Source organism: Anolis sagrei, chromosome 6, assembly GCF_037176765.1.
Source record: "Anolis sagrei isolate rAnoSag1 chromosome 6, rAnoSag1.mat, whole genome shotgun sequence".
Taxonomy (NCBI): Eukaryota; Metazoa; Chordata; class Lepidosauria; order Squamata; family Dactyloidae; genus Anolis; species Anolis sagrei.
The window spans coordinates 55,296,481-55,440,659 of NC_090026.1; the positions used below are offsets into that span (position 1 = coordinate 55,296,481).

Consider the following 144,179-nt stretch of genomic DNA (forward strand, 5'->3'; position numbering starts at 1 on the left):
ATGAGTTCCAGAGTCAGGGGGCCACAGAGGAGAAGGCTCTTTCCCTCACTACGGTGAGGTGGATCAGTAATTGGTTAAATGGACAAACCCAGAAGGTGCTCACCAATGTTTCCTCTTCATCCTGGAAAGAAGTGACGAGTGGAGTGCCGCAGGGTTCCGTCCTGGGCCCGGTCCTGTTCAACATCTTTATTAATGACTTAGATGAAGGGCTAGAAGGCAGGTTCATTAAGTTTGCAGATGACACCAAATTGGGAGGGATTGCCAATACTCCAGAGGACAGGAGCAGGATTCAAAACGATCTTGACAGATTAGAGAGATGGGCCAAAACTAACAAAATGAAGTTCAACAGTGACAAATGCAAGATACTCCATTTTGGCAGGAAAAACGAAATGCAAAGATACAGAATGGGGGACGATGCCTGGCTCGAGAGCAGTACGTGTCAAAAAGATCTTGGAGTCCTTGTGGACAACAAGTTAAACATGAGCCAACAATGTGATGTGGGGGCAAAAAAAGCCAATGGGGTTTTGGCCTGCATCAATAGGAGCATAGTGTCTAGATCAGGGGTCCTCAAACTAAGGCCTGGGGGCCGGATACAGCCCTCCAAGGTCATTTACCCGGCCCTCGCTCAGGGTCAACCTAACTCTGAAACGATTTGAAAGCACACAACAACAACAACAACAACAACAACAATCCTATTTCATCAGCCAAAAGCAGACTCACACTTCCCACTGAAATACTATTAAGTTTACATTTGTTAAAATTGTTATTCATTTTAATTATTGTATTGTCTTGTTAAGGGTTTTTTTGCAATACATATAAGATATGTGTAGTGTGCATAGGAATTAATTCATGTTTTTTTTTTTCAAATTATAATCCGGCCCTCCAACAGTTTGAGGGCCCATGACCTGGCCCTCTGTTTAAAAAGTTTGAGGACCCCTGGTCTAGATCTAGGGAAGTAATGCTACCCCTCTATTCCGCTTTGGTTAGACCACACCTGGAATATTGTGTCCAATTCTGGGCACCACAATTCAAGAGAGATATTGACAAGCTGGAATGTGTCCAGAGGAGGGCGACTAAAATGATCAAGGGTCTGGAGAATAAGCCCTATGAAGAGCGGCTTAAGGAGCTGGGCATGTTTAGCCTGAAGAAGAGAAGGCTGAGAGGAGATATGATAGCCATGTATAAATATGTGAGAGTAAGCCACAGGGAGGAGGGAGCAAGCTTGTTTTCTGCTGCCCTGGAGACTAGGACGCGAAACAATGGCTTCAAACTACAAGAGAGGAGATTCCATCTGAACATGAGGAAGAACTTCCTGACTGACAGCCGTTCAGCAGTGGAACTCTCTGTCACGAAGTGTGGTGGAGGCTCCTTCTTTGGAAGCTTTTAAACAGAGGCTGGATGGCCATCTGTCAGGGGTGATTTGAATGCAACATTCCTGCTTCTTGGCAGGGGGTTGGACTGGATAGCCCATGAGGTCTCTTCCAACTCTTTGATTTTATGATTCTATGAAACTAAACTTCCCATGAGGCAGTGACAGAAGTGTTGAGGGGAGCAATAGTGTCATGTTGTCCACCTACTCGCCAAAGGCGCAGCGGAAGAGCCAGGTTTTAAGGTTCTTTTTAAACGTTTCTAGTGTAGGGGCTTTCCTGATCTCTCCAGGTAATGACTTCCCGAGTCGGGGGGCCACAGAGGAGAAGGCTCTTTTCCTTGTGCCCACAAGACGGGCTTGTGAAATTGGCAGGGGCGAAAGGAGGGCCTCCCCGAAGATCGAAATAAATAAACATCAATGCAATGAACCTGTCCGTTTAAAAATGTAAATAGCAGTTGTGTGTGTGCAGAGGGGGAAGCATCAAAGCAGCCTTTACACCACACTATTGATCCGATCAGAACCTCATTCCCACCCAGTTCTGCTATTTTCACCCTTATTCATGCTGGGAACTCTGGTGTGTATTTCCGTTCACGCAGAAGATAAATTATATCTCACTCCTTGACACTGGTGTTTACTGACATTGGCCCTATCACTTTTTCTGTGGGCGTTTGGCACCGGCCAGAACTTTACTTTCTTAAGATTTGTGAGACAGGAAAGGGTTAGGGTTCACCTCTTTACAAGCCATCCCTTCACTTCCTGGTCTCATAACAGAACGGCTTGCTGAGTCAGAGAGGTAAGCCACACCTGTGACTTTAGCAGCCAGTGCTTAAAAGCAGAGGGGACTTCCACGAGGCATCAGATCTGAACACTCCTCTCTGGTCCTCGTTGCGGCTGCTTTATATTCATTACCTTGAACAAACGCCCTGCTTATTCCAGGACACAAGGGCTCGGTTTTGGTGTAAGTGTTGCCAAGTCTTCCTTTTCTTTGTGTTCTTTGAGCTCTTTGTTTACTTTGTCAGTCCTTGCAGGAAATCCAAGAGCTAAAAGTAGGTTGCAGTCGCCGTGAGAGTAATTGCGATGTGGAGAGCCTGCATTCCTGCTGTATCTTAAGGGTGGGGAGAGATTTTTGTCTCCCCTTTGGCCACTGATGTGTTTCTGCTGGAAAGGCGGCAGAGAAAGTGACTTCTTCCTTCTCTTCTCTCCTCAGATCAGCCTTCTCTTCTTCTTGCTCCTACTCCTTCCTCTCTGTGAGAAGCTTCTTCTACAACCATGCTGAAGCAAATCCTGGCCGACATGTATGTGGACCCAGAGCTGCTGGCAGAGCTCAGTGAAGAGCAAAAGCAGATCTTGTTCTTCAAGATGAGGCAGGAGCAGATCCGAAAGTGGAAGGAAAGAGAAGATGTGGCCACTGTGCCGAAACCAGTGCGGAAGGCAGGTCAGTGTGTGAGCCCAGGAGGAAAATGGGATTATCTAGCCTGGCTTCAGAAGGAGTAAAGAAGGCTGAGAGGGGACATGATAGCCGTGTTTTAATATCTGGAAGGATGTCACATTGAGGAAGTTGCATACTCGTTTTCTTTTGTTTTGGGGATTAGGATGCGGATCAACGGATTCAAATTCAAATTGCAGGGGAAAAGATCATAATAATAATCTCTCCGTTCTTGTGGGTTTTTTCGGGCTATATGGCCATGTTCTAGAGCAGTGGTTCTTAACCTTCCTAATGCCGCGACCCCTTAGTACAGGTTCCCACGTTGTGGTGACCCCCAACCATAATGTCATTTTCATTGCTACTTCTTTAATTTTGCTACTGTTGTGAATCGTAATATAAATATCTGATATGCAGGATATATTTTCATTCACTGGACCAAATTTGGCACAAATACCCGAAACGCCCCAATTTGAATACTGGTGGGGTTGGAGGGGATTGATTTTGTCATTTGGGAATGTTGGAATTGCTGGGATTTATAGTTCACCTAAAATCAAAGAGCCTTCTCAACTCCATCAATGATGGAATTGAATCAAATTTGGCACACAGAATTCCCATGGCCAAGAGAAATACTGGGAGAGTCTGGTGGACACTGACCTTGAGTTTTTGGAGTTGTAGTTCACCTATATCCATATCACACTGTGGACTCAAACAGTGATGGATCTGGATCAAACTTGGCACAATATACCCAAATGTGAACACTGGTAGAGTTTGGATAAAATAGACCTTGCCATTTGGGAGTTGTAGCTGCTGGGATTCATAGTTCACCCACAATGAAATAGCATTCTGAACCCCACCAATGATAGAATTGGACCAAACTTCCCATGCAGAACACCCATGACAAAGAGAAAATGTTTCCTGATGGTCTTTGGTGACCCCTCTGACACCCCCTCGCGACCCCCACAGGGGTCCCGACCCCCAGGTTGAGAACCACTGTTTTAGAGGCATTTCTCCTGACGTTTCGCCTGCATCTATGGCAAGCATCCTCAGATAATATAATAATAATAATAATAATAATAATAATAATAATAATAATAAACTATTTAAAAACAGCAATATCAGAGATCAAAAGCCCGTCGAAACAGATATGTCTTCCATGCCCTGCGGAAAGTTGATGTCCCGCAAGGCTCGGACTTCAGGTGGCAGAGTATTCCAGAGTGATGGTGCCACTGCTGTAAAGGCTCTGCGTCTGGTTGCTGTTAGACGCAAGGTCTTGACACGGAATTTCCAATAAATCTTGGTCCTCAGAACGGAGGGATCTCTGGGGTTGGTAGGGGGTGAGGCGGTCCCTCAGGTACATCGGCCCTAGATGTAGGGCCTTAAAGGTGAGTACCATCACTTTGAAAATATAATTCATACACACAGAGATATAGTATTATAATAATAATAATAATAATAATAATAATAATAATAATAACAACAACAACAACAACACTTTATTTGTACCCTGCTACCATCTCCCCAATGGACTCGGTGCGGCTTACATGAGGCCGAGCCCAAACACAACAATACAAGCAATAATAACAACAATACAAGCAATTAAAAAAACATAGACAATAAAATACACAACATTATCAATAAAACAACACATAATTAAAAACAGTGGGAAGGCCAAATGTAGAGTTAAAATTGGAAATAATGCTGGGACATGAACGAAAGGTGATACTGGTGTTTGTGGAAGGGCATACGAGCAGACTTAAAGATATGTAAAGTGCTATGGGATCATTATTCCGGGAAGGCACACTGGAACAGCCACATCTTCAAGCTCCTCCTGAAGACTGCCAGAGTTGGAGCCTGTCTGATGTCTTTAGGGAGTGAGTTGCAGAGTCGAGGGGCCACCACCGAAAAGGCCCTCTCTCTCCTCCTCACCAATCGCGCCTGCGATGCTGGTGGGATCGAGAGCAGGGCCTCTCCGGATGATCAAAGGGATCGTGTGGGTTCGTATACAGAGATGCGGTCACGCAGGTAGGCGGGTCCTAAACCGTTCAGGGCTTTGTAGGTAAGAACCTGCACCTTGAATTGGGTCCAGTAGATGAATGGCAGCCAGTGGAGCTCCTTGATTCCATCTACACTTTAGGAAGAACTTCCTGCCAGTAGTGGAATATACAATAATAATAATAATAATAATAATAATAATAAAACTTTATTTATATACCGCTTCATCTCCTTGAGGGGACTCAGAGTGGTTCCCAGGTAACATCACAAAACATACAAAGTAAAAACAACATAACCATAAGTGGGTTGTTGTAGGTTTTTTCGGGCTATATGGCCATGGTCTAGAGGCATTCTCTCCTGATGTTTCGCCTGCATCTATGGCAAGCATCCTCAGAGGTAGTGAGGTCTGTTGGAACTAGGAAAAGGGGTTTATATATCTGTGGGTGAGACAAAGGACTCTTGTTTGCTGGAGCTAGGTGTGAATGTTTCAACTGACCACCTTGATTAGCATGCAATGGCCTGACTGTGCCTGGAGCAAACTTTTGTTGAGAGGTGATTAGATGTCCTTGTTTGTAACCATAAGATTAACAAAACAAAATATAAACATAAAAATTGTCGCCATAACACACATATATTAAAAGTAATCCTGCTTGTTCAAGGCAATTTAAAAATTTAAGATGCCGGCCCAAGATTTGTGCAAGTGCAAAAATTCTAAGAGGCCCGGAAATGAAATACAATCCTATGGCAGGCAACAATAATATTAGGTCTGTGGCTGTTAATTCCAGGGCTGATTAGAGGAAATGATCTGAGTAATTGGTAGGAAGAATAAGATTGTATTCGACAATGTGTAGGGCTGAGTTAGAACTGGTCATTTTCAAAGGCTTGTTGAAACCACCAGGTCTTCAAGCTCTTACGAAAGAAGGGGAGGGATGGGGCCTGTCTTCTTTCCCTTGGAAGGGCATTCCAGAGGTGGGGGGCTACCACTGAGAAGGCCCTCTGTCTTGTCACCACCAACCGTGCTTGAGGCGGTAGTGGGATCGAGAGGAGGACCTCCCCGGAAGATCTTAGAGCCTTGGAGTGAGATGGAGTCTCCTTCTATTGTGGTTTTTAAACAAAGGTTGGATGGCCATCTGTTAGGGGTGCTTTGATTCTATGTTCCTGCATGACAAGGAGTTGAACTGGAAGACTCTTGTGGTCTCTTCCAACTCTATAAGTCTATGTGATTTTGATGCTACTGATACAGCATGAAGGAAAAAAAACTTTTTGGGTTCTACAGCTCTCACAATCCCCTCTCCCAGCTAGCATGCTCATGCATCATGGCTGGATTCTGGACACTGAAGTGTAAAAAGATTTTTTTTCTGACCTTTGGCTATTAAGTAATATACTGCAAATTACGCTATGGAGGAACTTGCAAATCAAAGCAATGCATTATCATGTGAAGATGTTCTTTGGGGCTGTAAAATCATCCAAAATCATTGAGTATTTTTCTTGGACTGACATTTATGATACTTAGCTTTTGATATATATATTTTAGAATAATAATCCAAACATATGGACACCTGGGCAGTTCAGTATTCTTCCTATATTTCTTTTATAAGAGGGGACAGAGCCAGATTGTTAGGATGCCTTATTTGCAATCAGTTTACAGTATTTTAGAGGTCAGCAATGTGGTAAGGACCTTGTATCTCATTTAGTTATATATCTCTGCCATTGATAAATGGCTGAGAGATATAACTTAGCATCTAAGAGCCCATCCAAACAGTAGCTATATTGCGGTAACTCCCCCCCCCCTTTTTTTTTTTTGGATTCAACGCTGTCACTTGATGCTCAGGTGTCGGCGGTGGCCAGGAGGGCCTTTGCACAACTCAAACTTATGCACCAGCTGCGACCATACCTCGTGAAGTCTGACTTGGCCAGGGTGGTCCACACCTTGGTTACTAAGCATGGGTAGGCATGGTTCTAAATGGTTTAGTTATAAATGGCAGTTCCTAATTGGTTCTGTCATAAAAACTGCCAACAACAAAATAATGAAATTTTGAAAGTTTTGTTAGAGTTCTGAAATTTTCACCACCAGAACCTCAGCAATACTTTAGAAGCAAAGCACCAGCACCCCTAGTTTTGTAAGTACTTTAGAACCATTTAGAACCATGCCTAAACATGCCTATTGGTTACATCCAGATTGGACTATTGCAATGCGCTCTACGTGGGGCTGCCCTTGAAAATGGCCTGGAAATTACAACTGGAACAACGGGTGGCAGCCAGGCTCCTTACTGGAGCAAACTATAAGGAGCATACAAGAACCCTATTAAAACAGCTTCATTGGCTGCCGATAAGTTGCTGAGCCAAATTCAAGGTGCAGGTAATGACCTATAAAGCCCTAAACAGTTTGGGCCCCGCCTATCTTTGCGATCGTATCTCCATCTCTAAGATCTTCCAGGAGGCCCTCCTCTTGCTCCCACCTCCGTCACAAGCACGGTTGGTGGGGACGAGAGATAGGGCTTTCTTGGTGGTGGCCCCCCACCTCTGGAACACTCTTCCAAGGGAAATAAGACAGGCCCCATCCCTCTCCTCTTTTCATAAGTTTGAAGACTTGGTGGTTTCAACAAATCTTCAAGAGTGACCAGTGCTAGCTTGGCCCAGACTCTGTCCGGACACGACCTAGCCCCCTATATATTATCCTAACAGGCTGTCCCCGCTTTTGTCATTTACCTATTACAGTATTGTACCCAAATGCCGGTCCAATCTTGTTTCAATTTGTATCAGTCTTGACCCAGCCTCTTTAATTGTCCTGACCCATTCCTTTTCCATGCCGTAACAAATAGACATGAAGAGCAGGCAGGATTTTTTTAAAAAATATTGATGTGTTGTTGGGTAATTTCATGCTTATGTTGCTGTTACTGTTATTTTTTGTTCCTGTTGTGACTCTGTATGTTTTGATGTTGTTGCTTGGAAACCACCCTGGGTCCACCCAGGGAGATAGAGTGGTATATACATTTATTATTATTATTATTATTATTAACTGTGAGGTGCAAACTCTCCACTCTAAACTGACTAAATTAAGTACATGGGTACCTGATTGCTCATGTTGATCCAATTTCAGTTGCTTACTTCATTTCCAGTAATTTACTTCAATTATGTGTTGTGCCACAGGCTTAATTTATTGCTTTATGGAAGGTATTTGCCTGTTGTTAATGTCCCTTTGCAGCTCTAAAGAAATGAGCACTGAGGATATAGAATAATAACTATGATTTTGAAAACACAGAATACCTCTGGTATTTGAAAAGACCTAGGGTTACAAGTTCATCCACATTCAGGTCAAATAGGTAGACTGTGCATTTCCTTTTGGGTAACTAGTCACTGAAGAACACCCAACCCCATTCAAATCTTGTTTTCTCACAGTTCTAGGTAATTTTCAACGGTAAGCAAACAGTATTTTGCCCCCCCCCCCTCCCCAAACCAATCACTGATATATATTTTCTGTTCGTCGTGGGAGTTCTGTGTGCCATATTTGGTTCAATTCCATCATTGGTGGAGTTCAGAATGCTCTTTGATTGTAGGTGAACTATACATCCCAGTAACTACAACTCGCATATGTCAAGGTCTATTTCCCCCCAAGAGCGCCTCAAGAGCGCCCCTGGGCAAAATCAACTATACTGCAAATGCTTACTTTGCGTAATGGTTGAGCCGCCCCTGCTTACTCTAAACTTCTTGGCAACACTATATTATACAACTTTGGAAAAGCCATCAGGACAGCCCTGCTTTTGTTGCATTTCAGGACCTTATCTGAGGTCCCCCCACCTTCACAGAAAATATGCATATTTTATCTTGCTAAGGATAAGTTATGAATATCCTCCAACAAAAAACAAACAAAACAAAAACAGATAAAAAACAGGATAGAGGTGTCTGAGCAAAATCAGAGCATGCTCAAGATGGAAAACAAGGGAGAGAGCTTTTTCCTCTGTGGCCACCGACTCTGGAGCTCATTACCTGGAGAGATTAGACAAGCCTCTACCCTAGAAATCTTTAAAAAGAACCTTAAAACCTGGCTCTTCCGCTGAGCCTTTGGTGAGTAGGTATACAACCTCACTTTCTGTCATTGGAGTATACGTCGTCGTCCCCCTTGTGGGAAAGCTTGATTCCACAACCCCCACTACAATGAGTTCTCTTCCTCAAATAATTTCACTCGCCTCATAGGAAACCTGCTACAAAACAGGAGCTTTTTTGTTGAGTTCCAGGGCCAGAGAAGCAGATGGCGGAAACAGAAGAACGGCCTGCCTCAGGGGAGCGTGCTTGCTCCATCAATGTTCAACATTTACACAAATGACCAGCCACTGCCAGAAGGGACAGAGAGTTTCATCTACGCTGATGATCGTGCCATTACCACTCAAGCAGGGAGCTTTGAGATGGTTGAACAGAAGCTCTCCGAAGCTCTAGGTGCTCTTACTACCTATTACAGGGAAAACCAACTGATCCCTAATCCATCTAAAACACAGACATGTGCCTTTCACCTTAAGAATAGACAAGCATCCCGAGCTCTGAGGATTACCTGGGAAGGAATCCCACTGGAGCATTGCAGCACACCCAAATACCTGGGAGTCCCTCTGGACCATGCTCTGACCTGCAAGACACACTGCCTGAACATCAAGTAAAAAATGGGCGCTAGAAACAATATTATACGAAAGCTGACTGGCACAACCTGGGGATCACAACCAGACACAGTGAAGACATCTGCCCTTGCGCTATGCTACTCTGCTGCTGAATACGCAGGCCCAGTGTGGAACACATCTCACCACACTAAAACAGTGGATGTGGCTCTTAATGAGACATGCCGCATTATCACAGGGTGTCTGCGCCCACACCACTGGAGAAATTACACTGCTTAGCCGGTATTGCACCACCTGACATCCGCCGGGAAGTAGCAGCCAATAGTGAAAGGACCAAGGCAGTGACATCTCCAGCTTATCCCTTGTTTGGGTATCAGCCAGCACGTCAATGACTTAAATCAAGAAATAGTTTTCTAAGATCTCCAGAGAAACTCGCTGGAACACCTCAGGAAGCGAGAGTCCAAAAGTGGCAGGCTCAAACCCAGCACCTCAATCCGTGGGTGATACCAGATGAGAGACTCCCTCCTGGGCACACAGAAGACTGGGCGACTTGGAAGGCGCTGAACAGACTGCGCTCTGGCACCACGAGATGCAGAGCCAATCTTAAGGGGCTACAAAGTTGAATCCACGACATGCGAGTGTGGAGAAGAGCAAACTACAGACCACCTGCTGCAATGCAACCTGAGCCCTGCTACATGCACAATGGAGGACCTTCTTGCGGCAACACCAGAGGCACTCCAAGTGGCCAGATACTAGCCAAAGGACATTTAATCAACAACCAAGTTTGCAAAATTTGTGTTTTTTTATCTGTTTGTTTGTTTTGTTCTGTTAGAAATGTAATACAATGGTATGGTTGCTGATGACACGATAAATTAATACCTGCTTCTCCTTTATCTCACCCGAATTTTTGATTAGTTTTTGATTAGTTTTTCTTTTAATCATTACATGTAGCCCGCCCATTGTCATTGTGATTGTGCTTATTGTAATTTTGTATTGTTATGCATTCACATGTTTTATGTAATTATGATGGTGTTGTTTATTGTTTGTGTTTTTGGTTTGCGTTTTCGGTTTTACTCTGCTGTAATTTGTTGTTGGGCTTGGCGTCATGTAAGCCACCCCGAGTCCCCATGGGGGGATGGTGGTGGGGAATAAAGATTATTATTATTATTATTATTATTATTATTATTATTATTATTAACAAGGGCCGGATTCAGTCAGGCATTTATCCTAGGAGAATCCGTGTTTAAAAAATGCGGATTTTCCTGGGGGCCTGTCCACACTCACCCCAGAAAGCACGCGCTTTCTGGGGTTGGTGTCCAAAGGACTAGCCTGAGAGAATGTCTGGAGGCCCTCCCCCAAGCCCCAGACCCCTTTGAAAAGTAATAAAAACTTACCAGGCCTCCATTACAAGCCATTGGAAAGCATTTAAACTTTTATGTTGAAGTAGTCATAACTTCACATATCAAAACCGTAGCAAAATGAGTAAGTCACCATATGGTTTATTCACCCATGCTGGGTGTATAACAATAATGCTGCTCCATTATTGAAAAAAAGAAAGCAAAACAGTTAAATTTTCTAGGAACTAAAAAAAGTATGGAAGCAAAACAGAAGAGGACCGTTGTGCTGGTACAGCTGTACCAGAAGCTCCCACTTTATTTGCCTTGTATTGTTTGCTTGCAGCCCAAGGCTTGGGATTCTGCAGAAGGGTGGCTTCCTGTTAAAGTTTGCAGTTATAGGGCAGGCCCCATGTCCATCATCGTTAAGTTTGGTTCCACCCCCTGTTCAGGACAATTGAGAAGGGAAGGGAGCCATTTTCAGCCAGTCTCGGCAAGGAAAGCTAATATACAGGACGTATACAGACTTCTCCTGTACAAAGGCTTCAACCCTTAAGACTTCCCGGGGGAGAACAGTCTTAAGAGCAAAAGGATTCCCAAAGATTCCCAGGGAAACAGCCCTAAAGCTCTGAGGAATTTCGGAGGGAAAAACAGCTTTGACTATCTAAGAACTCCAGCTGAAGTGACTACAGGCCTACTGGTAGGTCCACTCGGTGCTTTGAGACGCAGTTCAACCCGGTAGTGGAGCCCACATCAATTAGGTTTAGGTTCCCAGTCAGCCTGGGAGAAGTTTGGAAAGGGATTTTCCTTTAGAGTAAAAGTAACAGTTAGAAGCCACCAGTTGCACAAAGGCCATGGAGGCATTTGTTTAACCTTTTGAAGACAAAGAAGTTTCTGTTGATTGTTCACCAATAAAAGACTTTGTTATATTTCACAAACCCTCTAAAGACTGTTTATGGTGAAAATCCTTACGAATTTCTCTTCGGGCCCCCTGGCTTCCCGCTGGGCTAAAGTTATAAGTCCTGTTTTAAAAGCAATTCATTTCAAGCCCAGCGCGCGACAGAACAACCATGTTTGGACTAATGACACTATGGCAGTTTAAGAGTAGACAGAAGGGAAGCACTGAAGCACTCTCAGATAAAATGCATTACCATTGTACTGCAATTTTATAGTAACTCATTAGGATTATTGCTGTATTATTAATTACCTTTCTAGTTACTTGTTTTCCTTTTTTGAATAACCACTGAAAAAGGTTTGCAAATGGCCCATAAATTTGAGAAAAAATTCTTCCCAGTGCCCCTCCAAAGAAACTTTATTTTAAGTAATAAAGGGATAACGTTACCAGTTGTTACCAGTTGCTACCAGTTGTTACCTTGGAGTATGACTCCATCTTCATTCCCAACTCACAAAATAATCTACATATATAAAAATGCTCTGTGCATAATGAGTACCTTAAAAACAAAAGAACCAATGAACGAAATCACACCAAATTTGGCAACAAAATGTCTCACAACACAAGGAGTGACCATCACTCAAAAATTATGATTTTGTCATTTGGGAGATGTAGTTGCTGGGATTTATAGTTCACCTATAATCAAAGAGCATTCTGAACTAAATCAATGATGGAATTGAACCAATCTTGGGACACAGAACTGCCATGACCAACAGAAAATACTGGAAGGGTTTGGTGGGCACTGACCTTGAGTTTGGGAGTTGTAGTTCACCTATATCCAGAGAGCACTGTGAACTCAAACAATGATGGATCTGGACCAAACTTGGCACAAATCCTCAATATGTCCAAATGTGAACACAGATGAAGTTTGGGGGAAATAGACCTTGACATTTGGGATTAGTAGTTGCTAGGATTTATGGTTCACCTAAAATCAAAGAGCATTCTGAACTCCACCAACTACTGCATTGGGGCAAACTTCCCACACAGAACTCACAAGACCAACATAAAATACTTAAGGCCATCCAGTCCAACTCCCTTCATCAGGGCAAGAAAACATAATCAAATACTGTTTACCCATAAGCATAAAGAAATTACATCTATTAGAAACCAACACTTTTTCATTACTTTATTTTCCAGACTGGGCCACAGTAACGCGTGGCAGGGGATAGCTAGTACATTATAAGGAATACATTTGGACATACCTAATGTAATTCTCTTTGTCTTTGCATGTTGATGGTTGAGATACCGAAGCAAATAGGGTTTGCTTGTCTGAATGTGCAGGTTCTGTGTAATTATATGCTAATCCTGTGAGCCGTATCTTACTTTGTGCAACTATAGTGCAACACCTAATATAAAACTGGTGTGACATTATGACAGAGATATACAATTATGAACTGCAAACTCAGCACATGTTCTTGGGACACGCCAATATTGCATGGAACTTTTGTCTCTGCATTGATTGGATTTTGCAGTCTGTGCTGATAATCGTGTGCCTCAGATTATTCTGTCATTCTCACCATACAGATGGGATCAGCACTAGGTTTGAAGGGATGTGGGATCAAACAGGGATGTGTTATTGCTCCAACTTTACTTTCCATCTTCATCGCTATGATCATCTTGTTAATGGGAAGCTTCCCACCGGAGTGGAAATCATCTATCGGACAGATGGCAAGCTATTTAACCTCAGCAGACTGAAAGCCAAACCAAGGTTACAACAACATCTGTTATAGACTCCAATATGCTGATGACAACGTCATCCGTGCACATTCAGAAGACGACCTACAAGCCACTCTAAACACCTTCGCGGAAGCATACGAGAAGCTTGGCCTGTCATTGAACATCGAGAAAACCAAAGTGAACTTCCAGCAGTCACCAGAGATACAGCTTAATGTATCTCTGGTGACTGCTGCCAGAGATACAGCTTAATGGTGTAACATTAGAAAATGTTGATCATCTCCGCTACCTTGGCAGCTACCTCTCCGCAAAAGTCAACATTGACACTGAAATACAACACCGCCTGAGCTCTGCAAGTGCAGCTTTTTTCCAAATGATGCAGAGAGTGTTTGAGGACCGGGACATCCATAGGGATACCAATGTGCTTGTTTATAAAGCCATTGTCCTCCCAACCTTGCTATATCATCATCATCATCATCATCATCATATTTAATTACTTATTAATCGCCCTCCATCCGAGAATGCTCTAGGCGATTTACAGCTAAATTGTAAAAGATAAAATACATACATACAGAAATTAAAAGTTAACAGAGATCGAATGCTCTCGTAAAAAGCCAGGTCTTAAGTGCTAGAGTAAAAGGCCCTAAGTCACGCATGGCTCTCATATTGGGCGGCAAGGAATTCCATAAGGCAGGGGCAGAAATAGAAAAAGCCCTGTGTCTGGTACTTTCCAAGTGCACTTCTCTAGGACCCGGTATATAGAGTAAGTCACGCTGGGCTGGACGTTGCGACCTCCGATGATGGGAGAAGGAGAGGCCGTCCCTAAGGTACGATGGACCCTGGCTGTAAAGAATTTTAAAGGTCAGAACTAACATCTTATACAGGCCACGGTACTCAATTGGAAGCCAATGTAAATGTTGCAGCACTGGTGTTATATGGCATTTCATGGGTGTTCTTGTGAGTAACCTGGCTGCCGCATTCTGAACAATACGGAGCTTTTGGGTCGTAGACATAGGAAGGCCAACATACAGGGCGTGGCAATAGTCCAGCCTAGACGTGACCGTGGCATGGATGACAGTTTCCAGAGCCTCGTCAGATAGATAGGGTGCCAGTTGCCTTGCTTGTCATATATGCCTGCGAAACATGGTCTACATGCAACTCCTGGAACGATTCCATCAGTGTTGCCTCTGGAAAATCCTACAAATCTCTTGGGAAGACAAGCGGACAAATGTCAGCATGCTGGAAGAAGCAAAGACCACCAGCACTGAAGTGATGGTCCTCCGCCATCAACTTCGTAGGATGGCCACGTTGTCCGGATGCTCGACCACCATCTCCCAAAGCAGTTGCTCTACTCTGAACTCAAGAACTGGAAACAAAATGTTGGTGGGCAGTAAAAGAGATTTAAAGATGGGCTTAAATCCAACCTCAAAAACTCTGGCATAGACACTGAGAACTGGGAAGCCCTGGCCTTTGAGCGCTCCAGCTGGAGGTCAGCTGTGACCAGCAGTGCTGTAGAATTTGAAGAGGCACGAATGGAGGGCGAAAGAGAGAAACGTGCCAAGAGGAAGGCGTGTCAAGCCAACCCCGACCAAGACCGCCTTCCACTTGGAAACCAATGCCCTCACTGCGGGAGAAGATGCAGATCAAGAATAGGGCTCCAGAGTCACCACCAGTACACTGATCTTGGAAGACTATCCTACTCGGACAACGAGGGATTGCCTAAGTAAGTAAGGTTTGAAGAGGCTGTGTGCAGAGTTTGAAAAGTTTATTTTTAAGGCAATAAGTCTCATAGTTTTCCAGGCAGCATGGTCTATTCAAGGAAAGATTTGCTTCTGCTACAGTTGTATGGAATTTGATCATTTTGTTGGCTGTAAACTGTCCTTCCCAGCTTAGTCTTTTATTCCTCTGTTTTTCAGGCCATGGAAAATCTGTGCAGTGGAAGCTTGGAACAGACGGTGATATCTGGGTGTGGGTGATGGGAGAGCATCCACTGGATAAGCCGTACGACCTGATCTGCAGTGAAATTCTCGCCGAAAGAGTGAGACAGCAGTCACTCCAGGAAGCAGAAGCAACAAGGTTGGTATGGTTTTTCAAATGTTTGAAATAATAACCAAAAAAAATCTGGTTTTTCCAGTCTGTTTGGTTGGTTGTTGCTTTTTCCTAGCAATCGAAATGGTTCTCTTTGGGCCAGGTACTAACTAAATTAGATACTTCTCAGTGCAGATGAAAAGATAGTTCAACCCTTTCTTTTTCTTTTTGTTTATTTGTTTTTCCATAAACGTAGCTGGTTGGTGGGTGTATTACCTCCAGTAACAAATTAACTTCCCTGACTAGTCTGAATGCTCATGGGAATAGACAGAAAATAGTTAGTGGTGTTAGTCTGCGTCGCTTTTGGCTGCAAGGTTTTTATTTCTGCTATGGCAACCCAGACTGGCTTCTTTGTGTGTTTTGTACTGTAAACATGGAAAGTAAGTACTGTAACTTGTTTCTTGCTCCTTTCTAGGAAAGCTGCTATTTTTGCATTGGCAAACACTTTGGAACATAGGAAACAGCCCAGTTATTTATTTAAATCTTCTGGAGCAACATCTAACTTTGACATATCATAAGAACTTTACATAAGCACGTTTTTGACATACATGAGTATATCATAACAACTTAATATAAACACTTTGGCTTGATATGCTTAAGCATATCAACATTTATTTTGGTTGATATACTTGAGCATGGCAACCAACTTAATATAAGCACTTTTGCTTGATATTGGGCACCTCACAATGTAATATAAATACTTTTGCTTAATATGCTTGGACAGAGTCACATTTTTCCATCTGCGTCAGGCTAGGTGTTCTGGTATGGCTGTACCAGGAGCTCCAATTTTATTTGCTTTGTTTTGTATTTGTGGTGTTGGAGGAAAGTTCTGAGAGTGTCTTGGACTGCGAGAAGATCCAACCAGTCCATCCTCCAGGAAATAAAGCCCGACTGCTCATTGGAGGGAAGGATACTAGAGACAAAGTTGAAGTACTTTGGCCACATCATGAGGAGACAGCAAAGCCTAGAGAAGACAATTATGCTGGGGAAAGTGGAAGTCAAAAGGAAGAGGGGCCGACCAAGGGCAAGATGGATGGATGGCATCCTTGAAGTGACTGGACTGACCTTGAAGGACCTGGGGGTGGTGACGGCCGACAGGGAGCTCTGGCGTGGGCTGGTCTATGAGGTCACGAAGAGTCGGAGACGACTGAACAAATGAACAACAACATTAAACATTTGCTTGCAGTCCAAGGTTCCTGGGAGTCTGCAGAAAGGTGGCTTCCTCTGGTTGCAGTCATAGGGCAAGCCACCTGTCCATCATCGTTAAGTTTTGGTTCCGCCCCTTGCTCATGGCAATTGGCAAGGGAAGGGAGCCATTTTTTAGTTAGTCTCAACTAGGAAAGCTAATGTACAGGAAGTGTGTAAGCTTCCCCTGTACAAAAGCTTCAACCCTTAAGACTTTCCAGGGGAAAACAGTCTTAAGAGCATCCAAAGATTCCCAGGGAAACAGCCCTAAAGCTCTGAGGGAAAAACTGCTTTGAATATCAAAGAACTCCAGCTGAATGTAAACGGTCTGAACACACCCAATAAAAGGAAGCTTATATTCAATCAACTTAAAAGCCTCAAGTGTGATGTTATAGCGATGCAAGAGACACACATTGCACAAAAACATAGTTCTCATCTAGAAAACAAACAACTAGGGAAACTATTTCACTCCTCCTCTCTCGAAAAGAAGAGAGGGGTAGCGCTATATATAAAAGAGAGCTTGAACCCAGAGCTAGCTTTTAAGGATAGTGAGGGGAGGATGATCGGGGTAAAGGTCCAGATTAACAACATGAATATACTTATTAGCAACATCTATGCCCCTAATGGAGCGAAAGCTACTTTTGCTAAACACTTGAGAGAGAAACTTGATAACTTTGGGTGTGACAACTTGGTGTTACTGGGTGATTTTAACGGAGTGATAGATAGTAGGATGGACAAATCAGGTAAAAAAACTAAGTGTGGGACGCTCCCCCAAAATTTTCTCCAAATGAAAAAAGACCTAGGTCTGCAAGACATCTGGCGTCTTAAAAATCCTACCACAAAAGACTACACTTTCTACTCAGCGAGACATCATACTTGGACTCGAATTGACATGTGCTGGGTATCCAACCTGTTATCAACCAAAGTAACAAAAATTAAAATTCTCGCAAGATCCATCACAGACCACTGTCCATTAAAAATAAATATCACAATAAGTCCTAGAAACAGGAGATGGAAATTGAACGAAACCCTAATTAGGCAAAAAGAGGATATAGCTCTTAGCAAAAAAACAATCCAAACATACTTTAAGGAGAATATAGGCAAAGGTACAAAGCTGGAAATAGTATGGGAGGCCAGCAAAGCTGTTATACGGGGCCATTACATCCAACAGGGAGCCATAAAAAATAAGAAAAGGAGAGAAGAAAGAGAAAAAATTGAAACTAAACTTCAAGAGAAAGAAAACCAACTAAAGAAACATCCAAAAAATAAAAAGATCCTCATGGAAGTTGAATTGTTAAGAAAAGAAGCAAACACAGTACAGTTGGAACTAATGGCCCGCAACTTGAAATATCTAAAAGCGCACTACTTTGCTGAAGCAAATAAACCAGGGAAACTCCTCTCCAGGAAATTGGCCAAAAGGAAACAGCGAAGGATAATAACACTGATAACGGAAGAAGGAAAGGACTACACCACGGGAAGGGAAATTGCTGGACAATTTAGAGAATTCTATAAAAAGCTTTATAAAAAAGATCCCATAAAGAAAGAAGACATCATTACATATATATCAGAACAAAAAATACCCCGACTCAGTGACAACGAAAGGGAGCTATTGAACGCTCCGTTTAAAGAGGAGGAAATAAATAAAGCAATAATGGACATGCCAAATGGAAAAGCTCCAGGACCAGACGGTCTACCGGCCATTTATTATAAACTTCATAAAGAAGAGCTAGTAACATCACTAAAAGAAATTATGAATAATATAAGAGAAGGCAACAACACTCCGGATTCTTGGAAAGAAGCATACATAACATTACTACACAAAGAAAATTCAGATCCCACCAACGTCCGAAATTATCGCCCTATCTCACTATTGAACTGCGATTATAAGATCTTCGCCACAGTCATCGCCACCAGATTTAAAGAAGTGCTCAAAACAAGAATTAAGGAGGACCAAAGAGGATTTCTCCCCAAAAGACAACTGAGGGACAACATAAGATGCATCCTCAATGTAATAGAATACTATGAACAAAATAGACAGAAAGAAGTAGGCCTCCTTTTTGTTGACGCCGAGAAAGCGTTCGACAACACGAACTGGGACTTCTTACTATCAACATTAAAAGAGATAGATGCTGGTTTCCAAATAATTAACGCAATTCACTCCATCTATACCAAACAGACGGCAAAAATAATGGTGAATGACCAATTAACGGAGAACATTAGCATACAGAAGGGGGTCCGACAAGGATGTCCCCTATCCCCATTATTGTTTATAATGATATTGGAGACTCTCCTAGAAGACATAAGGAAGGACAATACCCTAAAAGGAACAAAGATTGCCTCCGAAGAATACAAGGTCCAGGCCTTCGCCGACGACGTTGTGTGTATTGTCGAAAATCCGGTCGAACTAACCCCAAAATGGTTAGCGAAGATCGAAAAATTTGGAATGCTTGCGGGTCTCAAAATAAATAGAAACAAATCCAAAATATTAGCCAAAAATGTTACAGCAGAGAAGAAAATTAAGATCAGTGAAGACACAGGACTAGAGGTAGTCAAAAAGGTTAAATACCTAGGGATAAATATCTCTGGATCTAACGCGAATTTATACAAAGATAACTACGAAAAGACATGGGGTACTATCCAAAAGAAGCTCAAGAATTGGAAACATCTAAAACTATCCTGGGTAGGAAGAATATCTGCTATCAAAATGAGCATACTACCCAGGATGATTTTTTTATTCCAAACAATACCAATTCTAAAGAACAACACAAGCTTCAAAACGTGGAACAAGGAAATCTTGAAATTCGTCTGGGAAGGGAAGAAGCCAAGAGTCAGATTTAAAGCTCTGACGGACGCAAAGGAAAGAGGAGGCCTTGCATTGCCGGACTTACAACTATATTTTGAGGCAAGCGCTTTATCCTGGATAGTGGCGTGGGCCAATCTTGAGCCCAAAAGGATACTAACAATAGAGGGATGGAATATAAGAAGAGGGTGGCACGCATACCTTTGGTATGAGAAGGACCAAGTCGAAAAGTCTTTTAACAACCATTATGTAAGATCAGCCCTACTAAGAGTATGGAAGAAATACAAAGCTTACTTCCACTCCAAAACGCCTAGATGGATATCCCCCTCTGAGGCTTTTCACAAGAAGGAACTGCCCAGGAAGAGATGGCTTAATTACAACCAACTTCTAATAAAAGACAACAGCCAATGGCGCCTCAAAACAATGGACGAGCTCCGCGAGACAGAAGAAGAACTGGACTGGTTTCACTATCTGCAAGCAAAGGAATGCTACAAAGAGGACAGCAAAAAAGGATTTTCAGAAACGGAATCTATATGGGAGAAGATAATGAAAAAAGAAAAGAAAGTGATATCCATAATATACCAAAATTTATTAGAATGGAATAATGAAAAAGACCTGATAAAAGATTGTATGAATAAATGGGCGAGAGACATCGGAAGGACAATACGGCTTAAGGAATGGGAGCTAACTTGGAAGAAGAAAACACAACTCACGAAAGCCATATGCATTATAGAAAATTGCCATAAAATGTTTTTCAGATGGCACTTAACACCGGCCCTACTATCCAGGTTAAACAAAAAGCATAATAATCTGTGCTGGAAGTGTAAGAAGGAAATAGGAGGGTATTATCATATGTTTTGGGAATGTAAAAGAATTCAACAATTTTGGTCGAAGGTACACAAACACGTACAAAAAATAATCAAAATAAAACTAGAAATGAAGCCGGAGTACTATCTTCTAAATATGTCGGTCCCTATCAAGGATAAAAACGAGGAAAAAATTTTCTTTTATCTAGCATCAGCGGCAAGGATACTTATCGCTCAAAAATGGAGAACACAGGAAACTCCCTCAGTTGAGGAATGGAAAAAAAAAGTGATTGAATTCATGGACCTGGAAAGATTATCGAGCCTAATGGTGAACCAGAAAAATAAAAGTCAAACAAATTGGAACAGTTGCAAAGAATACCTAAAGGAAATCAATAATTAAAAGCAAAATAACAATAATCAATAGATAAAGAAACAATGGAAAAAGAAGAACGGAAGAAGAGAAAGAAAACATACATAAAATAGAAAAAAAACAAAAATAAAATAATAAAGGGTACTCTTTAGTACACCAGCCTACTGTGGACCAAACGGAAGTGCCACGAACTATCCCCCTTTCATACCTCGCCCCCAACCCATCATTCCCTTCACACCATCCCCCCACACCCCCCTCCCGGCTCCCCTTCCCCTATACCACTCCCCCAACCTCTAAACCTATACCTCTCCCACTTTCCAAGCTTTCCTATAATTGTATTGTTCCCCCTCTTTCGTTGTCACAAATAAAATGAAACTCAATAAAAATATTTAAAAAAAAAAAAAAAAAAGAACTCCAGCTGAAGAGACTACAGGCCTTGCTGGTAGGTCCACTCAGTGCTTTGAGACGCAGTTCAACCCGGTAGTGGAGCCCACATCAGTTAGGTTTAGGTTCACAGTCAGCCTGGGAGAAATTAGAAAGGGATTTTCCTTTAAAGTAAAGTAACAGTTAGAAGCCACCAGTTGCACAAAAGCCTGGAAGCATTTGTTTAACCTTTTGAGGACAAGAGAAGTTTCTGTTTGATTGTTCCTCAATAAAAAACTTTGTTATAATTCACAAGCCCTCTAAAGACTGTTTGTGGTGGAAAATCCCTAAGTGCTTCTCTTTGGGCACCCTGGTTTCCCGCTGGGCAAAGGTTGCACGTCCTGTCCTAAAGGAAATTCTTTACGGGCCCAGCACGCAACAGAACACTAGGCGTCTGGCTCCCTATCTGTCCAGGGATGACCTGGCCACAGTGATCCAGGCTATGGTCATCTCAAGGTTGGACTACTGTAACACCCTCTACATAGGCCTGCCTTTATCGGTGATCCGGTAACTTAAACTAGTGCAAAATGCTGCTGCCCGACTTCTCGCGGGAGTCCCAGCAAGGTGTCATATCACTCCAATCTTGCAGCAACTGCACTGGTTGCTGATTGAGGACCGGATTACCTTCAAAGTGCTGATTCTTACCTTTAAGGCCTTATATGTCCAGGGGCCGGAGTACCTGAGGGACCGCCTCACCCCCTACCAACCCCAAGATCACTCCGTTCAGATGATCAGAATCTCCTTGAAGTTCCCAATTTTAGGATTTTTCACCTGATGCCTACTAGGCGTAGAGCATTCACGGTGGTGGCTCCTTACCTGTGGAATGCCTTGCCAGCGGAAACAGGAGCTCTCCGAGATTTAGTATCTTTTTGTAGAGCTTGTAAAACTTATTTATTTGGGCTGGCATTTGAATCTTGCTGATTGAAATTTTTCTTTGATTTTAAATGTAATGTATCGCATATGTATGTTGTAACCAAACGCAAGGCCAATGCTCACCTAACCCTTCCATTATTTTTTGCTGGTCATGGGCATTCTGTGTGCCAAGTTTGGGTCAATTCCATCTCTGGTGGAGTTCAGAATGTTCTTTGATTGTAGGTGAACTATAAATCCCAGCAACTTCAACTCCCAAGGTCCAGAGCATGAAAATACATCCTGCCTATCAGATATTTACATGACAATTCATAACAGTAGCAAAATTCCAGTTATGAAGTAGCAACGAAAATAATTTTAGAGTTGGGGGTCATCACAACATGAGGAACTATATAAAGGGGTCACGGCATTAGGAAGATTGAGAACCACTGCCATAGATGCAGGCGAAGCGTCAGGAAAGAATGCTTCTAGAACATGGCCATATAGCGCGAAAGTGAAGTGAGTGAGTGGGTAATGTGAGTGACCCTCAGAAGTGTTACGCTTGGCCCTCTTTCTCCATTAAATGTTTGCATCAGGATGGATATAATATCACCAAAACCTGGCCATATAGCACAAAATTCCTACAACAACCCAGCAAACACATTGTTTCATTGGTTCCTATTCAGCTGAGAATATGTGAAGTGAGTGAGTGGGTGATGTGAGTGACCCTCAGAAGTGTTATGCTTGACCCTCTTTCTCCATTAAATGTTTGAATCAGGATGGATATAATATCACCAAAAACTGGGGAGTGTCCAATGGAATCCATAGAACAGTGGTTCTCAACCTTCCTAATGCCACGACCCCTTAATACGCTTCCCCATGTTATGGTGACCCCCAACCATAACATTATTTTCGATTTTGCTCCTGTTATGAATTGTCATGTAAATATTTGATATGCAGGATGTATTTTCATTCACTGGACCAAATTTGGCACAAATTCCCGATACACCCTAATTTGAATACTGGTGGGGATGGAGGGGGGGCTGATTTTGTCCTGTGGGAGTTGTAGTTGCTGGGATTTATAGTTCACCTACAATCAAAGAGCATTCTGAACTCCACCAACGATGGAACTGAACCAAACTTGGGACACAAAATTCCCAACAGAAAATACTGGAAGGGTTTGGCGGGCACTGACCTTGAGTTTTGGGAGTTGTAGTTTACCTACATCCAGAGAGAATTGTAGACTCAAACAACGATGGATCTGGACCAAACTTGGCACAAATTCTCAGTATGCCCAAATGTAAACACTAGTAGAGTTTAGGGGAAATAGACCTTGACATTTGGGAGTTGTAGTTGCTGGGATTTATAGTTCACCTACAATCAAAGAGCATTCGAACCCTACCAAGGATTGAATTGGGCCAAACTTCCCACACAGAACCTCCATGACCAACAGAAAGTACTGTGTTTTCTGCTGGTCTTTGGTGACCCCTCTGACACCCCCTCGTGACCCCTCCAGGGGTCCCGACCCCCAGGTTGAGAAACACTGCCATAGAAGAAACAGATAGTAATTTATTAGCAGAAAAGCCCAACACATAGGTCCAAACGTGTTTAACAAATGGCTATATATTGCCTCCAGCCCGATCTTGAAGAAGTTACTTTGTAGATTACAGCTTCAAGATTATTTCAGCCAGTATGAGCACTAGCCATTTTATTCAATCTCTGCTCCCAGTTTCAGAGACTAGATGCCTCCGAATCCCAGGTGCTCAGGAACCTCCAACAGGAAGGTATTATTTATGTCATTTCCTTCCTTTGAGTTTCCCATAGGGATCTGGAGAGGCAATGTAGGAACACAATACTGGATTAGTTAACTCTTTTGTATGATCAGCTATGACTCTTTGTGTGTCTTTAAGAAAACACACCAACAAAAAAGCCTACTCATCATCCAAGTGAAAGGAAATGGCCGGAGTGAGTGTTTGAGAGGGATTGTCAGGAGCCTTGACATAGAAGGTCTTTCATGGAGATCTCCAATCTTTCTTTTATAAACCTGAAATGTAATTGCTAACGTATATCAATTTGAGTAGAACAGTGGGACTATTGAAGCCTTTAAAGAGGAGGGTCAAAAGGCTCATCAAATACAAAGGGCTTTTTTTCTTCTACAAGGCTAACCTCAATTTTCATGGGCCAATTTTGATGGGGAAAATGATGGGGTTGATCACCACTTCCTTTACCATCCATTGAGTCTAATTGACAGCCTGCTGCAGTCATATCTCAGAATATTGCTCAATTATGCACATAGATTGATTGTAGGAGCAATGGAATGGGTAGACCATTCATAATACATTGGACTCACAGTATCTGCTGGGATTTGGTTCCAGAAACCCATCCCACCCCATCCCCATGGATATAAAATCCATGGATCTTCTAGTCAATGGTATAGTACAATGGTGTCCCTTATACAAAACTAGCTGTCCCCTGCCACGCGTTGCTGTGGCCCAGTCTGTTGATCTGGAAAATAAAGGGAATGAGAAAGTATTGGTTTCTAATATATGTAATGTCTTGATGCTTGTGGGTAAACAGTATTTCTTGTTGTTTCTTTGTCAGTGTTGATGTGGAGAGTGTCTGGTTTGCCTACTCTGGAACATGGAACATATTATTGTCCTTCTTTAAGGGTCCCTTTCAAATCTATACTATATCTGTGTGTGTGTGAATCATATCTATCTATCTATCCATCCATCCATCCATCCATCCATCTATATCTATGGCTGGATGGCTCTTTGTCAGGAGGACTTTGTTTATGTTTTCTTGCCCTGATGAAGGGAGTTGGATTGGATGGCCTTAAGTAATTTCTGTTGGTCATGGGGGTTCTGTGTGGGAAGTTTGCCCCGATTCTGTCCTTCGTGGGGTTCAGAATGCCCTTTGATTGTAGGTGAACTGTGAATCCCAGTGACTACAACTCCCAAAGGTCAAGGTCTATTTCCCCCAAACTCCATCTGTGTTCATATTTGGGCGTATTGAGTGCTTGAGCCAAGTTTGGTCCAGATCCATCACTGTTTAAGTCCACAGTACTCTCTGGATGTAGGTGAACTACAACTCCCAAACTCAAGGTCAATGCCCACCAAACCCTTCCAGTATTTTCTGTTGGTCATGGGAGTTCTGTGTGCCAAGTTTGGTTCAATTCCATCGTTGATGGAGTTGAACTATAAATCCCAGCAAGTACAACTCCCAAATGACAAAATTATAATTTTTTGAGGGATGGTCACTCCTTGTGTTGTGAGACATTTTGTTGCCAAATTTGGTGTGATTTCGTTCATTGGTTCTTTTGTTTTTAAGGAACTCATTATGCACAGAGCATTTATATATATATAGATAACAAACAACTATAACAAGTGAGAGGGCCTAAGGATCAGTGAAAAGGTAGGAGGTTACCACAGGGTATGCCTACATATGAGCATAGTGTTTGCTGCATGGTAAAAATCAACATTTACTTTTTGGAATCCCACCCCCAAGTACTTTTAGGTCATGTTTGGCTGAATCCATGATGCAGAATCCATGTATATGGAATATAGTAATCCACCTTCTATCTAATGAACTGAATGACATATCAATATATTGTCGAAAGCTTTCATGGTCAGAATCACTGGTTTGTTGTAGGTTTTTTCGGGCTATATGGCCATATTCTAGAGCAGTGGTTCTCAACCTGGGGTCCCCAGATGTTTTTGACCTTCAACTCTCAGAAATCCTAACAGCTGGTAAACTGGCTGGGATTTCTGGGTGTTGTAGGCCAAAAACATCTGGGGACCCCAGATTGAGAACCACTGTTCTAGAGGCATTCTCTCCTGATGTTTCACCTGCATCTATGGCAAACATCCTCAGAGGACCTCACAACCTCTGAGGATGCTTGCCATAGATGCAGGCGAAACGTCAGGAGAGAATTCCTCTAGAACAGTGGTTCTCAACCTGGGGTCCCCAGATATTTTTGGCCTTCAACTCCCAGAAAACCTAACAGCTGGTAAACTGGCTGGGATTTCTGGGTGTTGTAGGCCAAAAACATCTGGGGACCCCAGATTGAGAACCACTGTTCTAGAGGCATTCTCTCCTGATGTTTCACCTACATCTATGGCAAGCATCCTCAGAGGACCTCACAACCTCTGAGGATGCTTGCCATAGATGCAGGCGAAACATCAGGTGAGAATTCCTCTAGAACAGTGGTTCTCAACCTGGGGTCCCCAGATGTTTTTGGCCTTCAACTCCCAGAAAACCTAATAGCTGCTAAACTGGCTGGGATTTCTGGGAATTGTAGGCCAAAAACATTTGGGGACCCCAGGTTGAGAACCATTGCTCTAGAACATGGCAATATAGCCCAAAAAAACTTACAACAACCCAGACATATCAATAGAATACATGTTTACAATGGATGCATCACAGTTAGGAAAATCAGAGCAAGAACCTTAGAGGCAATAGTTTGGATGCCAGATTCATATGTGAAATAATTAATTTCACAAATAATTTTAACAGTCTTCAAGCTATGAGGTCAAATTTACTATATTTAGTGGTTTATCTCATGCCGCATCTACTGTAATCACATTTCTAAAGTATCTCCTTTTGCAACTTCTGTGTGCACTGCAAATCTGTGTTGTTGAAAAAACGGTTGTTTGAGAAACATGGTGTGCGGAAGTTATTAATACTTTGCATGTTTTAAATTGTATATATATATATATGTGGGTTAGCTACAGTAACACTGGAGTGGCCTATTTCAAAGAAAACCTCAGTCAGCATTGCCATGGTGACCAAGTCAAGCTGGCAGCAGTTGGAGAAGTGGGAGGAGCCAAGGGGAGAGAGTGGAGCAAAGGACAGTTTGTGTCAGTTGAGAGTTGGTTAGTGTTCTGGGAAGCAGTGAGTTTGTATGGGGAGCAGTGAGAGAGTGAAAGGAAGGGTGAAGTAAAATAGTGAGGCTTTGGGAAGCCTGAATAAGCAGTCTGGAGGTTTCTCAGTCTAAAAAGGCTGTAAGGAGAAACATAGCCAGTTTCTTTAGTTAGGTTAAGGCTAAAGAATAAGCTTGTTGAGTTATTTGATCACGGACAGATCAAACAGGAAAGATATACCTGTATTGAAACATTGTTTAATAAAAAGAACTTCACCTCAGGAAGAGTAAACGATACTGTGTAACCTGGAAGAGTGGAAAATATTTCAAACCAAGTATTCTTCAAAGTTCAATAAGAAAGTTTACAACTTGCAACCATATGCTGTTTATTAAATAAACCTGTTATCTTTAGTTAAAACAGTCTCATCTCCATCAATACTACGTCTGATGTGCCATATCTCATAGTAAAACCTCATACCTCGCGTTGGTGGCAGAATTTGAAGAAATATACAATAAATCACCTTCAGCTCCCCTGCTTCCTTGCACATGGTATTATTTGTTCTTGCAAAATTCCTCTTTTGTTCCTTTTTATAGGAGAAGTTCAGTGGAAGGGGTGACTGAGCATCCCCATTTTCCATCAGACACTGACCTTGGATCAGAAATGCAGAGAAACAGTAAAAGCCCCATGGGTTGGCCGAAGAGTGAAGCAATCCAAAATCAAGACCAGGTGATTGTTTAGTCTTATGTTAAGAATAAATATGAATCGATATTGAGAGAGCTTTTTCATGAATATGATGGTGGTTCCATGAACTACAGTTGAAGTCCAGAATAAACTTGGGTAGTGATCAGATCCTTTGACATCTTTATGACTGAAGAGTCACCACGGTGGTCAACTACATTGGATCTGGGTTGTTCTACTTCAGGTGTAGGTTACTTTCCAGTGGTATGATTCAAAATAATTCCATCTCCAGGTTTCCCTCATGGCTCCAAAAGACCTTGCCTGTGATCTTTATGACTCTCCTTCCTGCCTGTCACTACTCCTGGCTCCCTTTTTATGAACTTATCACATGCCCCCCCCCCCCCCCCCCAGTGCAATTTTGCCAGCAAGTGAGGTGAAACAGCAGGCACACAGGGAGACTCTGGCTCCCCATATGCCGTTCTGATGTGGTGACACTTCCCCACATCACAGGGAGGAAGCATCGTTCAACAGATTCAGAAGTGTGCTGGTTTCATTCCTAGGATGCTTCCTCATCAACACGGGAAGGCACCTGTGTTGCGCTGGCTCCAATGAAACCAGCAAACTTCTGAATCTGAATCCTAGGATGCTTCCATGTTGGTTGGGGATGGGGCCTCCACTAGAAGTTGAGGGGCATCACATGATAGGCTGCTTACCCATTCATCCCTCAACTTGGGCAGAAGCATCCTAGGGCATCCTTTGTTATTGTTCATAGAATCATAGAATCAAAGAGTTGGAAGAGACCTCATGGGCCATCCAGTCCAACCCCCTGCCAAGAAGCAGGAATACTGCATTCAAATCACCCCTGAGAGATGGCCATCCAGCCTCTGTTTAAAAGCTTCCAAAGAAGGAGCCTCCACCACATTTCGGGGCAGATAGTTCCACTGCTGAACGGCTCTCACAGTCAGGAAGTTCTTCCTCATGTTCAGATGGAATTTTCTCTCTTGTAGTTTGAAGCCATTGTTCCGCGTCCTAGTCTCCAGGGAAGCAGAAAACAAGCTTGCTCCCTTCTCCCTGTGGCTTCCTCTCACATATTTATACATGGCTATCATATCCCCTCTCAGCCTTCTCTTCTTCAGGCTAAACATGCCCAGCTCCTTAAGCCGCTCCTCATAGGGCTTGTTCTCCAGACCTTTTATCATTTTAGTCGCCCTCCTCTGGACACATTCCAGCTTGTCAATATCTCTCTTGAATTGTGGTGCCCAGAATTGGACACAATATTCCAGGTGTGGTCTAACCAAAGCAGAATAGAGGGGTAGCATTACTTCCCTAGATGTAGACACTATGCTCCTATTGATGCAGGCCAAAATCCCATTGGCTTTTTTTGTAGCCACACCACATTGTTGGCTCATGTTTAACTTGTTGTCCATGAGGACTCCAAGATCTTTTTCACACGTACTGCTCTCGAGCCAGGCATTGTCCCCCATTCTGTATCTTTGCATTTCGTTTTTCCTGCCTAAGTGGAGTATCTAGCATTTGTCACTGTTGAAATTCATTTTGTTAGTTTTGGCCCATCTCTCTAATCTGTCAAGATCGTTTTGAATTCTGCTCCTGTCATCTGGAGTATTGGCAAGGTTATGGTTCATTGATCCCTGAAAAATATCTGTGGTCCCAAGGTTATGAATCCTGACTTAGAGCAAGGACAAGAATTTTCTCCAGGTTTTACTTCAGTCTCTGATAAAATGTCTCTGTGTTAATATTTAATGCAAAGGAATGTTTGTTAAGGAGGCTGGTCACAAAATCACATGCACTAGGAAGCAAGAAAATAGAAACAATACTCCCTGTGATACGGATGCTTATATCAGAGCTTGGAGGTGAGCATGTAAAATATAATAAGCCTTGAGTATCGTATGTTAAGTGTAAGATGTATAAACGCTAGTGAACATTCTTCCCACAAGCAAGATCAGAAATCAGAATCCAAGCTAAAGAATGTTCACTAGTTTGTACACCTCTTATGCACAATCACATGTGAAAATTTGTGTGTTAAATCTAGGATTTAAGTCTTCCCCATCAAAATATTAATTTAGAAATTGTGTTAAAGGTAGGTAGTCCCCTGACATTAAGTCCAGTCATGTCTGACTCTGGGGTGTGGTGCTCATCTCCATTTCTAAGCTGAAGAGCCAGCGTTGTCCGTAGACACCTCCAAGGTCATGTGGCCGGCATGACTGCATGGAGTGCCATTACCTTCCCACTGGAGCGGTACCTATTGATCTACTCACATTTGCATGTTTTCGAACTGCTAGGTTGGCAGAAGCTAGGGCTGACAGCGGGAGCTCACTCCGCTCCCCGGAATCGAACCTGCAATCTTTCGATCAACAAGCTCAGCAGCTCAGTACTTTAACCCACTGCGCCACCGGGGGTAATAAACATAGAATAACAAAATACATCATAACAAAATATGAAATAACAAATAAATAAAGAAATTGTGTTACGTGAATAATTTTCCAGCATCTAATTTATAATGGCCTTAGGTGGAATCCAAACCCATTCAGCTCAATAGTTCTGGGGACAAAGCAGTCATGACTCTCTCTCTATAACTATATAACTCAATCTTCTCAATTAAGCTTATCTGTCTATAATACCTCAAAAACAGCTCAAAACACAATATACTATCTATATTATCTCAATATAGCTTACTCAGTTTAGTCAGTTTACTCAATTTAGTTTTTGCAATGGTTTTCCCAGAGCTAACTGCTTAGCCGTCAGCACGTCTGAAATCTTTCCTCAAACTGAAAAGGCAGGGGAGAATCTAAAATGGAGATCTTTCCCTGGGAGAAAAGGCGGTCCCTAAACTCAAAGAGCTGCTCTCTAAGCAAATAGTTGCAAAGAGGCCTGCAGACTCTGATACTATTAACCTTTAGGACTCTTGCAAAGCTGCAGCAGCCCTGGGAGAAAATGCAAGAGGAAGCAACCTCAAGGAACTATAAAGTAAGACGAATCAGGCTTCTGGGAGACGGAACAGTATACCCAATGATTCTTTGAGATCCTTAATCCTGGCTGTGAATATAAATGCACTCTAGTCTACCTATCTTTGGAACGTAGGTATGCAAAACTCATAATCTCATATTTCTTTTGGTTGGATTTTAGCCTTCTGCAAATAAATCAAGAGGCATAGAGGACATGTTGGCAGACTCTGTCAGGCATTCAAGGAAGTTTGGCAATTCACAGGTAAGAAAACGAAGCAGATTTCTCTAGGAGCATGTTATACCAAACATCATGTTTGCATCTTGTCTTTTTGTAGAGATGAGCCATGTTGACATGCCGAAAACACACTCAGTGTTCTTCTATTTTGATCTAGAGAAGCATAGAATCATAGAATCAAAGAGTTGGAAGAGACCTCATGGGCCATCCAGTCCAACCCCCTGCCAAGAAGCAGGAATATTGCATTCAAATCACCCCTGACAAATGGCCATCCAGCCTCTGCTTAAAAGCTTCCAAAGAAGGAGCCTCCACCACACTCCGGGGCAGAGAGTTCCACTGCTGAACGGCTCTCACAGTCAGGAAGTTCTTCCTAATGTTCAGATGGAATCTCCTCTCTTGTAGTTTGAAGCCATTGTTCCGCGTCCTAGTCTCCAAGGAAGCACAAAACAAGCTTGCTCCCTCCTCCCTGTGGCTTCCTCTCACATATTTATACATGGCTATCATATCTCCTCTCAGCCTTCTCTTCTTCAGGCTAAACATGCCCAGTTCCCTAAGCCGCTCCTCATAGGGCTTGTTCTCCAGACCCTTGATCATTTTAGTCGCCCTCCTCTGGACACATTCCAGCTTGTCAATATCTCTCTTGAATTGTGGTGCCCAGAATTGGACACAATATTCCAGATGTGGTCTAACCAAAGCAGAATAGAGGGGTAGCATTACTTCCTTAGATCTAGACACTATGCTCCTATTGATGCAGGCCAAAATCCCATTGGCTTTTTTTGCCGCCACATCACATTGTTGGCTCATCTTTAACTTGTTGTCCACGAGGACTCCAAGATCTTTTTCACACGTACTGCTCTCGAGCCAGGCGTCCCCCATTCTGTATCTTTGCATTTCATTTTTTCTGCCAAAGTGGAGTATCTTGCATTTGTCACTGTTGAACTTCATTTTGTTAGTTTCCAAAGTAGTTGGAAACTTCCAAAGTAGTTCCCTTTTGCCAGGTCTATCCAGCTTCCCATGTAGGGAAATGAGAGAAGCCTCTCACAAGGATGGTAAAACATCAAACATCCTGGCATCCCCTGGCCAACATGCTTACAGACGGCCAATTCTCTTCACACCAGAAGCGACTTGCAGTTTCTCAAGTTGCTCCTAACATAAAAAACTATCAATAGTCTTCTCTTGTTTAAAGATTTGTATCCTTTATAGGAAAATATGCTAAAACTGCCTGTTAACTCCAAGCCTGGCTGGTTATAATGTAGAATACTAGCTGGTATCCTAAATGAGAGATCTCACTTTGTATGTTTATGACAGAGCAAAGAAAGGCTAATGAAGACAACCATGAATGAGACTGGAGCACAAGAAGAGTCAGTTCACAAACCAGAAAAAGAAGATCCAAATTGGTTGGAAACTTGTAAGTTGGTGGGCAATAATTTGGAGGGGCAACTCTCATCCTTCATTCACTTGCGACCATGCTGTTCTCAAGTGGTCCCCTGTGTGAGATTTTCAATATGGAACTAGGTGATGAAAGACTTTAGAGTGTGTGCTCAATGGAAAATTAACATATATGTTCATGTGGAAGTAGACCGCATCTATACACAAGGTTTGGATTTTGATATAACCTGTGGATAAGTCAAGGGTCACTCCATGGAAAGTCTGGCCTCACTGTCACATCCTCGTCCAGGCATTCAAAAAGTCAGAAACAGTTCCATAGTGGAAAGAGTTGAGGTGCTTCTTTTAGGTTCTCACAGGATGGGCTAAGCTTTTGCTAAGGTATATACTCACATTGACTCTTAGGCCCCTTCTACACTGCCACAAAGGTAAAAGTAAAGGTTTTCCCCTGACATGAAGTCCAGTCATGTCCGACTCGGGTGTGGTGCTCATCTCCATTTCTAAGTCAAAGAACCGGCATTGTCCACAGACACCTCCAAGGTCATGTGGCCGGCATGACTCCATGGAGCGCCGTTACCTTCCCGCCGGATCTAATCACATTTGCATGTTTTCAAACTGCTAGGTTGGTAGAAACTGGGGCTGACAGTGGAAGCTCACACCGCTCCTCGGATTTGAACCTGTGACCTTTCAGTCAACGAGCTCAGCAGCTCGGCGCTTTAACCCACTGTGCCACCGGGGGTTCCACACTGCCATATCATCTAGATCAGGGGTCCACAAACTTTTTAAACATAGGGCCAACTCACAGTCCCTCAAACTGTTGGAGGGCCGGATTATAATTTGAAAAAAAATGAATGAATTCCTATGCACACTGCACATACCTTATTTGTAGTGCAAAAAACACTTTAAAACAATAAAATGACCAATTTTAATAAATATAAACTTTTTAATATTTCAATGGGGTGTGGGCCTGCTTTCGACTGATTAAATAGAATTATTGTTGTTGTTTTGTGCTTTCAAGCCATTTCAGACTTAGGTTGGCCCTGAGTAAGGACCGGGTAAATGACCTTGAAGGGCCGTATCCGGCCCGCGGGCCTTAGTTTGAGGACCCCTGATCTAGATTATCAAAACAGATAATACACATTATCTACTTTGAACTGGATTTTTGAGTCTACACTGCCAAATAATCCAGTTCAAAGCGGGTAATCTGGATTTGATATGGCTGGTGTACAAGGGGCCATAGATAAATCATCCTAGGTTTTTTGGTTGACTTATTGACTGAGATATCTAGAGTATATGGGGTGCATATGTGTACTGTTGTTTCTTAGGACAGTCCATGAAATTAATGAGAGCCAGGAGGAACTAAAAGATTTGTACTGTTGTTTCTAAAGAGAGTCCATGAAAGGGGCATCTCCTTTGTATAGAGAATCAGGCTCAGTCCTGGCATCGCCAGTTAAGAAGTGATAATATACTAGTAAATGCTACAATTCCTTGCCTGGAGACTTGATGCCAGTCAGGATAGACAATGGGATAGATCTCCTCCTATAAAGACAGCATCTGTCCTTCATTATAAAATATCTTGGACAGGTGTCCTCAAACTTTTTAAACAGAGGGCCAGATCACAGTCCCTCAAACTGTTGGGAGGGCCGGATTATAATTTGAAAAAACATGAATGAATTCCTATGCACACTGCACATATCTTATTTGTAGTGCAAAAACACTTAAAATGATACAATAATTAAAATGAAGAACAATGTTAACAAATATAAACTTATTAGTATTGCAATGGGAAGTGTGGGCCTGCTTTTGGCTGATGAGATAGGATTGTTGTTGTTGTTGTTGTGTGCTTTCAAGTTGTTTCAGACTTAGTTTGACCCCGAGCGAGGGCCGGGTAAATGATCTTGGAGGGCCGTACCCGGCCCTCAGGCCTTAGTTTGAGGACCCCTGATCGTGGGTAACAGACCTGGGAAAGCCACAGTCTAAGGGCACATCTACACTGTCATATAAAATCAAGATCATCTGCTTTGAACTAGATCAGTGTTTCCCAACCTTGGGGTCGGGACCCCTGGGGGGCGTCATGAGGGGGTGTCAGAGGGGTCACCAAAGACCATCAGAAAACACAGTATTCATTTTCTGCTGGACATGGGGATTCTGTGTGGGAAGTTTGCCCCAATTCTATTGGTGGGGTTCAAAATGCTCTTTAATTGTAGGTGAACTATAAATCCTAGCAACTACAACTCCCAAAAGTCAAGGTCTATATTCTCCAAACTCCACCAGTGTGCACACTTGAGCATATTGAGTATTTATGCCAAGTTGGCTCCAGATCTATCATTTTTTTCAGTCCACAGTGCTCTCTGGATGTAGGTGAACTACACCTCCAAAACTCAAGGCCAATGTCCACCAAACTCTTCCAATATTTTCTGTTTGTCGTGGGAGTTCTGTGTGCCAAGTTTGTTTCAATTCCATCGTTGCTGGAGTTCAGAATGCTCTTTGATTGTAGTTTAACTATAAATCCCACTAACTACAACTCCCAAATGACAACATCAGTCCCTCCACAACCCCAACAGTATTCAAATTTGGGCATATTGGGTATTTGTGCCAAATATGGTCCAGTGAATGAAAATACATCCTGCATATCAGATATTTACATGAAGATATATAACAGTAGCAAAATTACAGTTTTGAAGTAGCCAAAAAAAATAATGTTATGGTTTGGGGTCACCACAACATGAGGAACTGTGTTAAGGGGTCGTGGCGTCAGGAAGGTTGAGAAGCACTGAACTAGATTATATGGCAGTTGCGACTCATATAATTCAGTTCAAAAGCAGATAATCCAGATTTGACAATCTGGGTTATTTATTTATTTATTTATTTATTTATTTGACTTGTATACTGCTACTCCCAATTTGGCTCAGAGCGGTTTACAGCAGTTGATTAAAACAATACAATTAACTTTAAAATACAATAAAAACAAGAACAGACATAGTCCCGAGTTATTCACCCATCAAAAGCTTGTTGGAAGAGAAAGGTTTTACAGGCTTTCCGAAAAGCAATTAGGTCTCGGATAGATCGGGTTTCAACTGGCAAGGCATTCCATAAATAAGGGGCTACAATCAAGAAGGCTCTCTGCCTAGTAGAGATAATAGTAGATGATAAGTCCAGATGTTGGGGACTTCAAGCACATTTTGGTCTTCGGACCAAAGTAATCTCTGGGGTTGGTAGGGGGATAAGCGGGCCCTCAGGTACGGCGGCCCCAGACCATATAAGGCCTTAAAGGTTAATACCAGCACCTTGAAAGTAATCCGGTACTCAATCGGTAGCCAGTGTAGCTGTTGTAGAATTGGGGTGATACGACACCTCGCCAGCACCCCGGCAAGAAGATGAGCCGTCGCATTTTGCACCAGCTTCAGTTTCCAGATCACTGACAACGGAAGGCCAATGTAGAGGGCATTACAGTAGTCAAGCCTCAAGTTGAGCGTCGCCTGGATCACCATAGCCAGGTTGTTCCTAGATAGGAAGGGAGCCAGTCGCCTAGCCTGACGCAGATGGAAAAATGCAGATCTGCTCACAGCAGAGACCTGGGCCTCCATTGTGAGCAGAGGGTCCAATAAGACACCAAGACTTTAGAAGATGATGGACGTAGTGTCTCGCCATCCAGGGTAGGCAGCTGGCTCTCCCTCCCACCCGGACGGCCCAGTCAAAGGATCTCCGTCTTCGCTGGGTTCACCCTCAACCTGCTGGCACGCAACGATCCAGTACTGGCCTCAAGGCACTGATGGAAATTTTTGGGTACAGAGTCCGGCTGACCCTCCATCCTCAGAATGAGCTGAGTGTCATCAGCGTACTAGTGGCACTCAAGCCCAAAGCTCCGCACCAGTCGGGCAAGTGGTCGCATATAGATGTTAAATAATAGAGGAGAGAGAATAGCTCCCTGCGGGACCTCGCAAGTTAGTGGAGATCTCTCGGAAACCATCCCTCCCCTCATCACACGCTGTCCCCAATTCTGGAGGAAGGAGGACACCCATTTAAGGGGTATCCCCCTAACCCCAGTCATGGCTAGGCGGTGGGTCAATAGATTGTGATCGACCATATCAAATGCTGCTGTGAGGTCCAATAACACGAGCTATATGACTATGTAGAAGGGACCTGAGAGATCAGTGCTGCCTTTTTCCCTAGGTGGATTGAAAGTAGTTTGGGGTGAGAAAGGTTACAAAAGAGAGGAGTTAAGGAACCCCTCTCAGTCTTATTCTTCGAACTGCACTCTTAGTCATGGCTGTGTATGTAATAAAACGAAAAGCTCTGAAAAAAATTATGGATCTGCATCACATGAGTCATTGAACTGCACCTCTTGCATAAACAAGCTGAAAGGAGGTTGAAAGTATTGAAGGTGGTTGAAGCCACCAGAAATCTACAAGTTTGACTTGTTTTCTTAGATACAGAGCAGTTCATGGAAAGAACGGTGGTAAGGTCACTGGCCTTCATTAATTCTATTTGCAAATTAGATACAAAAGAGAACAGAAACATAAAACACTGCATAACACATGTACAATTTACAAATGCTAAAGAGAGAGCCTGAATTTCACCTTGACAATGTGACCGGAAACTACAGCTATGTTCTACTGCTCCGGGCTTGTTTTGTTTTCTTGCTCTCTTTCACATCTGTTGTGTTCTCCCATCCTGTCCTCCCCACCTCAATGCATTTCCTGAGTTCTGGGAAATTCCACAGCAGGATTACCTTGGGTTGACTGGAGACAGACAACCGTTTTCTTCAAGAACAGAATGTTTTGGAGCCATTTACTTACTTACATAATTTATATTCCATGAATTTAGAAACCGTTTCACAACCATCACGATGGAAGGAAAGCTGGAGGGAGGTTAATATTTTTCCCTACATGCGTATAAATGGCTAAAAAATAAGAAAGAAATTGAAGTTTGTCAAAGGCTTTCATGGCCAGAATCACTGGGTTTCTGTGAGTTTTCCAGGCTGTATGGCCACGTTCCAGAAGAGTGGAACATGGCCATACAGCTCAGAAAACTCACAGCAACCTAAATTGAAGCTTCTTTGTGTGCTACATATTTTTAAAAAAATATCTTTATTAGGTATTTTTATAGTACATATAGTTAAAACAAGGGTCTGGGAAGATTTGGAAAACACCTGGAAAAATTGGGGGGGAAAACATTTCTTCCCCCCCCCCCCCACCCCATTTTTCCCCAAAGTATTTTTTCCAGAAAAATTGAGAAATGTGTAGAATATGTTCTTTTCTAGTGACAAGTACTATATCTATGACATGGTATTCAAACTATATAGCATAAAGATCTTAATAGAAGTTATTTTGAGACTTTTTGTTTCTACATACTTTTTTTCCAAAAAAAAATTCAGGAAAAAAATAGTTTTGGGGGAAAAACATTTTTCCCCCAGTTTTCTGTTGTTGTTTTTTCCCATCCCATACTATCTCTACAATAGAGTGTTGCACTCCAGAGCTGGAAACAGGGCCCACCACACCTTGGTTTAGGAAAAATACAATCCTTTTTATTGAATGATGAATATAAAATAGATTGAAGTCTAAAGGTAAAAAAGCCAAAATGAAACAGCAAAGAGCAGTGTCCAGAAAGCTTGCAGAAAATCCAAAGCAGTAATGTCCAAACAACTCTCAATAGAAATCCATGAACAGATTGTTGTTGTTCATTCGTTCAGTCGTCTCCGACTCTTCGTGACCTCATGGAGCAGTCCACGCCAGAGCTCCCTGTCGGCCGTCACCACCCCCAGCTCCTTCAAGGTCAGTCCAGTCACTTCAAGGATGCCATCCATCCATCTTGCCCTTGGTCGGCCCCTCTTTCTTTTGCCTTCCACTTTCCCCAGCATAATTGTCTTCTCTAGGCTTTGCTGTCTCCTCATGATGTGGCTAAAGTACTTCAACTTTGTCTCTAGTATCCTTCCCTCCAACTAAATGAACAGATTAGCCCCAGCTAATTCTCACTTGATGCCAGAAATTCCCTTAGTGACCAGACCACTGGAAACTGGAAAACCCAGGAGGTTTGTACTTGATACTAAACGATGCTTGGTCTGAGGAAATCCCCTCACGGGCACTCTTAAATCCCCAAAACTGATTCCGGCTAACTCTAACCTTTGGTTTCAGTTGTTGGATTCTCTCGGACCTACGTAAACACTGAGCTTCCCCGCGGTTCTGGCTTATCTCCAAGCTGCGGCTGTTATCATTGACCCGACCAGGTGTCAAGTTATTTTGAAAGCTCGGGCCAGGAGGAAAAAGGAGTGAATTTTCTTCTCTCGGTCTGACAGAAACTTTCTCATGAGAACTTGGCTTTTCCCTTGAAGGCTCTAAAACAAAGCCTGTAGGAATTATACTGCCCAAAGTGTCTCCATCTTGAGCCTCGTCCTCATTGATCACTTCAGCCTCACTATCCAAACTTGGCCCAACAACATTAGCATCAACATTGTGTTCTGTCGCCGCTGGGCTTAAAACAAAGTGCCTTTAAAACAAGATGTGCAACTTGAGTCCAACGGGACCCGAAGAGAAGCCCTTAGAGAATTTTCCTCCATAAACAGTCTTTAGAGGGCCTGAGCTTAAATACAACAAAGTCTTTTATTGATGAACAATCAAACAGGAACTTCTTTTGTCTTCAAAGGTAAAACAAATACTTCCAGGCTTCGAGCAACTGGTGACTTCTAACTGTTTCTTTACTTTACTTTAAAGGAAAATCCCTTTCTAGCTCCTCCCAGGCTAACTGTGAACCTAAACCTAACTGATGTGGATCCACTACCGGGTTGAACTGCGTCTCAAAACCAAGTGGACCTACCTGTAGGCCTGTAGTCACTTAGCTGGAGTTCTTGATGTTTAAAGCTGTTATTCCCTCCAAAATTCCGCAGGGCTGTAAGGCTGTTTCCCTGGAACCTTTGGGAATTTTTAGATACTCTTAAGACTGTTCTCCCCCGAGAAGTCTTCAGGGTTGAAGCCTTTGTACAGGAGAAAGTCTGAACACATCCTGTACATTAGCTATTCTTGCAGAGACTAACTAAAAAAAGGGCTTCCTTCCCTTCTCTAAACCCAAAAGGGGGGCGGGACTAGAGAACCTAATGATGATGAACAGGTGGTCTGCCCTATGACTGCAAACCTTAACAGGAAGCCACCCTGCTGCAGAATCCCAAGCCTAGGATTGCAAGCAGACATTTAATACAAAGCAAATAAAGTAGGAGCTTTTGGTACAGCTGTACCAGCACAATTAGCATCAACATTGGCATCAGCATTAGGCAATACAAACAGAGATTCAGGCTCAGGTTCACACACAGGCTGAGTCCCAACATAGAGTTGCACTGGAGAAATCCACATAGGCAAAAACTCTTTAGGCATTCGTAGGTCAACCTCCTCCGGACTCAGAGATCCCTGTAGAAGTGTTATCTCAGGTTTTTAAAATGTATGTTTTTTCACTTTCTCAAGGGTCTTGTGCCCCTAACCCCAGGGAATGTGGAAGGTAAATGTATAATATATATTGCAAAGCATTGTTACATCTCATTTCTTCGTGCTAGTTTTTGCAGTATTAACATAGATGCCTCATTCTTGAAAGAAGGACTAACAATGTTCTTTAACTGCTGCAGTACAACGGTCAAAAGCAGCTGATGAGAGGCGAAGCTCCCTTGCCAAACATGCCCGAGATGACTACAAAAGGCTGTCATTGCAAGGGATCCACAAAGGAAAAGCAGCCGAAGTTTCAAAGATCCTTAAAGCAGCAGAGCAAAAACAGCTGGTTCCCCCTCCTTTGCCACCTAAGCCGAAGAATCTACCTGCTCCTGTAGTAACCAATGGAAGACCAGAAAGGTGAGTCTCCCAAAGCTTTAGCTGAGGAAAAAGAGATGTAGTCAAGAAAAGACTCTGCTGGCTGTATCTGTTTGTACTCCCCCTTTTTGTGATGGGACTTCAAAGTTGGAACCAAGACTATGAACCCCATGGCAGGCAGAGTTGTATCGCTGAGGCTCATTCCAGCGTTTACTGATCTTCTTTTTCATTATGACGTTGTAAAACACCTCCCCCACTTTAGTGGTACCTATTTTCTCTTAATTCCAGCTAAAGCTGTTTTTGATCTGCTTAGGTAAACAGTGAGCAGGGCTGATGGTCGGCTGCTCACGCTGACCCGGGGGTTTGAACTTGCAACCTTTTGGTTGATAGATTTTATAGCTGCCGATGATTTACCAGCTGTGCTAAACCACCGAACCAGTTATGGCAAATGTTTACCATTCAATTATGTTGGAGGACCTACAGATTCCTAAAGAGGTGTTCTCTCGGGTTCAAAAAAATAAGATTTTTTTAATTTGCGGATTTTCTCCTGTGTAAATCCTGCACCCCTAATGCCAGTGAATGTGAAAGGCTGACAGTACAAGGCAGTATTAGCAGGCCCGGTTTACTCATGAATTTTAACTGGTTAACCAAATCCCCATGCTAAGTCTATGAGATGCAAAAAATCAAGAGTCCCTCCAGAACTGAAAGCACTATCTCAAGCAAATATTAGCAATTTATTCACACTGTTATTTGCTTTGTATTAAATGTTTGCTTGCAGTCTTAGGTTTCAGGGACTCTGCAGATAGGTGGCTTCTTTGGTTGCAGTCATAGGGCAAGTCACCTGTCCATCATTGTTAGGTTTTGGTCCCGCCCCTTGCTCAGGGCAATTGGGAAGGGAAGGGAGCCATTTTTAGTTAGTCTCAACAAGGTAAGCTTATGTATAGGATGTGTGCAAGCTTCCCCTGTACAAAAGCTTCAACCCTTAAGACCTTCCGGGGGAGAAAGGTCTTAAGAGTCTCCAAAGAATTTCCAGGAAAACAGCCCTAAATACCAAAGAACTCCAGCTGGAGAACATCTACTGCCTTGCTGGTAGGTCCATTTGGCGTTCGAGAAGCAGTTCGACCCGGTAGCGGAGCCCACATCAGTAAGGGTTAGATTACAGTCAGCCTGGGAGAAGTTAAAACGGGGATTTTCCTTTAAAGAAGAAGTTATTGAAGACAGTTGCCTGTTCTTCGTGGGCAAGATTAGGAATTCACCAGTTGCCCAAAAGCTTGGAATCATTTGCTTAACTTTACTGAAGACAAGAGAAGTTTCTGTTTGATTGTTCATTAATAAAAGACTTTGTTGTACTTCTCAAGCCATCTAAAGACTGTTTGTGGTGGAAACCTCTGAGAACTTCTCTTTAGGCCCCCTGGCTTCCTGCTGGGCAAAGGTTGCACATCCTGCTCTAAAGACAATTATTTACAGGCCCAACGTGCAACCCCCCCCCCCTGAAAATTTCAACCCCTCCTAAAAAATTTTTCTGGCTACGGCCCTGAGTATTAGGGAATATGTAGGTCCAAGAATGAACTTCTTATCCATCCATCAGCGATTGATATGGTTTGACACATGCTTTGGGGAGAGGGGTTGTCTGTTAATCCTTGTATTTCAGTGTTTCTCAACCTTTCTAATGCCTCGACCCCTTCATATGGTTTCTCATGTTGCGTTGACCTGACCCCCAACCAAAAAATCATTTTCGTTGCTACTTCGTAACTGTAATTTTGCTACTGTTATGAATCACAATGTAAATATCTGATATGCAGAATATATTTTCATTCACTGGACTAAATTTGACACAAATACCCGATACACCCAAGATTGACTACTGGTGGGGTTGGGGGGATTTATTTTGTCATTTGGGAGTTGCTGGGATTTATAGTTTACCTACAATCAAAGAGCATTCTGAACTCCACCAATGATGGAATTGAACCAAACTTGGCACACAAAACTCATATGACCAACGGAAAATACTAGAAGGGTTTAGTGAGCATTGACCTAGAGTTTTGGAGTTGTAGTTCACCTACATCCAGAGATCACTGTGGACTCAAAACAATGATGGCTCTGGACCAAACTTGGCACAAATACTCAATATGCCCAAATGTGAACACCTTGGCATTTGGGAGTTGTAGTTTTTGGGATGTATAGTTCACCTACAATCAAAGAGCATTTTGAACTCCACCATTGATGGAATTGAACCAAACTTGGCACACAGAACTCATATGACCAACGGAAAATACTAGAAGGGTTTGGTGATCATTGACCTTGAGTTTTGGAGTTGCAGTTCCCCTACATCCAGAGAGCACTGTGGACTCAAAACAATGATGGCTCTGGACCAAACTTGGCACAAATACTCAATATGCCCAAATGTGAACACTGGTGGAGTTTGGGGGAAATAGACATTGGCATTTGGGAGTTGTAGTTTCTGGGATGTATAGTTCACCTACAATCAAAGAGCATTCTGAACTCCGCCAATGATGGAATTGAACCAAACTTGACACACAGAACTCATATGACCAACGGAAAATACTGGAAGGGTTTAGTGAACATTGGCCTTGAGTTTTGGAGTTGCAGTTCCCCTACATCCAGAGAGCACTGTGGACTCAAAACAATGATGGCTCTGGACCAAACTTGGCACAAATGCTCAATATGCCCAAATGTGAACACTGGTGGAGTTTGGGGGAAATAGACTTTGGCATTTGGGAGTTGTAGTTTCAGGGATGTATATTTCACCTACAAACAAAGAGTATTCTGAACCCCAGCAATGACAGAATTGGGCCAAATTTCCCACACAGAAACCCCATGACCAAGAGAAAATACTGTGTGTTCTGGTGGTCTTTGGCGACCCCTCTGACACCCCCGCGTGATCCCTCCATGGGTCCCGACCCCCAGGTTGAGAAACACTGCGTGTAGTCCCTTGCTGTTAAGTAGGCTTTTCCGAATGAGCAAACAAGTAGTGGAGGCTAATAGGTGTTCATGTGCCTCACACACTTGATTGAGTCCAAAAGAAGAGGGCAGATAAAAGAGCATTGACTGCTACAGTAGGAAGATCGATTTTGACGTGATCCCTACCAAACCAAGAGCTTGAACTACAATGAATTGAAACACTTTATGCTGAAAAAGTAACGTATTCTATGTGTTAAATTGCATTAGCATAGAACATAATCCCAGAGCTAATTGTAAAAATGGCAAACCACCAATTTGTTTGCTTTGACAGAAGACGGGGAATACAGCGAACAGTCTCCAGTTCTACTGAGGAAGGTATTATTCGGTGGTTCAAAGAAGAGCAGCTCCCCCTCCAAGCTGGTTTTGAGAAATCAATGGATTGCATAGCACCCTGGTTCCATGGTGAGTAAACAGCTACTGGTTGGGTTCGAAGGTGATAGGGCAAACCTTTCAAAACTTTTAAATAAAAAAGAAACATTAACATGTAGCATTAATCTGTAACATAATATGGCACATTGATGGAGCAATCAATGGCAACTATCATCTACGGGCACCTGTAACCAATAATGAAATAACTTATATTTAGGAGAGATATTCCAAGCTCTCTCCAATAACCAGGGACTCAAGCTTTAGCTTTCTATTCAGGACAATGGCTACATCCGTCTTGAAGACTATTATGACTGATTCTGTCTGAAAAAATTAGTGTAAATTGATCAAAACACTACAAGAAAAGAGATTCCATCTGAACATTAGGAAGAACTTCCTGACTCTGAGAGTTGTTCAGCAGTGGAACTCTCTGCCTCAGAGTGTGGTGGAGGTTTCTTCTTTGGAAGCTTTTAAACCGAGGCTGGATGGCCATCTTTCAGGGGTGCTTTGAATGCAATTTTCCTGCTTCTTGGCAGGGGGTTGGACTGGATGGCCCATGAGGTCTCTTCCAATTCGATGATTCTATGTAACCTCTATTAAATATCAAACATCTTCATGAACATTTATCTTTTTGAGTAGCACACATTATGTAAGTGTACTGACATATTTTTGACTTGGAATCCTAATTAGCAGTGAGCATTATAAGTTCCCATGAACTCCCAACATCATAATCAAGAAATTTACAGAATAATAGTCCTTACTTACTTACTTACTTAGGCAATCCCTCGTTGTCCAAGTAGGATGGTCTTCCAGGGTCAGTGTGCAGTGTGTGGTGGGTCCATAGGTGACTGTGGACCCTATTCTTGATCTCCATCTTCTCCCGCAGTGAGGGCATTGGTTTCCAGGTGGAAGGCAGTCCCGGTTGGGGTTGACTTGACGCTCCTTCCTCTTGGCACGTTTCTCTTTTGCCCTCCATTCATGCTTCTTCAAATTCTACAGCACTGCTGGTCACAGCTGACCTCCAGTTGGAGCTCTCAAGGGCCAGGGATTCCCAGTTCTCCATGTCTACGCCACAGTTTTTAAGGTTGACTTTGAGCCCATATTTAAATCTCTTTTCCTGACCTCTAACATTCAGTTTTCCATTCTTGAGTTCGGAGTAGAGCAACCGCTTTGGGAGACGGTGATTGGGCATTTGGACAACATGGCTGTTCCAGTGGAGTTGATGGTGGAGGACCATCGCTTCAATGCTGGTGGTCTTTGCTTCTTCCCACACTCTGACATTTGTCCGCTTGTCTTCCCAAGAGATTTGCAGGATTTTCCGGAGGCAGTGCTGATGGAATTGTTCTATGAGTTGCATGTGACATCTGTAGACAATCCACGTTTCGCAGGTGTATAGCAGGGTTGGGAGGACAATAGCTTTATAAACAAGCATCTTGGTATCCCTATGGATGTCCCGGTCCTTAAACAGCCTCCGCTTCATTTGGAGAAATGCTGCACTCGCAGAGCTCAGGCGGTGTTGTATTTCAGTGTCAGTGTTGTCTTTTGTGGTTGCTGAGGTAGTGGATATGGTCAACATTTTCTAATGTTACACCATTAAGCTGTATCTCTGGCATTGGAGGAGGATTGGCCGGTGACTGCTGGAAGAGCACTTTGGTTTCCTCGATGTTCAAAGACAGGCCGAGCTTCTCATATGCTTCTGGAAAGTTGTTTAGAGTGGCTTGTAGATCTTCTTCTGAATGCACACAGACAACATTGTCATCAGCATACTGGAGCTCTATAACAGATGTTGTTGTAACCTTGGTTTTGGCTTTCAGTCTGCTGAGGTTAAATAGCTTGCCATAGACAATTTCCACTCCGGTGGGAAGCTTCCAGTCAACAAGATGAAGTATCATAGCGATGAAGATGGAAAATAAAGTTGGGGGCAATAACACATCCCTGTTTGACACGTGATTCCACCTTAAATGGGTCACTTTGGGAGCCATTGCTGTCCAAGACTGTTGCCATCATGTCATCATGGAGGAGCCGCAGGATGTTCACAAATTTGTTAGGGGATAATAGTCCATCCCATGGAGAAACACCAAAGTGGAGGGAGATGTGATGTTTCACAAGACTATTTTGTCTAATAGTGTTTTAGTGGAGCCTTTAAAAACAGGTTTTTTAAAAAACTGTTTTAGGCATTTATGTCATGTGTTGTCGGGTGGGAAAGTGAGTGACAGGGATTGCAAACATCCTAAGATGTCCTTCCAGATTATTGGAAAGATAGAAATCTATGTGAAGGGTTTCACATCCAAGTGTGTTGCTCTTGTTTTTGTTTTCGGAACAGGTATTTTAACTATCAAAAAAGCAGAAGAACTGCTAAATGGTTTGACACCTGGGAGTTTCCTGATCCGGGTCAGTGAAAAGATCAAAGGTTATGTTCTTTCGTATTTGTCAGAAGACGGTTGCAAACACTTCCTGATCGATGCTTCTGGGGACTCTTATAGTTTCCTGGGTGTGGATCAGCTACAGCATTCAACGTTGGCCGACCTGGTTGACTACCACAAGGTGGGCCCTGTTGTTTGATTCTTATACTATGATAATCTATATAAATAAAAATGTAATGTTAGTTTGTGGGATTAACAGAACTCAAAAACCACTGGACAAATTGACACCAAATTTGGACACGATACACCTAACAACCCAATGTATGTCCTTCACTAAAAAAATGATTTTCTCATTTGGGAGTTGTAGGTGCTGGGATTTATAGTTCACCTACAATCAAAGAGCATTCTGAACCCCACCAACGATAGAATTGAACCAAACTTGGCACACAGTTCTCCCATGACCAACAGAAAATATTGGAAGGGTTTGGTGGGCAGTGTCCTTTGAAGGGTGTCTTTCCCTTAATCTGTACTGTACTTCCATGAACTTTTAGATGCTTAGATACATTACATGCTTTAAATTTTTTGGTAGAAAGTTTTTAGCTACAATTAAATAAATTAGTCATATGTAGAAAACCAACTGATGAGTGAATGCTAGTTTTCTGGAGCACAAATTAATTCTTACCTGCAATGACTTGCTTTTTCTTAGGATGAGCCTATCACGTCTTTGGGGAAGGAACTTCTGCGTTATCCCTGCGGCCAGCGAGGCTTGGAGCCGGATTACCTTGATCTTTTTGAATGAGACCACGAAGACAGACTTTTCTTGAATGGACAGGTGCCAACTACTGCCAAAAACCCTTCAGTTGCTACAGTTTAATTGTGAACTTTAAAATGTCAGTGTATTAAGGAAGGAAAGTGCAATTGCTGTTAACAGTTGTGGATCTAGAAGCAGCATCAAGACGTGAAGGAACAGGAACCAAATGTTGAAGAAAACAGGAAAAGAATAAAGCCACTGTGAACAACACTGGCAGTATCGAGCTTTCCATCAATGTCTTTGCTTATGATTATTCATGCCCTTATGTATACTGCTAAATGAAAAATGTCCAAAGCACAATTCACATTTCCTGGGAAGCAGCCTTCTCCATCTTGGCTTTTTCCAGATGTGTTATACCAGTGGTTCCCAAACTTTGGTCCTCCAGATGTTTTGGACTTTAGCTCCTGGGATTCCTGAACGGGTAGACTGGCTGGAGGCTCTGGGAACTAAAAACCAACAACCTGGAGGATCAAAGTTTGAAAACTGCTGTATCTATATAAATAAAAATGTAATGTTCGTTTGTGAGATTAACATAACTCAAAAACCACTGGACGAATTGACACCAAATTTGGACAGAATACGCCTAACAACCCAATGAGTGACCATCACTTGATTTTGTCATTTGGGAGTTGTAGTTGCTGGGAATTATAGTACACCTACAATCAAAGAGCAATTCTGAACTCCACCAATGGTGGAATTGAACCAAATGTGGCACACATGATCAACACTAAAAGGTTTTGGTGGGTATTGACCTTGAGTTTGGGAGTTGTAGTTCACCTATATCCAGAGAGCACTTTGGACTCAAACAATGATGGATCCTGGACCAAACTTGGCACAAATATTCCATATGCCCAAATATGAACACAGATGGAGTTTGGGGGAAATAGACTTTGACATTTTGGAGTTGTAGTTACTGGGATTTATAGTTCACCTACAATCAAAGAGCAGAATTGGCCAAACTTCCCACACAGAACCCCCATGACCAACAGAAAATACTTAAGGCCATCCAGTCCAACTCCCTTCACCGGGGCAATAAAACGTAATCAAAGCCCTCCTGACAGCCATCCAGCCATAGATATCAATAGATATATATGATCCACACACACACAGATATAGTATCATAAATTTGGAAGGGACTCCTAAAGAAGGAGAATTATATGTTGCATGTCCCTTAGTGAGGAAACCAGACAATCTCCACATCAACACTGACAAAGAAACAGCAAGAAATACTGTTTACCCACAAACATAAAGACATTACATATATTAGAAATTAACACCTTCTCATTACCTTACTTTCCAGATCACCAGAATGGGCCATAGCAACGTGTGGCAGAGGATGGCTAGTTAGACTATAAATCCTACCAAAACATTCATTCAAATAATTTATTCTGGTCATAGACCAGCACAGATATAAATCCTATCATATGCACTATAGATTGAACTAAACACATCTATAATGCCAGATTGGGGAAGGTTGCCATAAAAACTTGAAAGCATTCTTATATTGGGCCAAAAGTCTTGTAAGTACACACAGCTATCACTCTCTTCTTTATATCAAGTCCTTCCCCCTTTGAACCCTTTCGCTGTGCAAGTGTAAGTGAGAAATTAGATTCTTGCCTTTTAGGAAATTGCTGGAGCCCCCGGTGGCACAGTGGGTCAAACCCCTGTGCCGGCAGGACTGAAGACCGACAGGTCGCAGGTTCGAATCTGGGGAGAGGCGGATGAGCTCCCTCTATCAGCTCCAGCTCCTTATGCGGGGACATGAGAGAAGCCTCCCACAAGGATGGTAAAAACATCAAAACATCCGGGCGTCCCCTGGGCAACGTCCTTGCAGACGGCCAATTCTCTCACACCAGAAGTGACTTGCAGTTTCTCAAGTCGCTTCTGACATGACAAAAAAAAAAAAAAAGGAAATTGCTGGGATTACATTTAACAAAGGCCAGGGTTGTGCCTATACCTTTGTTATAATTCTTCCCCCTTCAGATCCTGGTTCAGGTCTCTAGAAGTTACATTTCGCGTGAGAGTCTAGCATCTAGTGTGCCCACTTGTCCACTTGGGTCAGAGGTTTAGCACAGCTGGTAAATCATCAGTAATTATAAGATCTGTAAACCAAAAGGTTGCAAGTTTGAACCCTGGGTTGGTGTGAGCTGCCAACTGTCAGCCTAACTCATTGTTTACCTAAGCAATTTGAAAACAGCTTTAGCTGTGATTAGCGAAATTAGGTACCACTAAAAGTGGAGGAGGTGTTCTATGATGCCATAAAGAAAGAAGGTCAGAAAATGCTGGGCGACCAAAAGGAAGAAGGAAGTTCTGACGGCTCTTCGTCATAGAGGATACAGCAACAGCACCCCCTGGACTCGAGCCCAACCTTCCATGGCACCTCCTCCTGTTCTGTCTGTCTTTGTATTGTCTATACAAAATGGCATTGGGTGTTGTTATTATTATTATTATTATTATTATTATTAACTTTATTTGTACCCCGTTAGCATCTCCCGAAGGACTCGATGTGGCTTACAAAGGCCAAGGCCACGAAACACAACACAAACAATATAACACCAAAAGCAAATTAAAAACAGTTAAAGCAATATTAACGACATGCAATAGACAGTATATCAAGACACAATAAAAACTGGGCCGGGCCAGAGTAGTGGGTACAGGATTAAAAGTGCTGATGTGTTTGCCATGTATGTGTACTGTGATCCGGCCTGAGTTCCCTTTGGGGTGAGAAGGGCGGAATATAAATCAAGTGTTATTATATTATTATTATTTATGCACATAGACACAATGTACTGTTATACTGGTGTTCCCTTTCGCAACTCCACACTGCCTATCTAGATCAGGGAAACATTTTGTGCTTCAGATGTAAATTCAAAACAGTGAGGAGCTAAGGAGATCTTTAGTAATATGCTCTTGTATGAATGAATGAATTTTATTACAGCTTCAGACCAGAAGGGCTCTTGAAGAATGAGCCCTTGGTATGAAAATAGGTAAAGGTTGTCCCCTGACATTAAGTCCCGTCATGTCTGACTCTGGAGTGTGGTGTTCATCTCCATTTCTAAGCCAAAGAGCCGGCGTTGTCTATAGACACCTCCAAGGTCATGTGGCCGGCATGACTGCATGAGGCGCCGTTACCTTCCCGTCGGAGCGGTACCTATTGATCTAGTCGCATTTGCATGTTTTCAAACGGCTAGGTTGGCAGAAGCTAGGGCTGACAGCGGAAGCTCACACCACTCCCCGGAATCGAATCTGCAACATTTCGGTCAACAAGCTCAGCAGCTCAGCGCTTTAACCCACTGCGCCACCGGGGGCTCTTGGTATGAAAATAGTTATACATAAAAGGAGTTTGCAATTTATATCTAGAAAACAAAGGGGGGATGTGCTGTATGCTTGGGATCCAATGCTGTGGCTATATTATAAGAACATAGAACAAAACCATTGCCTGAACCCCATTACAGTTATGCTTTAGCTCTTTAATGTAAGGATCAAGAGCAAATAAAGCATCAGTTTGTCAAAATAAAGACACAGTGGCCAAAATATTGTCAGAGATAATTTTTCCTCCGTTCTGCACAGGCTGGTATCACAGAATGACTTTTTTAAATTAACAGTATTATCTACTTGTATGTAAATCAGGATGTATCAGAAAAATATATATTTATATTTTCATCTTTATTTTTATTTAACTGATTGCAACTTTTTAGTTAAGCCATTGAAATTGTTTTCAAGCCAGGTATCACCCCTCTCCTAGATCTGAGCATTTCTGCCTAAGTGTAGCATCTTACATTTCTGCCTATTGAAATTAATTATGTTAGTTTTAGCTATGCCTCCCAATTTGATATCATCTGCAAACTGGATAAGCATGCCCTCTATTCCATCATTCAAAACATTGATAAAGATGTTGAACAGCACTGGGCCCAGGACAGAATCCTGTGGCACTCCACTAGTTGTTTTTTTCCAGGATGAAGAGAAACTACTGGTAAGTTTACTTTAGGTTCAGCGGTTAACAATTTCTCAATCCACAGTAGCATTGTCTAGCCTAGTGGTTCTCAAAATATGCTCCACAGAGCCTATGTGGAGATACTGAGGGGTTATGTGCTTTCACCTCCCCCTCCCTCCTGCCTTCTCCTCTCTCTTCAAACTTTTCCTCCTACATTTCCTTCCTACATTTCAACCTAACCTGGAGCCCAAGATTCCCACATCTTTGAATAACAGGCATGTGCAATCCATGCTTCTAAATGTTTGTAAAGCACTTACAAAACTAAAACTCTGGTGGTGAAAACTAGGGGGCGCTGGTGCTTTGCTTCTACAGTGTTGCTAAAGTTCTGGTGGTGAAAATTTCAGAATTCTAACAAAACTTTCAAAATTTCATTATTATTTCATTATTGATGATTTTTATGACAGAACCAATTAGTAACTGCCATTTATAATTAAATTTTGAAAATTTTGTTAGAGTTCTCAAATTTTCACCACCAGAACTTTAGCAACACTGTAGAAGCAAGGCACCAGCGCCTCCTAGTTTTCACCACCAGAACTTTAGTTTTGTAAGTACTTTAGAACCATTTAGAACCATGGATTGCACATGCCTATTGAATAATGGTACGATGACCTTTAAAATTGCTTTCCTTGAGTCCAACAACCTCCCCAGGCCGCATTTCCCATTGAAACCAGCACTTTCAGTATTCCGACTGGATTGATTGGTAGTTCCCTTTTGTCACTGGTTAGTTTGGTAACTCTGGTATAGAGGAAAAAATGCATAGAGATGAAACAGTTGGAGGAGGAAATTGCGGGTTCTGATGGCTACTCTTCTGTAGCACTGCATGTAACCTTCATGACTGAGGGTTAGAGTTACCAAAGCCTTGTGAGGGCTACATTCAGACCACATGTTGTGCAGACCTGATGGTTCTTTTTTTTGCAGAATATTCCATTTCTGTTCATTCCATCTTTCTTTAAATATATGCAGAATATTTCAATTACTGGCAGATAAATGCTATTTGCCAAATTTGTTACTAAGTTATACTGGGCTCCTTCCAAGCCCAGTATTACTTAGTAACAAATTTGGCAAATAGTTTTCATCTTGATTTGCAAATGAACTAGTATAGCATTTATTTGCCAGTAATTGAAATAATTGTCCTCCCAACCCTGCTATATGCCTGCGAAACGTGGACTGTCTACAGACGTCACATGCAACTCCTAGAACGATTCCATCAGCGTTGCTTCCGGAAAACCCTGCAAATCTCTTGGGAAGACAAGCAGACAAACGTCAGCGTGCTGGAAGAAGCAAACACCACCAGCATTGAAGCGATGGTCCTCCGCCATCAACTCCGCTGGACCAGGCACATTGTGCGGATGCCCGACAACCATCTCCCAAAGCAGTTGCTCTATTCCGAACTCAAGAACGGAAAGCGGAATGTTGGAGGACAGGGAAAGAGATTTAAAGATGGGCTCAAAGCCAGCTTTAAAAACTCTGGTATAGACACTGAGAACTGGGAAGCCCTGGCCCTTGAGCGCTCCAGCTGGAGGTCAGCTGTGACCAGCAGTGCTGCAGAATTTGAAGAGGCATGAATGGAGGGTGAAAGAGAGAAACGTGCCAAGAGGAAGGCGCATCAAGCCAACCTCAATAAGGACCACCTTCCACCTGGAAACCAATGCCCTCACTGCAGGAGAAGATGCAGATCAAGAATAGGGCTCCACAGTCACCTACGGACCCACCAGAATACTGATCCTTTAGACTATCCTACTCAGCCAACGAGGGATTGCCTAATTGGCCTAATTGGACAACTATAATGCACTCTACGTGGGGCTGAAAACGGCCCAGAAATTCCAACTGGTCCAACGGTCGGCGGCCAGGTTGTTAACTGGTGCGCCTTACAGAGAGCTCAACCCTCCTGTTTAAGGAACTCCACTGGCTGCCTTTCATTTTCTGGTCGCAATTCAAGGTGCAGGTTCTTACCTACAAAGCCCTAAACGGTTTGGGACCCGCCTACCTGCGTGACCACATCTCTGTGTACGAACCCACACAATCTCTTCATTCATCTGGAGAGGCCCTGCTGACAATCCCACCGGCATCGCAAGCGCGACTGGTGGGGACGAGGGATAGGGCCTTCTCGGTGGTGGCCCCTCGTCCCTGGAACTCTCTCCCTAAGGACAACAGTCAGGCCCCGCCGCTAGCTATCTTTAGGAGGAGCTTGAAAATGTGGTCGTTCCAGTGTGCCTTTCCAGAATAAGGAAACTCCTAGCATTATGTCCCAACGCACTTTATTAGAGATTCAGGATATCTGCATGACCACCCCCCTCCAAACATCCCACCTTGCCATGCCCAGCATTTTTAATTTTAATTATTACATTTGGCCCGGTCATTATTTTAATTGCATCATTGGATGTTGTTAATGTATTGCTATTCTTTGCTATTGCTTTGTTTTTTGAGTTATTGTGTTGTTGTTGTTGTTTTATTGTTGTATTTGGGGTCGGCCTCTTGTAAGCCGCACCAAGTCCTTCGGGAGATGGTAGCGGAGTACAAATAAAGGATTATTATTATTATTATTATTATTATTATTATTATGTAAGTAAGTAAGTATACTGGGCTATTTCTCAGCAAGTCCTTACAATTAAATGGGGTGCAAAGGAACATAAAACCAAAAGTGCATTATTGAAGTTAAACAACAAACAAATAAGTAAACACTTAAGAATAAGTAAACACATTGTCTTTACTTAACTCACAAACATTCAGACAATATGGATTTTTTGGTTAGCTAGCATGTTTTCCCCCCTGAAATTCTAATGCATGTAATTCTCTCTTGCATTTTTGATTTGGGTACAATAAGGAAGTCTGAAATTTCACCAGGAATCATCAAAACCATAGTTACAGAAGGTAAGATTTCAGCATCTTCAAAGGATGTCCCAGTTATCCTAAATAGTTCAATTGAGAAGAGAAATCCATTATCAAGCAATGTGCAAGAAAAAAAATGTGTACTTGATGTGGATCTGACATATTATTATGCTCATTTAAGCCATTACTGAGTGTTTGCAACCTAGAAACAGATTTTAGGCCTCGGCTGAATCAGGGTTGCCATGAATACCTTCACGGAAATATTATCCAAAGACTTTCCAATGATTATGAGCAGTTGGATATCCACTTCATAAAATGTAAGACTTTATAAGGTAAAGGTAAAGGTAGTCCCCTGACATTAAGTCCAGTCATGTCTGACTCTGGGGTGTGGTGCTCATCTCCATTTCTAAGCCGAAGAGCCAGCGTTGTCCGTAGACACCTCCAAGGTCATGTGGCCGGCATGACTGCATGGAGCGCCGTTACCTTCCCGCTGGATTGATCTACTCACATTTGCATGTTTTCGAACTGCTAGGTTGGCAGAAGCTAGGGCTGACAGCGGAAGCTCACGCCGCTCCCCGGAATCGAACCTGCGACCTTTCGATCAACAAGCTCAGCAGCTCAATGCTTTAACCCACTGCGCCACCGGGGGAACATACCTATATTATATATATATATATATATATATATATATATATATATATATACACACACACACATAAAATTACAACAAACCTCTTTGAACATTTGAAAACAGTGAATAAAAATTCCCATATATTGTCGAAGGCTTTCATGGCCAAAAGCACTGGGTTGTTGTGATGTCCTCACAACCTCTGAGGATGCCTGCTATAGGTAAAGGTAAAGGTTGTCCCCTGACATTAAGTCCAGTCATGTCTGACTCTAGGGTGTGGTGCTCATCTCCATTTCTAAGCCGAAGAGCCAGCGTTGTCCGTAGACACCTCCAAGGTCATGTGGCCGGCACGACTACATGGAGCGCCGTTATCTTCCCGCCGGAGCGGTACCTATTGATCTACTCACATTTGCATGTTTTCGAACTGCTAGGTTGGCAGAAGCTAGGGCTGACAGTGGAAGCTCACACCACTCCCCGGAATCGAACCTGCGACCTTTCAGTCAACAAGCTCAGCAGCTCAGTGCTTTAACCACTGCGCCACCGGGGGCTCCTAAGACTTTATATAATACTGTAATATGTCATTCCATGCTGAAAAACTATTTTGTGTGTATTTCCAAAACCAAAAATTGGCAAAAACAAAAAGATATCTTCTAGGCTGATGCTGTGGTTGAAAGAAAGCGAGATAATGGGCTAAGATGGTATCAAGATGGAACAATGCAATCAACAAAAAGATTCAGAATGTTCTAAGTCTGGCTTTGAGTTTCTCTTTTTTCAATTCGGAATTAACACCATTTGGCTTCAAGTCTTTTTGTTGCTTGCTTTCTGTTTGCGCCGATGAGCCTCGATCTCCCGCCTGAAGACCAGCATCCCTAGTTGGCCATGCGAAGCTTCATTCATGGCTTTGGATTGAATGCACATCTTGTATTGCTCAGGAGTCAGCTCATCTAAGCAATGCTTTTCGTGCCAGAGATGGAAAAGTCCACGAACAGGTGTCCTGATCACAATGAGGTTGCTGTGGAGGTATTTGCGATACAGATGCACGTCCTCTCCTCCCCAGCCCTTTATGTCAAGATCAAATCCTCCTAAAAAGAAGAAAAACAATATGATGTCTTAAATGACAACCACCCTAGCTGGTTTTAAGAAAGACCTAAAAACCTGGCTCTTCCGATGTGCTTTTGGAGAACGACCACTCAACCCATCTGGTTGTCTTAGCCTACAGCTGCCGTCAGAATGAAGCATCTTCCCATTCCTAAAATGGCTAAATCCCATGGTTCCTCCCTGTTGGGCTTCTCTCCTACAAATGCACTTTTATCCCTATCTCACCCAGGGTTTTAACTTTTTAACATTTTACCTCATACATTTGGCCCGCCCTCTGTGTCTGGTTTTACTATACTGTTTTATATTGTTGATTTTCTTATTTCATATTTTGTTATGATGTATTTTGTTATTGTGTGTTTATTATCTTGTATTATTTTAGGCATGGCCTCACGTTAGCTGCCCCGAGTCCCCTTTGGGGAGATGGTGGCGGGTTATAAATAAAGTGTATTATTATTATTATTATTATTATTATTATATTTCCCTTTAGTGTCTGTCTGCTCACATAATATACTAACAAATGTGGTATTTTATAAAAGATATAAGATATATATTGTGAGATAGTCAGTTGATGATAAGTCATAGAATAACACCCACAGACACAAAGACTGGATTGAATAATGACCACTTTATTTAGCTTATTTCCTGTTTAAGTAATTTGGAGCTGAAAGGAGGAAGAGGATGAGGGCTGGGTATATTTGACCTGCTGATTCCAGAAATTGTACCAGTTTTCCCTTATCAGCTGTAATTTTTGAGATATAGATTATATGCCATTTACCAGGCGCCATCTGCTCATCCATAGAAAATCATGATGACCATATCTAAGAAACTAGAGTTGATGTGGCCACAGTAGTCCTTGCTCTTGTTACATCCCGAATAGATTACTGCAACGCACTCTACATGGGATTGCCTTTGAAGACTGTTCGGAAACTTCAATTAGTCCAACGGGCGGCGGCCAGATGACTCACCGGAGCGTCATACAGGGAACATACCACCCCTCTGTTATGTCAGCTCCACTGGCTGCTGATCCAGTTCCGAGCACAATTCAAAGTGCTGGTTTAGACCTACAAAACCCTATACGGCTCCGGCCCAGCGTACCTGTCCGAACGCATCTCCTTCTACGTCCTGCCTCGGAGTTTAAGATCTTCTGGGGAGGCCCTGCTCTTGGCCCCATCTCTATCACAAGTGAGATTGGTGGGGACTAGGAGCAGGACCTTCTCGGTGGTGGCCCCTCTCCTGTGGAATTCACTTCCTGGGGAAATTAGGTCATTGACATCCCTCCTCTCTTTTAGAAGGAAACTAAAAACATGGATATGGGACCAGGCCTTTGGGTAATCTGGCAGACAGACAAAGGACAATGACGACTAGAATTGGATAGGATTTGACAAGGTGGAATGGACTTACGGATTCTGAGCTTGGTGAATGTTGATTGGTTTTTATTAATTGTGATGTATAACTGGATTATTTTAATTGTTTTATAACTGTTGTTGATTTATGTTTTATCTTATTATCTGTTTTGCTGGCATTGAATTGTGCCTTTTGTAAGCTGCCCTGAGTCCCCCCTCGGGGGTTGAGAAGGACGGGGTAGAAATGCGCAAAACAAACAAACAAATAAATAAATGTGGTCTATCCAACACAATTTTCTAACTCACCTGCCAAAAACCCCAGGAACAGGCTTATAAACCAAGACACCAAGATTTTTTTGGCTGAACTGTATTATTAATGGAATAACATCAAAAGGGTAAGTTATATCAACCAATAAGAAAGAGATTTTAGATCAGAAAAATCTGGGTCTTGGAAACAGATCTGTGAGAATGTCTCTCGCAAAACCTAACATGATATGCTAAGAGGATTGTTTAATAAACACATATTTACATGGTTAATCTGAAATTTAAAATACCGAGTCATATATAGCCAGGCAATTATGATACATATTGGAAATATTAATATCCCCAGATCATTGCTCTGAATATAATTCCAGTGTTAATTGTACTTTGGAAGTACGGTATTAGAAGGTCCAGAGAGAAGGCTCAAGTATATCAAGAAAGCCAAGACTGTCTGATACCATCTTTGAAAATTTAATGCAAGCAGAATTCTTACCAATGTTGATATAATCCGAGCGGTATTGGCAAGTCATTCCAAAACCAAAATCCCTCCAAAATCCTGTCTCCTTTCTTATAACCTGCAAGGAACAAAAGTGTATTTATTTATGAATATAGAGTTTGCTCTGGTAACATGTAAAATCCTGGATTTTTGTTCATAGTTCAGAAATAAAATACATACATTTAACCATTTAAGTGCTAATTACCTCTCCTTTTGAGACCAAGTTAGTAAATTTGATACATAACATCACTCAAAAAGCTTGTCATTACAAAAAAGTATTCACACCTGATTTTATGTCAATTGTTTTGCTTTTATGTAAATACACAAGGTTATAAATTCCTGTTTGTGTCACTGTAATTTTTTAAAAAACCTGCACCTTAGATTCCCCCCTCCCTTTCCCCCTCTATTCTGCAGAATGCCAGAATTACGAGGGGTATTTTTAAAGTAAGGTCCGTTTTGTTGTAGACACTAGTAGTTCGCACGCATACCGCAACGAGCGCGTGCATCATGTACCGGCATGCCTCGGGAACAACTGTGCTCAGTTTCCGCTCTGTAGCTAACCTGTACGGTTCTGTTCCGTGCTTTAATAATGTTTAAGACTATCGACTCACCCTCCGCATGTGAGGTTCACTCAGTGATACGGTTTTTGTCAGCAAGGAACCTGCCTGCTGCAGAAATTAATCGACAGATTTGTGAAGTGTACGCTGATACTGTTATGAGTGAAAGCAAAGTGCGTAAGTGGGTACGACAATTCAAAGATGGCCGTGACAACGTCCATGATGAGGACCGCTCTGGTCGCCCTTCTTTGATTACAGTGAACTCTTGGTTATCGGAGCAGGCGGCAAGTTTTTATGAAGAGGGTATTTTAAAATTGGTTCAGAGGTATGATAAGTGTTTGAACAAACTTGGCAACTATGTCGAAAAATAGAGTGAAGTACGTACTTTCTGAAAATAAATTTACTTTTTTGAAATAAACTTTCGTTGTGTACTTATGTTCAAACGGATCTTTCTTAAAAAATACCCCTCGTACTTTCCTATATTTGGAAGGTTTTCTTTTAAAAAATTCAAAAATATTCTGCAACAAAACCTAGGATTTGGGATAATCCTGAACGAGCAACTCAATGTATGGCTTTAAAGACCAAAACAAGTAGTTTGAAATGAATTTGTTAGTAGGACAATCCTTCCCAACCACTGTTGCCACCTGTGGTTGCGCTGATAATGCCAGGCCCGTAGCCAGGATTTGTTTCGGGGGGGGGGAGCTGAAATTGATTTGGGGTGGGCTGAGTCTGAGTGAAAGAGGGTCTAGCCTAGCAAACCTTTTGTATCGTTACCCCAATACCCCCATGAATATGGGATATATTGAGCATGGTGATAACAGTTTATAAATAATGTACCAGTAAGGTCTTCTCGCGGACCATCATCAGAATTTGGGGGAGGGGCTGAAGCCCCCCAACACCCCCTCTCCCCGGCTACATGCCTGGCACTTGTGGACCTGACTCTATATAGATGTCTTTTTGTATTCAGTTTCAAAACATTTACGGTACTTACCAGTTGTTGTTCTATAGGTGGGATGGAATTGTGATGTCCATAAATTAGACCTGGGTTATACTGACTGAAAAGAACTGGATAAAACACTTTCTTTCCTATGGGAAGGGTGAGAAGAATTGAACAAACTTGGTTATTTACTTTGCAGACAAGTGTTCTGCTATGCAATGTTTTGAACTTAGCTTTCAGTACTGTGCAAATCTCACATATCCGTGGGGGATGTATTCCTGTACTTATCAAGGAAACAAGAAAGAATTGAAATGAATAATTTCTGTTGGATGTTATCATGAAATCATCCTGGAGGATTTAGGGACCCTATTCACTTGAGTCTAATGCTCACCTTCTTTGGTTAAATTACCTCGCCAAAATTCGATTTGTATCATACGGTAATCTTAGTGTTGAACCAAAGCAAAACAGAAAGATACTTCAGGAGCACCTATAGCTACTATTTGAGGGACATCATCCCTAATTTAATTTCCATAGCTCAATGCTATGCAATCCTGGGATTTATAGTTTGGTGATGCATCTGCAACCCTCCTGTTTAAGGAGCTCCACTGGCTGCCATTCATCTTCCGGTCCCAATTCAAGGTACAGGTCCTTACCTATAAAGCCCTGAACTGTTTGGGACCTGCCTACCTTGGTGACCGCATCTCCTACCACCAACCTACACTATCTCTTCAGTCCTCCGGGGAAGCTCTCCTTTCGCCTTTCCCTTTATCACAGGCAAGACTTGCAGGAACGAGGGAGCTCCCTGTCTTTGGAATTCACTACCTGGTGAGATTAGGCAAGAAAAAGAATCAAATCTCCTGGCACAGCCATGCCAGCACAACTGTACTACACTGACGCTGCTCAGATATTAGTGGTCACTTGTACAGTTGGATGATGCAAATGTTTTTTCTCATGTGTCTTTAGAAAAAAATAAACTCTAAACCCAAGGGCAGCCATACCTGGTTGTGTGTTCAGCCTACATGTGTTGAGGAATTCTGCTGTGAAGTATATATCGACATCACAGAAAAAGAGAACAACGTTGCTTCCTTTCCAAAACCGAGCCCCCACATCGAGGCCTTTGCCTCTTGAGAATTCTTCATTCAGCTGGATGAAAGTATAATTCTTGAAGTTGGCTGATCTGCAAGGAAGAAAGTGTTTGGTTTTGTTCAGCTCCTTTGTTTTTTTGTTTGTTTTCAGCCTGTGAATTGATGTTCATATTTGTATGTTGATATCATTTAAGTTAAATTTAATTTAATTTAAGGTTGTATGTTATAATGTAGAATCATAGAATTAAAGAGTTGGAAGAGACCTCATGGGCCATCCAGTCCAACCCCCTGCCAAGAAGCAGGAATATTGCATTCAAATCACCCCTGACAGATGGCCATCCATCCTCTGTTTAAAAGCTTCCAAAGAAGGGGCCTCCACCACACTCCGGGGCAGAGTGTTCCACTGCTGAACGGCTCTCACAGTCAGGAAGTTCTTCCTCATGTTCAGATGGAATCTCTTCTCTTGTAGTTTGAAGCCATTGTTTCGTGTCCTAGTCTCCAGGGAAGCAGAAAACAAGCTTGCTCCCTCCTCCCTGTGGCTTCCTCTCACATATTTATACATGGCTATCATATCTCCTCTCAGCCTTCTCTTCTTCAGGCTAAACATGCCCAGCTCCTTAAGCCGCTCCTCATAGGGCTTGTTCTCCAGACCCTTGATCATTTTAGTCACCCTCCTCTGGACACATTCCAGCTTGTCAATATCTCTCTTGAATTGTGGTGCCCAGAATTGGACACAATATTCCAGGTGTGGTCTAACCAAAGCGGAATAGAGGGGTAGCATGTGGTGATATATGTGGGTTTATTTTGGTATATGTGGGTTTATTGTGGTATATATTGGTTTATTTTGGGTTCTGGTAGGTTTATTATTGTATTTGTATTTATTGTTGTTTCAGGCATCAAATGTTAGCCTTTTTGTTGTTGGAATCTGCCGTAACGGAATATTATTATTATTATTATTATTATTATTATTATTATTATTATTACTACTACTATTACTATTACTATTACTATTATTATTATCATCAAATAGTAACCAGATATGCATCAAAATAATTTTCTATAATTAAACAAAGGTCTTTGGGCATCTTAAAGATGTAAAGAAGTAATCACCACTGCATTCATTGTTTCTGGGCATCTCAAAAATGTAAAGAAGTAATTACCATTGAGTTCATTGTGTCTTAAGGCATCTTAAAGACATAAAGAAGTAATCACCACTGAGTTCATTCATAGTTGTTCCCAAATAATACATGTTGGATCACAGTCTTAGGCCCCTTCTACACTGTCCTTATATCTCAGGATCTGATCCCAGGTTACATGCTTTGAACTGGATTATATGAGTCTCCACTGCCATATATGTCTGTCCTTGCTACCTATTGTTATTGTTATGGTTGTTTTAAAGCTAATTGTATTGTTTTTAATCTATTTCTGTAAATCGCTCTGAGCCAAATTGGGAGTAGCGGTACACAAGTTAAATAAATAATATAATATAATATAATATAATCTGGGATAAGCAGACAGTCTAGAGGGGGCTTTAATTGCTCTAAAATAGGAATAGATATTCTGCTGCCTTTTGTCCTGTACTGCAATGGCTGTAGTCCAGGCTGGTGGTGGTGGTGGTGACTTTGGTGGCCTCTCCACCAAAGTCAACATCGACGCCGAAATACAACACCGCCTGAGCTCTGCAAGTGCAGCATTTTCCAGAATGAAGCAGAGAGTGTTTGAGGACCGGGACATCCGTAGGGAGACCAAGGTGCTTGTCTATAAAGCTATTGTCCTCCCAACCCTGCTCTATGCCTGTGAGACGTGGACTGTCTACAGACGTCACATGCAACTCCTGGAATGTTTCCATCAGCGCTGCCTCCAGAAAATCCTGCAAATCTCTTGGGAAGACAAGCGGACAAACGTCAGTGTGCTGGAAGAAGCAAAGACCACCAGCATTGAAGCGATGGTCCTCCAACATCAACTCCGCTGGGCCGGCCACATTGTCTGGATGCCTGACCACCGTCTCCCAAAGCAGCTGCTCTACTCCGAACTTAAGAACGGAAAACGGAACGTTGGTGGACAGGAAAAGAGATTTAAAGATGAGCTCAAAGCCAACCTTAAAAACTCTGGCATAGACACTGAGAACTGGGAAGCCCTGGCCCTTGAGCGCTCCAGCTGGAGGTCAGCTGTGACCAGCAGTGCTGCAGAATTTGAGGAGGCACGAGTGGAGGGTGAAAGAGAGAAACGTGCCAGGAGGAAGGCGCGTCAAGCCAACCCCAACCGGGACCGCCTTCCACCTGGAAACCAATGCCCTCACTGTGGAAGAAAATGCAGAGCAAGAATAGGGCTCCACAGCCACATACGGACCCACAGGGAAATCCATAATGGAAGACCATCTTACTCGTCCAACGAGGGATCGCCTAAGTAAGTGAAGTAAGTAAGTCCAGGCTACTGGTGTACATTTCTAAAGCAAGAATTATATTCAGAGCTTCTTAAAATGCAAATAACCTATATCAATTGACAGGCATGTAGCCGGGGGGGGGGGGGCGCTTGGGGGGCTCCAGCCCCCCCCCCCCCCGAAATTCTCATGGTGGTTCGCGAAAAGGCCTTACTGGTGCATTATTTAAACTGTTATTATATTCATATCATGATCTGATCACCATACTCAATATATCCCATATGCATCGGGGTATTGGGGTAACGATACAAAAGGTTTGCTAGGGTAGACCCTCTTTCACTCAGACTCAGCCCCCCCCCCCCCCCCAGCGAAATCCTGGCTACGGGCCTGTCAATTGACCTGAGCCTGCACTTTTGGGCAAGAGTGCCAGACTTTTCTACATCAAGCTAAAGTTTACCTAGTTTAACATTATTTTGCAATTGCCATGATTTCTTCCAAAAGTTTTAGAAATCATAATATCAACCGTCGTTGCTCTGGCCTTCGAAGGAGAAAACAGTGGCCAGAATCTGCTGGACAGGTTTGCTTTAGGGTTGCCATAAGTCATACATGACTTGAAGACATATAGCAACAGCAATAATGATATAAAGAGAGGGACAGTGTGGTGTTTAGATGTATTATTCATGAAAATGCAGGTAACGTTGATGTATCCACAATGGATGCAACTGATTTGTATTCATCAGTGATGTTTCTAGATTGATTTTTTAAAAATAGCTTAACGTTATAGCTCACTCTGACATTATCAAAAAGTTTGTATTAAGGGCAGAAATAAGTTCTTTTATTAGACCCAGTTCTACATGCTATCAATAGGCTAACATTGTGTATTTCGCCAATACAATTGGTATAAAAACATATGTTATACTTACCTGGATGTGTTTTCCAGAATACCTTTGACTTCACTCATTTGATCTTTCCCAAAATAAACTACGGTGAGGTGAATTCTTTTGTCTTGTTGTATGCCCATTTCCCTAGAAGAGAAGTGGACAGATCAGCTTGCTTCTCACAAAATTTCACAGGTTAATACTTTTGCCTAATTGTAACTCCAATGTACTTTCACCAAGAATCTTTTCTCTTGAACTTCCATTGATCTGATACTTCAATTCCCAAGGTATGGAGCCCTCGGTGGCGCAGTGGGTTAAACCCCTGTGCTGGCAGGATGGAAGACCGACAGGTCGCAGGTTCGAATCCGGGGAGAGGCGGATGAGCTCCCTCTATCAGCTCCAGCTCCTCATGCGGGGACATGAGAGAAGCCTCACACAAGGATGATAAAACATCAAATCATCCGGGCGTCCCCTGGGCAACGTCCTTGCAGACAGCCAATTCTCTCACACCAGGAGCGACTTGCAGTTTTTTAGGTCGCTCCTGACACGACAAAAAAAAAAATTCCCAAGGTTCTTAGGCTGGATCTACACTGGCCTATATCCCAGGATCTGATATCAGATTGTCAACTTTGAACTGGATTATATGAGTCTCCACTACCATATAATCTGGGATAAGTAGATAATCTGGGACCAGATCCTGGGATATAGGAAAGCATAGAAGGGCCCCTAAAGTGTCCCCAAAGTGTCTGTTTACATTGAATTAATCATCAGTTTCCCTGGGCACTTTTAACCACAAATACAAGGAACTTCATGATGGAGCTAGGACAATTAAAATGACATGAATCTAATTCAATCTAACTGATATTAGGTGCTGATACCCCTTAAGGTTTATGTTATACTTTCAAAGCCTGTTCCTTTAAGTACAATTTAGCATTCTTAGTATCTCAGTTTTTATCTTGCATATGCTGCCCACTCATTGTTATGTTATGTTATTTTATTGTGTATGATTTTGCTTTATCGTCTTCATATTCATATGTTGTATGTATTTTACTGTGCTGTTATTGTGTTTTGATTTTACTTTATTGTAATATGCTGTTGGGCTTGGCCTCATGTAAGCTGCCCCGAGTCCCCATTGGGGAGATGGTGGCGGGATATTAAATAAAGAAGATGATGATGATGATGATGATTATTATTATTACAATTTAAACTTTTATTTGTTCTAGTACAGTGATCCTTGATATTCACTGGGGGTTGGGTCTGGGATCCCCTTTGGATACAAAAATCTGTGCTCAGATCCCATTACATACAGTAGTATGATAACATAGTATCCCTTGCAAAAAAAACCCAACAAAATCAAGGTTAACTTCTGGATTTTTTTGGAGGGGGATATTTTCAATCCATGGTTGAATCTATGGATATAGAGGGGCAATCTATATAAATAAGGGGCAATCTATATAAATCTATATAAAGCACCGGGATTGTGGCGCAGCTGGCTGAGTGTCAGCTGCATTAAGATCATGAGTTCAAAGCCAGCCCGGGTTGGAGTGGGTTTCCAACCAATTGTGTGTAGCCTGTTGTCAACCTTTGCAACCCGAAAGACAGTTGCATCTGTCAAGTAGGAAAATAAGGTACCACCTTAAAGTGTGGGGAGGCTAAATTAAATGATTTATGAGGCCATAAAGAAGACTCCAGCAAAGCATTCCAGCGGGGAAGCATGCGGGGAATGCGGAAGTGCTTCATCAGTGTCGCAGAAGGATGATGAAAGCGACAGCTCCCCTGACGGCCAGAAAAGTTAAATAGCCTCTGTGAATGTCTGTATATGTTTGTATGTCAAAAATTGGCATTGAATGTTTGCCATATATGTGTACACTGTAATCCACCCTGAGTCCCCTGCGGGGTGAGAAGGGCGGAATATAAAAGCTGCAAATAAACAAACAAACAAACAAACAAATATGTAATGTTCGTTTGTGGGATTAACATAACTCAAAAACCACTGGACGAATTGACAACAAATTTGGAAACAATACATCTATCAGGCCAATATATATCCTTCACTCAAATTTTTTTGATTTTGTCATTTGGGAGTTGTAGTTGCTGGGATTTATAGTTCACCTACAGTCAAAGACCATCCTGAACTCCACCAATTATGGAATTCAACCAAATATGGCACACAGGACTCCCATGACCAACGGAAAACACTAAAAGGGTTTGGTGGGCATTGACCTTGAGTTTGGGAATTGTAGTTCACCCACATCCAGAGAGCACTGTGGACTCAAACAATGATGGATCTGGACCAAACTTGGCACACATATTCCATATGCCCAAATATGCAGTTTGGGGGAAATAGACCTTGACATTTGAGAGTTGTAGTTACTAGGATTTATAGTTCACCTACAAAGAGCATTCTGAACCCCACAAACGACAGAATTGGGGCAAATTTCCCACACAGAACCTCCTTGACCAACACAAAATACTTAAGGCCATCCAGTCCAACTCTGTTCACCAGGGCAGGAAAATGTAATCAAAGCCCTCCTGACAAAGTGTCATCCAGTCATAAATATAGAGAGATATATATGATTCACACACACACACACAGATACAGTATCATAGATTTGAAAGGGACCCCTAAAGAAGGATAATTATATGTTCCATATTCCAGAGTAGGCAAACCAGACAATCTACACATCAACACTGACAAAGAAACAACAATAAATTACATATATTAGAAACCCACACTTTCACATTACTTTATTTTCCAGATCACCAGACTGGGCCACAGCAACGCGTGGCAGGGGACGGCTAGTCTATATAAATAAAAATGTAATGTTCATTTGTGGGATTAACATAACTCAAAAACCACTGGATGAACTGACACTCAATTTGGACACAATACACCTATTAAGCCAATGAGTGACCATCACTCATAAAAACACTGAAAAACACAACAGAAGAGACTTAAAAACCCAAAAAACCCAACAACATTACAACACATGCGCAAAACTGCATATGTATACACACACATTGTGGCGCAGCTGGCTGAGTGCCAGCTGCATTAAGATCACTCTGACCAAAAGGTCATGAGTTCAAAGCCAGCCCGGGTTGGAGTGGGTTTCCAACCATTGCGTAGCCTGTTGTCGACCTTTGCAACCCGAAAACAGTTGCATCTCTCAAGTAGGAAAATTAGGTACCACCTTAAAGTGTGGGGAGGCTAAATTAACTGATTTATGACGCCATAAAGAAGACTCCAGCAAAGCATTCCAGCGGGGAAGCATGCGGGGAATGCAGAAGTGCTTCATCATCGTCACAGATGGAAGATGAAAGCAACAGCTCCCCTGGCGGCCAGAAAAAGTTAAATAGCCTCTGTGTATGTCTGTATATGTTTGTATGTCAAAAATTGGCATTGAATGTTTGCCATATATGTGTACACTGTAATCCGCCCTGAGTCCCTTGCGGGGTGAGAAGGGCGGAATATAAAATCTGTAAATAATAAATAAACATTAAATATATATGTATTGTCGACGGCTTTCATGGCTGGAATCACTCAGTTCTGGTGGGTTTTTTCGGGCTATACGGCCATGTTCTAGAGGCATTTCTCCTGACGTTTCGCCTGCATCTATGGCAAGCATCCTCAGAGGTGAGGACCTCACCTCTGAGGATGCTTGCCATAGATGCAGGCGAAACGTCAGGAGAAATGCCTCTAGAACATGGCCATAGGTAAAGGTAAAGGTAGTCCCCTGACATTAAGTCCAGTCATGTCTGACTCTGGGGTGTGGTGCTCATCTCCATTTCTAAGCCGAAGAGCCAGCGTTGTCCGTAGACACCTCCAAGGTCATGTGGCCGGCATGACTGCATGGAGCGCCGTTACCTTCCCGCCGGAGCGGTACCTACCCATATGGCCCGAGAAAATCCACAAGAACTGAATAAATTTATACAAATATATATACACACACAAAACACATAACCACAGACTGGGCTACAGCAACAGGTGGCAGGGGATGGCTAGTTGTATATATTTTCACGCAGCTCCATAATTTGCAAACATAGGTGAATTTTCCCAGTACTAGTCTCTTGCAATTGACTCTGGCTTAATTTGTATATCTGATTACTGAAGCTTGCAGATCTATATTTTCTTGGAGAAAATCTATGCTATGTATTTCCCTTAACATTTAGTTGGCAACTAACTTTTGTTTAGAACTGTTTGGGTTTGTTAGCGGCTGCTCTTGTGATGAACCTCTGACTTGCAAGTTATCCGCATCTGCTTAGGGAGAAGGAGGCATGCACAGCCATACCAACCTGAAATTTTCCATGAATTGCCGAAACTTGCTTGCTCTTTTTGCCAGTGGGACTATGACATTGATGAGTGTCTGGGCCATATTGAGGTTTTCATTCTTAATTTTCATGATGGGGCCAAACGGCCTGAAGAGAACAATTCGCTTGAATTCATATCCTTTGTCTCCTTTGAATGTCAGTTCATACAAGGTGCCTTTATCTCTTTCTGTCCGATGAATGCCTGTTAGGAAAATGGAAGGGAATCTACAATTAGCAAGACATTCCTAAAAAGGGTATAAGTTGATGTTTAGCTACATGGGGAAGAAACCCAGTTAAGGTGGGGACTTATTGCATTTGTATTTCCTTGATTTCATTTTCTAATTTTGGAAACAGGACTTTAATTTTATTACAGTAGAGTCTTGCTTATCTATATAAATAAAAATGTAATGTTCGTTTGTGGTATTCACAGAACTCAAAAACCACTGGACGAATTGACACCAAATTTGGACACAAGACACCTAACAACCCAATGTATGTCCTTCACTCAAAAAATTGATTTTGTCATTTGGGAGTTCTACTTGCTGGGATTTATAGTTCACCTACAATCAAACAGAATTCTCAACCTCACCAACAATGGAATTGAGCCAAACTTGGCACACAGTTCTCCCATGGACAACAGATAATACTTGAAAGGTTTGGTGGGCAGTGTCCTTTGGTTTTGGAGTTGTAGTTCACCTACATTCAGAGAGCACTGTGGACTCAAACAAGGATGGATCTGGACCAAACCCTACATGAATACTCAATATGCCCAAATGTGAACAGTGGTGGAGTTAGGGGAAAATAGAATCTTGACATTTGAGAGTAGTAGTTGCTGGGATTTATAGTTCACCTACAATCACAGAGCATTCTGAACCCCAGCAACGATAGAACTGGGCCAAACCTCCCACACAGAACCCCCGTGGGCCACAGCAACGTGTGGCAGGGGATGGCTAGTCTGACATAAACGGGCCGGTAGAATGTCGGATAAACAAAATGGTCGGATAATGCGGAGGGATATTAAACGCATGCACCTTTGTCCTCCCTTTTCTCCCCTTTTCCCTTCCTTCCTGGCCCACCTGACTGACTCACTGCCAATGTGGGCATCACGCCATCCCCAAAGGGTGTCCTCCCTCCTCTGCCTCCCTTCCTGGCCTTTCCAGTTTGGGTTTTCCTAGTAATTAATGGAGCTGATCCCTCTCTCTCCTTTCTTGTGTTGCAGTAATGGCAGCAGAGATGAATGCCAAAGCGGATGTCACCCCCCCCCCCCCCTCCCCAGGCCAGGAGCCCCTTGTCAGGAACTGCAATACAGATGAAGATGAGAGGCTGCCAGGCCCAGCATTTGAGTCAGTGGAAAGCAGGGAACAACAACAACTGCAGCCTGTCACCGAGGAAGCTACCCCTGCAGTCCAGGACCAAGGGCCTCAGGCAAGAGGGAGACCTGAGTTAACTCAGGATCAGGAGAGCAATGGGCAAAGTTAAATATCCCAGAAAGGCTGCAACTGAGGACTCATGCTATTCACCTGCGTAGGTCTGCCCTGTTGGCACAGAGCCAACAGGTGAGAGCACTTGTGCTATGGAGCATAAAGAGTAGCAGTTTAGATTTGGTCTTTGTTGGGAACAACGTTTGGAACCTGCTATAGCTTGGAACTCTGTTGGATGACTTTGTGTGCTAGTCCTTGACTTTGGACTACATATTGTTTGGATATGTTGGTGAGAATCTTTGCACTGGACTATTGACTATGCTTCCTGAATTATCCTGAAAATGTGGTTGTTCCAGTGTGCCTTCCTGGAATAAGGAAAATAATTCCCTGCAATATGTCCTCAGAATGCACTTTAACTATTGGATTGGGTTGGACTGCGCTCCCCTCACTTCTTTTAAAACCCTCCTAACAGCTATATCCTACTTTATTCATGCCCAGAGTTTATTTTTTAAATTTTAAACTATTACAATTGGCCCGGCCATAGGTTTTTAAATCCTTGTGTGCTAATGTTTATTGCTTATTATTTATATGTGATTTATATTAATTGTATTGCATTGTATTGTTTTTGTTTATTGCTTTCTTGTTTTATTGATGTGTTGTTGGGTTTGGCCTCATGTAAGCCGCTCCGAGTCCCTTGGGGAGATGGTGGCGGGGTATAAATAAAGTATTATTATTATTATTATTATTATTATCCCTGTCTAGTTTGTTGTTTGAATCTACTTTAGTTTTGACTACAGACTGATTGACGACGAGCATAGTGAGTGACTGTTTATACTGAGAGACGCTGTGCAGGGTTGCGACACCCCTTCCCTTGGATCCTTGGGAAGCCCTTGGCCAAGATACTGGTGACCTGATTCCCATCTGGATCCCTCCTGTTTCTTTGTTCCATCTGGGAGCTGTGCGCCATCCTTTTACCAAAGGTACACCAAGGAAAAGTGTATGGGGCTCTCCCCCCCACCCTCTCTTTGGGGATGGGTTTGCAAGCTTTTGATAGGGGGATAATAATTGGGGAGGGGGCAAGAAGATAAGGAGGACCCTCCCTCCCAGGAGCACCTGCTTCGTTCCCTATACCAAGAAAGAGAGAGAGAGGAGCCAATGCTGATGAGCCTGTCTAGTAGTAGGCATCGGTGTTCTGAGGAAGAAAAGAATTCAGTCAATTGGTCCAAACATGAGGCACTCATTCTCACTCATTCCATAATGAGTAAAAAAATGCATACCTTCTATGAAGTCAGAGGAGGAGTATGTCCGATGGTTTGGGTCGCTGCTACTTGCTGGGCTGTTTAAAGTCTCCAGACCCAGTTCAATAGCTTCTGTCAATTCATCCCGCTTGTCTTTCCGCACGGGCTTCTCCTCAGGGTGACGTGTAAGGCCCATCTCCAGTTGGTACACTTTCTGCAGGGTGAAGCTTTCAAAGGGTACTGCGGCATACTCAGTTGGGAGCTTCACACCAGTGTCTATCTCCGCTTTGTCCATTTGGGAATGCAAGAACTGCAAGAGAGCTTTCTGGGGCTTCTCTGCATTCACTTGGTCTATTCCCACCACTCCCAGAGAGTCGGTATTGTGCCCTTGCATGTTCTTCAACTGCTCGCTCCTCTGTTGGAGCTCATCTTTCAATTCAGCAATTTGCCTCTTCAGACTGTTGATGTAGTCCCAGTGATGCTCTTCCCTTTCTTGTAGGATAGCTTGATACTCCTCTTTGCCTGTAGGGCTGTTGACTCTAGGGAAGCTGAGCTGCTGGTTGTCACCTCTTGGTGTGCAGGCCAACATATACAGTACAGATACCATGCAGCAGAGAACCACCAGCAAAAGCACCATCCGAGGGAGCCATGCCACCAGCCCTCGCCGAACCATTGTCTATTAAGCAGTTGGTAGCACCCACATTCCTCCACAGGTCTCATATACTACCCATCTGATCTTTCCAATGTTTTTCCTCCTAGTGTGCATGTAGTCAACAGAAATGGGACAGCATTACACGCCTACTTGGAAGGACCCAAAGAAAAGCAGAAGAACGGCTGTTTTTATCAAAATAATGTCTACTGACCCCATTTCAGTCTTGTTAGCTGACAGCGATGAGATGCTGAAAAACAAAACAATATTACTTTCATATCATGTGTGAAAAAAATCATTTAAAAAGCCATTACACCACATTTCTGAGCATTCTGAGCAATTACAATATGTAAATGTTGCAGTTGTAAAGGCTACTAAATCTGTCATGTGTGAATGTACAACATGGCAATGCATGCTGTTTCATAGCTTTCTTCAGATGCCAGTAGATTCCATGTCAGTGGGATGATGTATCCGATCTGGTTTCAGTCCAAACTTTTATGATAACAGCAACAACAACAACTTTATTTTTATACTCCAACCCTGAAGGAACTTGGATGGTTTGTTGTTGTTCATTCGTTCAGTCGTCTCCGACTCTTCGTGACCTCATGGACCAGCCCACGCCAGAGCTCCCTGTCGGCCGTCACCACCCCCAACTCCTTCAAGGTCAGTCCAGTCACTTCAAGGATGCCATCCATCCATCTTGCCCTTGGTCGGCCCCTCTTCCTTTTCCCTTCCACTTTCCCCAGCATAATTGTCTTCTCTAGGCTTTGCTGTCTCCTCATGATGTGGCCAAAGTACTTCAACTTTGTCTCTAATATCCTTCCCTCCAATGAGCAGTCGGGCTTTATCTCCTGGAGGATGGACTGGTTGGATCTTCTCGCAGTCCAAGGCACTCTCAGAACTTTCCTCCAACACCACAGCTCAAAAGCATCTATCTTCCTTCGCTCAGCCTTCCCTATGTTCCAGCTCTCACATCCGTAGGTGACTACAGGGAATACCATGGCTCTGACTATGCGGATCTTTGTTGCCAGTCTGATGTCTCTACTCTTTACTATTTTATCGAGATTGGACATTGCTCTCCTCCCAAGAAGGAAGCATCTCCTGATTTCCTGGCCACAGTCTGCATCTACAGTAATCTTTGCACCTAGAAATACAAAGTCTGTCACGGCCTCCACGTTTTCTCCCTCTATTTTCCAGTTGTCAATCATTCTTGTTGCCATGATCTTGGTTTTTTTTATGTTTAGCTGCAACCCAGCTTTTGCGCTTTCTTCTTTCACCTTGATTAGATGGCTTACATGGGGCCAAACCCAACAATGCAGTTAAAAATAACACATTAAAATGCATAACAAGAAAGTAATAACACAAAACAATATAAAACAAGATGAAAACAACATTAAGCAATATATAAAATGGACATCAGAGCCAACAACCAATAGCAAAGTTCAGAAGTTATCCAAGGTATGGTGTCCCATCTCAAAATAATTTCAGCACATTTTAAACATTAGACTAAAACTTGAGGCAGATTTGGTTACTCAATAACACGGAAGCTATGAGATCCAGAAAAACTTAGAACGATGAGATCTAGAAAAATGTCCTCAGATGGTTTCAGGTGCGGGAGTCCTTTTTGAAGGAAAAATATCTTGTGGAGTCCCAAGGAATGTTGATATATTATAAAAAGAAACTTTTCACATGTTTTATGTAATTATGATGTTGTTTATTGTTTGCATTTTCAGTCTTACTTTGTTGTAATTAGTTGTTTGGGCTTGGCCTCATGTAAGCTGCCCCGAGTCCCCTTTGGGGAGATGGTGGTGGGGTATAAATAAAGATGATGATAGAATCATAGAATCATAGAGTTGGAAGAGACCTCATGGGCCATCCAGTCCAACCCCCTGCCAAGAAGCAGGAATATTGCATTCAAATCACCCCTGACAAATGGCCATCCAGCCTCTGTTTAAAAGCTTCCAAAGAAGGAGCCTCCACCACACTCCAGGGCAGAGAGTTCCACTGCTGAACGGCTCTCACAGTCAGGAAGTTCTTCCTAATGTTCAGATGGAATCTCCTCTCTTGTAGTTTGAAGCCATTGTTCCGCGTCCTAGTCTCCAAGGAAGCAAAAAACAAGCTTGCTCCCTCCTCCCTGTGGCTTCCTCTCACATATTTATACATGGCTATCATATCTCCTCTCAGCCTTCTCTTCTTCAGGCTAAACATGCCCAGTTCCTTAAGCCGCTCCTCATGGGGCTTGTTCTCCAGACCCTTGATCATTTTAGTCGCCCTCCTCTGGACACATTCCAGCTTGTCAATATCTCTCTTGAATTGTGGTGCCCAGAATTGGACACAATATTCCAGATGTGGTCTAACCAAAGCAGAATAGAGGGGTAGCATTACTTCCTTAGATCTAGACACTATGCTCCTATTGATGCAGGCCAAAATCCCATTGGTTTTTTTTGCCGCCACATCACATTGTTGGCTCATGTTTAACTTGTTGTCCACGAGGACTCCAAGATCTTTTTCACACGTATTGCTCTCGAGCCAGGCGTCACCCATTCTGTATCTTTGCATTTCATTTTTTCTGCCAAAGTGGAGTATCTTGCATTTGTCACTGATGAACTTCATTTTGTTAGTTTTGGCCCATCTCTCTAATCTGTCAAGATCGTTTTGAATTCTGCTCCTGTCCTCTGGAGTATTGGCTATCCCTCCCAATTTGGTGTCGTCTGCAAATTGATGATGATGATGATTATTATTATTATTATTATTATTTTTGTGTAAACCGCATTGAGTTTTTTAGGTTGAGAAACGCGGTATAGAAATAAAGCAAATAAATAATAAATAAATAAATACCATCCAGTGTCTATGCATACATGGTACTCCAAGGTCTGTGCTTAAATGCATTGGACACTTTAACTACAAGATAAACCTTTTCTTGAGACCTACATCCCTGCTCTTCCAGTAGACGTGCCAACAGCTTAACACCTTTTCATTCTTACATATTTGCCAAATGCCTATGCCATCAGTCTCCTCAGTGAAAAGTAGCTTCTGACAGATACCTATTCATTAAGAACGGGGTCAGTGTGGAGCATAAAATACAGCTATGTCTGTTACGCTTCTATTCTACACAGTTATGCCTTTGACTGCTACGATACAAGCTCTTTACCAGTGAAAGGAACAGTTGTGCTAACAGAAATTACATCTCACTGATTTAGACGAATACTTCCATTTATAACTGAAGGCAATTGCAGCATTTAAGACCTTAGGTTACAGAGCTTCAAACATCAACTGTCAAATACTTATCAAGGCGAGCTATCTTTTCTTACAAGACCTTGTCCTGTCTCAGCTCCAGTTATTTTCCGGTTTGGATTTTATAGTAACCCATTATGGGCCTCTATATTGATTCACATACTGACGATAGGGGCAAAGGCGAGAACAGAAGGAAACGTATTGTTTTTTTGTCCCATCGGATCCTCCTTCCAGATACATTACATTGCTTTCTCACCCAGTGTTTTAAATTTTTAAATCTTTGCAACCAGCCCTGCCCATTGTGTTCAACTGTTGTCATTTAATTTATTGTGTTTTTATACCGCTGCATGTTTACTTGTATTGTTTTTTTCTTTGTATTTTTTGTATTTTGTATTTTTGCTTTCATTTATTTTATTGTTGTATTTTTATGTTTATATTTACTTTGCTGTATTGTTGGGCTTGGCCTCATGTAAGCCGCCCCGAGTCCCCTTGGGGAAATGGTGGTGGGGTATAAATAAAGTATTATTTATTCGAGGCGGTTTACAAGGCAAAATTCAATGCCACCAAGAACACAATAACAATATAAAACATCAACATCGATAAAATCATAACACTGTAATAAAACATAATTCTATAAATACTCATTAAAACAATGTCCAGTCCTGTCATGTAGTTATAATAATAATAATATTTATAATAATAATAATAATAAATACTATTATTATTATTATTACTACTACATAGAATTGTGGGCGTTTTTAAACTTGTCTCCTCAGTGTTGTAATGTGGTCATTGTTTGCATGAGGCCACTGTGTGAGAAGCTGAAATAATTTTGGAATCCAAGATTTCACAACTAGGAAATTTAATATTGTCAGAACATAACACCAGTTCCCAATAATAATAATAATAATAACAACAACAACAACAACAACAACAACAACAACAACAACACTTTATTTGTACCCCACTACCATCTCCCCAAGGAACTCGGTGCAGCTTACATGAGGCCGAGCCCAAATACAACAAAACAAGCAATAAAACAACAATACAAGCAATAAAAAACATAGACAATAAAATATACAACATTATCAATAAGACAACCCACAGTTAAAAACAGTGGGAAGGCCAAATGTAAAGTTAAAATTGAAAGTAATGCTGGGACATGGACAAAAAGGTGATACTGGTGTTTGTGGAAGGGCATACGAGCAGACCTAAAGAAATGTAAAGTGCTTTGGAGAACAAAGTGCTATAGGATCATTATTCCGGGAAGGCACACTGGAACAGCCACGTCTTCAAGCTCCTCCTGAAGATTGCCACAGTTGGGGCCTGTCTGATGTCTTTAGGGAGTGAGTTCCAGAGTCGAGGGGCCACCACTGAAAAGGCCCTCTCTCTCGTCCCCACCAATCATGCCTGCGATGCTGGAGGGATCGAGAGCAGGGCCTCTCCAGTTGATCGAAGGAATCGTGTGGGTTCGTATATGGAGATGCAGCCACACAGGTAGGCGGGTCCCAAACCATTCAGGGCTTTAAGAACCTGCACCTTGAATTGGGTCTGGTAAATGAATGGCAGCCTGTGGAGCTCCTTGAATAGGAGGGTTGACTGCTCCCTGTAGGGCACCCCAGTTAACAACCTGGCTGCCGCCCATTGGATCATCTGAAATTTCCGGGTCATTTTCAAGGGCAGCCCCACGTAGAGTGCATTGCAGTAATCCAGTCTAGAGGTGACTAAGGCGTGGACCACTTTGGCCAGATCTGCCTTCCTGAGGTACGGTCGCAGTTGGCACACCAGTCTTAATTGTGCAAAGGCCCTCCCAGCCACCACCGACGCCTGAGCCTCAAACGTAAGGGAAGAATCCAGGAGGACCCCCAAACTGCGGACCTGTGACTTCAGGGGGAGTGCAACCCCGTCCAGCACAGGTTGCCACACTATACCCCGGTCTGGTTTACGATCGACCAGAAGGACCTCTGTCTTGTCGGGACATTGCAGTGGCGAGTATTAACAGTAAAAGCAAGAAACAACAATTGTTGTTCATTCGTTCAGTCATTTCCGACTCTTTGTGACCTCATGGACCAGCCCACGCCAGAGCTCCCTGTTGGCCATCGCCTCCCCCAGCTCCTTCAGAGTCAAGCCAGTCACTTCAAGGATGCCATCCATCTATCTTGCCCTTGGTTGGCCCCTCTTCCTTTTTCCTTCCATTTTCCCCAGCATCATTATCTTCTCTAAATTTTCCTGTCTCCTCATGAAACAACAATAACATTTGTTTATTAAACATGCAACCTTTCTTGCAAGCTGTTCATGCCTTGAGTGAAGTTAATTGTCAAGCCAAACCAAGTTCACTCAGTAGTCATGAATGCACTGAGAATGTCTGTTCTCTATATGGCAGTAATAATGTTTCCATTTTCTTAAACTATCTTTATTCTGACACTAGCCATCCCCTGCCACGCGTTGCTATGGCCCACTATCAATTCTATCGTTGGTGGAGTTCAGAATGCTCTTTGATTGTAGGTGAATTATAAATCCCAGCAACTACAACTCCCAAATGTCAGGATTCTATTTTCCCCAAACTCCACCAGTGTTCACATTTGGGCATATTGAGTATTTGTGTAGAGTTTGGTCCATATCCATCATAGTTTGAGTCCACAGTGATCTCTAGATATAGGTGAACTACAACTCCCAAACTCAGGGTCAATGCTGACCAAACCCTTCAGTATTTTCTGTAGGTCATGGGAGAACTGTGTGCCAAGTTTGGTTCAATTCCATCGTTGGGGGGGGTTCAGCATGCTCTTTGATTGTAGATGAATTATAAATCCCAGCAACTACAACTCCCAAATAACAAAATCAATTTTTTTTTAGTGAAGGACATAAATTGGACGGTTAGGTGTCTTGTGTCCAAATTTGGTGTCAATTCGTCCAGTGGTTTTTGAGTTCTGTTAATCCCACAAACGAACATTACATTTTTATTTATATAGATTAGTGGCTGCTGTTCCTCTTTTAGGCCCTGTTACCCCAGGTGCTGTTGTCAAAAGATTTTTCCCAAGAACATTTAGGTAGATGATAATATAGAGTAGGTTCCTCAGTCTTGTCTCGGAGAATCCTGTCTTTCCTGTTTGTTTTAAAGGTGGAAATCTAAGCCAAAGGACACTGGAGGGGCAAATACTTGGAATTCTACCTATTCAAGGTAAATGTTTGAAGAGTGGGGTGGTAAATTTGCTTAGATTTGTATCAATCTGGTTAGACCAGGTATGGTTGAGATTGTACCTTATAGGAGAAGAACTCTAATGGATGGAATTTGTAAAACTCACATTTCCCTTCGTGTTCGTTTTTATAAAGGCACTAGCCGTCCCCTGCCATGCGTTGCTGTGGACCACATGGTTCTGGGCGGGAGCTTTGGCCCAATTCTATTGTTGTTGGGGTTCAGAATGTTCTGTGATTGTAGGAGAACTATAAATCCCAGCAACTACAACTCCAAAATGTCAAGATTCTATTTTCCCCAAACTCCACCAGTGTTCACATTTGGGCATATTGAGTATTCATGTAGAGTTTGGTCCAGATCCATCATTGTTTGAGTCCACAGTGATCTCTGGATGGAGGTGAACTACAACTCCAAAACCAAAGGACACTGCCCACCAAACCCTTCCAGTATTTTCTGTTGGTCAGGGGAGAACTGTGTCCCAAGTTTGGTTCCATTCCATCGTTGGTGGGGTTCAGAATGCTCTTTGATTGTAGGTGAACTATAAATTCCGGCAACTACAACTCCCAAATGACAAAATCATTTTTTTTAGTGAAGGACATACATTGGGTTGTTAGGTGTATTGTGTCCAAATTTGGTGTCAATTCCCCCAGTGGTTTTTGAGTTCTGTGAATACCACAAACAAACATTACATTTTTATTTATATAGATAATGTAGTGCTGTCCATTGGCAGTTGCTGGGATGATGTCTTTGCCTGTGACTCATTTGTTGTTATTTGCTATCAGCTAGACTTAGATTTATAGAATGAGAGACTTTCAAGATCATCAACTGCCTTGTTCAGGCCTTGCAAATTCTGGACTATGATTTCCTGAATAAAGGAAATATTTATTTATCGTGCCATCAGCAACCATACCATTGTATTACATTTCTAACAGAACAAAACAAACAAGCAGATTAAAAAAACAACACAAAATTTGAAAACTTGGTAGTTGATTAAATGTCCTTTGACCAGTATCTGGCCACTTGGAGTGCCTCTGGTGTTGCCGCAAGAAGGTCCTCCATTGTGCATGTGGCAGGGCTCAGGTTGCATTGCAGCAGGTGGTCTGTGGTTTGCTCTTCTCCGCACTCGCATGTTGTGGATTCACCTTTGTAGCCCCATTTCTTAAGATTGGCTCTGCATCTCGTGGTGCCAAAGCGCAGTCTGTTCAGCGCCTTCCAAGTCATCCAGTCTTCTGAGTGCCCAGGAGGGAGTCTCTCATCCGGTATCACCCACGGATTGAGGTGCTGGGTTTGAGCCTGCCACTTTAGGACTCTCGCTTGCTGAGGTGTTTCAGCGAGTGTCTCTGTAGATCTAAGAAAACTATTTCTTGATTTAAGTCGTTGACGTGCTGGCTGATACCCAAACAAGGGATGAGCTGGGAATGTCACTGCCTTGGTCCTTTCACTATTGGCTGCTACTTCCCTCCCCCTCGATGGACTGTCCTGGGAAATCTCCTGGGAAGACAAGCGGACAAACGTCAGCGTGCTGGAGGAAGCAAAGACCACCAGCATTGAAGCGATGGTCCTCCAACACCAACTCCGCTGGACAGGCCACGTTGTCCGGATGCCTGACCACCGTCTCCCAAAGCAGTTGCTCTACTCCGAACTCAAGAACGGAAAACGGAATGTTGGTGGACAGGAAAAGAGATTTAAAGATGGGTTCAAAGCCAACCTTAAAAACTCTGGCATAGACACTGAGAACTGGGAGGCCCTGGCCCTTGAGCGCTCCAGCTGGAGGTCAGCTGTGACCAGCAGTGCTGCAGAATTCGAGGAGGCACGAGTGGAGGGTGAAAGAGAGAAACGTGCCAGGAGGAAGGCACGTCAAGCCAACCCCGACCGGGACCGCCTTCCACCTGGAAACCAATGCCCTCACTGCAGAAGAAGATGCAGAGCAAGAATAGGGCTCCACAGCCACATGCGGACCCACAAGGAAACCCATGATGGAAGACCATCTTACTCGTCCAACGAGGGATCGCCTAAGTAAGTAAGTAAGTAAGTAAGCTACTTCCCAGCCAACTGGATGTCAGGTGATGCAATACCGGCTAAGCAGTGTAATTTCTCCAGTGGTGTAGGGCGCAAACACCCTGTGATAATGCGGCATGTCTCATTAAGAGCCACATCCACTGTTTTAGTGTGGTGAGATGTGTTCCACACTGGGCATGTGTACTCAGCAGCAGAGTAGCATAGCCCAAGGGCAGATGTCTTCACTGTGTCTGGTTGTGATCCCCAGGTTGTGCCAGTCAGCTTGCGTATGATATTGTTTCTAGCACCCACTTTTTGCTTGATGTTCAGGCAGTGCTTCTTGTACGTCAGAGCACGGTCCAGAGTGACTCCCAGGTATTTGGGTGTGCTGCAATGCTCCAGTGGGATTCCTTCCCAGGTAATCCTCAGAGCTCAGGATGCTTGTCTGTTCTTAAGGTGAAAGGCACATGTCTGTGTTTTAGATTACCGCTCAAGCAGGGAGCTTTGAGATGGTTGAACAGAAGCTCTCCGAAGCTCTAGGTGCTCTTACTGCCTATTACAGGGAAAACCAACTAATAAAGGAAATAAGTCCCTGCAAAATGTCCTCAGAAGCACTTTAACTATCCGTTGGGTTGTTCTCCCTAAATTTCCTTTAAAACCCTCCTACTAGATACATCCTACCTACCTCTGTTCATGCCCAGGATTTATTTTTAAATTTTTAAACTTTTACATCTGGCCCAACCATAGGTTTTTAAATCTTTGCGTGTTATTGTCTATATGTTGAGTTATATTAATTGTATTGTTTATTTGCTTATTGCTTGCTGTTTTTATTGATGTGTTGTTGGGCTCGGCCTCATGTAAGCCGCTCCGAGTCCCCTTGGGGAGATGGTGGCGGGGTATAAATAAAGTTTTATTATTATTATTATTATTATTATTATTTCCTTTTACGTTTATAATAATTGCATGTGCTTGTAGTTATAAAAAGCCACTGGAGAAAGGCTTGAGCTTAGAAACATAACTTTTAGGACTACAACTCCCAGAATCCTCTGACCAGCATGTTTTTGGAGTGAGATGGGGTGAGGAGAAGTGACTGAAAGGTAACTTTTCCAAACTCTGGTCAAGCAGGATAATAATAATAATAATAATAATAATAATAATAATAATAATAAATCACGGTCATTGGCACACTGGGTGCCATGCCAAAAGATCTCAGCCGGCATTTGGAAACAATAAACATTGACAAAATCACAATCGGTCAACTGCAAAAGGCCACCTTACTTGGATCTGCACGCATCATTCGAAAATACATCACACAGTCCTAGATAGTTGGGAGTGTTCGACTTGTGATTTTGTGATACGAAATCCAGCATATAGATTTCGTTTGCTGTGACATACTGTGCTTTTGTGTCAATAATAATACATCACTAGACATCATGATTGTGGAAAAGAAAAAAGTTTGGATGATTGATGTTGCCACACTGTCACACTGAAGAAAAACAACAGGAAAAACTCAGCCATTATCAGAACCTCAAAATCGAACTGCAAAGGCTCTGCAATAAACCAGTTCAGGTGGTCCCAGTGGTCATCGGCACACTGGCTGCCATAGCAATAGATCTCAGCCAGCATTTGGAAACAATAAACATTGACAAAATCGCGATATGTGAACTGCAAAAAGCCACCTTACTTGGATCTGTGCAAATCATTAGAAAATACATCACACAGTCCTAGGCACTTGGGAAGTGTTGGACTTGTGATTTTGTGATACGAAATCCAATATATAGATCTCTTTGCTGTGACATACTGTGATTTTGTATCAGTAAAATAATAATAATAATACTTTATTTATAACCCACGCTCTCTCACCGAGGGGAGTCAGTTGGAAAGAGAGGGGATATCTATCTCATGGGATAATATAGAATCATAGAATCATAGAGTTGGAAGAGACCTCATGGGCTATCCAGTCCAACCTCCTGCCAAGAAGCACCCCTGACAGATGGCCATCTATCCTCTGTTTAAAAGCTTCCAAAGAAGGGGCCTCCACCACACTCCGGGGCAGAGAGTTCCACTGCTGAACGGTTCTCACATTCAGGAAGTTCTTCCTCATGTTCAGATGGAATCTCCTCTCTTGTAGTTTGAAGCCATTGTTCCGCATCCTAGTCTCCAAGGAAGCAGAAAACAAGCTTGCTCCCTCCTCCCTGTGACTTCCTCTCACATATTTATACATGGCTATCATATCTCCTCTCAGCCTTCTCTTCTTCAGGCTAAACATGTCAAGCTCCTTAAGCCGCTCCTCATAGGGCTTGTTCTCCAGAGCCTTGATCATTTTAGTCGCCCTCCTCTGGACACATTCCTCTTGTCAATATCCCTCTTCAAATGTGGTGCCCAGAATTGGACACAACATTCCAGGTGTGGTCTAACCAAAGCGGAATAGAGGGGTAGCATTACTTCCCTAGATCTAGACACTATGCTCCTATTGATGCAGGCCAAAATCCCATTGGCTTTTTTTGCCACCGTATGACATTGTTGGCTCATGTTTAACTTGTTGTCCACGAGGACTCCAAGATCTTTTTCACACGTACTGCGCTTGAGCCAGGCATTGTTTCCCATTCTGTATCTTTGCATTTCATTTTTCCTGCCTAAGTGGAGTATCTTGCATTTGTCACTGTTGAACTTCATTTTATTAGTTTTGGCCCATCTCTCTAATCTGTCAAGATCGTTTTGAATCCTGCTCCTGTCCTCTGGAGTATTGGCTATTAGGCCTGGGTAACAACGGAAAAATTTGTTTCTAAAATCGATTCGTTTTTTGGGGGGTTTTGTGTTTCGTTATTTAAAATAATTACAAAATTTTCCTTTTAAAAAGTTCGATATTTACGAAATTTCGTAAATGTGAAAAAAATTACAAAACATTAACGAATCGATTTCCGAAACAATAACGAATCGATTTGTTAGTGGCGGACGCGACCGCGAAATACGCTAAAAAACCTCCAAAAACTTCTGAAGCTTCCCTCTCCCTCTGTTGTTGACTGTTGGTGTGATATTATAATTTTTTTTCACTAATTAAACAAAAAACTTGCCCCAGACATGCGGAAATAATAACGAAACGACCTCAGAACAATAACGAAACGAATACAATAACGAAATACAAAGCATTTACAAAACGTGTTTAAAAATTCGTTTTTTTAAAAAAATTGCTCCAGAATGGTTCGTTATCGTTTTGTAATTGAAAAAATTGACGAATTATTAACGAATTACGAATTAACGAAACGAAACCGCCCAGCCCTATTGGCTATCCCTCCCAATTTGGTGTCGTCTGCAAACTTGATGATCCTGCCTTCTAACCCTTTATCTAAGTCATTAATAAAAATGTTGAACAGGACCGGGCCCAGGACGGAACGGCACTCCACTCGCCACTTCTTTCCAAGATGAAGAGGAAGCATTGGTGAGCACCCTCTGGGTTCGTCCATTTAACCAATTACAGATCCACCTAATGGTAGTTTTGCCTAGCCCACATTGGACTAGTTTGTTTTCCAGAAGGTCATGGGGGACCTTGTCAAAGGCCTTATTGAAATCCAGGTACACTACATCCACGGCATTCCCTGCATATTCCTTTACTATATGTATGAGGTTGTTAAATGAGATAAACATATATGGAAGGTTATATATTTATAAGTAAGTATAATGGCTACACTGTTGGAATCAATATTTAATTCCCTTCTCAATCACAGTACTCACAGGGCAATCCTGGGTCGATTGCATTTTCTTGTATATCTTCTTCTCATGGGTCATGCAAGGATAAAATGAATATGGGGGGGGGGGGGGCAACACCATGCAAGTTACCCTGAGCTACTTGGGAGAAAGTGTTGGACACAAATATTTTAAGATGTAACATTTACCATAATATAACAGAACATTTCCTGTGTGTCGGTAACTTTTGGTTACAATCTTCTGCTCTCAAATCCTTAAGAATTCTTCCAATTGCTGAGTTTTGGAGACTTTTGAGTTTTTGGACTGACACCTTCCAAAACCACATACCCAACTGCCATTTAAGTTTGAGTTTTTGGAGACTTTTGAGGTTTTGGAGATCATCTTCTAAAGCCAGATACACAACCCACCATGGAAATTGGAATCCTAAGTTTTGGAGACTAGAGTTTTTGGACTGACACTTTCCAAAGCCCAGATGCACACACCACTATCTTTGGGTTGAAGCCTGTCACTGTCCCTCCACAATATGGGAACATAGATCCATCCCAAGAGGAAAAGACTATTGTTGGGGTTCCCATCGCATTTGATGAATTTTTGGGGGGACTTTGCCAGAAGAGGAAGAAGAAGAGAGTCCAACTTGTAGATTGTGAAGTCTGGGGAAAGTTTGGCAAATGGAGAAAAATCCCTTTGTGTATCTAATGAATTGCAAAGCCTTCGACAATGAATTGCAAAGAGTTATTTGTTTATGTGTTTCAATAAAAGTTGGTTTAGAGCATCCTAAAAAAAAAAAAAGAATTCTTCCAATTGCAATTTTTTTTGGAAAAAAACAGTTCTAGACAATTACTTCTATTATTATTATTATTATTATTATTAAATATTCTATTGTCTGTCTATCTATCTATCTATCTATCTATCTATCTATCTCAAACCTGTATCCCAGTCCTGTAATCATGTATTTGAAAGTAAGGTACACCAAATCAACAGGCTTACTTCAAATGATATACGTTCATATTGAATTTTTGTTTTACAGTACAGTTTATCTCCCCCACCTTAGTTAAATAAAAGAATATAGTGCTCTATATTATTATTTACTTTTAGAGCATTATCCATGTATGTAAAGCTTTACAGTGAGACGTGAAAAGGTGGGTCTCAGTCCTGAGGATCGTACAGTGAGAAAGAAAGGAAAAGGAGGAGAGGAAGGAGAGATGAATATGAATTGGAGCCGAGACAAATGTACACACATTATAGATTTGTCCAATGTATAGATGTTAACAATCAGAAAAGTTCAAAACTTACTGGAAAGAGGTATTTGTCCGACTTTTCTGCGTGGAGTTTTTCTGCAAAGGACATTTCCAGCTGCTTTTCACTTCACTTTCTTCCAGGGTCCAAAGGCAGGGGAAACTCTGTGCGTGTTAAGGGACTCTTTGCCTCCTCCCACCAGCCATTACATCATTCCCTTCTTTTAGGTAACATCCAGGATTTCCACCCACCACCCTCCCTTTCCCCCCTCTTCTTCTTGCAGTATTTCATATTGTGCTTTCTGAATGAAATGACTTTTTCATTGAGCTTGCATGAACCCGGCATGCTAGATTTACATTCAGCATAATGTATCAGGTTTCCTTTCCCAGACATGAGATCACAACTGAAGACTTTTCCAGCATGCTTTCGTGTTTTGTGCTGCTAATTTAATTCAGTTTCCATTAAGGAGATTGAGCTGTAACATTATCAAGGCACCATTGTCTGTTGCATAAGACAAAATTGTTCTAAACGTGGAAGCACAGGATGGGGCGATTCGGCTCTGGTATTCATGGCAGGTGTTTAAAGAAAACCAAGGAAAAAGTCAGAGGTCTTCTACATTAGGAAAATTGATACATCCAAAATCGTTTACCAAGAGAAAGAGCCAAAAAGATGTAGAACAGGGGTTCTCAACCTTCCAAATGCCGTGACCCCTTAGTACAGTTCCTTATGTTGTGGTGACCCCCAACCATAACATTATTTTAGTTGCTACTTCACAAGTGTAATTTTGCTCCTGTTATGAATTATCTTGTAAATATCCAATGTATGCAGGATGTATTTTCATTCATTTGGCACAAATACTCGATATGCCCAAATCTGGATACCTGTGGGATTGAGGGGAGGATTGATTTTGTCATTTGGGAGTTGTAGTTGCTGGGATTTATAGTTCACCTACAATATCAAAGAGCATTCTGAACTCCACCAATGATGGAATTGAACCAAACTTGGGTCACAGAGTTCCTATGACCAACAGAAAATACTAGAAAGATTTGGTGGGCATTGACCTTGGGTTTTGGAGTTGTAGTTTACCTACATCCAGAGAGCACTGATGTATCTGGACCAAACTTGGCATGAATACTCAATATGCCTAAGTGTGGACACTGGTACGGTTTGTGGAGGATAGACCTTGACATTTGGGAGTTGTAGTGGCTGGGATTTATAGTTCACCTATAATCAAAGAGCATTCTGAACTCCACCAATGATTGAATTGGGCCAAACTTCCCACACTGAACCCCCATGACCAATGGAAAATATTGTTTGGCGACCCCTCTGGCACCCCCTCATGACCCCCCCAGGGGTCCCGACCCCCAGGTTGAGAAACACTGATGTAGAAGAATATGTGGAAATTGCATATATCAATTTTGAGGATCAACAGCTTCAGTTTAGATCAGGGGTCCTCAAACGTTTTGAACAGAGGGCCAGGTGACAGTCTCTCAAACTGTTGGAGGGCCGGATTATAATTTGAAAAAAAAAAAAGAATGAATTCCTATCCCCACTGCGCATATCTTATTTGTAGTGCAAAAAAAACACTTAAAAACAATACAATAATTGAAATGAAGAATAATTTTAACAAATATAAATTTATTTGGACTACTGTAACGCGCTCTACGTGGGGCTGCCCTTGAAAACGGCATGGAAATTCCAACTGGTCCAACGGGGGGCGGCCAGGTTGTTAACTGGTGCTCCTTACAGAGAGAGGTCAACCCTCCTGTTTAAGGAGCCCCATTGACTGCCATTCATTTTCCGGTCCCAATTCAAGGTGCAGGTGCTTACCTGCAAAGCCCTAAACGGTTTGGAACCCGCCTACCTGCGTGACCGCATCTCTATATACGAACCCACACGATATCTCCAATCATCTGGAGAAGCCCTGCTCACAATCCCACCTGTGTCGCAAGCGCGTTTGGTTGGGACGAGGGACAGGGCCTTCTCTGGTGGCCGCTCGACTCTGGAACTCTCTCCCCAAGGACATCAGACAAACCCCAACATTGGCAGTCTTTTGGAAGAGCTTGAAGACGTGGCTGTTCCAGTGTGCCTTCCCAGAATAGGAAACTCCTAGCATCATATCCCAAATGCACTTTACTAGAGATTTAAGTTTGTCTGCACACCGCACCTATCTCCCGTGATAATGTGGTATGTCTCATTAAGAGCCACATCCACTGTTTTAGCGTGGTGAGATGTGTTCCACACTCGGCATGCATACTCAGCAGCAGAGTAGCACGGCGCAAGGGCAGATGTCTTCACTGTGTCTGGTTGTGATCCACAGGTTGTGCCAGTCAGCTTTCGTATGATATTGTTTCTAGCACCCACCTTTTGCTTGATATTCAGGCAGTGCTTTTTGTAGGTCAGAGCATGGTCCAGAGTGACTCCCAGGTATTTGGGTGTGCTGCAATGCTCCAGTGGGATTTCTTCCCAGGTGATCCTCAGAGCTTGGGATGCTTGTCTGTTCTTAAGGTGAAAAGCACATGTCTTTGTTTTAGATGGATTAGGGATCAGCTGGTTTTCCCTGTAATAGGCAGTAAGAGCACCTAGAGCTTCGGAGAGCTTCTGTTCAATCATCTCAAAGCTCCCTGCTTGAGCGGTAATGGCATGATCATCAGCATAGATGAAACTCTCTGTCCCTTCTGGCAGTGGCTGGTCATTTGTGTAGATGTTGAACATCGATGAAGCAAGCACGCTCCCCTGAGGCAGGCTGTTCTTCTGTTTCCACCATCTGCTTCTCTGGCCCTGGAACTCAACAAAGAAGCTCCTGTTTTGTAGCAGGTTTCCTATGAGGCGGGTGGGATGATAGTACTTTGTGATATTATACATTTTTCTCAGGAGGGGGCGGTGGTTTACAGTATCATAAGCCGCTGACAGGTCTATGAAGACAGCTCCTGCGATTTGCTGCCTTTCAAAGCCATCTTCTATGTGCTGACTCAGGTTCAGCACTTGCGATGTGCAGCTTTTGCCTTTCCTGAAGCCAGCTTGCTGTGGAATCAGACATGGGCAGAGGTGGCCCTAGGTAATTTTCAACGGTAAGCAAACAGTATTTTGGAGCCCCCCCCCCCCCCAAACTAATCACTGATATATATTTTCTGTTCGTTGTGGGAGTTCTGTGTGCCATATCTGATTCAATTCCATAATTGGTGGAGTTCAGAATGCTCTTAGATTGTAGGTGAACTTTGCATCTCAGTAACTACAACTCGCATATGTCAAGGTCTATTTTCCCCCAAGAGTGCCTCAAGAGAGCCCCTGGGCAAAATCAACTATACTGCAAATGCATACTTTGTGTAATGGGTTGAGCCGCCCCTGACATGGGTATATTTTTCCCATTATTCTATGCAAAATAAGTATCTCCAGGACTTTGTAGAGGTGGCACAACAGGTGACAATCTAAGGTGACACCAAGATATTTAGTATGGAAACAATGTTCAAGCTCTTCACCTTTCCAGGTGACTTTCAATTTCCTGTTGGCTTCACAGTTGCGTAGGTGGAAAGCACACATCTCCATAGTGTAGTTAGTTTATTCCAGTTTTATCTCCCCTTCCCTAACTATTATTATGACTACCACCTTGGGATTCCTATATTAGTCATGTTAGACTGTAACAAAGATATGGTATCCAGGAACTGGTATCTATAGATAGTCAGAAATATGATTTAAACACTGCAGTATCACTATATTCGTATTGTGCTTGGCTTCGATCTATAACATCTCATAATCATAGAATCATAGAATCAAAGAGTTGGAAGAGACCTCATGGGCCATCCAGTCCAACCGCCTGCCAAGAAGCAGGAATATTGCATTCAAATCACCCCTGACAGATGGCCATCCAGCCTCTGTTTAAAAGCTTCCAGAGAAGGAGCCTCCACCACACTCCGGGGCAGAGAGTTCCACTGCTGAACGGCTCTCACAGTCAGGAAGTTCTTCCTCATGTTCAGATGGAATCTCCTCTCTTGTAGTTTGAAGCCATTGTTCCGCGTCCTAGTCTTCAGGGAAGGAGAAAACAAGCTTGCTCCCTCCTCCCTGTGGCTTCCTCTCACATATTTATACATGGCTATCATATCCCCTCTCAGCCTTCTCTTCTTCAGGCTAAACATTCCCAGCTCCTTAAGCTGCTCCTCATAGGGCTTGTTCTCCAGACCTTTTATCATTTTAGTCGCTCGCCTCTGGACACATTCCAGCTTGTCAATATCTCTCTTGAATTGTGGTGCCCAGAATTGGACACAATATTCCAGATGTGGTCTAACCGAAGCAGAATAGAGGGGTAGCATTACTTCCCTAGATCTAGACACTGTGCTCCTATTGATGCAGGCCAAAATCCCATTGGCTTTTTTTGCCGCCACATCACATTGTTGGCTCATGTTTAACTTGTTGTCCTCGAGGACTCCAAGATCTTTTTCACACGTACTGCTCTCGAGCCAGGCGTCACCCATTCTGTATCTTTGCATTTCGTTTTTCCTGCCAAAGTGGAGTATCTTGCATTTGTCACTGTTGAACTTCATTTTGTTAGTTTTGGCCCATCTCTCTAATCTGTCAAGATCGTAATGTCAATATATACGTCATAATCTTGACTCAAAAATGTAGTCTTCTTAGATGAGAGCTATCTGTAGTTATCTTATTGAGTATGACTGTCCAAAATGACAAAAACAGACTCCTGCAGCATCTTGAAGACGAATATATGTGTTACTTTTAAAACAGTACATTTTAGTGTTACATTGAGTTTTGGCAATGTGGGTTTTTGTAACAAGACTCCTGCTTGGCAATTTAAACTCCTGCAATGTCGAAAAAAAATTGCCACTTAGTTTTCGAAGTGGTTTTCCAGATTAAAATATTTTTCGCTGTTGCCATTACACATTCAAAGACACTCTCCTACGTGAAGCAAACCATTTCCAAAATATACAATTCTCCCTGTCCTTATAAATATTCCTATGTGCTTGAGGCCACTGCGATATGGCAAGCTGCCAAGGTGAAAAGAAATACACTTGGTATGGGAACTTGGCAGTGAAGAGCCCATTTCTAAAACATTTTGCATTAGAAAAGCTTAATACAGAGATTGGGTTTTGGGGTTTTTTTGTATTCTACAGCTTCCAGGTCTCAAGAGTCCTTGGGGATGTGAAGGACTTTGAGACCTGGAGGGGAATTTGATAATCTAGGTGTTGCATCTGGATGGTCTGCTGGAAGTCCCTTCCAGTCTTGTGATTCTGGCCAAAGGGTGTGTTGATTAAATCTCAGTAACCTGCTGGACAGGTCTAGCATGGCCAGGTTATTGCTAAGTAGACATCATAATGGGATCCCATTCTCTCCATTCTCATAAGGAATGTGTTAATTCACATTGTAATTGCAAGCAGTTTGGAGGTCTAAGGGTGACAGGGAGAGAAAAAAACCTTGAGAAGCATATTTATCTTGCAAGTCAGGGTCCTCAAACTTTCTAAACAGAGGGCCAGGTCACAGTCCAGGTCATAGTCACCTCTAGACTAGATTACTGCAATGCACTCTACGTGGGGCTGCCCTTGAAAACGGCCCGGAGATTCCAGATGATCCAACGGGTGTCAGCCAGGTTGTTAACTGGGGCTCCTTACAGGAAGCGGTCATCCCTCCTGTTCAAGGAGCTCCACTGGCTGCCATTCATCTCCCGGAACCAATTCAAGGTGCAGATTCTTACCTACAAAGCCCTGAACGGTTTGGGGCCTGCATATGAACCCACATGATCCCTTTGATCATCCGGAGAGGCCCTGCTCTCAATCACACCAGCCTCGCAGGCACGATTGGTGGGGACGAGAGAGAGGGCCTTTTCGGTGGTGGCCCCTCAACTCTGGAACTCACTCCCTAAAGACATCAGACCGGCCCCAACTCTGGCAGTCTTCAAGAAGAGTTTGCTCCAGGCACAGTCAGCCCATTGTATGCTAATCAAGGTGGTCAGTTGAAAGATTCACACCCAACCCAACTTACAAAAGCCTTTTGTCTCACCCTGGTCATTCCACAGATATATAAACCCCTTTTTTCCCAGCTCCAGCAGACCTCACCTCTGAGGAAGCTTGCCATAGATGCAGGCGAAACGTCAGGAGAAATGCCTCTAGAACATGGCCATATAGCCCGAAAAAACCCACAAGAACTGAGTGATTCCGGCCATGAAAGCCTTCGACAATACAATGTCATCCATATTTTGCACTCTGAAGATTATTATCAGTTAACTTCAGAAGTCTGTCCGAACACATCTCTCCTTATGAACCATCTAGACACTTAAGATCGTCTGGAGAGGCCCTGCTCTCAGTCCTGCCCCCTTTGCAGATGCGATTGGCGGGAAGGAGAGACAGGACCTTCTCAGCGGTGGCCCCTCGGCTATGGAACGCTCTCCCTAGGGATATTAGATCAGCCCCCTCCCTCCTAACATTTTGAAAGAGAGTCAAAACCTGACTGTTTGAGCAGGCAATTGCAGACACAGTGTAACAGACTAATTGAAGTCCACGGAACGATTGGACAATGCAACGGAAAAAAATATTTTAGTGATGAGACGCTGAGGACTTGTGTTTTATGGCTTGTATTGTTTTATTGCTTTTATATGGTTTATATTATATGTAATGCTTTTAACTGTATTTTATGTTGTTTGGAGGCATTGACTGCCGACTGTAAACCGCTTTGAGTCGCCTTCAGGCTGAGAGGGCCAGTATATGTGCGCATTCAGAAGAAGATCTACAAGCCACTCTAAACACCTTCGCAGGGATGTGGGATCAAACAGGGATGTGTTATTGCTCCAACTTTACTTTCCATCTTCATCGCTATGATACATCTTGTTGACAGGAAGCTTCCCACCAGAGTGGAAATCATCTATCGGACAGATGGCAAGCTATTTAACCTCAGCAGACTGAAAGCCAAAACCAAGGTTACAACAACATCTGTTATAGATTCCAATATGCTGATGACAACGTCATCCGTGCACATTCAGAAGACGACCTACAAGCCACTCTAAACACCTTTACAGAAGCATACGAGAAGCTTGGCCTGTCATTGAACATTGAGAAAACAAAAGTGAACTTCGAGCAGTCACCAGCCAACCTCTCTCCAATGCCAGAGATACAGCTTAATGGCGTAAAATTAGAAAATGTTGATCATTTCTGCTACCTTGGCAGCCACCTCTCCACAAAAGTCAACATTGACACCGAAATACAACACTGCCTGAGCTCTGTGAGTGCAGCATTTTTCCGAATAAAGCAGAGAGTGTTGGAGGATCGGGACATCCGTAGGGATAAGAAGATGCTTGTTTATAAAGCTATTGTCCCCCCAACCCTGCTATATGCCTGCGAAACATGGACTGTCTACAGATGTCACATGCAACTCCAGGAACGATTACATCAGTTCTGCCTCCAGAAAATCCTGCAAATCTCTTGGGAAGACAGGCAGACAAACGTCAGCGTGCTGGAAAAAGCAAAGACCATCAGCATTGAAGCAATGGTCCTCCGCCACGTTGTCTGTATGTCTGACTACTGTCTTCCAAAGCAGTTGCTCTACTCCGAACTCAAGAACAGAAAACGGAATGTTGGAGGACAGGAAAAGAGACTTAAAGATGGGATCAAAGCCAACCTTAAAAACTCTGGCATAGACATTGAGAACTGGGAAGCCCTGGCCCTTGAGCGCTCTAGCTGGAGGTCAGCTGTGACCAGCAGTGCTGCATAATTTGAAGAGGCACGGATGGAGGGGGAAAGAGAGAAACGTGCAAAGAGGAAGGCATGTCAAGCCAACCCTGACCAAGACCGCCTTCCACCTGGAAACCAATGCCCTCACTGCAGGAGAAGATGTAGATCAAGAATAGGGCTCCACAGTCACCTATGGACCCACAAGAATACTGATCCTGGAAGACTATCCGACTTGGCCAACGAGGGATTGCCTAAGTAAATAAGTATATAAATATGGTAAATAAAATAAATAAACAAATAAATACGAGGGGTATTTTTTAAGTAAGGTCTGTTTTGTTGTAGACACTAGTAGTTCATGCACATACCGCAACGAGCGCGTGCGTCGTGTACTGGCATGCCTCGGGAACAACTGTGCTCAGTTTCCGCTCTGTAGCTAACCTGTACGGTTCTGTTCTGTGCTTTAAAAATGTTTAAGACTATCAACTCACCAGGCGCATGTGAGGTTCGCTCAGTGATACGGTTTTTGTCAGCAAGGAACCTGCCTGCTGCAGAAATTCATCAACAGATATGTGAAGTGTATGGTGATACTGTTATGAGTGAAAGCAAAGCTCGTAAGTGGGTACGACAATTCAAAGATGGCCGTGACAACGTCCATGATGAGGACCGCTCCGGTTGCCCTTCTTCGATTACAAACAATTTGGTGGCTTCAGTTGAAGCAAGGATTCGTGAGAACAGGCACTTCACAACAACAGGTCTCTCAAGCGAATTTCCTGACGTCACGTCCATCTTTGAATTGTCGTACCCACTTAGGCACTTTGCTTTCACTCATAACAGTATCACCGTACACTTCACAAATCTGTCGATGAATTTCTGCAGCAGGCAGGTTCCTTGCTGACAAAAACCGTATCACTGAGCAAACCTCACATGCGGAGGGTGAGTTGATAGTCTTAAACATTTTTAAAGCACAGAACAGAACCGTACAGGTTAGCTACAGAGCGGAAACTGAGCACAGTTGTTCCTGAGGCATGCCAGTACACAATGCACGCGCTCGTTGCGGTATGCGCACGAACTACTAGTGTCTACAACAAAACGGACCTTACTTGAAAAATACCCCTCGTACATTTAGATCTCTCATGAATTAAGCATGCATAAACTGAAATGTAGAATATTTCAATTCTCAGTTAATACTGTAAAGGAAGATAAATGCAGACAAATTGCAAATAAAGCACATCCTTCCTTTTCATCATCTAATACAGCTGAAAAGAAAGGTCTAGTTTACTGTCCTATTAAAAACAATGCTGCTGTTGGATCATCTTAAAGGATCTAGAGAGCAAGCCACGTCAATTATGTTTCTGCTGTTCTGGCTCTTATGAAGTAAGCACAATTACACAGAGTTGAAAAGGAAATGACAAATAATGCTTTCCAAAAAGCAAACCTTCCAGAATTAGCAATTCTATTTCTTACTTATACACTTGTAAGCAAGTATCATGCATGAACTCACCAGTGCTTAGCAACATTCTTCTCCGTAGTTGCTTTGTTGCAGACTATTTCAAAATGAGGACAATTAATTGTTTTGTATAGGACACCCTTGAGATGATTGGGCTTTTGTGTTGTGTTGTTTCTTAATCCACGCAACTCAGGGCCACCTTGCAGTGGATCTATTCCTTGAGCGTGGCTAACTTGCCTCTGTCTCCCAAACCAGGTTACTTGCTAAAGCAGTCAAATAGTCAGGAGTTCAGCCACACTGATCCACAATGAAAACCCTACGTTGCCTTCCAGTTTCCTGACAAAAAACAGGAAAAGGGGGGGGGGGGGGGTGAAATGGCTTAGCAGGATGAACTGGTCAAGAATATCCTCATATAAACTGGCCTCTGATGCTGGGTTAGGTGGGGGGCAGGAGCAGATCCACAAGCTTCAAATTGTCCAGGCAGGTTTAAAAGGAAGTGGGGGGAGAGCAGTTTTCTGTTGCGTCAAAGAGCCTAGTGTGCAAATCAGAACAGGGAATAGAGTTGTTCAAACTGGCCAGCTCCTGGCTGAAGACAGCTTTTCAATATGCTCTTGGCAGAGGTGAATTTCCACTGGCTTGCAGGAAGGCTCTTCCTTTCTTTAAAAAAAAAATAGAAGGTGCTGCTGCTTCATGATCTCTGTTGAATTGCCGTACGGATGCTACTTCACGGATGACATAAAGTGCTTCCAAACAGATAGTTTCTAATCCAGTGTTTCTCAACCTTCCTAATGCCACGACCCCTTCATACAGTTTCTCATATTGTGGTGACCCCCAACCATAACATTATTTTCTTTGCTACTTCATAACTGTAATTTTGCTACTGCTTTGAATTGTAATGTATCAGATATGCAGGATGTATTTTCATTCACTGGACCCAATTTGGCACAAATACCCAATAAATTTGAATACTGGTGGAGTTGGAGGAATTGATTTTGTCATTTGGGAGTTGTAGTTTCTGGGATTTATAGTACACCTACTGTTCTGTTGCGTGCTGAACCTGTAAAGAATTTCTTTTAGAACAGGGCGTGCAACCTTTGCCCAACGGGAAGCCAGGGGGCCCAAAGAGAAGTTCTCAGAGGTTTTCCACCACAAATGACCTTTAGATGGCTTGTGAAGTATATAACAAAGTATTTTATTAATGAACAATCAAACAGAAACGTCTCTTGTCTTCAAAAAAGCTAAACAAATGCTTCCAAGCTTTATGCAACTGGTGACTTCTTAATCTTGCCCACGAGGGACAGGCATAGAATCATAGAATCATAGAATCATAGAATCAAAGAGTTGGAAGAGACCTCATGGGCCATCAAGTCCAACCCCCTGCCAAGAAGCAGGAATATTGCATTCAAATCACCCCTGACAGATGGCCATCCAGCCTCTGCTTAAAAGCTTCCAAAGAAGGAGCCTCCACCACACTCCGGGGCAGAGAGTTCCACTGCTGAACGGCTCTCACAGTCAGGAAGTTCTTCCTAATGTTCAGATGGAATCTCCTCTCTTGTAGTTTGAAGCCATTGCTCCGCGTCCTAGTCTCCAAGGAAACAGAAAACAAGCTTGCTCCCTCCTCCCTGTGGCTTCCTCTCACATATTTATACATGGCTATCATATCTCCTCTCAGCCTTCTCTTCTTCAGGCTAAACATGCCCAGTTCCCTAAGCCGCTCCTCATAGGGCTTGTTCTCCAGACCCTTGATCATTTTAGTCGCCCTCCTCATAGTTCTGTTGTAACCCAGAAGAAGAATTTATTTATTTATTTATTTATTTGCCATATTTATTTGCCGCCCCTCTCAGCCCAGAGGCGACTCGGGGCGGTTCACAGATTGGCAACAATTCGATTCCTCAACAATTATAACAGGTAAAAACAATAATAAAATTCTGTTAAAAACAATAACGTATGCTAAAATAAAAATGTAATGTTGGTTTGTGGGATTGACATAACTCAAAAACCACTGGATGAATTGACACCAAATTTGGACACAGTGCACCTTTCTGGCCAAGGAGTGACCATCTATATCAGGGGTCGTCAAACTAAGGCCCGGGGGCCGGATACGGCCCTCCAAGGTCATTTACCCGGCCCTCGCTCAGGGCCAACCTAAGTCTGAAATGACTTGAAAGCACACAACAACAGGCCTATCTCATCAGCCAAAAGCAGGCTCACACTTCCCACTGAAATATGAATAAGTTTATATTTGTTAAAATTGTTCTTCATTTTAATTATTGCATTGTTCAAAGTGTTTTTTGTACAACAAATAAGATATGTGCAGTGTGCATAGGAATCCATTCATGCTTTTTTTTTCAAATTATAATCCGGCCCTCCAATACTTTGAGGGACTGTGATCTGGCCCTCTGTTTAAAAAGTTTGTGGACCCCTGATGTATATAAATAAAAATGTAATGTTCATTTGTGATATTCACATAACTCAAAAACCACTGGGGCAATTGGCACCAAATTTGGGCACAAGACACCTAACAGTCCAATTTATGTTCTCCACTCAAATTTATGTTCTCCACTCAAAAAAATTAACTGGAAAATGATGTCGAGCATCCCCCCCCCCCCCCACCAAGTAAGGGATAGTGACTTATAGTTCTGCAAAGGGCAAAGGCACCAGACTACACAAGGGTTAAGTCTTGGTCACATTGCCAAGGCACTGACAACAACCAGGACCCCACGAGGCTTTTGGGAAATGGCTGGATCTTGGAACTTCTGCCCTTCGTGAGAGTTGTAGTTTCCCAAGGACCAAAGTGTGAATCAGTTGCAGCACAGCTGGGGTTTCATCTGCCAGTCTTCCCAATGATCATGGACTCTCTGCCTGCATGTCTTGGACTTCAGTACATACTATCTCCCTCATGAACTTTCCTCAAAGACCTTTTAAAACATTGGACTTCAGGCTTCTTCATGAAAATTAATCCTCTTATTAAATATACTTGGGATGTGGGACAAAGATGGGGTTTTGTTGCTATGAAATGCTTATGATTTGAATGTATATATCTTGCTATGAAATATTGCCTGCCCCTTTGCCTTTCCCTTTGCCCTTTGCCCTAGAAAATTGCGACCAGAGATTGCTCACTGCCTAAGCCAAGCTCCCCCGAAACCAACCAAATCATCAAGCCTTTTGCATGGACAATAGCAAGCTGAAACTTCCTCTTGTTTGCTTTGTCTGGCAGGCAAGGAAGCTTCTCTGGACACCTTGATTGATTCACAAAAGGACAGGAATTACCCCCAGGGTCCCCTGCCCTGGCTCTGTTGTTCTTTCGGCCAAAACTCATCAAGGACACTTCTTATCTGATCTCAGGAAACAGGAAACATGAAAGCCTTTCTTATGAAAGTCACACCTAGCCGGCCAAAACAAAAGCCTCATTTTCCAGCTGGCTGGCTATCGGTAATCCCATCATTTCCCCCATTGTCCGCGGTCGTCCCGCCCTCTCTCTCCTGATTCGTCCATCCTCGGAAGCGAGAGAAGGGCGCCGATTGGCCCTCCAGAGGCGGAGAAGCTTGCTGATTGGCCCAGAGCAAGGCGGGCCACCAAGCCTCCTCCCAGCTGTTCAGGCTGTCAACCAATTAGCGTGAAGCCGGGCGGAGAGGGGCGGGCGGGAAATTCAAACTGTTTTGCTGTATTTTCTCTATAAAAATGCTTGTAAATTCTGTAGCGGCATGCTTGTAGTGGAACTATTCCTACAATGCAACCGATCTCAGCTGAATCACTAATAAAGACACCTCGGTCGCTGACTTCTTCCGCTTTGGTGAGGATTTATTATTTTTAATATTTTCACTGCTGGAATTGGCTTTGCTGTCCTCACCAAGGTTCAAGGACCCTTTTTGGTGCGGTCCTCAGGATCTCCTCGGCTGGGGAGGTCCTCCTAAAAGAGACTCGATACCAAAAGAACTTACCCCCCACAAGTCTAAATGCCTATATAGAGCCTGTGTTAAAAGAACCCCCTCCCCCGCTCCTGCACGAGGGAAAGAAACCCAACCGCTGAGAGAGAGAGAGAGAGAGAGAGAGAGAGATACCGCTCTTCTCAGCCCTCAGGGCGACTCAGAGCAGTTAACAAAGCAAATACAATACTTAAACATGATAAAAAAAACAGTTGAAAACAAGTTAAAAGAATAACATTATAACAATCGATAAACAACAGAACATCTCATCTCGTCTCATAGTTAAAATCAAGATCCAGTCTCATCATCCAAATGTTCCATATTTCTATATTAGTTACACTGCCTATTCAAATGCCTGCTCAAACAACCAGGTCTTCACTTTCCTCCGAAATGTGAACAGGGAGGGGGCCGATCTAATTTCTGTGGGAAGGGTGTTCCACAGCCGAGGGGCCACCACTGAGAAGGCCCTGTCTCTCGTTCCCGCCAACCGTACTTGTGATGCAGGTGGGACCGAGAGCAGGGCCTCCCCAGACGATCTTAACGTCCTAGTTGGTTCACAGGAGGAGATACGTTTGGACGGGTAAGTTGGGCCAGAACCATTTAGGGCACTGGTTCTCAACCTGGGATCCCCAGATGTTTTTGGCCTTCAACTCCCAGAAATCCTAACAGCTGGTAAACTGGCTGGGATTTCTGGGAGTTGTAGGCCAAAAACATCTGGGGAACCCAGGTTGAGGACCACTGGTTTAGGGCTTTATAGGCTAAGGCCAGCACTTTGAATTGTGCCCAGTAGCAAACTGGCAGCCAGTGGAGCTGGCGCAACAGAGGAGTTGTATGCTTCCTGAGTGCTGCTCGTGTTAGTAACCTGGCTGCCGAGCGTTGGATCATTTGAAGCTTCCGGACAGTCTTCAAAGGCAACCCCACGTAGAGAGCGTTGCACTAGTCTATATGGGATGTAACCAGAGCATGGACTACCGTGGCCAAGTCAGACTTCCCAAGGTATGGGCGCAGCTGGCGCACAAGTTTTAACTGTGCGAATGCTCCCCTGGTCACCACTGAGACCTGAGGTTCCAGGCTCAACGATGAATCCAAGATCATACCCAAGCTGCGAACCTGAGTCTTCAGGGGGAGTGTGACCTCATCCAACACAGGCTGTAACCCCTTATCCTGTTCGGCCTTGCGACTGACCAGGAGTACCTCTGTCTTGTCTGGATTCAGTCTCAATTTCTTCGCCCTCATCCAGACCGTCACAGCGGCCAAGCACCAGTTCCGGACCTGAACAGCCTCCTTAGTAGCAGGTGGAAAGAGTGACAAATAACACTTCTGAAGAGCTGCTATATTTTGTGCATTGGCATAATCTCTGTTCCTAACAGATCAGAGACAACGAGGTTATCAGTCTAACAACTGAAAGTCAAATGGCTTTGCATAAGTACATATGGATATATACCACTGAAGAGAAGGTTTTACTCAAACGATTTTTTTGGCTTTTCTCTGGAAGATCATACATTTACAAAAGGTTATGATCTCTAAAAGGTCATGTCTTTCCAAAGGTTCTGATTTTCAAATGGTTGTGAATGCCATTTTCTCCGAAAGGCTATGGAAATTCCGATTTTCCAAAGGTTATGATCTCTGAAAGGTCTTGACTTTCCAGAAAGATAATCTGGATTTTATATGGCAGTATAGAAGGGTCCTCCTATAATCCATTTCAATAATGTGGATTATCTGCTGACTGCTTTGATAACCTGGGCCCTTTCTACACTGCTCTATATCCCTGGATCGGATCCCAGATTATCAGCTTTAAACTGGATTATATGAGTCTCCACTACCAGATAATCTGAGATAAACAAATAATCTGAGATCAGATCCTGGGATATAGGGGCAGTATGGAAGAGACCCTGGATTAAATGGTAGTGTAGAAAGGACTTCAGAATGACAACTTTTGCCAGAACTTACTCCATTGGAAGATCTCCCTCTCCATTTCTCTATCTCAATTCACTTAAAAGACAATGAAACAGGAAATTAAAAACATCGGGCTTACTTCGGTTTCCAAGAGTCTGGTTTGATTCGATGGTGCTCAGGAAATAATAAATATTCAATGTTTATATAAGTCATCACAAGTGTTCTAAGAACTTTGGCAAAGTAGGGCAGGAATGAGGAGATAAAAGACCTTTCCAGAAAAGAAAATTATGTTTGCAAAAGTCATGAATATATTATGTTAGGTAGTACAGATATACATATTTAAATAGCATTTGTTCACAGGCAAGGCCATCTGCTTCTAGAGTCCTTTAAAATGGCAATCCCAGCTGATAATATAGAAAAACTAGATGTGCTTGAACTATAGCTAGTCCACTGAATTAGTGTAAGCATAGCTGGCAATGAAATAGAGCAATTTAGAACAGCCACAGATAGCGAGATCCAAGCCATAGATAGCAAAATTTATATTCCGCCCTTCTCACCCCGAAGGACACAGAACAATGGCTTCAAACTACAAGAAAGGAGATTCCATCTGAACATTAGGAAGAACTTCTGACTGTGAGAGCCGTTCAACAGTGGAACTCTCTGCCCCGAAGTGTGGTGGAGGCTCTTTCTTTGGAAGCTTTTAAACAGAGACTGGATGGCCATCTGCCGGGGGTGCTTTGAATGCAATATTCCTGCTTCTTGGCAGGGGGTTGGACTGGATGGCCCATGAGGTCCCTTCCAACTCTATGATTCTATGATTCTATCTGAGAGCCCTTCCACACAACCATATAACCCAGAATATCAAGACAGATGATCTGGGTATTCTGAGGCTGTATAAAATCCACATTGAACCGGATTATATGGCAATGTGGACTCAGATAACCGAGTTCAAAGCAGATACTGTGAATTATCTGCCTTCATATTCTGAGTTACGTGGCCGTCTGGAAGAGCCCCAAATTCAAATTAGATAATATGGGATCCGAACCTGGGATGCAAGACAGTTTAGATCAGGGGTCCTCAAACTATGGCCCAGGAGCCAAATATGGCCTTCCAAGGTCATTTACCCAGTCCTCGCTCAGGGTCAATTTAAGTCTGAAATGACTTGAAAGCACAAAACAACAACAATCCTATCTCATCAGCCAAAAGCAGGTCCACACTTCCCATTGAAATACTAATAAGTTTGTATTGTTGAAGGCTTTCATGACCGGAATCACTGGGTTGTTGTAGGTTTTTTCAGGCTATATGCCATGGTCTAGAGGCATTTTCTCCTGACGTTTCGCCTGCATCTATGGCAAGTATCCTCAGAGGTAGTGAGGTCTGTTGGCACTAGGAAAAAAGGTTTATATATCTGTGGAATAACCGAGTGGGACAAAGGACTCTTGTCTGCTGGAGCTAGGTGTGAATGTTTCAACTGACCACCTTGATTAGCATATTATGGTCTGACAGTGCCTGGAGCAAACTTTTGTTGAGAGGTTATTAGATGTCCTTGTTTGTTTCCTCTCTGTCGTTGTGCTGTTGTAATTTTAGGGTTTTTTTTAAATACTGGTAGCCAGATTTTGTTCATTTTCATGGTTTCCTACTTTCTGTTGAAATTGTCCACATGCTTGTTTATTTCAATGGCTTCTCTATGTCTTCTGACATGGTGGTTGTGAGAGTGGTCCAGCATCTCTGTGTTCTCAAATAAAATGCTGTGTCCAGGTTGGTTCAACAGGTGCTCTGTTGTGGCTGATTTCTCTGGTTGAAGTAGTCTGCAGTGCTTTTCATGTTCCTTGATTCGTGTTTGGGCGCTGTGTTTGGATCACCAAGGACCACCAAAGGACCACCAAACGCAGCATTACCCAAACACGAATCAAGGAACATGAAAGGCACTGCAGACTACTCCAACCAGAGAAGTCAGCCATAGCAGAGCACCTAATGAACCCACCTGGAGCAGTTGGGAGTCCCCTACAGCATTTTATTTGAGAACACAGAAATGCTGGACCACTCTCACAACCACCATGTCAGACTACACAGAGAAGCCATTGAAATACACAAGCATATGGACAATTTCAACAGAAAGGAAGAAACCATGAAAATGAACAAAATCTGGCTACCAGTATTAAAAAAAAAACTCTAAAATTACAACAGAACAACAGAGAGGAAACAAACAAGGACATCTAATCACCTCTCAACAAAAGATTGCTCCAGGCACTGTTAAGCCATTATATGCTAATCAAGGTGTTCAGTTGAGACATCCACACCTAGCTCCAGCAGACAAGAGTCCTTTGTCCCACCCTGGTCATTCCACAGATATATAAACCCATTTTCCTAGTTCCAACAGACCTCACTACCTCTGAGGATGCTTGCCATAGATGCAGGCGAAACATCAGGAGAGAATGCCTCTAGACCATGGCCATATAGCAAAAAAAAAAAAAACCCTACAACAACCCAAGTTTATATTTGTTTAAATTGATTTTCATTTTATTATTGTATTCTTTTTAAGTGTTTTTTCCCCCACTACAAATAAGATATGTGCAGTGTGCATAGGAATTCATTCATGCTTTTTTCAAATTATGAACTGGCCCTCAAACTGTTTGAGGGATTGTGACCTGGCCCTCTGTTTAAAAAGTTTGTGGATCCCTGGTTTAGATCCAGCTGTAGGATGGAGTTGAGAGCAGTTGGGAGTCCAATTCTGAGTAAGTCATATTCTATAGGGTTGCTGTAGGTTTTTCCGGGCTATATGGCCGTGTTCTGGAGGCAATTTTTCTCCTGACGTTTCGCCTGCATCTATGGCAAGCATCCTCGGAGGTAGTGAGGTCTGTTGGAAGTAGGAAAATGGGTTTATATATCTGTGGAATGACCAGGGTGAGACAAAGGACTTTTGTCTGCTGGAGCTAGGTGTGAACTGCCCACCTTGATTAGCATTTAATGGCTTGGAAGTGCCTGGGGGAATCTTTTTTTGTTGCGAGTGATTTTATGTCCTTGTTTGTTTCCTCTCTGCTGTTTTGCTGTTGCAATTTTAGAGTTTTTAAAATACTGGTAGCCAGATTTTGTTCATTTTCATGGTTTCTTCCTTTCTGTTGGAACTGTCCACATACTTGTGGATTTCAGTGGCTTCTCTGTGTAGTCTGACATGGTGCTTGTGAGAATGGTCCAGCACTTCTGTGTTCTCAAATAATATGCTGTGTCCAGGTGAGTATATTCTATACTCACAACCTCTAAAATTAAGTTGGACTCTTGTAATTGAGTGAGTTTATGGCGACAGCTAGGGAGGAGCATGCGCAGAGTAACCGGCTGGCACCATTGGCGGCGACTCCGCTCTGCGCATGTGCAGTGGAAGCCTGGCGCTCCCGCCAAGATGTCGGCGCAGGGTGACTGCGAGTTCCTGGTGAAGCGAGCGCGGGAGCTGGTCCAGGTGGACCTGTGGGCGGCCAAGGCCTGGCTCATCACCGCCCGGAGCCTCTACCCGGCCGACTTCAACATCCAGGTCGGTGGGGAGGCTCAGGCCTAGGCCTCAGCGCCTCCCTCCCTTCGCGCTCCGTTCATTGTGAGGGAAGCTTCGCCTCTGAGCCTGGCTTCCCTCTGGGGACAAGGCCTCAGGGAGAGAGAGTGAGGGAGAGAAGGGAGAGCGAACCAAGCAACTCGCTGTGTCTGAAGGACGCGGCCTTCGGAAGGAACGTAGGGAAACCTGAAATGATGCCTGTTGCTAAGCAACAGAGCTGGGCCCTCCCTTAGAATCATAGAGTTGGAAGAGACCTCATGGGCCATCCAGTCCAACCCCCTGCCAAGAAGCAGGAATATTGCATTCAAAGCACCCCTGACAGATGGCCATCCAGCCTCTGTTTAAAAGCTTCCAAAAAAGGAGCCTCCACCACACTCCGGGGCAGAGAGTTCCACTGCTGAACGACTCTCACAGTCAGGAAGTTCTTCCTCATGTTCAGATTCTTACCTCTGAATGGGAGGTTTGTTTTCTTTTGGCAAACCGGCCCTGTCTGTATATACAATTTGTAGGGGACTGAAACAAATGTTGCCCCCATAATAATAATAATAATAACAATAATAATAATAATAATACACTCTATTTGTAACCCGCCACCATCTCCCCAGAGGGGACTCGAGGCAGCTAACATGAGGCCAAGCCCAAAATACCACTGCTGTTTCTACTGTTTTTACTGTTTGTGAACCGCCGTGAGTCGCCTTCGGGCTTGAGATACAGCGGTATATAAGCAAAGTAAATAAATAAATAAAATAATACAACATATTTATTTATTGTGTCAGAGGCAGACCAAACAGTTGCATTGCATTTTTTAACAAACAAACAAAACACAAAGTTTGCAAGCTTGGTAGTTGATTAAATGTTCTTTGACCAGGAGCTGGCCACTTGGAGTGTTACTATAAGAAGGTCCTCCATTGTGCATGTAGCAGGGTTCAGGTTATTATTATTATTAAACTTTATTTGTACCCCGCTAGTATCTCCCGAAGGACTTGATGCAGCTTACAAAGGCCAAGACCTCAACACAACAACAGCATAACAAAACAACTCAAAACAAAATAAAAAAAACATAAAGCAATAACAACAAAACATTACACCATAACATAGTAAAAACTAGGGCTGGGCCAAGTAATGGGTACAGAATTTAAAAAGTGCTGGGTGTGACAGGTGGCATATCAGGGCAAGTGCAATGTGCAGAGAATCTTAAAATACTAATAAAGGGCTTCTGGGACATAATGCTGGAGTTTTCCTTTTCTGGAAAGGCACATCGGAATAGCCAGGTCTTCAAGCCATTTTCACAGTTCTTATCAATTCTCATTAGCAGGTTTTGATCACAGTTCCAGCAAGCAGGCCTTAATATTGTACTGGTGTTTCCAGAATTATTGACTCCAACCACATATCCTTCCATTCTTCCACTCATTCACACACATCATATTAAAAATTCATATTTGTGAAATCTGCACATTGAATTTCTTGTGACATTCACATGAGTTTCATATGGTTTTCTTAATTTATTATTTATTTCAGACATTTGTATCCCATCCTATCTCGGCTTCCGCAGAGGGACTCAGGGCAGCTAACAACCGGCACATCATGGTGCTCATAACCAAAAGCATAAATATACAATTTAAATAAAAACAGTATGAAAACATTCCAACAAAACAATTTGGTGATGGATGTGGGCATTGTATGTTTTTACCCTGTTTCCCCTTCCCTTCTGCTCCCTCACCCATACTGTGCTTCAGTAGTTATATTTTTGATGTACCAAACATACCAAACTTGTATGAAAATGTGACTTTCCTGTGCTGGTCAATGACCAAAATAAATGATTTGATTTGATTTGACCCTGTCCCCACCAAATGCTATTGTTATGATAGGGCGGAGGGATAACGAGCAGGGCCTCCCCGGATGATCTTAGGGTCCTAGATGGATTGTAGCAGGAGATACATTTGGACAAGTAAACTGGGCCAGAACCATTCAGGGCTTTATAGGCCAAATACAGCACTTTGAATTGTGCCCGGAAGCTAATAAGCAAGGAAGAGTTTTGCAAGTTCCTTTCTTAGGCCCCTTCCACACAGCTAAATAAAATCCCACATTATCTGCTTTGAACTGGGATATATGGCAGTGTGGACTTGGATAAGCCAGGATACTTCTAGACAGCACCAAATCACGAGTTTTCCATAAGAGGAAAAAAAACACCCTAGGATATGAGAGCAGGTCCGCACATTTCTGCCTGTGGCGTCCAGACTTGCTTCTTCATTGCAGGATTTCAACACTCGCAAGATGGCCGTTGCGGGATATCCACCAGAAATTTTTACTTAAAAGAAACAACTTTAAATTCACAGATGCAAATATGCGCATCGTTTGTATGAGTTTTGTTCCTGGGTCATACATATCTGTTCCTCATTGCTTTTATCCTGAAAAGATGGCAACACCTTTTTGGCCCTAGCTGCCCAGCAATAGCAACACCTATTGAATGACTCCTTGTGTCTTAATTGTATTACATCAAGACCAGAATGAAGTCCAAATTAAATAGTGAACAGATCTGATCAGTCTAATATAAAATTAACTTCCCTGTGTTTAGTAGTTGCATTGTTCTTCGTTTTCCATTGTGATGAAAATAGAAATTTGTTTTAGAAATCCATTTTGAGAATCATTATCTAGTTTTTATATGACTTGCATTCTTCTCTCTCTTTTTTCCAGTATGAAATGTACTCTATTGAGAGGAATGCAGAACGAACAGCATCGGCAGGCAGATTGCTCTATGACATGTAAATACATTTGTATTTTCCCAACAAAGGACTGGGTGTTTTTAGTTGATGCATTTAAAACAGTGTTATTTTATAACAGAATGAGAAAGATGAACAGCCAGTATCTCATGTGATAAGTGTCAAAGTCATAAAATTATGGTTTGAGAAAAGTAGACAGAGATTTTTTTCTCTAGTAGAACTCATGGTTGCCTGGTAACATTAAATGCACTCATGATGGACCAGAGTTGAGCTATTTGTCCTGCCCATAACTGTTACATTTGATTTGCTTTCATAGAATGTAGTAATGGATTTCAAATGAGAGTAGGCAAATTAAGTGGAACAGGTCTATTACAAATTGCACCTGCGGTAGTTAAAAAAATAATAAATTGCAAAAACTTTGTTTTTGCGGGACATACTGTGGCACATTTTGCTATAGTTTTTTAATGAATCCCTCAACCAATTCAACATAGTTTGTGTTAGCCACAAGAATGAAGTTTCTGGAGTATAATATCTGTTTTCAAAGTAAGTATCACAGAATTAAACAAGAATAACACTTTCAAACCAGGAACAGATTTTTTTTTTTAAAAAATTGTTACATAGTGTAATGGTTCTCTGACTGATATAAAACTGTCTTAACCTATTTTAAACCAGAAAACCTGACATAAAGTAAGACATGGATGTCTCAAACTGTTGTTTTAGAGCAGGGGTTCTCAAACGTTTTAAACAGGGCCAGGTTACAGTGCCTCAAACTGCTAGAGGGCCGAATTATAATTTGAAAAAACATGAATGAATTCCTATGCACACTGCACATATCTTATTTGTAGTGCAAAAAGACTTAGACAATACAATAATTAACATGATGAACAATTTTACCAAATATAAATTTAATAATTTGATGACTAAAGGACTGGTAATCATAGACGACGAATTTTGGATTGCGATTTCAATTACGAGATGCATGGATTATTATTGGTGGCCCAATAATTTGTATTGTATATGTGTTTTAGGTTTTAAACTGAATACTGTTTTTTAAGTGTTGTAAACCGCAATGAGTCGCCGACTTAGGCTGAGATATTAGCGGTATACAAGCGTATAAATAAATAAAAAATAATAATAAATAGTATTTCAATGGGAAGTGTCGGCCTACTTTTGACTGATTATATAGGATTGTTGTTGTTGTGTGCTTTCAAGTAATTTCAGACTTAGGTTGACCCTGAGCAAGGGCAGGGTAAATGACCTTGGAGGGCCGTATTTGGCCTTAGTTTGAGGACCCCTGTTTTAGAGCATTGGTTCTCAGCCTGTGGGTCCCTAGATGTTTTGGCTTCAACTTCCAGAAATCCTAACAGCTGGTAAACTGGCTGGGATTTCTGGGAGTTGTAGGCAAAAACACCTGGGGACCCACAGGTTGAGAACCACTATTTTACAGAATCTTTATGCTGCATTAGAAAATGTTCAGTTAAAATAACTGAATCTATACTATTTTTATTGTTATAATAAAGAGACCTCAGGTGGCTAGCTCCTTCAGTTCTACTATTCAGGCATTGTCAGTTTATGCTACTTAAGCCACTAACAGTTTTTGAACAATAATTTAAAAAAACCCCAAACAAACAGTTGATCTCATTGTATGAGCAAACAAACAAAACATTTGCATTTAATACTGTATTTCTTTGATTTTAAGAACCATTTCCCCCCATATAACATTGCTAAAAACAGAGCACATTTTAGAACCCTTCCACACAGCCCTATATTCCAGAATATCAGGGCAGAAAATCCCACAATGTGTGCTTTGAACTAGGTTATCTGAGCACACTCAGATAATGTGGGATTTTCTGCCTTGATATTCTGGGATATTGGGCTATGTGGAAGGGACCTTAGAATTGCAGGTGCTTAAATAGAAAGAAATAGAGAGAGGGAGGGATGGTACTGTTGTGGTTCTGACATTATTGGGAGTCTTACAATCCAAGACATCCTAGAATTGATTGAAATGGTAGTATCCGCTTCATGATTTCTGTTTGACTGATTTTCAAATATACATTATTGAAATTCTCCTCTCTCCCCTTTATTTCAGGTTTGTAAACTTTCCAGATCAGCCAGTGGTATGGCGAGAAATTAGTGTTATTACTTCAGCATTAAGGAATGATTCACAGGATAAACAAACTCAGTTTTTAAGAGGTATATATCTCTACTGTTGCACTGTTTGCAGACCAGTTACGTATTCTGAAGTTCCGTACTTCACTTGGCAGTTATTGATACTTAATTGTAAAGATACAAAAAGGTACCAAATCATTTGAACAAATTGGAAAAAAATGTGCTGAGGATGTGCATTCTTTTGCTATGCAATTTTCCAAACTGAAATGATTTGATACATTTTGCTAGTTTTGATCTGTGCATAATGTACTCCTATCCAACAATGTGCTGCCACCTGTAATTCATTTTTCATTTTAGAGTGGCGGTAATACCTTTTGGAAACAAGCAATTGTATCTGATGTATTTCAATAGTAGCTTTCCTAGTTTGTTCAGCCCAACAAATTACTGTTCTCGAGATAATATTTTCTAGATAGTTTTCTCTAGATAATCTACTGTGCAATCTCTTACATTCAGGGTTGGGAATCATGTGCCCCTTCAGATGTTGTTGGATTGTTGTTGCAGCTCTCATGAACCCAAACCAGCATAGCCAATGGTGAGAGAGCACAATTCTCAACCCTGGTCTACCACACTTTTTGTGGGTACCTGTTCTTCTCTACATACATTGTCCACTTCAGCTTGTTACCTGCTCTTTTCTCAGTCACATCCCACCTTTGGAAATACTGCTTGGCTCATTGTCCTCTTTTGCCCCACAGGTCTATTTGAGACCCTTCCAGGTAGAGTTCAGTGTGAAATGTTGCTGAAAGCCACTGAGCAGTGTTTCAATACACTAGAACGGGCAGAAATGTTGCTTCTTCTATTGCGACGTTTCCCTGAGACTGTTGTTCAACATGGGGTAAGAGAATGAAGATATTTATCTTGTTACAAATACTCATTTGTGCCATAAAATGTTATAAAGTGTTCAAAATAAGGGAGTGTAGAAAGATATCAATCTTGAAACAAGAAATAAAATAAGTTATTTGGAGGATTGCATGATCTTCAAAGTATTCTATACTAGAATTAATGAGAAGTGGAAACTAGTTGGTGAACTCAGAAAGTGAATCCTGACACTGCATTGATATGTCACATTTTCCTAATCCTGTATCCTGTCTTTATTTCATATTATTTAAAAATAATTATATCAAATTTGCTGAGCCCCCCTAGGGGTGAGAAAAGTGGTACATAAATGCTGTAAATAAATAATGCATGTAGATAATTGACTGTTTTTCAAAAGCTGTTCCCCAAAATGCTGTGGCACATTATAATATAGCTGTAGACAGCAAACTGGTGAAGAAGAAAGTCATAAATTTTCTTCAGTGTGTTGTAAACATTACTAAAACATCCGGAATCATAAATTAACAGAATTCAATGTGTTTTGAAGGTGGGACTTGGAGAAACATTATTAGAAGCAGAAAGTATTGAAGACCAAGAATCACCTGTCAATTGCTTTAGAAAATTATTTGGTAAGAATGTATTTTATTTTTTATTATTTTATCATTTTGCTAAAGAGCAAAATGGCAGGTTAAAAGGATGTTTTAATTTATTGAAGATTGGTGGCATTATCAGATTCTGTTCACTGACCTTCACATAAAAATAATGGGTTCTTTCATTTTTATGACGGCACATACACCTTCAATGTAGTCCAAAGTTGCTTTTTGACTTGTATGGCTGTGGTTGACTCTGCTTGGCTTGTGCTGAAATTTATGCCCTTATTAAAAAGAACATAACATACACATTTCCTAGTATGTAATAGAAAAATGGAATTGTGATTCATGGAAGTTGGCTGAACTCAGCATTCTTCTGACAGCACTTTTGTATTTTTATAGCCAGTGGCTATCTCTTTTAGACTGTTAAAATGCCACATGTTGACAAAGCTGTAAATTAACTGGGACTCGCTCCGGTTTTAAAGGTAATTTTAATTGTATTTTTATTTATTGTATCTTACCTGAATTCTATCTTGTATTCATGACACAAATATGTAATTGTTTTTTTTTAAATATTTTTTGTATTTGCCTTTTTTCTGAATTTATTGGGTTGTGCCATGTTTATGTTAGCCACCTTGAGTCCCTATGGGGAGAAAGGTGGGATAGAAATATAGTTGTTAATTATTATTGTTATTATTATTATTGACACAAAAGCACAGTATGTCACAGCAAACGAGATCTATATGCTGGATTTCGTATCACGAAATCACAAGTCAGACACTTCCCAAGCATCTAGGACTGTGTGATGTATTATAATTATTATCATTATTCTACTTTTTTGCACTGGGTTTCTTGTATTCCAGTGGAAGAGGCAGTGAGTGCTCTCCATATTGAAGCGTATGCTGAAGGGATTCACTTAGGTTAATTCATTGTAGCTGAATTAATTTTTTAAATCAAAATTTCACATATTTTAATAAAAAGTGAAGTATGTATGTATGTGTACATACTTGTACATGTATACGCGTTTGACCTTTTTTTTTGTTGTTAAGGGAGTCATGTTTTAAGTGGCATTTCAAAGCAGCTTGCCACTTAGTATTATGTTTGCTTAGACCTGTAAAGATTGCCTTGTTAAAGATGGTATGTTCTCAGGATAACGAGAAAATCTAATTTTATTGTTATTTTTAAATCTATTTTCTTTAGTCTGTGATGTCCTTCCCTTGATAATTAATAACCCTGATGTGCGGCTCCCTGCCAACCTGTTGTACAAATATCTGAATAAAGCTGCAGAATTTTACATTAATTATGTGACGAGATCTGCACAGGGAGAAAGCCAATATCAAGGTAAAACTACCAAAGTCAATTATACTAATGAAATTTATAAAGGAAGACCAGAGGAGTTAGTGTATTTCAAATTTCAGGGACTTTCTAGTACAGTACAGGTACTGTGTGTTGAGCTAGAAGTCAGCACAGAGAATCTCTGAAAGGCCATTCCATTTGTAAGAGACAGGGGGAAAAGGTTGGACTCATTGGAAGGAAGTTGTTAGAACTAGGCAAATTAGGGTTGGTAGAATTAAGCAGAACTACAATGTGTGAAAATCTGAGTAGAAAGTGGAGAGATAGGGCCATGAAGATCCTTAAAAGTGAGAATAAGAAGCTTATGAAGATTCCAGGGTATGTGACTGCATCTGTCCTGATATTTGGGTTATTAAAATTGATGTTGATACATCTGAGCATAATGTTGGTGCATTTCCTATAATGTATGCTTAGGTGTATGTGCACACAGACACACTGGAATATATAGGGTAAAGTGTAGTGGGTTAATTCATTTCTGATGATAAGCTAAGTGAGGATGGTTGTGTGCTGAGCGTTGGAGTGCAAGTTAGGACAATTTTTAGTCGCAGGTACTCTGTGATGCTTTGGTCACCATTTTCAGCAATAGAAAGTGATGATCCAGTCACTTTCGTTCAGCTTAAAAAGCCATTTTTGACTGTTTTGAACCAGACCCGTGACATATAGAAGCCATTTTTCCAGCTGGATTAAAAAAAAAAAAGAAGGAGGTGGGAATGGGTTTTATGATTCCCACCGTGGAAATAAATGGGTGTTTTGTTCATAACTGTTCGTTCTAGTTGTAATTGTTACACAATTTTAAAATATAAATAAATAAAAATATTACATTATTTAAAATGAGAAACAAATTGGTGTTTTCATTTGTTTTTAGGCACACAGGATACATCTGACCTTGTATCGCCCACCAAACGAAGTTCCCAGAAATATGTAATAGAGGGATTGACTGAGAAATCCTCTCAGATTACGGATCCTTGGGAAAGGGTGTTCAAGATATTATCGGTAGTAGGTGTCAGATGTGAATGGCAGATGGATATGGCAAGAAGGTTTGATATAATAATTTTTTAAAGGACATTTCTAGTTATCCAAGTTGATAAACTGGTATACTTGATTGTTTTAGTAACACATCAAACAAATGACAGTAACACGTCAAACAAATGATAAACTCTTTTGAAAGGTGACTATTTGGAGATAATGGCGCCTGTTCGGTTACACTGATAGGCAACAGCTAATGCACTTTGGGGATTCCAATGCTCTCAGTGTAAAAAAATTAATCTGCTCAGTGTGTCTTGAATGAATTTATTTATTTACTGTATTTATATGAAAGTCCTGATCTAGATACATATAAAAATTGTGAGTTGGGGTGTGCCAGACACTTAGAAGACTGCTGGGTGTCTTAGTCCTCCTTCCTATATTTGATTTATATATTTTAAATACTTCACTAATTTACTTTATTTTGAATGGTAAAATCTTTGGAAAGTTTACATGCGTTTTGTAATCCAACAGGTGGATAAAGAATAGAGGATAATTTCATATTTCCATGGTTGTGGTTTTTTCTCCACAAATTCCCCACATAGCTGATTGCTGTGTTCCCTAAATAAATATTTGCCTTTAAATTGCCTAAATTTGGCAATGGTTTTCTTTGGCAAGTAATACTCAGAGGTGGTTTGCAATTGCCTTGCTTTAAAAACTTGATTTCCTTTCGTGCTCTCCCACCCGAGTTTTAAGCAAGATTGACCCTGCTTAGTGGGTTGTTGTAGGTTTTTCCGGGCTATATGGCCATGTTCTGGAGGCAATTTTTCTCCTGACGTTTCGCCTGCATCTATGGCAAGCATCTTCAGAGGTAGTGAGGTCTGTTGGAAGTAGGAAAAATGGGTTTATATATCTGTGGAATGACCAGGGTGAGACAAAGGACTTTTGTCTGCTGGGGCTAGATGTGAATGTTTCAGCTGATCACCTTGATTAGCATTCAATGGCTTGGAAGTGCCCGGGGGGAATCCCTTGTTGAGAGTGATTTTATGTGCCTGTTTGTTTCCCCTCTGTTGTTTTGCTGTTGTGATTTTTGAGTCCTTTAATACTGGTAACCAGATTTTATTCATTTTCATGGTTTCTTCCTTTCTGTTGAAATTGTCCACATGCTTGTGGATTTCAATGGCTTCTTTGTGTAGTCTGACATGGTGGTTGTGAGAGTGGTCCAGCACTTCTGTGTTCTCAAATAATATGCTGTGTCCAGGTTGGTTCATCAGGTGCTCTGCTATGTCTGATTTCTCTGGTTGGAGTAGTTTGCAGTGCCTTTCATGTTCCTTGATGCGTGTCTGGGCGTTGCGTTTGGTGGTCCCTATGTAGACCTTCTTTTGGATTATGAAAGTGACCCTCCTAGAGGAGAACATGAGAAACATACGTTCTGAATCCTAGAACAAATTAGAAACTCTATTAATGATATCCTTTTTACAACTTCAGGAGTTTTGGTGATACGTTGCTCAAAATGAAAGATGTCTGCAGATACATAAGCAACTATGATAATGAAGCCAATGCAAAATACAAAACTCAAGTTGTATATTCTACAATGCTGGTCTTTTTCAAAAACGCATTCCAGTATGTCAGCAGCATTCAACCTTCACTATTCCAAGGTTTGTTCAAATGATGGATTTTTCTTGATGTTTGGTGTAGTAAGTTTTTGCTAGAGTTACTTAATGTTGTGCCTGCTTTAAAAGCGATATTAGGCACTTTTAAAAATAAGAAATATGAATGTGGGTTGCATAAATTTGGTGTCATGTCAGATTTCGGTCTTTCTACTGTATCTTCCATATATGCACACCAGTATGGCATAATCTTTGGACCATAGGTGAAAGCTGGAGTCACTCACATGAGTGCAGCAATCCTCTTTGAAATACAATGTCCTCAATATGTGCTTGGTTGGTTTTTGTTCGCTGCATATTATGTTTGGGCCTCTTCTGAACTGTGTCTTTGGGAACCCTGGGGTTCATTGCAAGTTTATCAGGGGTTCTCCAATAGTAATATCAGTAATGATGGAAAAGGACCCTGTGTAGATGAGCATTTGGTTCTTGTCTAGCACAACATCCAGAATAGTTATTAATCTTTTTACGGTAATAGCATCTGTTCAGATGGTATAGAAATGAAGATTGAAAAAGTGCAGATCTGTAGGGAGATATCAGCATTCCGTATTATTATTATTATTACCCCATTTTCCTGTTTTAAACAAGAGACAAAGTGGCTCACAACATTAAAAACAATACAAATTAAAACTTGGTTGGTTTTTTAAAAGTACCTGTACATGGCAAGATGCTGAAATTTTAGGACATGGTTCTCAACTGTCCAGGAGACACTATGGTAAAACATTGTAAGTTTAGTTCTATATACATTGTATTTTTGTCTGGAGGACTAAAATGTTCTGTCCAGCTTCATGGGTATTGGGGATGTAATTGCAGAGAATGTCTCTTTTATCTCAATTCTAAAAATGATAAATTTATCCTTTTAATTTGGTGGCCATGGATCGTTGTCTTGAGAATGAGAAAAATCTGTGGGTGTATGTACCATCATATCAGAATAGCCAAATTACTTTTAGGGAATTTGACATCAAAACCTGAATCTCCATAAAATTAAAATATACATTTGATTTCACAAAAAGAAGAAAAAAAGCTTTGATTGTTTTCGCTGTGCTCCTGAGAGAAGTTTTCATGTGGTCAGAAGTGGATTCTCGTGATATGCTTTTGAACCGAAATTGTTCTTACTACAGTATTTTTGTTATAAACACATTTAGGGCCAAATACTCCAAATCAAGTTCCACTGGTACTCCTAGAGGATGTGTCCAATGTGTATGGCGATACAGACATTGAGCGCAGCAAACATGTACACAAGAAGCGGAAACTTGCTGAAGGGAGAGAGAAAACAATGGTAATACTTCTCATTATAAGTGAGCTGTGATTTGATATAGAATTAAAAATGTTAGTCTGTCCATAGCTACTGCTTCCAAAACTTTGCCATGTTGTGTGTAGAAAGAATGTTTTCCCCCTAACACAGGTGTCTTCAAACTTTTTAAACAGAGGGCCAGGTCACAGTCCGTCAAACTGTTGGAGGGCTGGATTATAATTTGAAAAAAGCATGAATGAATTCCTGTGCATACTGCACATATGTTATTTGTTGTGCAAAAAACAAAACAATACAATAATTAAATGAAGAACAATTTCAACAAATATAAACTTATTAGTATTTCAATGGGAAGTGTGGGCCTGCTTTTGGCTGATGAGATAAGATTGTTGTTGTTGTTGTTGTTGTGTGCTTTCAAGTCGTTTCAGACTTAGGTTGATCCTGAGTGAAGGCCAGGTAAATGACTTTGGAGGGCCGTATCCGGCCCTCGGGCCTTAGTTTGAGGACCCCTACTCTAATACATCCATCTACACGCATTGTGATAAATATCTAAACTGACATTTTACTGTGTCAATGAAATTAGATTTGTATTATCTTAGTTTTTGCTAGAGTTTGGTTCCAGAACCAAACGGATACCAAAATCTGTGAAAGTTCTATAATAAGCAATGCTGTTTCATATGGTGCCACAAAATCAATGTTTTGCGCGGGGGGGGGGGGGGGGGGGAGGTATTTTCCAAGCCATGGATGGTGAAATCTGTGGATGTAGAATCCATGGATATTTTGAACTGACTGTATTTGATACTGTATTTCAATTGGCTGAGAACTTTGAATGAGCTACTTGCAAGTGGAGATACACACTTACAGTGTGGTCTTCATACACTCATTAAGTTCCAAGTCCTTATTTACCACAATTAAATGTAAAAATAGTTTTCTCAAATACAATATTTAGGTATTGACCCAACTTGGGGAATGCTGTGGTTCAAAAGACTAACAGAAAGTGTTGGTGCATAGAGGTTAAGTTTTGTGAACAACCATAGTACAGGTTGAATCCAGTGCCACCTATATACAGATGACACCCACCTGTATTACTCATTTCCACCTAAAGCCACTGAAGCTGTCCTGACCTTAAAACAGTGTCTGTCATCAGTAATGGACTGGATGAGTACAAACAGATTGAAATTTAATCTGGATAAGAAAGAGGTACTCCTGGTCAGTGGGGTCATACTCCCCCTGAAAACACAAGATGGCAGTTTAGGGGTCCTCCTGGACTTGATACTGAACCTGGAGGCCCAGGTGTTGGTGTTGCATGGGAAGGGCTTTGCACAATTAAACTTCTGTGCCAACTGCACCAGTTCCTTGATAAGGCAGATCTGGCCATGGTGATACATGCCTTAGTTACATCCTGTCTGGATTACTTTAACATGCTCTGCGTGGGGCTGCCTCTGAAAAGTGCTTGAAAACTCCAGCTGGTCCAAAAAACTACAACCAGGCTACTAACTGGAGCTGGCTAGAGGGAGCGGACAACCCCCATTACAGAAGCTCCACTGGCTGCTGATCTGTTTCCAGGAACAATTCAAAGTGCTGATTATGATGTTTAAAGCCCTAGACCAGGGGTCCTCAAACTTTTTTAACAGAGGGCCAGGTCACAGTCTCTCAAACTGTTGGGGGGCTGGGTTATAATTTGAAAAAAAAATGAATGAATTCCTATGCACACTGCACATACCTTATTTGTAGTGCAAAAAAAATCACTTTAAAACAATACAATAATTAAAATGAAGAACAATTTTAACAAATATAAATTTATTAGTATTTCAATGGGAAGTGTGGGCCTGGTTTTGGTTGATGAGGTAGGATTGTTGTTGTTGTATGCTTTCAAGTAATTTCAGACTTAGGTTGACCCTGAGTGAGGGCTGGGCCCTTTTCTTGGTCCCACCTTCATCTCAAGTTTGGTTGGTGGGAACGAGAGAGTGGGCCTTTTCGGTGGCTGCCCTTTGACTCCAGAACTCCCTGCCCAGGGAAGCCAGAATGGCCCCCTCATTGTTGTCCTTCCGGATGCAGACTAAAACCTTTTTATTCAAATGGGCATTTAAATATGAAGGTTTTTAAGATGAAGTCAAGAGGTGCATTAAAGCATATAACTTTGAATACTCTTTTATGGATTTTAACTGGGAATTTTAAATGCTGTTTATATTTAATTCTGTTTAATGTTTGCATATTTCTATATTTTAAATTGTATGCTAATGCTTTTATGTCTCCTTCAGGAGAGATAAATTGGGGTATAAATAAACATCATCATAATAATGATGATGAAATAATATCCTTAATCCGAAATTCAAGAGACCTAAAGTTTTTGGGATTTAGGATTTTTGGGGTTTTGGGATGCCTGTAGTTGTATATACATAGATAATTAGGTAATCTAAATATAAATTCATTTGTTTTTCACATACACCTTGTAGACATATCTGAAAGGTAATTTTATGTACAGTATTTTGAACAATTATGTGCATGAAAAAAAGTTTATGTTATCATCAGAAAACAAGGATGTTACTATCTAAGACACCTATATGTGCAATTGTGGTTTTTGGAGTTTTTCAAATTTTGGAATTTCAGATAAGGAATGCTTAACTTGCATGTGGCTGTATGGAATGTGCACATCGCTTATGTGATGTGTACATTAGGACAGGTCACCAAATATAACATTCCTACGCCTTGCATATATGATCTGTAAGCATTAACTTTTAAAATTAGACTGCGGATATATGACTATGTTAAAGCAATTGAAAGTCCATAGTTTGCTTGCCTGGATGCACAGTATTTTGGGGCCTAAAAAGAACTGCCCTCATTTTCAGTTCCCCTGCTTAATTTTTGAAGACAGTGCTTACATTCTACCAGTAGTCAGGTGAATAATTTAAAAGCTAATGCCATGGCATTACCAGTTGGTTGAGATGATTACTACATATTCGTGTTGACTTTTGAATAGAGCTCTGATGATGAGGATCCTTCTGGGAAGGGAAAAAGGCCTATTACGATAAATGCAGCAGATCTTGCAAATGCTATTGAAGTCCAAGAGAGCTTTAGGCTGGCTAGAGAGAGCTGGGAACTTCTTCATTCAATGGAATTGCTGGATAAAGGTAAGAATACTGACATACTCCTCTGCTGTCTTTGGAAATGAAAAATACACAGCATTTTCTTTGTGTTAGATTCAGCTCTTGTACTTCTGGCAGAGCATGATGCAACCACTATTTGAGTTTTCACTTGTGAGACACTTACTAAAGACTTCAAAAGAGGAACACTTGAATGGTTACTTAAACAGTATATTTTCATTTACCTTGCCCTTTTCCCCTCAAGGTCCTGCACTGGATTGGTCCTCAGGGTGATCCCTATATGGACCATGGGCTTTATTGTTGAGTGGTTTTACTGTGTACAGTATGATGAGACTCTTTTTCAAAACACAGTTCTAAAAAGAATTTAAAAAAGTAGAAGTTTATTAATACACATTTAGACCGCATATTAATCCCTGAACTATTTAATCATTCACAGCTCCCCAAAACCTTATTCAGTTCTTACCCATTTGTTATGAATTTTTGAAACCTTAAAAATGTTGTTTGATATGTATAAACTTATTGAAATACAGTCCAATCATAGGATTGCTTTTGGGTTGCCATAAGTCAAAGATGATTTGAAGGCACACAAGAACTTCTGACTCTTGGATACACATCTGTAACTGCAATACTGGATACCAACTAATATCTTTATGATGCATGGATTCATGGACATGTTTATCACATTTATACTTTACATTGTGAAATACACAGTTCAGCCTAGAACGTATGTATTGTTGGTCCTAACAAAAGTAGACCCGTTGAATCAGTGGAATTTACTTATGTGTTGACTCACCATTCAGCAATGAATTTAACAATACTCAAGTCCTAAAGTGTATATTTAGAAGACAAAATAGACGGTCCTCACAGTTTCAGTTGACTTGATGTCATTCCATTTAGTTTAGTGACCCACAATTCAGGCAGTACTTTAAATAACCATTTAAATGGTTATGGTTAATTATGTAATATGTTTGGATTGTTGACTGTGTTTTTATACTGTGGCATTGAATTGTTGCTGTTTTTGCTGTTCTAATTGTGTGAACCGCTGTGAGTCGCCTTCGGGCTGAGAACAGCGGTATATAAGTAAAGTAAATAAATAAATTAAATGTGACTTTGCACCTTATCCAACTAGCCATTAAGAAAAGAGCAGATTTCCTGAAAGAAGAACCAGGAAAATAAGATTCTGACTTATCACCTTGTTGCCTTGTTTTTTACTTGTGTTTTATTTTGAAATGGTCATATAACTGATCAAATAAATAAATATTATTATTATTAACTTATCCAACTATTGATTTTTAAAAATAAACAGTGGATGCTGATTGTGTTACTATTGTTTAGAAGTTACGATCGATTGCCCCTGAATGATCTGGTTTGGATTATATATTAACTGGTTCATGGGTCAGTTCAATTTCTGGTGGAAGAAAAAATACATACTTTTCATGCTCAAAAAAGAAATTTGATCCATTTTTAATGGGATGGAGTGCATCAGGAACTTTCAAAAAAAGAACTAGACCAGGGGTCCTCAAACTTTTTAAACAGAGGGCCAGGTGACAGTCCCTCAAAATGTTGGAGGGCCGGATTATAATTTGAAAACAACATGAATGAATTCCTATGCACACTGAACATACCTTATTTGTCGTGCAAAAACACTTAAGAACAATACAATAATTAAAATGAAGAACAGTTTTAACAAATATAAACTTATTAGTATTTCAGTGGGAAGTGTGGGCCTGCTATAGGCTGATGCAATAGGGTTGTTGTTGTTGTTGTTGTTGTTGTTGTTGTTGTTGTTGTGTGCTTTCAAGTTGTTTCAGACTTAGGTTGACCCTGAGTGAGGGCCGAGTAAATTACCTTGGAGGGCCGTATCAGGCCCCCGGGCCTTAGTTTGAGGACCCCTGAACTAGACAAACAGACATCTGTGCTGGTTTTTATAATAGCTGTATTGGTTACTCACTCGGAGGAGGAACACCACATTCATTTAAACATCCACTTTCAGTCCATACATTCAACATACATACTCACCATCCCTCCTTCATTCAGGCCTGCTGCAGGGGGGAAAAGAGGTGGGTGGACAGACACTGAAGATCTGGCACACACTCAGTAAGGAAGAGAATTTTCTTTATGTAGAGATTTTGTCAGTCATTTGATTATTTTGATGGTCATTGTCCATTCTCCTTGACCTGGTGGAGCTCTGGCAGTTGAAAACAAATTTCTTTCGTTTTTTGCAGAATTTACAAGAATTTGTGTTTCATGGAAGACAGATACATGGCTTTGGTTGCGGATCTTTCTCACAGATATGATTATTTATCAGGTAAAATATGCAGGAACTTTGTGCTTCTGCCACCTTAATGTAAAATTAATGGTTCATCTGTTTTCCATCAACTTTGTACCTCCCAGCTGGCAGAGACTGATGGAAGTTGTTGCCCATAAGATCTTGGAAAGTATCATGTTGAAGGAAGGCATTGCATCGCAAGTGCTTGATCTGATATAATAAAAAGCTATGTTAAATGAGCCAAGCATGAGGCCATACTAAGATTAGACTTTTGCTTTTGTGCTTGAACACACATACTTTGGTTTTAGAATTGAATCCAAGCAGTGTTCTTCCCTTTCTTTAGCAGTGTAACCATCAGAAACTGATTGGTTGCAAGAATTGGTGGGCAGTTTTCTTGGAGTGCTTTGAACCTTCATGAAAGCTAAAAAGATGCTAAGACATCATTAGTCCAGATCTCAATCCTGTATCGGGTTTACTGGATCTAAGCAGTCTGCTTTCTGTCATGTTTTACACCTCATTGTGTGTGTGTGTGTGTATCTCCACCTTAAAAGGGCGTTGAAGCGTTAAAGAGAGAGAGGGGATTTGTGATGTTTAATATTAGCAGAAATTATCAAAAAACATCTTTCTCTTTGTTTCCATGGTTTTAAAATAATTTGAACTGCCAGCAGATTGGAGAGCTACTGTAATTTGATGTTCATTTTTTTTTCTTTTGAAAGGGTCAGTATAAAAAAGCCATTGTCAGCTTACACCACTTAGCAGCTTTGCAAGGATCACAGCCTCAGCAACAGATCATGGGGCAAGGGTCACTAGAGAACCAGCGAGCCCTGATCCAGTTAGCAACCTGTCACTTTGCGCTTGGAGAATACCGTGTAAGTCGCTAAAGTCTAAATCATTTCATTTTTGTTGTTCTTGTTGTTGGTACTTTCATTAAAATCTGTAGGGCTTGGTGTAACTTGCAGATATATGTACTGTGGGCTCCAACTCAAGACTCTTAAGTTACATCGATTATCCCGCGTGTGTCAAATTCCTGGTTTGCAGGGCAAATCTGGCCCAGCCATTTCATTTTATGTGGCCAGGCAGATTTATTTATTTATCTATTTACGACATTTATATGCCACCCTTCTCACCCCTAAGGGGATTCAGAGTGGCTTACAAGATGTGCATACATATATATATGTACAGGTGTGTGTGTGTGTATATATATATATATATATTTACAAGTTTGTTTACTGCATCAGAGATGAAAACACAAACCAATGGTTTAAAATGACAAGAAAAATACACCTAAACATTAGGAAGAACTGATCAATAGTGAAATTGACTGCCTAAGTGGGTGGTTGGGCATCTTTAAGGGATGCTTTAGTAGAGTACTATAGTAGTTGAGTAGAGTACTTTTAGTAGTTGTACTATAACACTGCTTTTAAACCGTGGCTCCTGATCCCAAATGCGGTTTCCATAGCTCAATGACGGGATTGTTAAAAATTTGGCAACTGTACGTTTCTGAACGCCACCTGGGCATTCAGAACGCCACCACTCAGTCCGGTTCACAACAAAAGATTCATAAACAATAGTTTAAAACATTACATCCCATAATTCACTAAAACATTAAAATAAGATCATATAATTACATAGTGCCAATTACATTATATTATATTATTAGCATAGCACAGGAGAAAAGTTGGAACTTGTATTCCTGTATACTTTAGCATTACAATTCCTGTATTCTTCATCATTTGACATCATGACTAGAGCTGATCGGAGCTGGGATACAGTGACTTCTGGAAGGCTGCAGTGTGTTTTGTTTAGTCAGGTGTGGGGAGTTTGAATTGAGAAACAGGGCTTGTGGACAGGACGCCCAGCTTTAAAATGTCATTTATCCTTTCCCCAACTTCAGAACCACAAATGCTATTGGGTAGCAATTCCCATTATCCCCAGTCTGCATGGCAGATAATCAAAAGATGGGAGTTGTCATTCAGTAACATCTATGGTACACAGATTCTTCATCCATAGATTCAAGTGTCTTTTAGAGGCAACCTAAGACTGATATGACCTCAGTGAAAATGGTTTTGTCATCCTTGCATTATATTATAAGCCTTAACTCCTAGTTAATCAAATCAGTATGACTGAACTGCATGCTGTCCATTCCCTCTCCCTTTGCAACAGGGTTAAATAGTCCAGAATCACCTTAGTGATGTCTGAATTTGGGATTGTGTTTGACTGTGTTTAAAAACTCAAAATTGCTATCCAACTTTGAACCAAGGTTTGTTGGCTTCTGATTCCAAGCTTGTAGAGGCATAGGAAGTCTTGAGTTTCTGTATAGCACATAGAAACTCCAAATTTGGGAGGCTGGTCTGCTGGTCTATTTACAAGTTTGCAAATAATCAAAAATGTAAGTGTGGAACCAATGAATGAGGAGGACTGACTGTAGTCGTTAACTGGCTATCTGGGTTTTTTTCATCATTGCTAGCTTCTGTGGATTCACTTATAAAACTATTGATCTTACTTTGTTCTTGTAGTTAACCTGTGAAAAGGTACTTGATCTAATGTGCTACGCAGTGCTTCCCATACTAGAGGTACCTAAACCCCAGGAAGAACAGCCAACAGTGAAGTCAAAACACAGGAAAGGTAAGGGATTACTTTCTTTGTCAGTAGATGATAAGATAGGAGGGAAATATAGGTTGCTTACCTGTAACAATAGTTTCCCTAGTGATCACCTGTGAATTTGCTCATAAGGTAATTTCTGCGCCTGACCAGACAGCTTTGGAACCTTCCAGATAGCTGGAACCTTTTACATACACTTGAGCACATGCCCGGCCGTTGTCAGTTTTACCATTGTCTTTCCCCCAGTCTAGATGATATTACAAACTTACCACAGCATACAGTTATATCTTGTCTTAGCAGACAGGTTCTTTTAATTACATATAGCCTTCGACGAACAACATCACAGCACAAGGAGAGATATACACTGTACATGACTTCCTTACATACAATTCTATACAATTACACATAGCAATCTCTGATTGGTTCCCAACTCACTGACTCAACCCAAACCCAGGATTGCATCATTCACAATCACCTGGACTAGGCAGGAGCCCCTGGTGGCGCAGTGGGTTAAACCCCTGAGCCGGCAGGACTGAAGATCTACAGGTCACAGGTTCGAATCCGGGGAGAGGCGGATGAGCTCCCTCTATCAGCTCCAGCTCCTCATGTGGGGACATGAGAGAAGCCTCCCACAAGGATGATAAAAACATCCATCAAATCATCCGGGCGTCCCCTGGGCAACGTCCTTGCAGACGGCCAATTCTCTCACACCAGAAGCGACTTGCAGTTTCTCAAGTCGCCCCTGACACGACAAAAAAAACAAAAAAAAACCTGGACTAGGCCAGAACTAGGTTGTGCTATTGTTAAATGTTTTGCTTATTTTTGCTTATGAGTTTTATTGTTTTGTATTATTGTTGTTATTGTTTATTGTATTGTGGGCTCAGCCTCATGTAAGCTACACCGAGTCCCTTGGGGAGATGGTAGCAGGGCACAAATATAGTATTATTATTATTATTATTAGTAGTAGTAGTAGTAGTAGTAGTATCCTTTTAAAAAGTAGCATTTTCCCTCCCCACATCCACCTAACCCAAATAACACTGAGAAATCTAAATTCTACATGTGGTTAAATGACAATGATTTGGGTTTCTGATTTTTGTTCTTATGCCTGTTATAAAGAGGAGGCTGGGAGGTGAGGGGTATCAAGAATCCCAAGTATTTTAGGAGATATTTTTGATTTCTGCTTCTGCAAAGAATGTTGGGATGTCCAGCACCCTATATAGAATCCTAGATATGGTGATCAAATATTGCCTGTAGAAAGAATTAAGTGGCAGTAGCAGTTTAGCTTCTAGCCGATTAATTGTTAAACTGCCCATTTCTGAATCTGGCTTGGTGAGTCGATGTTTCAAGGGAGGGAACAGATATATTTGTCCTCCTGCTGAAGCAGCCAGCGACTTGTGTGAACCTGTGTGGAAGGAAGGGATTCCACCCTAATCCTGTGCACATTCTAACCTGCCATTAGGGCAACTGTTTACAGGAAAGAAATGCTTGTCTGGATTAGTTTCACCTCCTGCTTTGGTACTTACTCCCGAAAACAGTCCTCCTTTCCCAAAATAGTCAATTCCCGTGGTTCTCCCCCACTCCCTCCTAACATTGCTTGAATGAAGATGATCCTGCTTGATAACTTTCCCTATTTCTCAACCTGAAAGGAGAACAGTGGGATGAGTCAGGCTAGAATGCAGGAATGAACATTGCAACCTGCCCCTTGCTGGATCAGGAAGCAAAGTTTCAGATGGACATATAGTCCTTGCCAACATCCCTGCCTCCTCTTCCTGGGACCTGACTTTCAATTTTTCCAAAAAATTTTTTGTCGTGTCAGGAATGACTTGAGAAACTGCAAGTCGCTTCTGGTGTGAGAGAATTGGCCATCTACAAGGACGTTGCCCAGAGGATGCCCGGATGTTTTGATGTTTTTATCATCCTTGTGGGAGGCTTCTCTCGTGTCCTTCCAAAATTATTGTCCTGAATAGAGAAGGAAATGTGCTGTGATTTTAATTTTATTTATTTAGAGCATTTATACCCTGTCCTTCTCACCCCTGGAGGGGGACTCAGGGCGGCTTACAACAGGCAACCATTAGATGCCAACAATATACAATTAAAATATTACACTTAAAACAGCAATCCAATAATTCTGTACATGCAATTTAAAAACAATCAGCCAGTTCAAAATCATGGTCCAGGTCAGTCCATTGCCAGTTGCTATATCTACTGTTCAAATGCTTGATGCAACAGCTAGGTTTTGAGTTTTTTCATTGGGGAGGGTGTTCCACAGCCAAGGGGCCACTACAGAGAAGGCCTTGTCTCTCATCCCCACCAGTTACGCCTGCAAAGAAGAGCGATCTCTATTTTGAAGGGCCTTGTAAAATGCAGAAAACTAAAAATGCTCAAGCTATAAAAGTTTTAGGCTTGTCGTTTTTAATTCTGGTCAATACTGGATTTTTTTACATGTGCAAATCTATTATTTGTCTTTAGCTTCGGAACTGAAACTCTGGCCTTGTACAAGTAAGGCTATTATGCCCTACTGTCTACGGTTACTATTAGCTTGTTTTAAGGTAAGATATCCTTCCACCACAGTGGACAAAAACATCTTGTTGGCTCCGCATATTAATAGTTGTGACTTTGAGATAAATTTTCCTGTCTTCATTGTCTGCACCCTGGACTTGTTTTCTTTGTTTTGTACATTACTGGAGTGCTTCAGTGATGTCAGTTAGCCCTTTTGCCAGCATCCCATTTGAAAATTCAGGTAGAAAAGACCAGGAGCTTGACCAGTATCGGATGAAATCTATGTTTTCTATGTATCAAGAGAAAGTTTATTTCATTTTATTTTGATACCTTAGATCAGACTTGTCTTGGTTGGGGCTCAGAATGCAAGAATTTTACGGCAATCTGTGTCTATGGATGAGAATAAAGTAAACGTATTCTTTATTCATTTAGTTTCATTTACTAATTACCTGTATAATGTCTTAATGTAAATATAAGGGGAAAATGTTTAGTTCTGCCCCAGATCCTTGATCTAAGAGAGAATTTTTATTGCTGAGGCACTGCATTGATGCATAGTATTAGTAATAACAAAACCAGAGGTGAGAAACCTTAAGCTTTCCAGATGTCTTGGGCTACAGCCCACATACTTACTTGTTATGGATAATCCTATCTGGAATTTCGATAATTCAGGTCCAAAATGTCTGGAGGGCCAAAGCTTCCCTATCTCTTCTTATTTTATCTCAACTTTTATCACTATTGTTCAAATATACAAAATTGTAATACTTTTAACTCTCATACTCCACATTGTGTCTTAACTTGGCTCTTCGAGCAAGCATTCGGAACCTCGGAGTAAACAGAGTTGGAAATTGACCCAGGAACAGCCAAGACAATGTAAATTGATCAAGATTTGAACAGAGGACATAGTTTCTTTTTAAATTGTTATTATGCACTGTCGTTTATGTTTAATTGCACTGAATGTTTTTGCTTTATCAATGTATGTATTTTGTTTCAGCATCGAATTGTGCCGACTGTGTATACCGCCCTGAGTCGCCTTCGGGCTGAAATGGGCGAGATAGAAATAATGTAAATAAATAAATAAATAAACTCTGCTTTTAAAATTGTATTTTAATACCTGAACTTACATTTTATCCATTTTTTACTCTTTGTTTTAATGCTGGTCATTAACCGAAATATGCATAGTGTATGTATGTATGTATATAGAAAGGGGGAGGGGGCTTTTAAATATTCTATTCTTTTACCTATTGCATGTGCAGTGGGAAGAGGAAGAAAGGCTTCTTGAACTATAGTTTGGGGATCTCCGGATGTTGGACTTGTAACTCTTAGCATTCCTCAGAATTGGTTATGTTGGCTGTAGTTCCTGGGAATTATAAATTGTTGTTACAATGTATTGTCGAAGGCTTTCATGGCCGGAATCACTGGGTTGTTGTAGGTTTTTTCTTTGGTCATTCTACAGATATATAAACCTAATTTTCCTAGTTCCAACAGACCTCACTTCTGAGGATGCTTGCCATAGATACAGGCAAAACGTCAGGAGAGAGTGCCTCTAGAACATGGCCATATAGCCCGAAAAAGCCTACAACAACCCAATTATTGTTACAGTTTATATTATCTGATTCAAGCACATTCCTAATTCCAAATAAGAATTGTTTGAACTCTTGTATATTTCATTTTCAGCATAGGTTCTATCCTAATAGAAGTCCACATTTACATCCTCCTTTAACCAGCATTTTGATAATAAGTGGAAGTAGTGCAATCTGTAGCGTGATGCATTCTTGAAGAGCATGTGTTATGTAAAATTTGAAGCCGTTCTGTCTGCTAAATATTAACTTGAAATTTGTTAGGTAAAAGTATAGGTTAAGTTTGTTGAGCACATTTTTTTCCTAACAGCTGAGAGCTTTCACAGACAACAGGGACGATATGGCACTTGGACATGTGATTGTGTTGCTCCAGCATGAGTGGCCACGAGGCGAAACCCTCTTCTTGAAAGCAATGAACAAAATCTGCCAACAAGGAAACTTCCAGTATGAAAATTTTTTCAACTATGTTACAAGTATCCTTTTCTCAAAATGTCAGTTAGATTGAAATAGATGGTAGGAAAGCCCCTCTTTTTGCTACAGAAAAGGAAGATTTGTTTGTTTGTTTGTTTGTTTTTGGAAATGTAGGCCAATGAAGTAAAATTAGTTGGGGACAAGAAGGAGAGAGGAGAAAGATTGTGGAAGCAATAGAGTTTTAAGAGAGTGAAAGACAAGAAAAAGGAGTTCAGGAATGCCACTGAAACTCTGTAACATGCTAAAGTGGTAACAGTCCCTGCCTTTTTTATTTTATAGAATTATATTATCATAAGTACCTGCAAAGGCTATCTGGTCCAGTCCTCCGCCATGCTAGTAGCACCTCTGAGTGTTTTATTTATTTATTTATTTATTTATTTGACTTGTATATCGCTACTCCCAATTTGGCTCGGAGCGGTTTACAGCAGTAGGTTAAAACAATACAATTAACTTTAAAATACAATAAAAACAAGAACAGACATAGTCCCGAGTTATTCACCCATCGAAAGCTTGTCGGAAGAGAAAGGTTTTACAGGCTTTCCAAAAAGCAAGTAGGTCTTGGATAGATCGGGTTTCAACTGGCAAGGCATTCCATAAATAAGGGGCCACAATCGAGAAGGCTCTCTGCCTAGTAGAGGACAGATGATAAGTCCGGATGTTGGGGACTTCAAGCAAATTTTGGTCTTCGGACCGAAGTAATTTCTGGGTTTGGTAGGGGGATAAGCGGGCCCTCAGGTACGCCGGCCCCAGACCATATAAGGCCTTAAAGGTTAGTACCAGCACCTTGAAAGTAATCCAGTACTCAATCGGTAGCCAGTGCAGCTGTTGTAGAATTGGGGTGACACCTCGCCGGCACCCTGGCGAGAAGACGAGCTGCCGCATTTTGCACCAGCTTCAGTTTCCGGATCACTGACAACGGAAGGCCAATGTAGAGGGCATTACAGTAGTCAAGCCTCGAGATGACCATCTCCTGTTGGATATGGGATTGAAATTTGGATTGACTGGACTTACTTAGGCAATCCCTCATAACCCAAGGATGAAGGTACTCAAGTGTAGTAGGTGGGTCTGTAGGTGACATTCTTGATCCACATGTTCTCCTGCAGCGAGGACATCGTTTTCCAGGTGGAAGGAGGGACCCAGTCAGGGTTGGCTTGACGCACCTTCCTCTTTGCACGTTTCTCTCTTCCGCCTTTCATTCATGCCTCTTCTAATTCTGCAGCACTGCTGGTCACAGCTGATCTCCAATTAGAGCGCTCAAGGGCCAGGGCTTCCCATTCTCGGTGTATGCCACAGTTTTTGAGATTGGCTTTAAGCCCATCTTTAAATCTCTTTTCCTGTCAACCAACATTACATTTCCCATTCTTGAGTTGGGAGTACAGTAACAGATGATACTTTATGGGAAGGGATTAAGCATCAAGCCAAATAAAATTATATGTACCCAGAGTGCTATTTTGCTCCAACATTTACATGCCAAATATTAGAAGCCTACAAATACCATTACGTGCATGTGTGCCTTCAAGTTTCGCAGCATTATCCGATGCATAGATCATGTTTACTTCAGTGTTTTTTTTCTGTTATTAAGTCTGCTTCAATTTTTGCACCTCAACCATTTCACCAGACATTGATATGCTGGAAGAGTTTTCTTACTTAAGAACACAAGAAGGAGGAAAAATTCACCTGGAGTTGCTACCAAACCAGGGAATGCTGATAAAGTAAGAAGAATCTTTTTTTCAAATGTTAAAGTTGACAAGTTTGTCATGATTGTTTTTATATTGTGTAAATGCTATTTTAGATTGTAAGTCGCTCGGAGCACCTTGGTGGAGAGCGACTAATTAAGAAATAAAGTGAAGTGAAATGAAGTGAAGTGATTGCTGATATAATTTATGCTATGTGTATAGCCCAAATTGCAAAAACACTATGTTATGAAACAATTAATTTAGTAGTCAACTTGCATCGATTATATTTTAGACTTCTTGGTGAGCAGCAAAAAATCTATGCAAGACTGCATGGAAATTAGGTGTGTTTTTAACGTATCAGAATCAGCTATAGATATAGAATCAGAATCAGATATAGATGAGCAATACCTTCAACATAGTAGAACTGCAATATTAATCTCCAAAATTGTAAAACAAGGCGGTCCTGGGGGAGTATCGGACCTGTCCTGGGAGAGTTTATCTTATTTCCAAGTGGATTTGTGTCATATCTCCATTTAATATGAAGAGAGTAATGTTAAGACATACAAGCTATTAGGAATATCAACGGAAAGCTCTGCTATGATAGAATCTATAGTGACATCAGATGTCAACTCCAATTCATTTTCTATATTTTTTGCCCAAGCAGGTCACAAACATATGCTAAGCTATTAAGCAGCTCAGGCTATTACATCCATTGGGTTTTATCCATTCTTGGCTTCTGCTTTTTATGGGGCAAAGACACATTATAGGACTACATCAGCAAGGTTTTATCTATTATTAGTTTCTTTTTTATGGGACAAAGATACATTATAGCACTACAGCAGCAAGATGTGATGATTTGATAGATTTTCCCAAGTTGGGCAGTTCTGGGCTGCGCGTCTTGTGATGTTGGGTCCGAGGTGTATTCTGGCAATTTGGATTGTGCAACCAAACATCCTCTCTAGTCCAACCTATTTTCCTTCTGTCTCCTGCTCATGGTCCATTCAGCCTCAACTGTAGCCTTCCTCCTTTTCACATGATTTTGGGTGTTGGAATGTACTGCCGTTTTCAGCACCAAACATGTGATCAAAAGAATTGGAGGAAGTGACTGCAAGAAGAAATAATCAGAAAATGGCTCTTCATGTGGTCATTAAAGGTGTGAGTAAACAACCTGCACTATAAGATAGACCAAGGGAGCATTTCAAGGGAGAATGAGGGTAGTTGGGGTTTGTACCATCAGTGAACATCCCATTCAATGGTAATGCCTTGATAGCATGCTTAGCTATTAGGCATGTGGAATCCATGGGTCTAAATGGTTCTAAAGTACTTACAAAACTAAAGTTCTGGTGGTAAAAACTAGGGGGTGCTGATGCTTTGCTTCTACAGTGTTGCTAAAGTTCTGGTGGTGAAACTTTCAGAACTCTAACACAATTTTCAAAATGTCATTATAAATGGCAGTTCCTAATAGGTTCTGTCATAAAAATCACCAATAATGAAATAATAATGAAATTTTGAAAGTTTTGTTAGAGTTCTGAAATTTTCACCACCAGAACTTTAGCAACACTGTAGAAACAAAGCACCATCGCCCCCTAGTTTCCACAACCAAAACTTTAGCTTTGTAAGTACTTTAGAACCATTTAGAACAGGGGTCCTCAAACTACGGCCCGAGGGCCGGATACAGCCCTACAAGGTCATTTACCCGGCCCTCGCTCAGGGTCAACCTGTCTGAAATTACTTGAAAGCACACAACAACGACAACAACAATCCTATCTCATCAGCCAAAAGCAGGCCCACACTTCCCACTGAAATTCTAATAAATTTATATTGATTAAAATTGTTCTTCATTTTAATTATTGTATTGTTTTTAAGTGTTTTTTGCACTACAAATAAGATATGTGCAGTGTGCATAGGAATTCATTCATTTTTTTTCAAATTATAATCTGGCCCTCCAACACTTTGAGGGAGTGTGATCTGGCCCCCTGTTTAAAAAGTTTGAGGACCACTGATTTAAAACCATGGATTGCACATGCCTATTAGCTGTTAGTAAAGTTTCATAAGGTATCAGTCATCATAAAACTTAAGCCATGCTCCAGGTACATACTAGGAAGGATTATCCAGAAAAATGCCCAGGATAGATGGAGACTGGAAGAAAGAATATAGAGAGTAGCTGGACGAAGATCTTTGTTCATAAAGACTAAAAAGCTACTTTAAATATTGTTTTCAGAATGCAGAATTTGGATATTGTATTGTACATTGGCAATAGAATTGCTGAGAGAAACAGTCCTTGGTATTATTGATGTCAGCATTGGTGCTATAGTTAGCCGAATATATGAGAGTCACCAGTGTGCTTACGGGAACAAGATACAAACTGTGTCTGTCGGAAAATACATGTTTGTGGGTAGAGGATCAGCTGTATGTTCCATTCCCAAAGAGTTTTTAGAAACTGGCAGGATACATCATTACCTTCTCTAAGAAAAAAGATTCTGTATGGAATAGAAGAGAAAATCCAGTATTCTAGCTTGTTCATTTGCTCATGGAGCAAGGTTTGGGAATAATTGCTCTAGGGTTGAACTACGGGGCAGCAATATGCGTTTTTATTTTAGCATATTTAAACGTTCTGCCATTCTGCCAAAAGTGGTACGCAAGGTAGCCAATGGAAAAATACAGGAAAAATGCAGGTCCTTGAGCAAATTCCAAAAAAGAAAGTGTCACTATTTTTCCCGGAGGCTTTCTCCTTCCCAACTTTCTTCCCACAATAAGTTAGGTTTGTTATATATTTCCTCCTAAGCAGGAGTAAAGATCAGCAAACATTGTGGAGGAGTTTTTTGTATTTTTTCAAAGTAATTTTGAATAGTTTTCACACATGGAGGTTTCCTTTTCTTGTCTGTTCTTTCTCCATCTCTGTTTAGCACTATAAGAAGCTGTTCGTCTTCTTGAGACTGTTTTTGAGTTTAAAATATCTATGTTTTAAATTCTTGGATTTGTGGCGATGGTTATTCTTCTGCTGAAAAGTGTTGTCTAGAGCAGGGGTCCTCAAACTAAAGCCCGGGGCCGGATATGGCCCTCCAAGGTTATTTACCTGGCCCTCGCTCAGGGTCAACCTAAGTCTGAAATGACTTGAAAGCACACAACAACAACAACAACAACAGTCCTATCTCATCAGCCAAAAGCAGGGCCACACTTCTCACTGAAATACTAATACGTTTATATTTGTTTAAATTGCACTTCCATTTTAATTATTGTGCTGTTTTTAAGTGTTTTTTGCACTACAAATAAGATATGTGCATAGGAATTCATTCATGTTTTTTAAAATTATAATCTGGCCCTCCAACAGTTTGAGGGATTGTGACCTGGCCCTCTATTTAAAAAGTTTGAGGACCCCTGGTCTAGAGCATCAAATTCTGCTGCCATTTTATTTCGAAGAGAATTTGAAAAAGATGCAAATCCAGCTTTCTGATAACCAACAAGAATATTGTGGTTGACTGCATTAGTCTGAAAACATTTGAGCATGTTGCAAAACAAATGCTGCTGTGGTGGTTCCAGATCTAATGCTTTGCTGTCATGATATTGTAATGAATTATTGGTGACTGGCTACATGGGCAAATATAGAATAGAAATATTCCATTAACTAAACATCTCACACATTTACCCCAGTCTGGGGTTTGAAACAGTTCTTTTTCCATTATCTTAAAGGTTTCTGTGGGACTGCATCTTCTCTCACCATCTTTTCTAGCTACGTAAGATGCATGAAGTACATCAGTTTGACTACATTTCAGTCAAACCACCTCTGAAACATTGGCTAGAAACTTTATTTATTTGCTTTGTTTGTGATATTTTTCTAGCTTTTAAAACTTTAGAACATAAATTATACTTTATGAGAAAGGATTAAGCCTAAAGCCAAGTAAAATTATATGTACCTGGAGTGCTATTTTGCTCCCAACATTTACATGCGAAATATTAGAAACCTCCAAATACCATTATGTGCATGTGTGCCTTCAAGTTGCCTGATAACTTAAGGCAACTCCACAAATTTCATAGGGTTTTCTTAGACAAGGGATTCTTAGATGTGGTTTTTACAGTCAAAATTGCTTTATTGTAATATTGATTAGCATCTTAAACATCGAAGGAACTAAAACTTGGGGTAGGGAGGCTTTACATGGGAACAAAATATTACTACTGTGTTCCTATCTGTCCCTAGAACTAAATCGTCCTACACTTTACATTATATCATTATTACTTTACTTTTAACTTCAAAGGCAGCATCATATGAAATGTTAGGCTTCATAGTCTGGTGAGGCACTAGAGCTCTCGGGCTGAAAATTCAAAGTAAGTCTTCCCTAAAATACACATTCCACAATTCCATAGGATGGAATCATGACAATTAAAAGTGACTTGCTGTGAGTTTTCTGGGCTGTATGGCCATGTTCCAGAAGCATTCTATTCTGGCGTTTCATCCACATCTATGGCAGGCATCCTCAGGGGTTGTGACGTCTGTTGGAAACTGGGCAAGTGAGGTTTACCTTATTTTCCGGCCTATGAGATTACTTTTTAACTCAGGAAAATCCTCCCTGAACTTGGGGGTCGTCTACTATGCCAGGTCAAGGTGAGGGAGGTGGGCAGCTGCCCTGCACTGGAGCTGGGCGCCCGAAGCCGCAGCAGCAGCTGCCTTCCTCCAGTGCCGCTTGCCTCCCACTGCCGGGCTTCAGCCTCACTTAGTGGCACTTCCACTCCAAGCCTGCCTCGGCTGTCAGTGTGGAGGAGGAGGAGGCGATATACTCGCTAGACGGCTGCATCGCCTCCTCCGCCGCACTGACAACCGAGGCAGGCCTGGAGTGGAAGAGCCCCTCGGTGAGGTTGAAGCTTGGCAGTGGGAGCCAACAGCACCTCTGGTGCCTCTTGGCTTCCCCTGCCAAGCTTCAACCTAACAGCACCTCTGGTGCCTCTTGGCTTCCCCTGCCAAGCTTCAACCTAACCTAGTGTTGCAACCCAGAGCAGGAAACTGGACCCTCAGACAACAATCCACCACACTTGGCTTCAGGAAAACAATCATTTTTTATTGATGAGAGATGAATACAAAATAGAGGAAAAATGCAAAGGTAAAAAGCCACAGTAAAAATCAGCAACAAGAAATGTCCATAAACAAGATCGTGAAACCCACAGTTAAACTGCTGAATCCTGGAACCTGTTAGCAAATCACTAACCGTACTTAGGGCAACTAGAAAACCTCCGAGGAACAAGGCTACTTGAATCAGGAGACTTGCAAACGCTGGAACATGAATCTGGAACGATGCCTGGTCTGAAGCTGGATTCAGAACAGGCATATTTAAAGCCAAGAAATCTATTGCGAGACACGGCTGAAGATTTTGTTTGGATTTCTTTCAATCTGGCTGACCTGCGTAAACATTGGGCTTCTCCCCAACTCTGCCAAATCTGCCCCTGCCTATCCTCATTAGGCAGGCCAGGTGCCTGATTCTCTGGAGAGCTAAAACTGGGAGGAAAAGGGAGTGAACCGTCTCCACTTGGCTCTGAATGTATGTTCTCATGGGAATCTTGACTTTCGCTTTCCAAGGCTGTAGGATTTTCACTACTCAAACCATCATAATCTAAATTGGCCTCAGAATTCACATTGACATCTACATGGGCATCAGGAAATACAGTCAGAGTCAGGTTCACACACAGGCTGAACCCCAACACCAAGGGGCTTTTTCACTCCAGGCCCACCTTGGCTCTCAGTACGGAGGAGGAGGAGGGGATATACTTGCCGGACGGTCGTGTCGACTTCTCCTCCGCTGCACTGACAGCTGAGGCGGGCCTGGAGTGGAAGAGCCTCTTAGTGAGTCTGAAACTCAGCAGCGGAAGTCAAGTGGCACCTGAGGGCTCCCATTTCTGAGCTTGAGCTGACTGAGAGGCTTTTTCATCCCAGGCCAGTCTTGGCTGTCAGTGCAGAGGAGGTAATATACTCATTGGATGACCATGTCACCTCCTCCACCACCGCACTGACAGCCGAGGCGGGCCTGGAGTGGAAGAGCCCCTCGGTTAGGCTGAAGCCCGGCAGCGGGAGCCAAGCAGCGCCGGAGGAGCACAGCAACTGTTGCTGCTTCGGGCGCCCTGCTCCAGCACAGGGCAGCTGCCCGCCTCCATCTTGTTTTGGATCCAAAACAGGAAGTGATGAGCATGGCGATTAGCCAGCTGCGGTGGGGCCTGGCTATCGTGGAGGGTAGGCCATCTCTATGGAGTCGAGAAGCCGCCTCAAGGCCCAGGAAAAGAGCTTCTGGGCCTGAAGGGGCTGGCAACTGGCAAGAGAGGTAATCTAATACAGCGAGTATATATATAAAAATAGGAATTTTAAATTGAAAAGTTGAGGGGGTCGTCTTATGTGTCTAGTTGTCTAGTACGCTGGAAAATATAGTATATATCTGTGTAATGTCCAGGGTGGGAGAAAGAACTCTTGTCTGTTCAAAGCCTGGAAAACTCCTGGCAACCCAGTGATTCCGTCCATGAAAGCTTTTGACAACAAATTAAAAGTGGAATCATATTGCTATAATTGTAGTGTGAAAGGGTATCTAAATTAAACATTAAAATGGAACTGCACATAATAAAGACTGGATGCATTCTCTTCCCTTCCAAAGCATCCTTACTTAACCTGCTTGTTTGTTTTCTCCTGAAACTTGCTTCTGCACAATCACTGAAACTGAGGGCCAGGGAAGTGAATGGGTTTGGTCATGGAAGTTTCAAAGGAAAGCAGGATGGCAAGCAATCAGTTAACAACCCTGCCCCTTCTCAAATGTTGCCAACTGCCCTTTACCAGAACCATTTTGCAAAGGAAGGAATACTGGGACTGTTGTGTTACTTATTTCTTATCATTCGTAGTGGGAACCTGGTCTGACAGGGTTGACCAGTTTTACCAGACTTAAAAAGTAGGTAGAGGTTCAACGCTTTTGTATTTCTGGCAGCCTCTTGAACACGGTAAACACTTGCTTGAACTCCTATTAGAATCTGGTACTGAATAGAATCCAGGAATCAATTCCCCAATTTTGTGTTTGTTTGTTGTAAATGCACCATATTGTGTAGTTAGGGTATTTAACATCCATAGCTTTTCACGTTCTCTTTATTGTGGGTTACTAAGCCACTCTGAAACTCTTTGACATCTGTCATCCTTAATCAAAGAACTATTGTATGCCTACAGGAGGGTTTGGACTCTTCCTTTTTCTCCTCTCTCTGTCTCTTTCTGGGGCGTTCATTTTTTGTAGGACAGGGAAAGTTGGTGTGGGTGTTTGAATGCTGCTGTTTGCTGTTTTTTGAAGGACTTCTAGCCCTCCGCTGGGGTTACTGCAGCAGGAATTCATACCTGTACTACAGCCCAGCATGCAGACTGCTGACAGGTACTAAGCAGGGAAACATCCCTGCTCATAGTGTGCTGTCTTTTTTGTCAATATGTTTTACTGCCCATGGTTATCGACCTTTGTTAATTCCGTAGTTTTCTCCATGCTTTTGTTCCTCATTTGTGCCTACATCACTTGGCAAGCCATGTTTTACTATTGTTAACATTTTTATTATTTTCCATAACTTACTGGCACATGTGTGTACTTCAGTTTTTAAGTGGACTGCTGAATAATTAAATGGTAATTATGCTCTGGGTATGTTTTTGGTAAAGTATCCCATCTGTTATTTTAGGAAAATGCAAATTTAACTAAAGATGGGCATTGTTTTGTTAAATATATTACAGTTCTTGTCTCTTTCCCTCTAAGTATCTGCTTGCTCTTGTTTTCCTTGCCTCTGATCAGTTGTTGAAAATTTTGTTCTGTGCGTAACTGTTTTCTAATCCTTCAGTAGAACACATGTATACTGGCTATTTTCTGTTTTGCAGATGGGCAAGGACAGAAAGTAACCCTTGACTCTCAAAATACTGTTTGGGCAAGATGGAGGCATTGAAAAAGACAGGGCATAGCATTAATAAATCTGTTAGTTAAAAAATATTCTGCCCAGTGAACTTTTGTTATGAGAGATAACTAAAAACTAAGATGCAAATTAGTTTAGGACATCTCCAATTAACATAGTGAAATCCTCTCTGTATTTTTATCATTTTATCCAATTGCTTTTTGATAGTGTGTCAATTTTGGATCTAGGCTGTCAAAGTAACACATAAATACAGTATAAGCCAAATGATCTTTCAAAACGTTTAATGAGTTGCATTTTCCGTCTGCCTCTTGCCTCCCTTTTCTGTCTTCCTGGAACTCTCTTTGCCCATTAATGCTACATAGTAAACTCCAAGTCAATAGATGTGTTCTTGGTGGATAAGCAGCAATAGTTGGCTTCTAAAGTTCTATTTAGAACTTTGGCCACATCATGAGGAGACAGGAAAGCCTAGAGAAGACAATTATGCTGGGGAAAGTGGAAGGGAAAAGGAAGAGGGGCCGACCAAGGGCAAGATGGATGGATGGCATCCTTGAAGTGACTGGACTGACCTTGAAGGAGCTGGGGGTGGTGACGGCCGACAGGGAGCTCTGGTGTGGGATGGTCCATGAGGTCACGAAGAGTCGGAGACGACTGAACGAATGAACAACAACAACAAAAAGTTCTATTTATTAGTGAAATTCTGCATCCGAATCTATTGAGGGCGTTTTTGTTTGGCTGTTGTGACCTTTCATGTTAAAAGTATGAGCCCCCGGTGGCGCTGTGGGTTAAATCCCTGTGCCGGCAGGACTAAAGACCGACAGGTCGCAGGTTCGAATCCAAGGAGAGGTGGATGAGCTCCCTCTACCAGCTCCAGCTCCTCATGCGGGGACATGAGAGAAGCCTCCCGCAAGGATGATAAAACATCAAATCATCCGGGCGTCCGCTGGGCAACGTCCTTGCAGACGGCCAATTCTCTCGCACCAGAAGCGACTCACAGTTTCTCTAGTCTCCTGACACAACAACAAAAAAATGTTAAAAGTCACACTTCCAATCCAAAATCTTTGAGTAAGACACTGAGCATGTAGAGATGTACCTAGAATCTTCATTGTAAAATTTAAGATGCTTTTATTTCTGTAGCTTTTGGAGCTACAGTAGTCGTCATCGAAGCTGTAGCATTAGGAACTATAACAGAACTCGATATCCTGTGCCTTTGTTTATCATTGGCACCACTGAACATGCCAAAGGGGGACTTAATACCAAGTCTTTGGCCACAGCTGAGTTCTTATGGACACTTCTAGTAGCTTACTATATAATTCCAACATACACATTTTTTAATCTGCTTGGTGAACAACCTATGTTAGAAAAGGAGCTCAACATACCATGTTTTTGTCTCATTGATTAACATGGGTATTTGACTGTTGTGTGTTGTTGGTAGCAGTGGTTCTTCTTTTATACCACACATTATAGAATCATAGAGTTGGAAGAGACCTCATGGGCCATCCAGTCCAACCCCTTTCCAAGAAGCAGGAATATTGCATTCAAAGCACCCTTGACAGATGGCCATCCACCCTCTGTTTAAAAGCTTCCAAAGGAGCTTCCACACTCCGGGGCAGAGAGTTTCACTGCTGAACGGCTCTCACAGTCAGGAAGTTCTTCCTAATGTCCAGATAGAATCTCCTTTCTTGTAGTTTGAAGCCATCAGGGACATTCAAAGATGTTTGAATAATTATTAGATTATTCAATGGCTTTGGTATCATTTGCAGATATGTTATAGGACTTAACCATCATATTAAATAGTTAAATGATAAGAATGTTAGATTAAACTGGGAAATTAAATTTTGCAGCACAGATCAAACAGAATTATTTAAACAGAAACAACGTCTTCATGCCTTTAAATTATTTGTTGTATTACAATTTCAGGCATCACACAGTTACCAGAGGAATAACGAAAGGTGTGAAGGAGGACTTCCGCTTAGCAATGGAGCGGCAAGTGTCACGCTGCGGGGAAAACCTGATGATGGTGCTGCACAGATTCTGCATCAATGAGAAGATCTTGCTCCTTCAGACACTGACCTGAGTACCAATCAACTTCATACAGGAAAAATCCTACTTAGGAGAGGCAGGAAGAGAGAAAAACCATGTCTCTTGGTACTGGATTAGAGATACTCTGAGATTTATGGTTCAGTATGCTAAAAGACTATCAACTGAATAAAAATTCAAAAAAATGTGATGAGAATCATCCATCAACACCAATCTTTCAGTTGACCACTGTAAATAAAATAACCTTCACATATATAAAACAATTCATGTTTTATTTAAGGTATTTGGTTGCGCCGTCTGGCCCAATCACTGGCTGTAACAGTTGTGTGTGTAGTGTGTGGCCACAGTCCTCTCACATTCAGAAGTTAAAGCAGTTGTGTCAATGTGTTGATTGTGTCAATGACGATGAAGTTACTTTCAGGTTTTCAGATGTAATTAGAATGTAGGAAAGTTGTAAACAAGTAGGCTAGGTGAAGGAAGCTGTTACAGAGTGGAGCTGTGCTGCTGTCAGAAAAATTTACTGGTCTTTCTTGAGGAACAACAAAAAGGATGAATAGCTCATCCAAATTTTGGCCACCATACATCATCACATAATACAGTGGTTCTCAACCTGGGGTCCCCAGATGTTTTTGGCCTACAACTCCCACAAATCCTAACAGCTGGTAAACTAGCTGGGATTTCTGGGAGTTGTAGGCAAAAAACATCTGTGGACCCCAGGTTGAGAACCACTGACATAATAGTTGCCAATGTGTAATAGTCACACCTCTATTTTTTGCAGTGTGAACGTTCGGTGGTTTTTTTGTGTGTGTTCCTTGCATAATAGTTGCAGAGCCATTTGAGGCCCATTCTTCCTTCTCCAAAAGAGTTTTTAAAATTCTGAAATGACGGTCTCTGGATATTGAATCTTCCTTCCTTTCTCCAAAGAGTTCAGTTTCAGATATTGTAAATTGTCTTCTCTTTGGAGAAAGATATGAGGAGGATTTTTTCTCTGAGGCAAGGCAGTTTTAAAAACAAAGAAACAGAAATCGAGCTGTTTGTTTGAGGCTGGCTCATCCCTTTCTCCTGTCTTGGGGGGAACCAGGGAATCAAAGGCAGATGTTTTTCATTGTGTAATAGTTGCATCTCCTTTTTGCAGAGAAATATAGGGATAAGAAGTGCGACTATTATGTGATGAAATACGGTAGTTTTGACAATTACAGACATGCTTCCATGACATGAGAATGGATAATCACATCAAATGCATTTTCACTTATACATGATACAATAATATTCCTAAATGAAATGACTGTGTGCTTGCGAAAGTCATTTACACCATACAGATGTTAGGACTGATTCAATGTTTTATTTAGAAATGGAATAATGCATATGTAGATAAAATTGTAACAAATAGTTTTTGCCAGATGGCAAATCAGAAGACTTTAAATATGCATGTCTCTGAGATGACCTGGAATGTAAACCAAACACATGATCCCTTTTTTTAAAAAAGTAACACGTAGAAGGTGGGGTACTCCAGTGCCCCAAGTTCCTTTGACCTATTGCATTGAGCTAGATTTTCCAGAATATTCTTTTCCGGTAAAGTACATAGGATATGAAAACCCACAGAGAGGTGGCAATGAGGTTCTGAGCCAAGTGTTCAGTGTGGGATTGTGCATCCTGCATCTTCCATTTAAAAGGAAAGTAGTTTTCAAATATTTCATGGCCAACGTAGACGAGAATGGAGTTCATACCTTTTATAAGACAAAAATAAGATAAGTAACATTATTCTGAATGGCAGATGAACTACAAAGTAATGTTTAGTGATACTATAGAGCAGGGGTCCACAAAATTTTTAAACAAAGGGCCAGGTCACAGTCCCTCAAACTGTTGGAGGGCCGGATTATAATTTGAAAAAAACATGAATGAATTCCTATGCACACTGCACGTATCTTATTTGTAGTGCAAAAAACACTTTGAAACAATCAATAATTAAAATGAAGAACAATTTTAATAAATATAAGCTTATTAGTGGAGCCCCCGGTGGCGCAGTGGGTTAAAGCACTGAGCTGCTGAGCTTGTTGATCGAAAGGTCGCAGGTTCGATTCCGGGGAGCGGCGTGAGCTTCCACTGTCAGCCCTAGCTTCTGCCAACCTAGCAGTTCGAAAACATGCAAATGTGAGTAGATCAATAGGTACCGCTCCGGCGGGAAGGTAACGGCGCTCCATGCAGTCATGCCGGCCACATGACCTTGGAGGTGTCTATGGACAACGCTGGCTCTTCAGCTTAGAAATGGAGATGAGCACCACACCCCAGAGTCAGACATGACTGGACTTAATGTCAGGGGACTACCTTTACCTTTAAGCTTATTAGTATTTCAGTGAGGAGTGTGGGCCTGTTTTTGGCTGATGAGATAGGATTGTTGTTGTTGTTGTGTGCATTCAAGTTTTTTCAGACTTAGGTTGACCCTGAGCGAGGGTCAGGTAAATGACCTTGGAGGGCCGTATCCAGCCCCCGGGCCTTAGTTTGAGGACCCCTGCTATAGAGTAAAAGTTGTGTGCTTCCTTTTGATAAACACTCACCTGGAAAGAAAAATGGCGATCCTGACCATACTTTCTTAACATCTACAAAATAGTAGATTAACAGCAGAAGAACAAAGCCAAAGCTGCTCAGCGTTGTCACATAAGAGATTGACCTGTAAGAATTTCAAAGGACAGTTTGAAAAATGCCTAAAAACTATTGACATCTATATAAATAAAAATGTAATGTTCGTTTGTGGGGTTAACATAAGTTAAAAACCACTGGACGAATTGACACCAAATTTGGACACAATACACCTATCAAGCCAATGAGTGACCATCACTCATAAAAACACAGAGGAAGAGACTTAAAAGCAAAAAAACAAAAAAAAAACCTACAACTCCCAGCAATCTTCCAGATAGATAAGATAGATTAGCTACAGATAGGTAGGTAAATAGGTAGATAGATTGATCAAAAGGACTTCTGGGAGTTGCAATCCAAGAATAGGTAGAGAAGGAAGAAAGGGGAGAAAGGAGAAGGGAAAGAAAGGGGGGGGGGAGGAAGGGAAGAGGAAGAAAAGGAAGGAAGGGCGGAAGAAAAGAAAAAAAGGAAGGAAGGTGAGAAAGGGAGGGAAGGTTGGCCACAGCAACGCATGGCAGGTACAGCTAGTACAAAATAAAGTGTCTTGTTATTCTGCTCACCACAAATTCTTATTCACTGGAATAAAGCCTTCATCTTTGGAGCATTCAGTCAAGACAGCAGAAATGACACCCTGAAAAACAGACATTGGAGAAGAGTGTGGGACTTAGACTGTTCTTGTTTCATCCATGGATGAATGGGATATTGAGAAGTAAATCATTTCTATGGGCAAAGGCAAAGCCACATATAGATCAATAAAAGACCTTTTGGCTTTTAATACTATTTAAATTTAAAATACTTAATTCTGTATACTAATTAAATATTAATTACTAGCTTTGGGACCTGTCTTGCGAAGGGAGTGGAGGTACTTGAAGTCCCATCATCCATGGTCCGTCCTCTTCGAAACTGCACCAGGATATAGAATGGGTTGTGGGGGCTCTGTGTGCCAAGTTTGGTCTTGATCAGTCATTGGATAAGGTTCACAGCGGTCTCAGGAAGTGACTGAAGGTACTTCAAGTCCCATCATCCATGGTCTGCCCTCCTCCAAAATGCAACAGGATGTAGAGTGGGTCATGGGGACTCTGTATGTCAAGTTTGGTCTTGATCAGTAAGTGAATGAGGGTCGCAACGGTCTCGGGAAGTGAGTGAAGTTACTTCAACTCCCATCATCTGTGGTCCATCTTCCTACAAACCGCACGTTGTAGAGTGGGTCATGGGGCTATGTGTGCCAAGTTTGGTCTTGATCAGTCATTGAATGAGAGTCGTTGCGGTCTCAGGAAATGAGTGGAGGTACTTCAAGTCCCATCATTCATGGTCCATCCTCCTCCAAACTATTTATTATTTATCGTGTCATCAGCAACCATTGTGTTACAATTCTAACAGAGCAAAACAAACACAGGGTTTAAAAAGAAAAAGAAAAAAAAGAAAGAAAAAAAAACCACACAGATTTTGTAAATTTGGTATTTGGTTAAATGTCCTTTGACCAGTATCTGGCCACTTGGAGTGCCTCTGGGGTTGCCACAAGAAGGTCCTCCATCGTGCATGTGGCAGGGCTCAGGGTGCATTGCAGCAGGTGGTCAGTGGTTTGTTCTTCTCCGCACTCGCATGCCGAGGATTCCACCCTGTAGCCCCATTTCTTAAGATTGGCTCTGCATCTCGTGGTGCCAGAGCGCAATCTGTTCAGTGCCTTCCAAGTCGCCCAGTCTTCTGAGTGCCCAGGGGGGAGTCTCTCATCTGGTATCACCCATGAATTGAGGTGCTGGGTTTGGGCCTGCCACTTTTGGACTCTCGCTTGCTGGGGTGTTCCAGCAAGTGTCTCTGTAGATCTAAGAAAACTATGTCTTGATTTAAGTCGTTGACGTGCTGGCTGATACCCAAACAGGGGATGAGCTGGAGATGTCTCTGCCTTGGTCCTTTCACTATTGGCTGCTACTTCCCGGCGGATGTCAGGTGGTGCAATACCGGCTAAGCAGTGTAATTTCTCCAGTGGTGTGGGGCGCAGACACCCCGTGATAATGCGGCATGTCTCATTAAGAGCCACATCCACTGTTTTAGTGTGATGAGATGTGTTCCACACTGGGCATGCATACTCAGCAGCAGAGTAGCATAGCGCAAGGGCAGATGTCCTCCAAACTGCCTTTAATTAATATTTTCAGAAGATAATGAAGGCTTTAAATCAATCAAAGGAAGAACCCATCTGAATGAAATGGTCTAGGTCATATACATACAGATGGTAACTTACCATTACTACACTCCATATGCAAAAGCGGAGCATTATTTGTCTGTGCTGATCTTTGTAAAACAAGAGAATTTTTCCAGCCTTAAGAGAAAAAATGGGGAAAATGCATATTAGATGACGCAAAAGCAATATGAATGAATTTAACAGAGAGGGAAACTAGTGAACTGAGAGTATTGCAGAAGAACTAACCTAAGCATCTTCTAATGCCTATCGGGTTTTTCTATAACTTCAACCAAAATAACTTCCAAGAGCCCATGCAAAATACTGACAGCTTATTCATATGTGTTGAAAGAAAGAGAGAAGGAATCTCCTTGCTAGATAGGTAGCTGGAGAGGCAGTCTAAAGAACTTTCCTATCTTTTACAAGCATCATGTTGTGAAAGAGATACAGTACCTGAAGTCCCAAAAATGCCATGATGACAGAATTGATCGTTCCCAAAATCCCTTCAGGATCAAAGGCCACTGTAGTTTGGTAAAGCACCTGGAATTTGAGAAGCGCATGACATGTAAGTGCCACCTAAGCTTGATTTTCCTTTTCCGTCTTAACTTTTTCACACACCTTTTTTCTTATTTTCTCCCAGGAAGTACTTTATTGTCTTCCAATATTACCACTGCAACAACTATTTTGGATCTAAGAAGCCAGGCCTAGTCTTAACTAAAACAGATCCGGTGATTGAGTCAGCAAATTAATTCTAACTGGAAATAGCAAGTGGGTTCATTTATTTATTTACTTTGTTTTTATCCTGCTTTTCTCCCAATATAGGGACTCAAAGCAACTTATTTATTTATTTATTTATTTACAGCTTTTATATTCCGCCCTTCTCACCCCGCAGGGGACTCAGGGCGGATTACAGTGTACACATATATAGCAAACATTCAATGCCAATTTTTGACATACAAACATATACAGACATACACAGAGGCTATTTAACTTTTTCTGGCCACCAGGGGAGCTGTTGCTTTCATCGTCCATCTGCGACGCTGATGAAGCACTTCCGCATTCCCCGCATGCTTCCCCGCTGGAATGCTTTGCTGGAGTCTTCTTTATGGCCTCATAAATCAGTTAATTTAGCCTCCCCACATTTTAAGGTGGTACCTTATTTTCCTACTTGACAGATGCAACTGTCTTTGGGGTTGCAAAGGTCGACAACAGGCTACACATAATTGGTTGGAAACCCACTCTGACCCGGGCTGGCTTCGAACTCATGACCTTTTTGGTCAGAGTGATCTTAATGTGGCTCACATTCAGCCAGCTGCGCCACAATCCCGGTGCAGAAAACATGACACAATGCAATTAGAACAGGACAAATGCATTCAAGTATGAGTATGAAAATTTAAGAAACAGGAAAATGGAGCATATGAGGAGTCACTGACTTGCTTGGAAGGGGGCAAAACTAGCAGCAACTTAG

General features: G+C 41.8%; 4 protein-coding genes across 9 annotated transcripts in view; 2 read left to right on the forward strand and 2 right to left on the reverse strand.

Annotated features, from left to right (window-relative positions):
• The first annotated feature begins 2,158 nt into the window (after nucleotides 1–2,158).
• SH2D4A (SH2 domain containing 4A) lies at nucleotides 2,159–46,515 on the forward strand. Of its 3 annotated transcripts, none has more exons than XM_060781366.2 (10): nucleotides 2,159–2,327; nucleotides 2,577–2,804; nucleotides 15,268–15,427; nucleotides 27,328–27,460; nucleotides 30,557–30,637; nucleotides 31,919–32,018; nucleotides 39,606–39,825; nucleotides 43,040–43,167; nucleotides 45,455–45,675; nucleotides 46,201–46,515. In XM_060781366.2, exons 2-10 carry the CDS (start codon nucleotides 2,639–2,641, stop codon nucleotides 46,291–46,293), a joined length of 1,302 nt encoding a protein of 433 aa, XP_060637349.2. In that variant the 5' UTR covers nucleotides 2,159–2,327; nucleotides 2,577–2,638; the 3' UTR covers nucleotides 46,294–46,515. The 3 variants fall into 3 exon arrangements, with proteins under 3 accessions (XP_060637349.2, XP_060637346.2, XP_060637348.2); XM_060781363.2 differs by having other exon boundaries at nucleotides 2,160–2,327; nucleotides 43,037–43,167; XM_060781365.2 differs by lacking the exon at nucleotides 2,159–2,327 and adding an exon at nucleotides 2,409–2,481 and having other exon boundaries at nucleotides 43,037–43,167.
• Nucleotides 46,516–53,865: 7,350 nt separating this feature from the next.
• Nucleotides 53,866–93,218, reverse strand: CSGALNACT1 (chondroitin sulfate N-acetylgalactosaminyltransferase 1). 2 transcript variants are annotated; one of them, XM_067470125.1, is made up of 8 exons: nucleotides 92,942–93,218; nucleotides 69,798–70,657; nucleotides 67,085–67,301; nucleotides 62,837–62,938; nucleotides 59,447–59,625; nucleotides 58,503–58,597; nucleotides 56,952–57,033; nucleotides 53,866–54,838 (listed from the first exon to the last, which is right to left on the reverse strand). In XM_067470125.1, the coding sequence occupies exons 2-8, from the start codon at nucleotides 70,429–70,431 to the stop codon at nucleotides 54,555–54,557; spliced, it is 1,593 nt and encodes a 530-aa protein (XP_067326226.1). In that variant the 5' UTR covers nucleotides 70,432–70,657; nucleotides 92,942–93,218; the 3' UTR covers nucleotides 53,866–54,554. The 2 variants fall into 2 exon arrangements, with proteins under 2 accessions (XP_067326226.1, XP_060637353.2); XM_060781370.2 differs by lacking the exon at nucleotides 92,942–93,218 and adding an exon at nucleotides 83,831–84,003.
• Nucleotides 93,219–102,060: 8,842 nt separating this feature from the next.
• Nucleotides 102,061–138,164, forward strand: INTS10 (integrator complex subunit 10). 2 transcript variants are annotated; one of them, XM_060781371.2, is made up of 18 exons: nucleotides 102,061–102,235; nucleotides 104,945–105,012; nucleotides 107,060–107,163; nucleotides 107,832–107,971; nucleotides 108,497–108,578; nucleotides 109,740–109,880; nucleotides 110,758–110,929; nucleotides 112,344–112,513; nucleotides 113,665–113,798; nucleotides 116,752–116,902; nucleotides 119,101–119,183; nucleotides 119,861–120,013; nucleotides 121,661–121,769; nucleotides 124,215–124,294; nucleotides 126,132–126,294; nucleotides 127,911–128,004; nucleotides 135,270–135,347; nucleotides 137,782–138,164. In XM_060781371.2, the coding sequence occupies exons 1-18, from the start codon at nucleotides 102,107–102,109 to the stop codon at nucleotides 137,936–137,938; spliced, it is 2,208 nt and encodes a 735-aa protein (XP_060637354.1). In that variant the 5' UTR covers nucleotides 102,061–102,106; the 3' UTR covers nucleotides 137,939–138,164. The 2 variants fall into 2 exon arrangements, with proteins under 2 accessions (XP_060637354.1, XP_060637355.1); XM_060781372.2 differs by lacking the exon at nucleotides 135,270–135,347 and having other exon boundaries at nucleotides 102,062–102,235.
• Nucleotides 138,165–139,223: 1,059 nt separating this feature from the next.
• Nucleotides 139,224–144,179, reverse strand: part of HGSNAT (heparan-alpha-glucosaminide N-acetyltransferase) — a 45,724-nt gene continuing 40,768 nt past the window's right edge. For both annotated transcript variants that reach the window (XM_067470126.1, XM_060781377.2), the window contains 5 exons: nucleotides 143,165–143,251; nucleotides 142,775–142,852; nucleotides 141,096–141,166; nucleotides 140,457–140,569; nucleotides 139,224–139,628 (listed from right to left, as the gene is read on the reverse strand). In XM_067470126.1, coding sequence (XP_067326227.1) covers nucleotides 139,447–139,628; nucleotides 140,457–140,569; nucleotides 141,096–141,166; nucleotides 142,775–142,852; nucleotides 143,165–143,251 — 531 coding nt within the window. In that variant the 3' untranslated portion in view covers nucleotides 139,224–139,446. The remainder of the gene's footprint in view (nucleotides 139,629–140,456; nucleotides 140,570–141,095; nucleotides 141,167–142,774; nucleotides 142,853–143,164; nucleotides 143,252–144,179) is intronic.

Coding starts and splice junctions, on each gene's coding strand:
- SH2D4A (XM_060781363.2), top strand. CDS start 2,639: ATGCTGAAGCAAATCCTGGCCGACATGTATGTGGACCCAGAGCTGCTG. Junction 15,428..27,327: donor CAGGAAGCAGAAGCAACAAG/GTTGGTATGGTT, acceptor TCCTTTTTATAG/GAGAAGTTCAGTGGAAGGGG. Junction 45,676..46,200: donor ACCTGGTTGACTACCACAAG/GTGGGCCCTGTT, acceptor GCTTTTTCTTAG/GATGAGCCTATCACGTCTTT.
- INTS10 (XM_060781371.2), top strand. CDS start 102,107: ATGTCGGCGCAGGGTGACTGCGAGTTCCTGGTGAAGCGAGCGCGGGAG. Junction 105,013..107,059: donor GGCAGATTGCTCTATGACAT/GTAAATACATTT, acceptor CCTTTATTTCAG/GTTTGTAAACTTTCCAGATC. Junction 119,184..119,860: donor CAGATATGATTATTTATCAG/GTAAAATATGCA, acceptor TTCTTTTGAAAG/GGTCAGTATAAAAAAGCCAT.
- CSGALNACT1 (XM_067470125.1), bottom strand. CDS start 70,431: ATGGTTCGGCGAGGGCTGGTGGCATGGCTCCCTCGGATGGTGCTTTTG. Junction 67,302..69,797: donor CTCCTCTGACTTCATAGAAG/GTATGCATTTTT, acceptor TTTTCCTAACAG/GCATTCATCGGACAGAAAGA. Junction 62,939..67,084: donor CAATTCATGGAAAATTTCAG/GTTGGTATGGCT, acceptor CTTCTCTTCTAG/GGAAATGGGCATACAACAAG.